We start from the raw sequence: 127,868 nt of genomic DNA on the forward strand, positions 1-127,868 counted from the left end.
TCTTAAGCGTCTCCTCTCCGGAGAGAACAAGTTCAGTGCTCGTAACCTTTCCTCATAACTAAGGTCCTCCAGTCCCTTTATTGATTTTGTTGCCCTTCTCTGGGCTCTCTCCAGTTCCAGCATATCCATCCTGAGGACTGGTGCCCAGAGTCCTGTAGAGTGGGATAATTACCATTTTTTCTCTGGAGTTAATCCCCTTTTTAATGAATGCCAATATTCTGCTTGCTTTGCTTGCAGCAGCTTGGTATTGCATGTCATTGTTGAGCCTGTCATTTACTGGGACCCCCAGGTCCTTTTCCATCCTAAATTCATCCAGAGGTTCTCCCTCTAATGAGTAGATTGCATTCATATTGTTGTCACCCAATACATTATCTTTAATTTTTCTACATTAAACCTCATTTGCCAATTTGCCATGTTGTTGCCCACCCCATTAATTTGTTCAGATCTTCTTGCAAGTTTTCCACATCCTCCGGAGACGTTATTGCCCTGCTTAGCTTAGTATCGTCCGCAAATACAGAGATTGAGCTGTTTATCCCATCCTCCAGATCATTTATGAACAAATGAAATAGGATTGGTCCCAGGACAGAACCCTGGGGGACCCCACTTTCCACCCGGACCATTCCAAGTACTCCCCATTTATCACTACCCTCAGAACTTGCCCCTGTAACCAGTTTTAAATCCAATGTACTCACCCTATGGTCCACGCCAACGGACCTTACTTTGTACAGTAAATGTTTGTGGGGAACTGTATCAAATGCTTTTGCAAAATCCAGATACACCACGTCTACGGGCCTTCCTTTATCTAGATGGCAGCTCACCTCCTCATAGAAGGTTAACCTCCCTGGCGGTACGATTATTTCGGATTTTAGGTGCTAAAAGCGGTACCATTATTTTGCATGAAAATTTGGCGTTTTATATTGTAGTCCTGCAATTCTTAGGAATAACTCTCTTAAATCTGTCCAAACCAGAGTCTAGCAGACATCCCGGGTATGATAAAGTTTGAAAAATTAAATCATAAATTATAATATAATAAATAATTATAAATAATTGTACCAAATAATAATATAACAATAATAAAAATTATTCAATAATGTAATCAAATCAAAAACACTGAAATTTGCTCAGTTGCAGAATTGTCACTGTCATTACTTTTCAGTATTTGATGACGGATCTCCCCACAAATCGCTATCGCTCAATTCTGCGAGTGATTCTAATTTATTATCGCTGTTTTCTAGCTGGTCTAAAATCATTTTTGATGTACAGTGACAGTTTTGGTTGCTATGGACAATCTCCAGTTTCCAGGCATAAGGAACAGTTTTTATTATATAAAACTGCATGCAGGACACTGGGCAGACCACTAGGGACAACGGGGATGTGAAATATTTACATACAGCAATGTAATCTGTAAGATTACATTATACTGTATGTTTACTGTTTGTTTCACTTTTTGAATTTGGCGTCGATCTCCGTGCCCGTGCGTCGCAACGCTCGCAGGGCACGGAGATCAGCGATGTAATGCATCGAGCGAGACACGGCTCGCTCGTACAGCGGGGAGACAACGCTGGATCCGAGGGAGAAGGTAAGTAAACCTCCTCCTGGATCCAGCGATGCAGTCCCGAGTCTGGCTCGGGGATACCGCTTTTAGTATGAAAAATCCACCCCGAGTCAGACTCGGGAATACCGTCAGGGGGGTTAATAGATTGGTTTAGCAAGAACTATTCTTCATGAATCCATGCTGATTACTGCTAATGATACCACTGTCATTATTAAAATTTTGTATATAATCCCTTATTATCCCCTCAAAGAGCTTGCATACAATTGATGTGAGGCTAACTAGTCTGCAATTCTCAGGAATGTTTCTTGGCCCTTTTTAAATATTGGTGTTATGTTGGCTTTTCTCCAATCAGCTAGTACCATTCCAGTCAGTAGACTGTTCGTAAAAATTAGTAACAATGGTCTGGCAATTACTTGACTGAGTCCCTTAAGGACCCTCGGGGTCAAGCCGCCTGGTCCACGGTGACTTATCAATGTTAAGTTTTTCAAGTCTATTTCTAATTCTGTCATCTGTTAGCCATGAGGGTGCTTCCTGTGACATGTCATGAGGATAAACATTGCAGTTTTGGTTAATGAAGCCCCCCCCCCCAGATTCCATCCTTAATAACCAGATTCCCTTCATAAATTTTATGGGATCAATATGACCTCCCTTTCTTACTATTTATGTACTTAAAGAATTTCTTGGGATTGTTTTTACTCTCCTCTGCTATGTACCTTTCATGTTCTATCCTTCTTCCAGGCCTTTGACTTAAGGCCAGGCATTTAACAACTTCAAACAAATATTAGAACAGCTGCATATTTTGGGTAGAAATATGGCTTCCCTCTACTTCCAAAATGTAATCCTTTTTTAATTCAATGTTTTTATTGATTTTAGTGTTACATAGAAATATAATATAGTAAACAGAATCAACAGGGTAAACAAAGATAGGCTCATAGGGTACATTGGTTTGATTTGCAGAAGTCTAGGATATAAACAAATGACTTTGTAACAGAAGGGGAAACATACCATGTCCATGGGCAGTATAGTAGAGCCTAACAAAGGAGGAGGGGGTGATCATTTAATATGGGATATATACCAAGTTGACCAGGGATTCCATGACTGAATTAGTTTAAGGTAAGCACGAATATCTGCTGCTAAGGTGGTTTCAAAGATATAGTGATCTTTTACCTGTTAATTACATTTAAGACCAGAGGTTTATAAGGATTTTTCCAGTTTTTTGTGATGTTGTGTCTGGCTGCTAGTAAGATGTGAGTTACTGTTTTGTGAAAGTTGTATGGGGTGTTGTCAATGATTAGGTTCAGAAGAGCTAGGTCAGGTGAAGAAAAACATTTTATTCTTGTGATCTGGAATAGTAAAGAGTAAATTTCCAACCAGCAGGCTGTTAGTATTGGGCATTCCCACATAATACGGAGACGTGAACCAGTGGCTCCACAGTTTTTCCAGCATTTAGGGGATGCATTGTGGTCAAAGTTGGCAATTTTGAGGGGAATAGGTTAAATATTTGCATTGGGTTACGTTTTGAGTTAACTCCCAGAGGGCACTGCAATTAGTGACTTTGTATATAGAGTGTAGGGCTAGTTCCCTATTAGTGGGTATTGTAGCTTTGTGTTAAATCGTGTTCCCATAGGTAAAATGGGTTGGATAGTTGAAAGAGTGTTTTTTCCTGTAGCAAGCTGTATAATAGTGAAGGTGGGGATTGTGGTGAATACAGTGGGCTATTTGGATGTACTTGTAGTGAGATGAGTTGGGCAGATTTAGGTCTGTTTGTAGCTGTGTGAACAGTTTAATATGATTCTGTATCATAATGTCGTTGAGTAAGCCTGGAGTGTCTTTAGGCCAAGAGATGAGAGTTAAGTTGGGATCATAAGTGGGATGATAGATAAGGGGAGTTGCATAGGGGTTCTAGGGGTATTGTGCCAAGGCATGGAGGCAAATTTTCTCCAGGTCTTAACGGAAGCTATGACTGTAGGAGGGAGGTGTTTGGAGAGCGGAGATTTCGGATGGAGGTTGTATAGTTTTAAATTCCTGTTAGGGGTGAATTGGCATTCTAGTTTGCACCAAAGGATTTGAGCTGTTGGAAGAAACCATTCTATGAGTTGGGCGAGGATGGTAGAGTAATAGTAATCTGAGATGTCTACTAGACCTGACCCACCCACTGATCTCCGTTTAATTAGCCAAGCCCGGGCGACTCTGGGTCTTTTGCCTTACCAGATAAATTTGCCTAATAGGGATTGTAGAGAATTTAGGTAGGAGTGGGGGATACAGAGGGGAAGACAGTGGAACATGTATAGGAGTTGAGGGAGAGTAGTCATTTTATACACCACTAACTTGCCTGCCCAAGAGAATTTGCGCTTAGCAGTTTGTGCAAGGGAGTCAGTGTACTTCTGTTTAAAAGGTATGAAGTTAGCTTTAAATAGATTGTCTGGGTTTTTAGTCAGGCTGATGCCCAAGTATGTTAGGCCTGACTCAGACCGCTGGAAAGGAAATTGAAGGGCTAGAAGGTTTTGTGTGATACTGTTTATACTTAGGTTAAGTATATGGGATTTTGAGTTTACTTTATAATATGTCACTTCACCAAATTTATATAAGAGAGCTTGGACTGAAGCTAGGGAGAAATTGGGGATTTGACAACATAAGAATAACGTAGAAGAGGCTAATTTTGTGTATCTTGTCGCCCATGTGAAATCCTGTGATCTGGATGGAAGTTCTGATGTGTTCTGCCTGGGGTTTCATGACTAAGTCAAAGATAAGTGAGGAAAGAGGGCAGCCTTGTCATGTACCGTTTGTTATCCTGAATGGAGAAGATAGCATTTACGCTAAGTAGACGTTTGTCGAGGGGACTGAGTAGAGGGCCATGACGGCTGATATTATTTTATATGTGAAACCAAATTTGAACTACAGGCTATAAAAATGTGGGGAAAAGTTTGTGTTGGAATGAGGGTGTTGTGGAATTTTTGAAATATGTCTCTTGGGCGCAGATTGTGTTGCATCCTAGTTTCAGGGCAGTTTGCCAGAGAGAGGATCCCTTGGCCAGATGGTTGAAGCCTTTGGCAGTTATGGATACTATGCTTAATACCCATTGTTTGGTTTGTGTGAAAGATGTACTCACAGTTAGTAGGCGATCATGGAGATCAGAAGGATGGAATGTTGAAGGTTTGCAAGCTGGATCATTCGTCGACTGGGAGATGAGGCTGCATAGAGGCTTTGTAGTGAAGTGCAGAGTAGGAAGAGAGGGGGCAGGTGAACAAAATGCAAAACAAATAAACAGAATAAAAACTGAGCAGCTGAGATTATGTGAATAGAGCTGCATGTCACAATGTGGGGGTAGAGTTAAAGCAGGTTTAGCACTGCAGCGGCAGAGTTTTAAGAGGGGGGGTGTTGCTACTCTTATAAGCGGTGAGAGGCCCTTTGAATTTGGGTTGTAAATTGTGGTTTGCTTTGTGACAGAGGGGCGGGACTGGGTCCTGGATACTCTGGGAGCATGAGGGAGGCTGGAGGTCAGGGATTATTCCCCATTTTTTGAGTAGGGTAAGGTCGGATTCAAGTGAGGTGATAGTGACTAATCTTCCTTTTTTCTCAACTGACAATTTGGTTGGGTGGCCCCCTTTCTATCCAATGTTATGATTAGGGACTTGGTTATGGTGTTGAGTTGGCGCCTAAGGTCCATAGTGAACTTGGATAGGTCTGCAAAAATATGTATTGATTCATATTTTCGCCTGCAGCCTTTGCCTTTCCTCAATGCTATCTTCATTAGCATCAACTAGATCATTAACTGTAGTAGTGATATCAGTAACAACATTTTCCACTGAGTTTACTCGCTCTCCTAGTGAAGAGATCTTTGTGGAGAATTTAGATTAGTAAAGTCAGCATCTAGAGATTGTTGCAGGGACACTAGCATGTCCTTAAGCAGTGTGTCCATGACAGGTTGATTTCTGGTGCGGTACAAGGCTTTGGAGGAGCACAAATCCTTGAGTGTGGTGGAAGGGGTTTCCCCCTGACTCAGCAGGCTACTGGTAGAGGAACATTCAAGAATCATTCTTGTTTTTGCAGGGCTGGCACAAGGAGGGCTTGCTGGAGGGGATGTCTGGTGGGGCAATGAAACCCCTGGAGTCATCTCAGTGGGTGTTCGTTCATCTGGGAGGGCAATGTAATGACAGGAACTTCTGTCTGTGGTGACAGGGGCCGTGGAAAGGGCTGGAGGAAGAACCCTGTAAGTTTTTGTGGACGCCATTCTTCCTTGTGCTTCCTTGTCATTCTCAGGAGGTAGGGGGGTGTGTGTCCCCACCATCTGTAGCTGTTTGGCCATTTAATTTGGGTCTTTGGCACTTTGTTCCCCCTTGCTGCTCCAGAGCTCCTGTATCAGGTGGCCATTCACAGTGCGCACAAACCACGCCCTCAAATGTAATCCTTTTTTTAAGGATGATATTTTGTGCATGAAATCTTTACAATTTTGACCTGTCTCCAAAAAATATATTACTGTGTAATTGTATTGCTATAGCTTAATTAGAAGTACCCTCTCATATAAAAAAATAAGATATAGTACAGCACATCAGTACCATTATAATATAGTGTCTTAAAAAATCCCATTGTTTATTTTTGGCTGAAATATGATTTACCCTGCTTCTGAAACTTCCTTGGATCCAGTGCCTGAAACAATGCAGTTTTATGTGATATTCCTGACTGAAATAGGCCTAATCTTTGCCTTAAAAGTATTCTCCCATTAATAAGAATGAGATACTCTGCAGAAAATGTGTTCATAATTTAATATATACTACACAAAGATTCTATTTATATATTTATTTATTAAATCAGCCTACTCTCTCCCTCAGAAGCAGTGGCCTATCCAAAAAGGCATCCACAAGATGTACTTGAATTGCCTTACATTTTTCTGTTGTTAAAATTCAAAATACAATAATTTTCTTTTCCTAGATGGGAGTAAAAGCTTATTCTCTATATTGTTTTTCTCTTTTGTCTGGAAAGAAAATAACCCATTTTTATTACTGGAATATGTTATTTGCTTTTGGCATGGCAGACATACAGCGGCCTGTCCAAACAAGACTAAAAGCTGTGGTAAGAATGGTTAGATGTGGTGGAAAACATCTGTGATATGGAGGAAACACTGGCTATGGCAAAACAAATATCTGATATATTTCACAAAATGTGGATGGCATGGTTTTTCTGTTTAGATATTCTGATTAGGGATGGGCCGAACACACTCCTGAGTCAGGGCTGGGCTCAGCCCTTCCTTCTCAAAGCTGACCACTCAGCTAATTGCCAGTTCCTATCTCTCTACAGTGACTCACCTGTTGATGATATCCTGCTCGTCAGTCCTGCCTACTTAAGCCGTCGCCTTGGTCACATCTCTAGAGATGTGCTCCCGTGCTCCTGTTAAAGACTTGCTTGGCTCGCATCCCTTCTGGCTACAGATCCTGCTTGCTGTTCTACTATGCTCATCTCTGCCTCCCTGATGTTTTGGCTTGTCTGAATATTCATTCCGGTTCCTGAACTCTGGCTATGTTTTGACTACATTTACTTTGTTTACCTTTTTTTATTATTATTAAACAAGTGTGATTTAACTGTACTTCTGTCTCAGTCTGATTCTTCATTTCTGTCACCCTGTTCATTTCGCCCAAGAACTTTCGAACATTGCAAAAGTTCAGAGCCAAACAACAAACCCCATTAAAGTCTATGGGACCCTACGGGAAAAATCCAAAGTGCAGATTTGAAAGCTTATATGCAAGTTATTGGGCATACAAATGGTATGGGGTCTGGGTACTGCCCTGGGGAAAAGTCAAGTCAAACATTTTCCCATCTTCAAACTTATAAAAAATACAATATTTTGTTTTCTTTCAAGGTGCAATCTGCTTGCTCTCTCCCTCGGAAAATGTGACCTATCCAAGAAAGGTTTACAAAGGTGTGCTGCTAATCTGTGCAATTTTTTAGCATTGTATCCAAGGAAATATAATAGAAATCTACCTGTTCTCTTCCTCTGAAATAGCAAACAAAAAGGCTTCCAAAATCTACTGCAGATATGTACTATTTGTGGGTCTTCAGTCTTGAAAATAATACACTATTTCTTTTATCAAGATGATATTTGTATGCGCTCTCCCTCTGATATAGTATCTTAGCTAAAAAGGAGTATGTACTGCCCAACAAATCATTTCCTATTTTCTTGCCTCAGGCTCTGTAAAGTTTCACACTAGTTCATTTACATATATTGTAACACCTGTCATGTCTCTCTATCTTCCACTTCAGCCTTTTAAAAACACTTACACGGAGTGCAGTGTGTCCATGGCTCTTGACTGACATAATAAACAGATTTTTTTCAGAACAAAAATATGCCTCATCTTTTCCACTAACATAGTGGCCAAGTTTAAATAATTTGCAACACAGCTTTCTAATATTTATGGCTGAGATATCTCGCTCTTGTTAAAAAAATAATTTTCTCTCCCTTTTACATTGCTACACTGCGTCCCAATCAAAAGGCATACATATTCTCCAACCACTACTCTATTTGTTTTGCTACTGATTCTGAAACATGGCACTGTAATTTTTTTTAGCTTGTCTTAGCTACCACGCTGAAGTGTTTTGGTTCATTCTGGGTTGACATTTTGTTAAACTTTGTACACAATACAAAGCGGTGCCAAAGAGAAGATCACAAGCGACTTGTTGGTATAAAAGTTAATAGTAATGTAAAAGCAGGTTGGTGTTGGCTTCGAAACAGGTCAGTGGCAGGTCATAAGAAGGTCAAATGCAGGTCACAAAGAAAGTAAATCCAGGTTAGGAGTTCAAATCCAGGTCATATGTATCTGTGGAGGAACTCAGAGGCATCTCAGTCTGAACTTAATTGCAAACCTACATGTACCTACTGTAAATGCAAGTATCATTCATCAATCTGCTGTACACTATGATTTGTCTCATGCCTGTGTCCTTTGCAGCATACTCATGTGGTTCCATTACTGTATTCCGCACTATGCAACAAAACGCACTTTGAGAAGCCAGAAGAGTTTTACCCCCAGCATTTTCTGGACTTGAAGGGAAACTTATATAATATGAACATCTTAAAGTGTCAGATTTAAAAAAAATGAACATGTCCTTTGCACACATTAACCATTAGTTACGTAATTTCTATGCATGTATATCTTGATACCTATGCACAAAGCACATCCATTTTTGTATTTAACACAATGCTGAAAAATGTGCAACCGCAAAAAAATTTATATCACCTAAAAAAAATCCCTAAATTCAAAACATTTTTTTTTATTCCAACCAGCAGCACTAGGCTTGTTGGTTTGAATCCCAGCCAGTACACTATATATCTCCCTGGAGTTTGGATGTTCTCTCTGTGCTTGTGTGGGTTTCTTCTGGGTACTTCGGTTTCATCCCACACTCCAAAGACAGTTAATTGGCTCCTGTCTAAATTGACCTTAGCATGTATATGTAAGAATGTGAGTTATGGACCTTACATTGTAAGCTCTTCAAGGGCAGGGACTGACGTGAACATACAATATATATGTAAAGCGATGTGTTAATTGACGGCGCTATAGAAGTACCCATAATGTATAAACGAGTAACTAAATAAAGTATGTAAAAAAAAAAAACTTCTGCCTTTTCAACTACTTAAGTTGCCAAAAAAAACAAATGTCCCAAAAAAAGGAAAACCAAAAGCTTATCTTTAGAAGTATAGTCCCAGATCTTGAGTCAAAGCTCTTTTAATTGAATTAATAAGAACAGTAACTTTAGCAATGGCTGTGACAGACTTGGCTGCTACAACAGCTAGATAGGCCATCCCCTTGGCCACCGCCAGCAAGAATTCCTGTATCCCTTCCAGTGAAGTACCCAAGGAAATAAGCTAACCGCTGCACCCAATCCAAGTTCTTTGCCACACAGGTGGAAGCAAGGGCTTAACCCAAATAAAGGTTGGATGCATCCCAAATAAATTTTAACAAAGATTCATCCATGCTCTTTCATGCTTGAAAAAGGGGCTGTGTCAGCACTATTGCTTCAGATTTGAAAGAAAAGTGGTACCACCAGGATTGGGACATAAAAAGTTTACTTTTAGGATCACATGGCAGTGGGCAGTAATGCGTTTTGGAGCTTATAGTCCTTTGCAAAACCAATGCCCAACCAGTTTGTGAGCCTCATTTACATACAGAGATCGCAGTGGGACAATCATGACCATCAGAACCCAATATATTGTACAAAAACATACTGTATATAACCAATAATATTTCATACCATAGAGATGGACCAAACAGTTCGAGCCAGAACTCTTGAACTTTGCAAATGTTTGGACACAAATGACGAACCCCATTGAAGTCTATAGGACCCAAACGTAAAAAAAAATCAAAATTCCTAATTTTGAAGGCTTATATGCACGTTATTGCCCATAAAAATGGTATGGGGCCCAGCTGTTGCCCTGGGGAACATGTACCAATGCAAAAAAAAAAATTAAATGAGATTTTAATGATGTCTAAAGTTAAACAATAAAAATGAAAAATGGAAATGGAACTATCCTGGGGGTCCCGTCAGCCAGCCTGTAAAGTGGCACATCTGTACGGTGTATAGAACCTGCTGCAGCAAAACTGAAATTTATAAAGAAAAAATATTTAAATACATTTAAATTGATTTTCCCTGCAAACTTTCTTTATCTGGACAAGCTAGAATTTAGACACTGGGCATGTGGGTGGTAGGGAGTGTTTATTTTTTTTTAAGTTGCAGAAGCTGTGTCAAACACATTTGCCAGCTATACTCTACAGCTGGTTGTGTGCTGTTGGCACAGGGGTTATGCAGGGTTAAGGAGTGTGTTGCACTCAGAATGCAGGGTTAAGGAGTGTGTTGCACTCAGAATGCATGGTTCAGAGGGCGACCCTCATTCATGTCCTCCGTCGCCGCCATGATACCCGGAGTGCCTTCTGGGTATTGCTGCTCTGGCGCTGTGACTAGCCGGAGCAGCGATGATGTCACTCTGGCTCATGCACGCGGGAGATGTCAGTGACAGCATGATCGCCTTCACTAACGACATCCTCGGTGCGCCTGCGCCATTGTCTATGGTGCCCCTGCACTGCTGTCTAAGGTGCGCATGCGCCGTAAACATTGATGGACGTTTTTAGGAAAATATCTCCTTAACCGTGTAGGTTAAGGAGATATTTTTTGCACCTACAGGTAAGCCTTAATCGAAAAAAACAGCAGTGAAATGACATAGCATAATAATGTAACCTGTTCACGATGGAACTCGCACTTTTCCAGTTTACAATAGAGATTGTTCTCTCTTAGTTTCTGAAGCACATGACAGACATCTGTGTGGTGGTTCTCCAGGGACTTGGAAAATATGAGGATATCATCGAGATAAACCACCACACATAACTGCAACAAATCTCGGAGGACATTGTTAATAAATTCCTGGAAAACTGCCGGGGCATTACAAAGGCCAAAAGGCATCACCAGATACTCATAATGGCCTGTTCTGTATTAAACGCAGTTTTGCACTCGTCGCCCTCCTTAAACCGCAAAAGATTGTATGCCTCCCTCAAATCAAGCTTTGTAAATACCATTGCTCGCTTGAGGCAGTCAAATAACTCTGTAATCAATGGACTTGGGTAGGCATTCTTAATCGTGACACTATTGAGATCCCTATAATTTAATACAAGGTCTCAGTTCACTGCTCCTCTTCTTTACAAAGAAGAAACCAGCAGGAGATGAGGATTTGCGGATGAAACCTCGAAAAAGTGCGTCTGTAACATACTCCTCCATGGCTTTATCCTCCAAGACCGACAAAGGGTAAACCCAGCCACGAGGGGGTATGGCACCAGGTTGAAGGTCAATTGCACAATCATAAGACCTGTGTGACCTTTGTCAAAGACATTGCTAAAATCGCTGTACTCCTCTGGCAGGGAGGAGAGTGAAGAGGTGCACAGGACCTTGGATACCTTCAGGAAGCATGTCTAACTGCATTGTGGTGACCAGGAGAGAACCTCAGCACAGAGCCAATCAAAAGAGGGGTTGTGCCTCTGTAACCAAGGATAACCAATAACCAGCGGAAACCTGGGTGAGGAAATAACTTGGAATTTGATTATCTCATGGTGAAGAGCCCCTACGGCCATGGACAATGGAACCATCTCATGAGTCACATGGGCAGGCTGTAGAGGTCTCCCATCAAGAGCCTCAATGGCAAGTGGAGTGTCACACAGCTGCAACGGAATCGAGTGCTGCGATACAAAGGCAGCATTGATGAACAGCATTGAAGAAAGGGTCACCGAAACCAGGGGCTTATCCTTCTGGATAACTGAGGATGAAACAACCCCACTTAAGGTCTGTCCATGACAGGGCCTCAAGGTTCGGGCGTTGCCTGGACGGGTAGGACAAGACTTCAAAAAGTGACCTGCCTGGCCACAATAAAGGCACAATCTCTCCCTCCTTCTAAAGGCTCTCTTATCCGCAGAGAGACGCGTGAAGCCCAAGTGCATGGGTTCATCTTCACTGACTGACTCAGTACCAGGAGACATGAGAGGTGAGGGAGACATGGGTTGGACTGAAAATCTCAGAGGCAAACGTACAGGAGGCTTCAAAGAAAGTCTTTCTCTGAGTCTGGAGTCAATGAGGATGGCAAACGAGATCAAGCTCTCCAGCTCAGTGGGTATATCTCGGGCTGCTATCTCAATGGAGGAATTCAATGGTGTAGTCAGCAACAGTTCTCGTACTCTGTTTGATGGACATGAGGCACTTGGCAGCAGAAGTGGAGCATGCGGGAATGTCAAATACCCTTTTAAAGGAGGCCACAAAGTCAGGGTAACTCAAGACAACAGGTTTTTGCATCTCCCATAGAGGGTTTCCCCAGGCCAATTCTCTCTCAGAAAGCAAACATATCACAAAACCTACTTTGCTTCTGTCCGTGGGAAACGCCTGAGGCAGCATCTTAAAGTAAATCTCAACCTTGAGAAAGTCTCTGCATTGAACTGGATCACCCCCAAATAGCTGGGGAAGCAGAGCGGAACTTATAGAGGTAATACTCGAGACGGGTGCCTGTACAGAGTTTGGCGCAGCAGCAGGGACGGCCTGCAACACAGGTTGTACCGGAGCGACCACAGTGGGGGATTCCAGGTGAACCATGTGACTCAGGAGCGTTTGTAATGCTATGGCAAACTGATCTATGCAGTGATCTTATCTTGCTCATCCAAACTGGAAAACATATTACCAACAAGTGGATTGACTGTATCTTCTGAATTCATGGCCTTCGCCTACTGTCAGAAACCATGAACCAGTCCGAGACAGAAGTACAATTAAATCACACTTGTTTATTAATAAAAAATAAAAAGGTAAATAGAGTAAGCGTAGTCCAACATAGCCAGAGTTCAGTAACTGGATCGAGTAGTCAGCCAGGCCAGAGTTCACTAACCAATTCGGGTAATCAGCCAGGCCAGAAGTCAGGGATCCAAGTAGAGGAACAGCAAGCAGGATAAGGAGCTAGAAGGGATGTCAGCAAGCCAGCCTTTAAATAGGAATGCAGGAGATGGTTTCTGGTGATGTGACCAAGGCAAAGGCAGAGCTGAAGTGAGCTGGACAGCTTTAAGTAGGCAGGTCAGACGAGCGTGATCAGGAATAGCTGGGTAACTGTGGAGAGCTGGCAATTAGCCGATAGCTGAGCAGCCAGCCCAGAGAAGGAAGGGCTAATCCAGCCCTGACAGTTGACTCTCTGAGCATATGCCCATTTTAGTCCTCTCACTCCGGCAAGCCTCCTCACTAACCGGTGGTGGTTGTGTTGTCTGTGTCCTCACCTCAACATTGATGTCACGGGGAATCCCACTTCTATTTATACAATTTGTTTTCACCATTTATTTGAAGACTGCTATGTTTATGTTTTAAAACAACTTTTGTATCTCATTTTCATTATTATATCGGACCGCGTTGTCGGATAATCCTACCGTGTGTGGGCTCCATCGGACTGTTTCCATCTGAATATCCGACCGACAAAGTTTGAGAGCTGGGCTATAAAATTTTCCGACAACATGATCCGATCGGACTTTGTCCGATCATTTGTAGAGAATTCCGATCGGACAAAGTGCCACGCATGCTCAGATCAAATTACGACACCAAAGCTATTGGCTACCAGCCGCAACGTAGTCCCGTCGCAAGGCACGAACGTCATCACGTACCGAAAGATCGGATTTTACGACAACTTTGTCCGACAGTGTGTATGCAACACCACTTTCAGACAAAATCCGTCGGACAAAATCCGTCAGACAAAATCCGATGAATTTTGTTGTCGGAATGTCCGACTGTGTGTACAAGGGCTAAGTGTTGTGCTGGCTGCTACTAGATATATATTAGCGCGATATACACCAATTTTTTCTATTATGTTACCGAAATAAAGCCACATGTCAGTTTAAAGGTCAATGACCTGTATCTATATAGTCTGGCTTTCCCTTTCTTATTTGTCAATTTATGCAATACAGATGCATACCTTCCAATTTTCTGAAATGGAAAGGAGGGACACCTATTAGCAAAAGTACAGTGCCTTGAAAAAATATTCATAACCCATGAAATTTTCCACATTTTGTCATGTTACAACCATTGTTGGTTGTAACATGACAAAATGTGGAAAATTCCAAGGGGGACTTTGATCTAAACTAGGGACAGCCCCTCAAAATCAGGGACAGTTGAGATGTTGGCCATGAGTGTCACATTAATATTTGTAAGGCAGGATGGGATGGCCCAGGTCTACACCTAAGCTAGGGTGTTATTCAACTTTAGTCAAAGCTGCAGAGGCGCCTCTTACCTGCATATGCAGAGTTTAGTTAAAGGTGAACTAACCCTTACTATGTTAATCTTTTCTATCTGTTTTCTAGTTTTCTAGTTGGTATGAGCGCTCAGTGGAATTGTTATGTAGATGATAGAAAGATAATGAGTCTGTGTTTAGTCTGTATTGCTGTTGAGCCAAGAATTAGATGCTCATCACAATACAGTTCCCCTTACAGTGAATACTATATATGACAAAGGGTACATGTTTTCATATAGGTTTCAACAATTGTCAGGTCAAACAAGTTTTCTCCTGTCACTGCAATATGTTCCGCATACAATATGTGTGGGGGTGGCCTCCCTGGAATGAATGCTGCACTAGCATTGCAAATCTCTTAAGCGTCTTCATAGTTTAATGTAAGGTGCAGAAGTTTGTATGAACCCAGCACTGGACTGTTTCCTTACTGTAAAAGGTAAGACACCAAACAAAAAACAAAAAAAACATGATATACAGAATGCATGATGGAAAAACCATCTTGTAAATGTTATTAACTGTGCACAATTTTGGGTAGAATTACTGCATTTTAAGATTGTATATAAATTAACATACTATATTTGAATATAGAAGGCGTAGCTTACCATGTACACCTGCTAGTTTAACCTGTCTGTGTCAGCCATTTGTCATGCTTTCTATTTTTTTACTGTATAAGCTAAGGGGAGAGCACTAGGTGAGTCAAATGAGGATTGTAGGCTTAAAGTGGAACTATGGGCAAAATTAAAAATTACATTTATGATGTAGTCTATCCTTAGCAATAACACAGCAGTTTTTATTTTTCTGAATATGAGTTTGGAAAAAAAGGTTGAAACCATATGAATAAAAGCCGATCATTGTAAGCACCCAAGGTGGTGTTATATGGCTTGTCCCAAATGAGACAACATTTCCTGGACCACTTGTTTTGTGTGTACATATGTATATATATATATATATATATATATATATATATATATATATATATATATATATATACACACACACAAACAACAGACACCCTATATATTATATAGAGTGTCTTGTGTGTAGCTGTGTAGAGTGTAGTTTCTGTCCTGATTATGATTTAAAAACAGTAAACACAGTTGATTGATAATAAATGGCTTCAGCCAAACACTAACCATGTGTGAAAGAAATGTTTTTGTGTTATCATTCATATTCTCAGAAAAATTCTGCCAGGGTATGTAAACTTGCGAGCACAACGATTATATATATATATATATATATATATATATATATATATATATATATCTTTTTTTTTATAGAGAGAGAGAGAGATTACTATAAATATAGATAAATTAAAACAAAATACCTTTGCGCTACCTGTGTGTGTAATTGTGGCTACAATCTCTAAATAAATCTAATATATTGATGTGTAAATGTTTGCTGCAACACCTAATGTGCTCCCACATAAAATTAATCAAGTGTTGTGAATAGTGTTACGCAGACTCACAATAATAAAGAACTATTCACTAGTGCTTTTCAAACATGACCAATAGTGTAGCAACTTATTTGTGACAAAAATATACACCCTGTTCCAAATTATTATGCCAATGATATTTTTCTCATTTACCTAAATAATTGATGTAAACAACAGTCAGCTTAATTCTCATGTTATCAACTATTAAGAGTACAATTCAAATTTTATTGAACAATCCTCCTAATGATAACAGTTTTTTTTTTCCTAAATAAAAAAAAACTGTACTGTTCCAAATTATTACGCATAGTAAGTTTCTAAACACTTTATAGGTTGTAAAGAACTGAAAAATTGTTGTGTTTGCAGCATATTTACTGGAATCAATGGCTATTTCAATCAAACTTTGAACAACATTTTAAATTTTAAACATTTTAACAGGTCACGTTACATTTTAACATAGGACCCCTTATTCGATAGCAGCTTCACAAGTCTTGCATCCATTGAACTTGTGAGTTTTTGGATAGTTTCTCCTTAAATTTGTTTGCAAGGTATCAGAATAGCCTCCCAGAGCTGCTGTTTGGATGTAAACTGCCTCCCACCCTCATAGATCTTTTTCTTGAGGATGTTCTTAATAGGATTGAGGTCAGGGGAGGATGGAGGCCACACTATGACTTTCCTTTTATCCCCATAGCATCCATTGATGCAGAGGTATTCTTTGCAGCATGAGATGGTGCATTGTCATGCATGAAGAAGATTATATTATGGAAAGCATAGTTCTTCCTTCTGTACCAGTGAAGGAAATGATCAGTCAGAAACTCCACATATTTTGCAGAGGTCATCTTTAAACCTTCAGAGACCCTAAAGGGGCCGACCAGCTCTCGTCCCATGATTCTGGCCCAAAACATGACTCCACCACCGCCTTCCTGACGTCGCAGCCTTGTTGGAACAGGGTGGCTGTCCACCAACCATTCACTACTCCATCCATCTGGACCATCCAGGGTTGCACGACACTTATCAGTGAACAGGACTGTTTCAAAAATGAGTCATGTATTTTTTTGCCCAATACAGCCGTTTCTGCTTGTGAGCATTGGTTAGTGGTGGCCAAATGGAAGGTTATGCACAATTGGAGGACTCTGGAGGACTCTACACCTATATGTCCGTGGGACTCCGGAGGCACCAGCAGCTTCAAATATCTGTTGGCTGTTATGTAATGGTGTTTTAGCAGCTGCTTTCTTAATCCAATGCATGGTTCTGGCAGAAATCTTCCTCAATGTACCTTTATCTGCACGAAACTCGTCAAACTCTAAATCAGTCACAAATCTCTTAATAGTGCAACGATCACACTTACGTTTTCGTGAAATATCTAATGTTTTCATACCTCTTCCAAGGCATTGAATTATTTCATTTTTTTCGGCAGCAGAGACATCCTTTCTCTTCCTCTTATTTCTTGAAAATGGTGCTCTGCTTAATAATGTGGAACAACCTCCTTTAGTAGTTTTTCCTTAAATTGGGCTCACCTGGCAATCTAATTATCACAGGTGTCCGAGATTGTTTTCAGTGATCAAAAGAGCCCTGAGACACAATGCCATCCATGGGTTAAACTGAAAAACAAAATGTTTAATCTGTGTGGCACTGAAATAGAATTTGAATAATAATTTGGAACAGGGTGTATACACTATATTACTAAAAGTTTTGGGACGCCTGCCTTTACACGTGCATGAACTTTAATGGCAAACAGAAATGCTTTGAGAAGATTCAAGTCATTATACATATTACATTTCAGCATTTACTTAATCAAAGGAATACACACTATATTGCCAAAAGTATTGGCACGCCTGCCTTGAAGCATACATGAACTTTAATGGCATCCCAGTCTTAGTTCATAGGGTTCAGTATTGAGTTGGCCCACCCTTTGCAGCTATAACAGCTTCAACTCTGCTGGGAAGGCTGTCCACAAGGTCTAGGAGTGTGTCTATTGGAATGTTTAATTATTCCAGAAGCGCATTTGTGATGTCAGGCACTGATGTTGAACAAGAAGGCCTGGCTCACAGTCTCTGCTCTAATTCATCCCAAAGGTGTTCTCTCGGGTCAAGGTCAGGACTCTGTGCAGGCCAGTCATGTTCCTCCACCCCAAACTCCCTCATCCAGGTCTTTATGGACCTTGCTTTGTGAATCTGTCTAAATCATTTGGTGGAGAGGGGATTATGGTGTGGGGTTGTTTTTCAGAGGTTGGGCTTGGTCTCTTAGTTCCAGTGAAGGGAACTCTTGAGACATCAGCTTACCAGGATATTTTGGACAATTTCATGAATTTCATGCTCCTAACTTTGTGGGAACAGTTTGGGAATGGCACTTCCTGTTCCAATATGACTGTGCACCAGCGCACAAAGCAAGGACCATAAAGACATTGGTGAGCAAGTTTGAGGTGAAGGAACTTGAGTGGCCTGCACAGAGTTATGACCTAAACCCAATAGAACACCTTTTGAATGAATTAGAGTGGAGACTGTAAATCTGACCTTCACGCCCAACATCATTGCCCGACCTCAAAAATGCGCTTCTGGAAGAATGGTCAAACATTCCCATAGACATACTCCTATGTGTGTAAAGAGTCCACTTTCTTAAAAGGAACTAATCCGTATACAGTATTAAACCATATGATGTACTTCCACCTCCTTATTAGACATGTGCACACAGAAATATTTTGTTTCAGAATTTAGTTTTCGTCTGAAAATTAGTTTTTATTTATTTATTTTTCCTTAAAAATTGCATTTGTCCAAAAATCCAAATGAATTAAGGTCGAATCTGTCATTGAAGGCTTATGGTGTCTGTCGAATGTTCAAAGAAGATTCGACGGAGCAGCTAAACTGTTCGACTCCATATAGCTGCTCCGTCGAATCTTCTTAGAACTTTCAACAGACACTGCTTCGCTTCTTTGGCGAATCTTTGTCGTTCATGTTGAATGTATATAGTTCAAACAGAAAATGGACTGGTGATAGTGATCACTGATCAGACAGGTAACAAGATAGGGTATATAGAATCTCAATCTATAATATAGAATCTATAATAATTCCTCCCCCCCCCCCACAACACGGGCAGCTTCTGAGGCTATCACAACACTAGCAACACTAGTATCACTATCAAGTTCACAACACTAACACAATAGATTATTATGAAAAAGTTAAGTTTAACTGTAGCTCTACACTAGTGGAGTGGGCCACACCGTGCATTCTGTGTGGGCTCAATACATGCAATTCAACCTCTTCAACCTCTTCATCCTCCATACCTTTGTACAGGATGGGGTACCTTGTGGTGCAATCCACTCCCATTGCTATGGGAGACTGGTGGAAGGAGTGCTAACAGCATCTCCATTGCAGATAGAGGTCATTCCACCTATAAAAGGTATACGCTATTAACAGACTGCTTGTTACACTTTGGTTACTCTTGGCAACTACTTATGTCTTCACATTACTCCATTCTATTCTGATGCCTTCATACCGTAATGTGATACGACACACTGGTTAACTGTGTGTGTGTGTATCGGTTAGTTAGAAAACAATGTCTTTATTTAGTTCAAACCAGGCAAGGACAACATTTTCAACACTTTACTTAATAAAAGTGCAAAAGTAGACAGTTTAAAAGTGCAAGGTATTATTGATATCCTAACTATAACTACAGCCTGGTGTGCTCCCCCAGCATACCTGCAAGAGTGCATTTTAGAATTCATAGTCCTTCACAGGCTCTCTCTCATGCAAGTGTAAGTCTTTGGAGGTATACTTGTCAGGAACCATGAATCAGACTGAGACACCATGGTGCCAGTTTCAGCCAGATCCTGTCCCCAATTTGGTAGGAAGGCGCAGGTAGGCATCCACTGTCCCTATGGAGTCTGCACCTATCATTGGTACATTGCAAGGACTCTTGGACCTGTACCCATGTGGAACGAAGACCACGGAGATGCTCCTCCAATGCAGGAATACTCTGAGGAACAAATGAGTGAGGCAATATGGATTGTTGGAAACCACAATTCGCCATAAATGAAGACAATTGGGAAGTGGTATTGACAGCACTATTGTGAGCAAACACCACCCAAGGTAAGATGTCTGGCCGGTCAACCCCCATAAGGATAACTGTGTTGCCCTGAGAGTTTGGTAACTCCACAATAAAATCCATAGACACGTGGATTCAAGGCCTCTCTCCATTGAGTATGGGTTGTAGCAGGCTTACTGGAAGGCGTTGTGTGGTCTTACTCTGAGCACACATGGAACAAGCAGCTACAAAGGCAGCTACATCAACATGAGGACAAGGTGCTTTGGGGTGGGTGGCGCTGGACACACCCTGCATTAAAGCACCCACCCCCCCATGTTGAGGGCATGCGACCTGGTATGGTCCAGGAGGAGGGGAGCACTCTCGCTTATTCCCCCCTTTCCTGGCCTGACAGGCTGAATGTTCAGATAAGGGCCTGGTATGGATTTTGGGGGAACCCCACACCAGTTTTTTTCCCATTTTGGCGAGGGTTCCCCTTCAAGATCCTCAGCGCAAAAGCAGCACCACAAGTCAGATTATCATGATCCGACTTGTGGTGCGCCTTCTATTCAAATCAATGGGTTCTCATAGGGAACCATTGTTTGTGACATAAAAAAAAGGCATATGTGTGAGGTCTTGACAAAAGTAGCACAAATGGAGTGAACAGCATCACATCTTTCATTCTGCTTCCCTGTGGCCACTGATGCCAGTTCCACTTACCTGCAGAATGCTACCCAGACTGGCTGCCACCAGTCATGCCTGAATGGTTTTTCAAGTCCTCCCAACTGACTCTCTGCACCAGTCCTGCCTGACTAACACACGCACATGCAGATTTCCCAGGGCAAGGTTGGATGAAGACTTGGCACATCGAGGTCTTCAAGAGAGCACTGTTACAGTTGACAGTCTCTCCACTTGTCTGGTCCCTGCACCGTGCTTATCTACTCATAGTCTCTACTTGCTCCTTCCCACTGTCTCTCCGGTATGAATCCCTCCAACTGCCTACTGTGGTGGGATCCTTCCAGGCCAGCTTTCCTGAGCTGCCAGAACGAGGTAAGACACCACCCCAGCAGGGGCCCCTCAAGGACCACCAACAGCCTCCTTCAGCACTAATTCTCCATCTTCCATCTAACCCCCTGGCTGGCATGGCCCATATCTATTTATGGGTTATCCCAGTTTCCTGCCAGGCCCACTCCCAGGGATTGGCTGACAGGCCAGAAATATTCAAGGTAGCTCCTCCTCACCTCCACCCACTAGTTCTAGAAGGTTCTCCAACTTTCCAGATACCAGGGGGATGCATCAGAGAGCTGCCAGTATGAGTCATCCAGCCCTGGCCTCAAATTTTATCCCTGACCCAGATTCAGTGACTCAGGTTTATGCAAGAGCCAGACCTGCACTACACCTCTTGTAGCACACACTAGAGGACGCTACATTAGTCTTTTATTCATGTTATATTCTTGTCTTTTTCAGCATGTGTTTCTCATTTCTATTTTTCTCAATGGGTTTTGTTGCAGACATGTATCTAATGGATCCAGCTACAATTATCCTGTCCATTGCTACCTGTTTTTTTCTGGCAATTATTTTATATGGACAGAAGAAGAAGGTCCATCCAAATTATCCTCCAGGACCTCCAACTTTGCCAATTATTGGAAATATGCACATGATAAATTTGAAGAAACCATACCTGACATTTTACGAGGTAAGATCCTGACCATACAGATGCATAACCAAACAATTCTCCACTTGAAACTAAAACATAGAGCGACATAGCAATTTCCTCCCCTTCTACTATCTTCATGTAAGGCATAACTTTGGCCCAGAACTTTAATACACAGTTTACATACAACGTTTAAAACATATGAACAGTCTCCCTGATTCTGTTAAGCTACTTTTGTGATTTACACACAATGCTACACTCAATACACACCTCCCCAAACCTATTCTGATATATATGTATATATATATGTATATATGTATATATATATATATATGTATATGTATATGTATGCCCCTCTCCCGCCGCCGATAAAAGTTATCTTGTGTCGAATCCGCCATTGTCGGGGTCGTTACCTGGATGGTCGCGGTGCTGCCCGTGTTGGTGTGCGCCGATGTCCTGCGGTGCGTGCTGGGGTGCGTGTTCCTGTGCGTGCGGTGTTGTGCGCTCCTGTGGGCGATGGTGCGCGTCGGTGTGTGCCCTCGCGTGCCCCTGCTGGCACCGGTGCGCATCAGCGCGCGGCGGTGCGCGCTGTTGTGGGCACTTCGGGTGCCGCTGGTGTGTCTGCTGGCGTCCGGGTGCGCGCGTGCGCGCGTGCCTATGCGCGCGCCCGCGGGTGCATCGGCGCGCGCACGTGCACGGTGCTTGGCGCCAATCGGCCTATTTAGGCCTGCTGCTGAGATCATTCAGGTGCTGCCTGATCAACAGCTTCTCGGTTCCTGTCCCGTTGTCCGTATCCTGTGTTCCTGTTTGCAGATCTCCTGACGATCCGGCTCTCCTTAGACACCTCTGACCTCTGCCTGCACCTGACCTCGGCCTGTTTGACCTCTCTTTTGCCTGCTCCTTCTGTGCCTCTGCTGCCCGCCTGTTGCCATACTCTGCCTGCACCCGGACCTGCCTGCTCTGCTCCTGCTCTGTACCCAGTTTGCCTGTGTCCTACCTACGCACCTGCTGCTGGAAGTTTCCTGCAAGTTCCTGCTCCTAGAGCCATACCACAGGCTCTCTTACCACTCCGCACTCTCAGCCACCTGTCTGCTCTATCAGGGGTTGTAAGTCGGACACGTACGGGAGACCACCCTCTGCCCAAGCTGACTCACCGGTTCGGTAAGTGCCAGTCTGACAGTATCAGGCAGCCATGACTCCGGGCAGGGGGCCTCCCCCATGGATGAGTTATGCAGACATTTGGCCGGTCTGACCCAAGCCGTGAAGAGTCTCCAGGATGGCTACTCAAGGTTGGAGGAGCAAGTCCAAGCCTTGTCCTCCTCATCTAACCCTCAAGGAACCTCTCCCACCGGTCTTTCATCTGCACCCTCCGTAGTGATGCTTCCTCCAGAGCCAAGGGTACCTACGCCCGAGAGGTTTTCTGGCGATCGCACCAAGTATCGTGCGTTTCGCAACTCTTGCGAACTGTACTTCGCACTGCAGCCCCGGACATTCTCTCTAGAGGCAACCAAGGTGGGCTTTGTAATATCCCTGTTGTCCAGCAAGCCTCAGACCTGGGCCCACCGTTTGCTGGAGCAGAAATCTGGAACCCAGGATAGCCTTGATAACTTCTTCTTGGCCATGTCTCAGTTATATGAGGACTCCCAGTTGACTGTGACTGCAGAAGCCGCACTGCACTCTCTCCAACAGGGTCGCAGAGCGGCCGAGGACTATGCAGTGGAATTCCGCCTTTGGAGCTCCGACACGGATTGGAATGACGCCGCCTTGCGCCACCAATTTCGGATGGGACTTTCTGACCCCCTTAAGGATGAGTTGGCACGGGTAGGAATACCACAAACTCTGGATGAGTTAGTCAACCTCTCCATTCAGATTGATCGCCGTTTAAGGGAACGCCGGTCGGAGAGGTCCTCCAGCCACTTCCGTCCCACCTGGGTGCTCCCCAAGGCTCCCAGTTCTGCTGGTCAGTTCTCTTCTACCTCTTCTGCTCCCGCTCTGGAAGCTCCTGAACCAATGCAGCTCGGGTTACTTCGGCCCTCGTTGACCCCTGAAGAAAAGCAGCGCAGACGTGCCCATAACTTATGTCTCTACTGTGGGGAACCTGGGCACTATGTCAGGGCTTGCCCCAACAAGACACGTAAGTGTGTTTCCTCTTCCTTCATGTGTGCCTCTGTTCTACGAAAACCCAGTTCTCACCTTGCCCTTCTCCTCACTTTGCAGCTTCCAGGAGAGAGTTTCCCAGTGTCAGCCATCATTGATTCCGGAGCATGCAACTGCTTTATCAATCTGACTTTCGCTGCCAACCATCACATCTCGCTCATACCTAAGGCTCAGGGGCTTGCTGTACATCTAGCCGATGGCTCCGCTCTTAGTTCTGGTCCTGTCACGCAAGAGACTGTCCCTTTGCTGGCTACTATGGGCACCTGTCACCAGGAGCACCTACGTCTGGATGCCATCTCTTCCCCCTTGTTTCCCATTATCCTGGGGATACCCTGGTTGCAGGCCCACAATCCAAGCATTAACTGGGCCACAGGAGAAGTCAAGTTTCTTTCCGAGTACTGTCAACAACACTGCTTGGCCCAACCAACATACAATTCCTCTCAACTTCTCTGTTTGGATGTCGATCCGAAATTGTATCAGTCCGTTCCTGAACCCTATAAGGACTTTCTGGATGTATTCAGTAAGAAAGGGGCAGACACTCTTCCCCCCCACAGGCGTTATGACTGTCCTATTGAACTGTTACCAGGTTACCAGGAAGAATTTTTCCATTAACGGAGCAGGAGTTAGGCACGCTGAAGGAGTATATTGATGAAAACCTGAAAAAAGGGTTTATCCGTCCTTCTACTTCCCCTGCCGGTGCTGGCATTTTTTTCGTCGAAAAAAAGGACCATTCCCTACGCCCCTGCATTGACTATCGGGAATTGAACAAGATAACTGTCAAAAACCGTTACCCTTTACCCCTAGTACCCGAGTTATTCCAAAGGCTGGGGTCTGCAGTCATCTTTTCGAAATTGGATCTTCGCGGAGCTTACAATTTAATCCGTATCCGAGAAGGAGACGAATGGAAGACAGCGTTCCGTACTCGTTTTGGGCACTTCGAGTACCTTGTCATGCCCTTCGGGTTGTGTAATGCACCCGCGACCTTTCAACATTTTGTCAACGACATCTTTCGTGACTACCTGGATCTATATGTAATTGCATACCTGGACGATATCCTAATCTTTTCCTCATCATTGGAAGACCATCGTAGACATGTCCGTAGCGTTTTAGCTCGTCTCAGGGTACACGGGCTCTACGCAAAACTCGAAAAGTGTGAGTTTGAACGCCAGTCCATTCAATTCCTGGGCCTGGTTATATCTGTGGAGGGCATCAAGATGGATCCCCAAAAAGTATCTGCCATCCTGGACTGACCTGTGCCTGTGGACAAGAAGGGTGTACAGCGCTTCATCGGCTTTTCCAACTTCTACCGGAAATTTATTAGGGGTTTCTCTGCAATTATTGCTCCCATCACCGAACTGACCAGGCAGGGTACCCGATTCTCTTGGACCCCTGATGCTCAGCTGGCCTTTGAAAGACTCAAGATGCTATTTACTTCTGCCTCTATTCTGAAACATCCGGACCCAGCCTTACCCTTCGTTCTTGAAGTGGATGCTTCGGAAATCGCTGTGGGGGCAGTGTTATCCCAACGGCAGGGTGCCAATGCCCTTCTTTTTCCGGTGGCGTTCTTTTCTCGCAAACTGTCTTCATCCAAAAGGAACTATGATGTTGGGGACCGAGAACTTCTGGCCATTAAAGCGGCTCTGGAGGAATGGCGTTATCTATTGGAAGGTGCTGTACATCCCATCCTGGTCTACACCGACCATAAAAACCTGGAATATTTGAGAACTGCCAAAAGACTTAGACCACGACAAGCCAGATGGGCTCTTTTTTTTTCCCGGTTTCAATTCCACATCACCTATAGACCTGGTTCTAAGACCGTCAAGCCGGATGCCCTGTCACGTATGTTTTCTAACCCTGAAAAGACTCGGTCTCCTGAGACAATTCTCCCTTCTGGGAACTTCCTGCTCCTCCAAGGGGACCTTATCTCCCGGATCAGACAGGCTTCTGTTGGAATGCCCCCGAGCCCTGAGGTCAGCTGTAGTGAGGGGTTGTTCTGGCATGAAGGCAAGATTGTGGTCCCTGAAGCCTTGAAGGTGAACGTGTTGGAACTCTGCCACGACCATAAGATGGCCGGACACTTTGGTACCCTGAAGACTGCCGAACTGGTTCAGCGCACCTTCTGGTGGCCTCAACTTCTCAAGGATTGCAAGGACTACGTGGACTCGTGTAGCACTTGTGCCCGAAGTAAAAATAGCCGGACACGGGCTTGGGGTCTACTGAAACCTTTGCCTGTCCCTGAGAGACCGTGGAAAATGATTTTGATGGACTTTATCGTGGAACTTCCCCTATCCGAGGGGTTCTCTACTATCTTTGTTGTTGTAGATAAGCTGTCCAAAATGGCCCACTTCCTCCCGATGAGGGGCACCCCCTCGGCAATGGAGACGGCCAAGATCTTTATCAAAGAAATTGTAAGGCTGCATGGGATCCCGGCAAGTATTGTTTCCGATCGAGGTGCCCAATTCACTTCAAGGTTTTACAAAGCGCTCTGCGGGTCTCTTGAAATTGAATTGGCCTTTTCCTCCGCTTATCACCCCCAGACAAATGGACAAATGGAAAGAACCAATCAGTCCCTGGAGCAGTACATCCGCTGTTTTTCTTCTTTCTCGCAAGATGACTGGGTCTCGCTACTACCTATGGCGGAGTTTGCATATAACAACTCCTTGCATTCCGCCATCAACCAAACACCGCTCTTTGCCAACTACGGCTTCCACCCAGCTTTTTTACCCAGCTCAGTCCCAGAATGCCTTGTTCCGGCAGTTTCCGAGACATTGGACTTCTTCTCTAAAAACAACAAACTCCTAAAGGAGACTATGGCCCGGTCCCAGGAATGCTATAAACGGGCGTTTGACAAGAAGAGACGTGGAGAACTCGTTCTGGTGCCCGACAGCCAAGTATGGTTATCTACAGCCAACCTTAAGATGGCCTGTCCCTCCAGGAAGTTAGGCCCTAAATTCATGGGCCCTTTCTCAGTAAAGAGGAGGATAAATGAAGTTGCCTATGAACTTAACCTGCCTGACTCTTTTAGAGTCCCGGTCTTTCACGTGACCTTACTGAAACCTGTTACCCCAAATCCCTTTGCTGACCGCACTACTGTCCCACCCGAACCTGTTATAGTGGATAATGAAGAGGAGTTTGAGGTCGAAGCAATCCTTGATTGTAGGAAGAGGGGTAATGTAACCCAGTACCTTATCAAGTGGAAGGGTTATGGCCCTGAAGACAACTCCTGGGAGCCCGAGGGCAATCTGCATGCTCAAGAACTTTTGCGGGCCTTCAAGAACCGCCAGGTTTCCAGATCGGCTCACCTGGGCAGCCAGAGTCTGCCCTTAAGGAGGGGGCACTGTCAGGGTCGTTACCTGGATGGTCGCGGTGCTGCCCGTGTTGGTGTGCGCTGATGTCCTGCGGTGCGTGCTGGGGTGCGTGTTCCTGTGCGTGCGGTGTTGCGCGCTCCTGTGGGTGCTGGTGCGCTTCGGTGTGTGCCCTCGCGTGCCCCTGCTGGCGCCGGTGTGCGTCAGCGTGCGCCGGTGCGCGCTGTTGTGGGCACTTCGGGTGCCGCTGGTGTGTCTGCTGGCGTCCGGGTGTGCGCGCGCGTGCGGGTGTGCGCGCGCCTATGCGCGTGCCCGCGGGTGCGCCCACGCGCGTCGGCGCGCACACGTGCGCGGTGCTTGGTGCCAATCGGCCTATTTAGGCCTGCTGCTGAGATCATTCAGGTGCTGCCTGATCAACAGCTTCTCGGTTCCTGTCCCGTTGTCCGTATCCTGTGTTCCTGTTTGCAGATCTCCTGACGACCCGGCTCTCCTTAGACACCTCTGACCTCTGCCTGCACCTGACCTCGGCCTGTTTGACCTCTCTTTTGTCTGCTCCTTCTGTGCCTCTGCTGCCCACCTGTTGCCATACCCTGCCTGCACCCGGACCTGCCTGCTCTGCTCCTGCTCCATACCCAGTTTGCCTGTGTCCTACCTACGCACCTGCTGCTGGAAGTTTCCTGCAAGTTCCTGCTCCTAGAGCCATACCACAGGCTCTCTTACCACTCCGCACTCTCAGCCACCTGTCTGCTCTATCAGGGGTTGTAAGTCGGACACGTACGGGAGACCACCCTCTGCCCAAGCGGACTCACCGGTTCGGTAAGTGCCAGTCTGACAGCCATGGAGACCACTTTTATCTTAAACCGGACCGCTCCCTGAAGAAGAGGATACTGGGGTTATGGTAGCTAGCTGCTGCCATAACAACGATACCCTCCTTCAAAATACCGAAGTATAATGACAGTGGGCGGTCCGGAAGTGGACAATGCAAAAAAACACAATATAACTTAAGGCCCCTTTCACACTCGGGCGGTGGGTACGTCAGCGGTAAAAACGCTGCTAGGTTTAGCAGCCCTTTTCCGCCAGTTTTGTGGCATTATTTGATGCTTTTACCCCATTCACAAATGCATGTGGGACCTACGTGTGCATTTACACATGAGCGTGGGGGTTGGGGGTGGGGACACTTTAATTTTTTTTAAATTTTATTACCTATTGTATTTAAAATTCTTTTTTACACTGCCTCTAAATTTTTTTTTGACAGGTCCTCTTTACTAAGATATCTGAGGTCTATTAGAACCCTGATCTCTTCTCCGCCCTTAAAAGCATCTTATCACACTGAGATCAGTTTGATCAGATGCTTTCACATGCTGGTAAAGGCCCGTTTACATTAAATGGGAAGGCAGCCCTTTTTACTGCATGTAAAAGCGTTCCAGCAGCTATTTATGTTCTTTGATTGCTTTTACTTTATTCAGCATTTCTGGCTGAAAAGATTAAAACTGGCATACCTCCCAACTGTCCCTGATTTGGAGGGAGTGTCCCTGATTTGGAGCAATGTCCCTCTGTCCCTCTTTCTTCCTCATGTGTCCCTCATTTTGGTCGGCTCTATATAGTTGTATATAAAATGCACCTTTTATCTATCAAAAAGTGTTTCCCAGTGCTAAACCTTTTGTAGCAATTTCTACATTTCATAAGCCAATATAAAGGAATAGTAGTGGTACAAAAAAGCACTTGTGGGTTTAACTATTTTTTGGGGTAATATTCACCTTTAACCCTTTCCCTGCCAGGCCCTGTGCTCCATTTTGTACACTCAGATGGCCAGACCATTTTTGCAATTTTTCCTTTGCTTTTTTATTTTTCACTTATAGCATTCAGAATTTGTGAAAGTACACATAGACCATATATTTTCTGAAAGCACATAATCATTGGAATAAAAAGCAAGTGCTACTGATTTTTTAGATCCAGCGGTATTTGCACAAATGTTTATCAAAGCAGATAAAAACACAGCAAATTTTACAAAATTCCTACTAAATATAAAAGTTTAACCTCTATTGAGTTAATCAATAACAAATATTTGTAACTTTTAAATTGTTCCTTTTTGCGAAATGGTGAAAATTGAACAGATGCAAAAGTGTAAATATTTGATATATAGAAAAATATAGAAATATCTATTATATAGATCTAATATAATATCTAATATATAGAAATATAAATATCTGAAGGTTATCATTTTTCCCTTACAGCTTTCAGAATTTGTGAAAGACCCTCAAAACCATATATTTTCTGAAAGCATAGGACCTTTTTTTAGACCCTGCAGTATTTGTGCAAATGTGTATCGAACCAATATATTAGCAAAAAATACTCTAAAAGCAATATTAGCAGATAAAAACAAAACAAATTTTACAACATTTCTGCTAAATCCCTTCTAAATATAAAAGCTTGATCTGTATGGAATTAATAAATAACAAAAATGTAAAATTTTTACATTGCATCTTTTTGCAGAATGATGAAAATTGAACGCATGCAAAAATGTAAATATACAAATTTCTCAAAAAATCTGAAGGTTTTCATTTTTCCGTTATAGCTTTCAGAATTGGTGAAGGACCCCCAAAACCATATATTTTCTGAAGGCATATGACGTCTAAAATAAAAATAAGGTGCTACTGTTTTTTTTAGACCCCATGGTATTTCTGCAAAATGTTTATCAAATCAATATATTTGCAAAAAAAATACACTAAAACTATTATTAGTAGATAAAAACACAGCTAATTTTACTAAATTCCTGCTAAATCCCTACTAAATATAAAAGCTTAACCTGTATGGAGTTAATAAATAGCAAATTTTAAATTTTGCCTTTCTGCAAAATGGTGAAAATCGAACCTACCCAAAAATTTCTCAAAAAATCTGGAGGTTTTAATTTTCCCCTTACAGCTTTCGGAATTTTAAAAGACCCCTCAAACTAGACATTTTCTAAAAGCACATGTAGAATAAAAAAAAGTGCTACTGATTTTTTTGGGCCCCGCAATAATTGCGCAAATGTTCATCATATGGCTATTTTCACTAAAAATACACTAAAATCATGAATATTGCACATAAATACAACAATATTTACAAAATTCTTGCTAAATTAGTACTAGAGCATTGTTCAAATGTGGCATACTAAAGTGTACGGCCATGGTGGGCCATGTTTACCTGCACAGCACAACACCATACAGGTCATTTGAGAAATTTTGCCTGCACATGAATGTCTATACAATACATGCTAAATGCTCATTAACGTTATAGCTGCGTTAAATTTTAAAGCAGCCTAAAAGCAAATGAACGTGTGTGAAAGTGTGAAAGAACCCACATTAAAACAAATATAGCCAATGTTTTCAAATAACTTCCAAAAAATGCAAATCGATTCAGAACAAGAAATATACAAACAAATCCAAATATAAGAAACATGTCTAATATTTCACCTTCAGGAATATGTTACATGTTCCACCCGTTTCTAGAGTGGAACATGTAAGGGCTCTTTCACACGGGCTTTCCGATCAGGTCCACATGTCAGTTTTTCTGGCAGACCCGATCGGACCCTCCAGTCTCAGAAACATGTCTGGCAGATCGGATCGGATGAAAACGGACAGGTGGTCTGTTTTCATCGGATTTCACCATAGAGGAGAGTGGGACCGTGTCCGTAACCGTTATGCACAGCGGAGTAGACCTGTCACCTGCCTGCTCATTGGGGATCAGCGAAAAGCTTTCACTGTAAAACAACTTGTCCGTACGATGTACAGTGCCTTGAAAATGTATTCATACTCCTTGAAATTTTCCACATTATGAATATTTTCAAGCCCCCCCCTTCCGCCGCGATCTGGTGCCTTTCAATGCTTACCGGAGCTGAAGCATTTGCTCTTCCTGCTGGCTCAGTATGGAGATGAGACATGATGGCCCCCACCCGTCTCCATACAATTGCTAGGCAGAAGCGTTGTCAAAATGTTACTTCCGCCCATAGCTCTTAAAGGGCCAATTTGTTTAAATAATTTTTTTAAATTACAATATTTTTGTTTTTAATTGCATTTTAGTCTAAATATGAGATCTGAGGACTTTTTGACCCCAGATCTCATATTTAAGAGGACCTGCCATGGTTTTTTTCTATTACAAGGGATGTTTACATTCCTTGTAATAGGAATAAAAGTGACATATTTTTTTTTTAAACAGTGTAAAAATAAAAGGTAAAATAAATAATAATAACAAAAAAATTTTAAACGCTCCCCGTGCCACCGAGCTCGCGCGCAGAAGCGGACCCATACGTGAGTAGTGCCCGCATATGAAAATGGTGTTCAAACCACACATGTGAGGTATCGCAGCGATCGGTAGAGCAAGAGCAATAATTCTAGCCCTAGACCTCCTCTGTAACTCAAAATATGCAACCTGCAGAATTTTCTAAACGTCGCCTATGGAAATTTTTAAGGGTAAACATTTGCTGCCATTCCACAAGCGGGCGCAATTTTGAAGCGTGACATGTTGGGTATCGATTTACTCGCGTAACATTATCTTTCATGATATAAAAAAAATTTGCTAATTTTACTGCTGCCTTATTTTTTTATTCAAAAAAAGTGATTTTTTTCCAAAAAAAAGTATGCTGTGCAAATACTGTGTGAAAAAAAGTATTGCAACGACCGCCATTTTATTCTCTAGTGTGTTAGAAAAAAAACATTATATAATGTTTGGGGGTTCTAAGTAATTTTCTAGCAAAAAAATGTTTTAAACACCAAAATCTCAAAATGAGACTGGTCCTTAAGTGGTTAAACCTAAACAATAACATGTCAAAATCACAAATTTTTCACCTTTGTAAAATGTCAAATCCTAAGAATACATTTTTATTGTAAGGTATATTATATATACATTACAGACTTGTTAAACGGCACACCCAAAACAGATTTTTAATTTATGCTTCACTGGCTTCTTACATATCTTAGGGCATGTTTGTTCTTCTGCACTTGGAACTGCCTACATATTTGTTTAGCACATTATGGTGCATTTAAATGCATTATTAACACACTCTGAAATTTTATACTTGTTATGTGACTGTTTTTCTTATGCATTTTGTTTTACTTTGTGAGAAAGAGGTTATGCTTTTTTTGTGTTTTTAATGTGGTTAAATTGTTCAAAAGTTCATGATGCGTACGTTTCTGTTTACTACCATTCTTTTATAATGGAGTTTAAAATTAAAAGCACAGTCAAAATGCAATATGAACTGTTATAAAAAAAAAGGAACGCGCTGGGGGAGATTTTATCAAAACTGGAGCAGACAGAATCTGGAGCAGCTGTGCATGGCAAACAATCAGTTTCTTTGTTGGGGTTCTTTCTTTAAGCAGTTTACCCACTTCCCGACCAGGCCAATTTTTGTGATACAGCACTGCATCGCAGTAACTGACAATTGCGCTGTCTTGCGACGCTGTAAAATAAATAAATGAACAAATAAAATTGATGTCCTTTTTTTCCCACAAATAGAACTTTCTTTTGATCACCTCTGCAGTTTTTATTTTTGCACTATATACAAAAAAAGACATATAAAAAAAAATATATATATTTTTTACTTTCTGCTATAATACATATCCAAAAAAATTATTATAAAAAACTAATTTCTTCATCAATTTAGGCCAATATGTATTCTGCTCTTTTTTGGTAAACAAAATCCCAAAAAGTGTATATTGATTGGTTTGCATAAAAGTTATAGCGTCTACAAAATAGGGTATAGATTTAGGGACTTTTATTTATTTTTATTTTTTTACTAGTAATGGCGGCAATCTGCGATTTTTGGCGGAACTGCAAAAATGCAGTGGACAAATCTGACCCTAAGTGACACTTTCTGGTGACCAGTGACACCAATACAGAGATCAGTGCTATAAAAATGCATTGATCATTCTATAAATGTCACTGGCAGGGAAGGGGTTATCACTAGGGTGGCGATCAAAGGGTTTAATTGTGTTCCCTAGGAGGAGTTTCTAGCTGTTGGTTGTTACACTGGAGAAAAAGCGCAATCGTGATTCATTCTTAGCTGAAATACAACCTCTCACTTTTCCTCACTGACAGATCAGCGGTGTGCTTTGTTTACACCACTGATTCGTCTCTCCTGTGAACGATCGGCGGGTCACGGCGGCCATTCTGGATCTGCTTATAGTCTCCCACTGTGTCCAATCACAGTGACGCACCCCCTAAACCGCTTGCATGAAATCACGTACAGGTACGTGATTTAGCGCAGTCGGGCCGCCCTGCTGCAGTAAATGTACATAGGGTGGTCCGGAAGCAGTTAAAGGAGAAGTACAACCAAAGCTTGTTTGGCTGTACTTCTCCTATGAATCACAGGAGTGCAGTTCGTTTTGCACTTGACCCATTTTCAGCAGAGAAGGCGGACTGAAGTCGGCTCTCTGCTGACATCACAGTCAGCCCAGGCTCTGCATCATCACGACCACAGAGTTGGGATCTTCCCAGATCTGCCCAGATCCCGGGACTGACACACACTGAGGGGGTGATCCCACGCACAGGCTGATCCCACCTCCTCCAAAGCCCAGTGCTTCAGTGAGCAAGTTGGGGGCAGAGCAGAGAGCTGTGACTGACAGTCAGCAGCTCTCTGCTCCGGGAGCTGTGAGCACTGAGCGATCGGTGGCGTTTGATCACTCAATTCTCAGTGTAGAAAAGATGGAGCATTGGACCGATGTTGCATCCACCTAGGTAAGTATGAATCTGAAAAAAAAACATACTTCTCTTTTAGGTGATTCTTTCTTTAAGTGATTCTTTATACAAGTGATATGCCCTGCAAGCTCTGCACTTCATCAAAGCGAACATACATAACAAGCTGCATTGAAAAGCAACAAACGGGCTGCAGTTGATCATGTCTCTCTATTCAGTTCTCCTCCTACTCTATAACATGCACTCTCTATCACTCCTTCTCGCTGTTGTCTCTCTCCTTAAACTCTCTTTCCTTCACAACTTTTCTCTACCCCACAGCTTACAGTATGTACTGTATATCACCCTCCCTTCTGTCCTCTCCCTATTACTGCGCTCATCAACACCTGCTAATTTTACAACCAGATGCTCATAAAACCTCCAGCATGCAGGGGCATGTCTCGTGATATAAATCACACTCCCACATTACCTCCCTCACCTTTCTGCTTCTTCTAACCTCTGATGACACATCCCCAAACTCTTGACCCATATAATTTAACTGTGGCCAATGCTCCCACCTCCCTACACCCTCTGGCAGCAGCTGCAAGCCACAGAACTTAAAGCGGTTCTTCACCCTAAAGGGGAAGTTCCGCTAGTATTATCCCTCCCCCCCTCCGGTGCCACAATCGGCACCTTTCGGGGGGGAGGGGGGTGCAGTTACCTGGATAATCCAGGTAACTGCACCCACTTCCGGCCAGACCGCCGCAGACCCCTGCATCGCTCCGCCCCGCCCGTTGTGTTCTGGGAAACACACTGTTCCCAGAGACACAGCGGGGAACCAGCGCAGCGCAGCGCGACTCCTGCATGCGCAGTAGGGAACCAGGCAGTGAAGCCCTCATGCTTCACTTCCCGATTCCCTGACAGAGGATGGCGGCGGTGCTGCAGCGAGACGAGCGATCGCTCGTCATCTGCCGCCGACATCGCTGGAACCTGGGACAGGTAAGTGTGATATTATTAAAAGTCAGCAGCTGCAATATTAGTAGCTGCTGGCTTTTAATATTTTTTTTTAGGTGCAGCTCCTCTTTAATTTCCGATTCTCTTCTTCCCAAAACCAGCCTCCCCTTCTCCTGCGCCTTCTGGAATGACCACTCTGTCTGTAACAAACTCACCTCCCTCCATCACTCAAAGTTCTGTTCTTTGACCTTTCCTATTTTTCGTGCTGATTGCCTCCCATGGCATTTAATACCATTTCTACACCGATGACACCCAAATCTATCTCTATACCCCTCAGCTCACTCCATCAGTCTACTCACACATCACTAATTTACTGACCAACATATCAGCCTGAATGTTTTACCACTTACTCAAACTCAATCTATCAAAAACTAAGCTCATAATAGTTCCTCCCCACGTACCTCTTTCCCTGATTTCTCTGTCAAAATCAATGGTTCAACTATCAACCAGTCCCCCCATGCAAGGGTCCTAGGTGTAATCCTGGACTCTGAACCTACATAGGCTATCCCCCTTTCAGTCCATCATGAATGCTGCTGCCAGACTTATCCCCATTACAAACCGTTCAGTGTCTGCTACTCCTCTCTGCTAATCCCTCCACTAGCTTCTGCTCATCCAACAAATTCAATTCACTACTTATAAAGCCATCCACAACTCTCCCTCCAGCTATATCACAAACCTAGTCTCAAAATATCAACAAAATTGTTCTCTTCTCTCATCCCAAGAGTTCCTGCTCTCTAGCTCCATTGTCACCCCATCTCATGCTCGCCTCCAGGACTCCCCTAGAGCCTTTCCCATTCTCTGGAACTCCCTAACCTAATATGTCCGACCATCTCCTACTCTGTTCACTTTCAGACAATCCCTGAATACCCATCTCTTCAGAGAAGCCTATCCGACCCCCACCTAACAACTGTACATTTATTTTCTCCATCAGCCCACTCCCCACAGTTATTACCTTTTGTATCTCTTGACCCTCCCTCTTAGGCTGTAAGCTCTAATGAGCAGGGCTCTCTGATTCCTGCTGTATTCAATTGTATTGTAATTTTACTGTCTGTCTTTATGCTGTAAAGTTCTGTGTAAACTGTCAGCATTGTTATTATTATTGTACAGGATTTATATATTTTCACAGAAGCCAATTGGTTGCTATGCACAGCTGCTCCAGATTGTGTCTGCTCTAGTTTGGATAAATTCTTCTAAGCCCTTGTACACATGGTCGGAGATTCCGACAACCAAATCCGTCAGATTTTGTCCGAAGGATTTTGTCCAAAGGATTTTATCCGAAACTGTTGCATACACACGGTCGGACAAAGTTGTCGGAAAATCCAACGTGATGACGTTATTTTGTTACGACAGGACTATGTTCACGCTAGTAGCCAATAGCTTTGGTGTAGGAATTTGATCTGAGCATGCGTGGCACTTTGTCCGATCGGAATTCTCTACACATGATCGGAGTATGTCCGATCGGAGCATTTTGTCTGAATATTTTACCAACAAGTTGGAACACTTGGTCCATCGGATACTCCGACGGAAACAGTCCGATGTAGACCATACACAGTCGGAATATCTGACAAATCGTTCCGATCGGACACATTCCGTCGGAATCTCCGACGTGTGTACAAGGGCTTAGTGATTTTCATAGAAGTAGTGCAGTACTACTCAACTGCATTCCTCAAGTACTGCCAATGGTTTATATTTTCAGGGACTACCTTAGATGAAACATAATGAAAATAATTATGTTTCACACATGCGAACCGTATGTCCGTATTTCATCCATCCATTTGCGGATGAAATACGGACATACATGCATTCCTATGGGAAAGGGGGTGTCTGCTGATGAACATCCGCAGATACATAAGGATAAGGGCATGTACTCCACCCAGTGTGGATTTCTGCTGAGCCTCAGTGGGTCTTCAGACACCAGTAAGCAGATGCTGTTGTCAGGAGCGGTGTAAGACACCAGAAACAAAACCGGAAATCCTGGAGCCCCCCTGAAGTGCATGGACTACATAAGACCGGAAGTAACGGTAGCTCAAAAAAAAAGCACTCCAGGGTGGCTTCAGGATTTCCAGTTTAGCTTCTGGTGTCCTGTACAGGTCCTGTTAGCAGCATCTGCTTCCTGGCTTCTGAAGACCCACTGAGGCTCAACAGCAAACCACACTGTGTGGAGTACATGCTCTTATCTTTATGTATCTTGTGAGTTGCGATTTTTATTAGTGTTTTTTTCTATACACTGCACTAAGCTGGCTTCTTCTGCTGTTTGCTTTATATATTATTGAGTTATTGAGATTACCTCTGTGTCATTCAGGAGCTGCCACAGATATCATTAGACATGTGCACACTGAAATATTTTGTTTCGGAATTTCGTTTTCGTCCGAAAAATACATTTATTTAGTTACTCCCGAAATTTGTTTTTATTTATTTTTTTTCGTTAAAAAATGCATTCGTCCGAAAATCAAAAATAATTAAGGTTGAATCTGTCATTGAAGGCTTATGGTTTCTGTCAAATGTTTAAAGAAGATTCGACGGAGCAGCTAAACTGTACGACGCCGCAATCGTATATTTCCAGGCAAATGTTTTTCACCTACAAGCTATAGTAGAATTCTAATGTTGTATGACACTAGTAATAATTATATTTATTAAATATTATTACTACTCAACCAACATTAGAATTCTTCTATAGCCTATGGGCAGAGCATTTGACCATAAATGTCTGCTCGCGGTGACTGCTTCGTCGAATCTTCATGTCGAATCTTTTCTCTTTATGTCGAATAATCTTGGACTAATGGACTAATAGGACTAATGGACTAATAGGTTAGGCGCATTCGACCTTTTTTGCTATTGTTTCTATAATGTCGAATCTTTTCTCTCTATGTCGAATCTTTTCTCTCTATGTCAAATATTTTCTCTCTATGTCAAATATTTTCTCTCTATGTCAAATCTTTTCTCTCTATGTAGAATAATATTCAACTAATAGAGCTAAGGTTAGGCACATTCGACCACAGGTTCGATGGACACAGATCGCTATTGTCAGCATCATGTCGAATCTCCTATCTATATCGAACTGTTGCAACGAAAACTAAAATAAAGCATTTGTTTATGTTGGTAATGCATTTGGACAAAAACAAATGCACATGTCTAGATATCATTAGGTTTATGGACTTTAATGTAATCCTACACCCCCACAGCACATTCATGTATATGATTATGCTGTAGCTTACAGTAGCTATATCCCTACCTGCACCATTCTTGATCATTTCCTGTGCTACAGGGAATTAAGAAAGCAATGGGTTATTCAACTTCTCATTTTAAACTTTTGGCAGATAGTTCCTTTAGGTGGCAATGTAGGATATGAAATGTAAGTTGCATTTTTGAAATGAGTACTAATTTCTATATTGCATTGCAGCTTGCTAATAAATACGGCCCAGTGTATAGTTTACAAATAGGGCTACAGAAGATGGTTGTGCTCTCTGGCTACGAGGTGGTGAAAGATGCTCTAGTCAATCATGCCGAGGTCTTTGCCGATAGACCACATATCCCAATTTTCACAGAGTTAACTAAGGAAAAAGGTAACCATAACAAATCCTAACAATTTTCAATTTTAACAACAGTCATTTACAGTGCTTTATTACTCCTTGCAAGGCTGAAATCACCATAAGACTGAAAAATGTAGTAATCACTAGTAAGTATTCCCAAATAAATATCTTCTACTGTAAGTACTTTTAGGGTGACTCTTATGCCCAATGTTTCATTCCCTATTGCAGACAATCTGTTTGCTGAAATCTCCATATAAACTTCACTACCACTCCTCCATCTGTGTCTCGGGACAGCAGCTCACGTATAAAGGAAGCTGGGAAACTGCTTGCAGGCTTCATTCATAAATTCATCTGAACAATAATGTTACAATTTCATTTTATTCGTGTGCAGATGAAAGGATAATTATTTAATCTTCACTTAACTTCTGTTAATGCAACCTTCCAAGTGAAAGGAGTTTTTTTTTAAACAGAAAACAGGACTTTGTTTACCTGCTCTGTGCAATCCCCTTTTTCTGGGGTCCCCAGCTGGTGCTCCAGGCCCTTCCTCTTCATTGGGTGCCCCCACGGAAAGCTGCTTCCTTTGACACAGACAATGAGACATGGCCCACCCCATGCTCCCATTTCACAGCTTTTGAGTGACACTTGTGCACATCACTGGATCTGATCGGGCTCACGGGCTCAAGGGGGGGAGCTTTAGCACAGACAGTTTTTCACCTTAAAACATGAGGAAAGGTTGCGAGTACTGAACTTATTCTCTCTGGAGAAGAGACGCTTGAGAGGGGATATGATTTCAATAGACAAATAGCATACTGGTGACCCCACAATAGGGATAAAACTTTTTCATGGAAGGGCGTTTAACAAGACACATGGCCACTCATTAAAATTAGAAGAAAAGAGGTTTAACCTTAAACTACGTAGAGGGTTCTTTACTGTAAGAGCGGCAAGGATGTGGAATTCCCTTCCACAGGCGATGGTCTCAGAGGGGGTCATCAATAGTTTCAAGAAACTATTAGATAAGCACCTGAATGACCACAACATACAGGGATATACAATGTGTATGATCTTGGACCAGATTTTGGACTATTCTTTAAACTCAGCCTGCCTTTTACCAGGACTATCATAAAACCACTGTGCTTGTCTCCCAATTGCAAGTACCTGTTTGCTTTGTTTAGTTTGCACCTGCCTTGGCCTGGTGGCCAGCTACTATAGCATTGTGTAAAAGACCTGGGGGCAATCAGGCCTACTTGCCTTATGGGAAAAGGGGCTGCTATAGATGAAGCACACAGGAGCCAGCTATAGTATCTGACCACCGGCATTGGGGTAGACCTGACAGTGGTGCAGTAAAGTCTTTGTACTGGTAGGCCTATGGAAAATGCAATTTGACAAAAGCCTGTCACTTTTTTAAACATTCAATTTAAAGACATTTTCACAAACTATTTCTACTTACCCCTCTTGCTGATCTGCTAATTTCCTGAATTCCACTAAGGCTTCCACTGGAAGAGTCTTTAGCTTCCGACACACTTCAGAATGAGTTGGATACCTTATATGTTGTGGCATTGAATTGTCACTTCAGGGCAAATTAGTGATGCAGGGTTGAAGGTAGGAACCACAGCGGTCAGCAGGGAGTTCCTTAACCAGTAAAGCTTGGGAAGGCAACAAAGATCAGCCAAGGGTGAAGTATTAAAGTGGTTGTAAACCCTTACAAACCACTTTGACCTACAGGTAAGCCTAGATTAAGGCTTACCTGTAGGTCCAAGCAATATCTCCTAAACCTATATGGTTTAGGAGATATTTGCCCGAAAATGGGCACCGCTGTCTACGGCGCATGCGCCGTAGACAGCGGCGTGCAGGCGCACTGAGCGCGGCATTTCCAAGAATGGAGCTGCCGCGCGTGTCGACTCCCACGCGCATGCGCGGGCTGCGAGACGCCACCAGCAAGATGGATGCGGCGGACTACATGGGACAGCGGCGACTTCGCTGGCTCCTGTGTCAGGTAAGTGACACATAATGGGCTACTATGCGATGCATAGTAGTCCATTATGCTTTTCCTTTGCAGGGAATGAAAGAGGAAGTAAACCCATCAGGGTTTACTTCCTCTTTAACACTTCCCTTTGCAGGTTTACCTTGGAAATGAATATAAAAAACAAGTGACAGAGTTGCTTAATAATACAATTAGGGATGAGCTGTCCACTTTGTGGACCGTTCACACCAAATTCGTGTGGCACGAACGGCCCACAATGCACTATGCCACTAGCAGTGCATTACTGGCTCATTATTGGGCCATCACAGTACCGGTAGTGAGGAGAGCCATGCCTGTGGCCAATTATAGCTCAGGGGTTTTAGTAAACAGCCCACACTATATAAGGCTGCCAGCGCAGCGGCCTTGTGTAGTGTGCTCCGGTGTGCAGGGAAAGAGCTAGATAGACAGGGACAGTGCGTTCTTTTATCAGGCATCTTAAAGTTAAAGTGGTGTTGTGTGCCTCCAGCACAGTATACACCTGTATCTACTGTTTATTGCTGGTGTTCTATAATAAAGGCATCGGCAGGAGTTAGTGGGTGTTGTGTGCCTCCAGCACAATATACACCTGTATCTACCCTTTATTGCTCTTGTTCTATAATAAAGGCATCGGCAGGAGTTAGTGGGTGTTGTGTGCCTCCAGCACAATATACACCTGTATCTACCCTTTATTGCTGGTGTTCTCTAATACAGGCATCTTCAGCAGTTAGTGGGTGTTGTGTGCCTCCAGCACAGCACAGTATACACCTGTATCTATCCTTTATTGCTGGTGTTCTCTAATATAGGCATCTGCATGAGCTAAAGTGGGTGTTGTGTGCCTCGACCTCCAGCACAGTATACACCTTAAGATACACCTTATTGCTGGTGTTGTCTGTTGCATATCTTGCATATTAGCTTTTAAAATTAGCACTTTTCATTTCGAACATTCGAGTCCCATAGACTTTAATAGGGTTCTAAAGTTCGTACGAATTTTAGGTCTGTTCGAAGATTCTGATGCCAACCAAACCGGGGGGGGTTTTCGGCTCATCCCTAAATACAATACCATCTACCGTTTTCCAATAAACCAGTTCTGGGTAGACTAAATGTTTGAAAGCTTATTTACAATGGCTATGAGAGCTGCCCTTAGCTGCTAGGGGGTCTTGTGATTACCTTTATTGAAAGTAAATTTTACATACATCAGCCTGGACCGGCCCATAGACGAGCACAGTGGACTGGACAACTTACATTTTCTTTTTTATGTGTGAAAATAATATAACCACTTTCCAAGGTGATTCTGGCCACACCAAATATGGAAAGACTGAGGTGTTTGCATCCACTGAACTTTCCAGCAGGTTAAATCAAAAGAAAAAAATATATACAAGTATATCCAGTTGATAGACCGCATGTTTCCTTTTTCTTTAGGTCTTTTGTTTTCTAATGATGATATCTGGAGAGCCATGAGACGATTCACTTTTTCTGCTCTGCGAGATTTCAGGACGGGAAGCAAAATGATGGAAGATAAGATCACGGAAGAATGCAAATGTCTGGTAAACAAGTTCAAAGCCTACGGAGGTCAGCAATGGGTTTTGTTTTTGTTGCTACGGTAGTATTAGATTCCTGTGTTGCGTTGTTCATTGTTGACCTTTTTCCCCAGTAAACTTGTATTTCTCATGTCAAGCTGATCACTCAAACCCAATCAAATTTGGCTTTAGATTTGACCTTTCAGATTTGAAAAATGTATCAGCAGGTAAGTAAAGTGAAGGTCCACATGAATGGATATCATTAGAATGGATTTTTTTTGGGGTAGGACTTCACACTTTGGTGCTGCTGTTAAAAGTTAAAAGAGTAAATAAGTTTATGAGAGCAAAGCTGCAAATCAAGTACACTCAATCAAGAACTTTAGCATGCATATTTGCACTATGTACAAAGAAGTTTCACAAAACGTTTATTAACCACTTCAGATTTACCACTGTTCATGACCAGGCCATTTTTTGCGATACAGCACTGCGTTACTTTACCTGACAATTGTGCGGTCATGCAACACTGTACCCAAATAAAATGTACAGTGGTACCTTGGATTACGGGCATAATTTGTTCCCAAAGAATTCTTGTAATCCAAAGCACTCATATATATCAAAGCGAGTTTCACCATAGGAGTCAATGGAAACTCAGAAATTGGTTCCATAATGACTGCTTTTGTATGCAGTACCGCATGTGGCCAGAGGTGGGGGGGCACTGAAGACACTCGTAAACACTCAGAGATCGATTGGAGCCGGTCGGATGCAGTTAGAGACACTTGGAGAGGCTTCGAGACACTGGGGAACGGTTCGTTTCTGAGTTTTTCCCAAGTGTATCCAAGCAGCTTCGAGTGTCGCCAGCGCCCCCCCGCATCTCTGGCCAAATGCAGTAGTGGACACCCAAATGGCTTGAACCCTGCTCATCTTGTGAGACAACGCTCGCAAACCAAGTCGGGATTTCAAAAAACAATAGCTTGTAATCCGATACACTTGTAAACCGTACTACTCGCAATCTGAAGGTATTACTGTATGTCCCTTTTTCACAAAAATAGAGCTTTCTTTTGGTGGTATTTGATCACTTCTGCGTTTTTTATTTTTTTGCTCTATAAATGAAAAAAGACGATTTTGAATAAAAACAATATTTTTTACTTTCTGCTAATAAACGTACCCAATAAAAATAAAAATAAAATCGAATGTATTCATCAATTTAGGCAAATATGTATTCTGCTACATATTTTTGGTAAAAAAAAATCCCAATAAGCGTATTGATTGGTTTGCGCAAAAGTTAAAGCGTCTACAAACTATGGGATATTTTTAATTTATTTTCTAGTAATGGCAGTGATCAGTGACTTATAGCGGGACTAGTGGACAAATCAGACACCTGACACTTTTTGGGACCAGTGACACTAATACAGTGATAAGTGCCAAGAAAAATGCACTGTCACTGTACGAAGGACTGGGAAGGGGTTAACATCAGGAATGATCAAAGGGTTAAAGAGGAAGTAAACCCTGATGGGTTTACGTCCTCTTTGTTTCCCTGCAAAGGCAAAGCATAATGGACTACTATGCATCGCATAGTAGCCCATTATGTGTCACTTGCCTGACACAGGAGCCAGCGATGTCCCTGATTCCCTCGCCGGCTGGAAGCGTCCATCTTCCTTCCGGGGTCACAGACTCTGGCTCTGTGACTGTCCGGAGTCACGTGACACCACTCCCATGTGTGTGCATAGGAGCCTCCAGTCACGGCATTTCCTTTAATGAAAACGGCACGCCATGACCCTTTTAAAGTGTATACATCGGCAGAAGGAATCCCCATATGGCATATTGTAAATATCTCCTAAACCTACTTTCTCCATGCAGCAAGCACAAATACAGCTTGGTCCCCCTCGCCATCTAGGATTACATTTATTGCCCTCATAGTTTCTGCTGCAGCCACACCACTCTGGAGCTAACCCTCTAACCCCTTGTACACACGGTCAGAGATTCTGACGGAATGTGTCCTATCGGACCGTTTTGTTGGATATTCCGACTGTGTGTGGTCTGCATCGGACTGTTTCCGTCGGATACATTTTCCAACTTTCCGGTAAAATTTTCAGACAAAATGCTCCTATCAGACATACTCCGATCATGTGTAGCCTACTCCGACGGACAAAGTGCCATGCATGCTCAGATCAAATTCCTAGACCAAAGCTATTGGCTACTAGCCTGAACGTAGTCCTGTCTAACGAAATAACGTCATCACGTTATGTACAATCAGATTTTCCGACAACTTAGTCCGACCGTGTGTATGCAACATCACTTCTGGACCTCTTCCGGAATTAATCCGTCGGAATTACTCCGACGGATTTGGTAGTCAGAATCTCCGACCGTGTGTACAAGGGCCAATAGTCTTCATTAGACTGTAAAAATCCATAAAATGTTTTCTTAGAAAAAAAAAAATCTAATAGATAAAATGGATGAAAAATCTGACACAATGGCTGAGGTTTTTAGATCTGCAAAAAAAAAAGGCTAAATGTATAGAAATGTGTTATAAAGCACTAACAATCATGTCATGGGTGTAGCTGTGGGTTTAGGAGTGTGAAAGATCGTGTCATAATGTATACTACCATTCATTCAATTTGCGCTGAAAGATCTTATACCTCTAAAAAGATCAGTTGATACTGAAAAAGTCAGCAATTAGCTGAAAAAATACACTGTATGTCCAATCAAAGCTTTTTCTAAAATACTGCCTTGCAATTAGCAACAACTTAGGTCAGCCTGATCTTGGTTTGATCAGATCCTTTTAAGGGCAGTGGAGAGATCTGGGGTCTAATAGACTACATATTAGGGTTGCCACAGGATCTAGTCCAGGTTTTAGATCCCAGGTTTGGTTTTTAGTCCACCTGAAACCCGGACACATCAATGGCAGTCCTGCAGAACCAGTCCTCCTTTCCCCCTCTCCCCTCCAGGCTGCTTCCAGTGCTTTCAAATATATTGGTGGGGGGGGGATACTTTAACTTGGGTACAGACTGGCCTTGGGCGAATATACTGGGGGACAGACGGACATGGGGGGATGTACTGGAGGACAGACTGACCAAGGAGGGATTATACTCATACCTCCCAACATTGAGATGGGAATGAGGGACACCTACTAACAAACATATGTAGGCATAGAACATGCCCCTGCCACACCCCCTTAAAGTGGTTGTAAACCCTTACAAACCACTTTGACCTACAGGTAAGCCTAGATTAAGGCTTACATGTAGGTCCAAGAAATATCTCCTAAACCTACACGGTTTAGGAGATATTTGCCAAAAGACAGGCACCACTGTCTACGGCGCATGCGCTGTAGACATCGGCGCACGCGGTGATATGCCGCGAGTGGCGGCTCCCGTGCGCATGCGCGAGGGTGACGTCATCACGGCTCAGTCGAATGACAGCGGCGGAGCAGCGAGACCCACCAAGAAGATGAAGGCTCCGTACACAAGGGGACAGCGGTGACTTCGCTGGCTCCTGTGTCAGGTAAGTGACACATAATGGACTACTATGCGATGCATAGTAGTCCATTATGCTTACCTTTGCAGGGAATCAAAGAGGAAGTAACACCCATCAGGGTTTACTTCCTCTTTAAAGGAGAATTAACCAAAAAAAAAAGGTTAATTAAATCCACAATTGCTTTTCTTTATCACTACTATTCCTTTATATTGGCTTTTAAAATGTACAAATGCAGCAATTTAGAAATTGGATGAAAGGTTTAGCACTGGGAAACACTTTTTGAAAGATAAAAAGTGCCTTTTATATACAACTATGTAGATCAGACCAAAGTGAGGAGGACAGAGGGAAATTTCTCCAAATCAGGGACAGTCCCTCGGAATCAGGGACAGTTAGGAGCTATGTTATACTGGGGGACAGACTGACCTGGGGGATTATACTGGGGGACAGACTGACCCATAGGGATTATACTGGGGGTCAAATGGACCTGGGGACAGACTGACCAAGGAGGGATTATACTGGTGGACAGACTGACCTAGGGGGGGGACACAATTTGGCCACACCCACTGTTTGTCACGGGACGCTTTATGTGCTGTAATACTACTCTTCTTGGGGCACCCAAAGGTGTCCCAGGTCTTTTACAATCCTATAATGTAAACTGCACAAAAAAATAAAAAATTGTTGTGCACTGCTAAAGTGTTCAGGTTTGGCTTGATGAAAAGGTGGCAACTCTACAACAGATGTCTCAGTAAAGAGGAACTGTCATGATCTATACTATCACCAGGGATGTTGTCAATCCCTTGTGATAGCAATAAGTCATTTAAAAAAAATGATGATTTTTTACATGTGGGACAGAAGTGTCAGAACTGGCCTGGTAGAACAGTAGTTAAACATATTATTGGCTAATCCTTGTTGTTATTTCAGGAAAACCTTTTGAAAACTCCACGGTGTTGACTGTTGCTGTGGCCAATATCATTGTCTCTATCGTACTGGGCAATCGCTTTGACTATGATGATCCAACACTGTGCAGACTTGTGACAATTATTAGAGAAAATGTCAGAATCATAGGCTCCCCAATGGTACAGGTATGTTTCCTTTTATGGTAACAGCAAATTATGGGTGGATGCTGCTGATTATTTTTTTTTTATTCTCTCGAGAGACTCTCCTTGATTTCCTGGTGCCTCCATGGCAGCATACATATGGGTGGTTGCTCCGCCGACAATCAACACACAGGACCACAATAACTGTATAAATTAAAAACAGCATCTGCCCCACTCAATTCTTTTTTCTGTCCTCAAGCCTGCAGGATCCTACGTCAGCAACAGCCTTGCTGTCCATGCTCTCCTGTACTGAAGTCCCTTTTCTTAGGCTGCCAGATGCACCGAAATGTGGGGGAGCCCTCTTCTCTGTGGATCTTTTCTGGACATACCTGAATACATGATGAGCAGCTCTGATGATAAAGTCTGCTGGAGTTTTCTCCAGGCCTCCGGTCCAGCATCTTCTTCTCCTCAGTCTCCCATAAATCATGCAGGCAGGGGGGTTGGGGCTGCAAGCCAGCCTGCCTTCTGATACATATGATGGAGCAACAGGCGCTTAGTGTCAGTGGCACTTTAAGTGCATTTTTTCCCTGATTGCAAAGGGCATGTTTTCCTCATTGTCACAATGACATCATCAGGCATGTGGTAGGACAATGTGGCCAATGGCAGCCATCTTGATACAGGGTAGGGTTATTATATAAACTGCCCTCAGGTGAATAATTATGCTTTCCCTAGGATTCAAGGAGGCCTGCTCTACTCCTCTATATTATGGCTCCAGACCAAGGTACTGGATCCAGTACCTTTTTGTTCTCTGTTCTTCCTGCTGGTCCCAGTCCTACCTGGTTTGTATGTTTTCCAGTTTTACACCCTTTTTTTTTTCTTTTTCTTCATCTTTCCTCCAGCTCCCCCCCTAACCAATCACCGAGCAGAAAAGATACTCAACATGCTAATAAGTAAGGGCTTCATCATTACAAGTAAGGAAAGAAAAAAAAGGGCATCAGGCATGGTTCATAAAACCTTTGTTTTACTATTTGTTTTTTGCCATTCCGCAGCACTATTTATCTTGCAAGAGATGGGACAGTCATGGCAGACACACACAGGAGCAATCCAGTTCTTCCCCTCACTCTTTCCACAGATCACAGAGACCATCTCATCATACCTCTAAGCAGCATGGCCCTTCTCGTGGTCACTTTAGCCCTGGTGAAGGAGTCTGCTGGATCTGTGGCAAACAAGCTCTTCCTGGGAAATTCGTTTGTGAATCATGCATCACTCGGGCTATTAGGGTTTGGGAAAAAGAAAAGCAAGAATCTATGGACAACATGAAGACATGAATCAAGGACTTTATTAGAGAGCTAACTCTTTTGCATGAAATTCTAGGCTCCTCCTCTAATGATAGGCCCATTAAAATACTTACACATCAGAAAGACTCGGACACCAGATCTGAGGCTGATACCTCAGAGGATAGCCCAGCCTCTTTTGACTTTGTGGATATTGAACCCTTTGTAGCAGCCATGAAGGAGGCAATTCAGTGGGAGGAAGTTTCAGAACCTCCATCAAAATCCAGAAAATATTTTTCCCATTTAAAGAAGAAATCTTCAGCTTTCCCGCTTATGGACGAGATAAAGGAGGTTGTCCTAGAAGAGTGGAGGAAAGTGGATAAAAGGCTGTTTATACATAATAGGTTCTGCAAGCCATATCCATTAGCAGAACCAGACGCCCAGTTTTTATATGCACCCCCCACGGTGGAAGCTTCTGTCATGAGATTGGCACAAAATACAACCCTCCCACTAGAAGACGCTGGCTCCTTCAGGGATATGATTGAGGTGCTTGACCTGAACAATGCTATAATCTATTACAGTGAGAAGAGCTCTCTGACCTTTTCCACTCAAGATGGTCAAAAGTCCTTTTGACTCCTGGGCCAACCAAACTGGCCCAGTAGGTGCCCATCTCAGAGCATTTTTGCAGGTTTGAGTGGAAAACTATACAGATCAGTAGGTGATTTCCACAATTCAGCAGGGTCACTTCTGGAAATCTTTGATGCAGAAGATAATCGCAGCCTTTGGTGGTGGACAAGAACACTGCAAAAACCACCGTCCCATAGGCCACACATTCTGGTCTAGTCTTACATCTGATGCAAGTCGGTTGGGTTGGAATGCCCACTGAGAAGGTTCAGGGAAGGTTGAACACTTTGCATGTAGTTTCCAACATTATGGAACTGAAGGCAGTTTGGATGGCTATTTCCCACCTATCCCCTCACATTACATGGAAATCTATCCTATTACAGATGGACAACAGGGCAGCAGTTGCCTACATTCAGAACCAGGGAGGGATCCACAGCAAGTATTTATTAAAGGGGTTGTAAAGGTTCATTTTTTATTTTCTACATAGGTTGCTCTAAGCTAGTGCATTGTTGGTTCACTTACCTTTTCCTTCAATTTCCCTTCTAAATGTTTTTTTTCTTTGTCTGAATATCTCACTTCCTGTTTCTCCTCAGTAAACTTCTCACCATCATCCCAGCTGGTGGTTAGTCAGCTTACTGAACAGCTTACTGAGGAGGAACAGGAAGTGAGAAATTCAGACAAAGAAAACAAAGAAAAAAAAACATTTATAAGGGAAATCGAAGGAAAAGGTAAGTGAACCAACAATGCACTAGCTTAGAGGAATCTATTTAGAAAATAAAAAACAAACCTTTACAACCCCTTTAAAGAAAGTATCCCTGATCTTGTCCTGTGCAGAGAGGAACGTATACAACCTCAGAGTCTTTTACACACCAGCATTCCAGAATATTCTGTCCAGAAGCTTTGCCGAAAACAAATGATCTCTAAGCCAGGATGTATTCCAGTGAATTTGTCAAGTATGGGGTAATCCCCGGATAGATCTCTTTGCATCTCTACTGAACGCCAATACCCCACTATACTTCACAAGGTACTAGGCCCAGGAGCCCATGGTGATAGATGCTCTGGTTCAACCCTGGGAGTTCCAGAGAGGATATGCCTTTCCCTCAATTCTGTTGATCTTCAGGTTTCTACCCTGGTTAGGTCTATTGGCCCAAGAGAACATGATTTTCATTCCAATAGCTCTCCCAGGACATCAGAATCTGCTAGAGGAGACCCAAGGAGTCTATGTTCATCCACATCCAGAAGCCCTGAATTTAAGGGTATGGAAGTTGAGCGGCAAAGGTTGGAAGTACTGGTCTGCTTCCACAATGTAATTCAAACCCTGTTGCATGCCAGAAAAACATCTACCAATAGAACATACCTCAAGGCCTGGGAAAAAATTTCTACACTTTGCAGAAAGGAATCATTTTGACCCCCTAAAACCAGAGGGGCATAAAATGATTCTGTTTCTCCAAACAGGACTGGATCTGGGGTTAGGCCTTAATGGATACCAGATGGGCACTGAATCCTCTTATAGAGTTTCCTAAAAGTGGTTCTTCAGTTAAAACTGCAGAGAAAAACACTTGATCCAAATTGGGATCTACCTTTGGTCCTAAACCTGCTTGCAGCTCCTCCTTTCGCTCAAACTAAATCTTGTTCACTGGAGCATATCACACATTTAAAACAGCCTTCCTGGTAGCAATCACCTCAGTTTGCAGAGTATCATAGATTCCATCCCTGGGAGTTCAGAACCCTACATCACATTCTTCCCAGACAGAGTAGTGTATCAGCCATTGATACCCATAATTTTTTTGTCATCACAGCAATGAAATTGTTTGATTTGGACTTTGTCATATATATATGTTCTGTTACAAAGCGATTCCGCTGCACTTATATGTTGCACTTCATCATTTCTTTGTGAGTTGGGTGGACACACTCTGAAAGTGTTAGCAGCAATCATAGCCTTGCTATATTAGGCACATGATACCACAAGAAAGATATTTTCTATTGTTAAGAAGTTGTTTGCGCTGATTATATATTTTTTTTATATCCACAAATTTATTCTGACAGTTTCATCCATTTACCATTTCAACCAAGAATGAGTTCTACCAGCTTTTTCGGAGGAGCAGAATTCACCGAAGCTACTTGAACTAGGTGTAGCAAGAACCTTAAAGCATTACATTGCTCTCACTCAGCCTATTCAGAAGGATCAATGTTTATTTATCATTCCTAATGGAGCAAGGAAAGAACAAGCAAATGAAAGGACAGCATCAAAGAGAACAATAGCCAGTTGGATAGTTGGGATAATACACAGGGCATATCGGGCTAGTAGCCTTCCAGTACTTGAGGCGGTTAATGCTCACTCAACTCGAGGGATCACTTTTTGTTGGGCAGCTTGGGCTAAGGTTTCTCCTGAAACTATCTGTCGGGTAGCAAGCCTCGTTTACCACTTTCATCAAGCTGGTCCTCATTTACCTCACTTACCACTGTCACACTACAGTCTAGGTCCGGCTTTCTAAGGACCCTTTCACACGGGCTGTCTGATCAGGTCCGCCTGTCAGTTTTTCAGCCAGACCTGATCGGACACTCCATTCACCTATATTCACCTCTATGGGGAGGCGGATGTCAGTGGTGACATTTCTGCTTTACACCCGCTGCTATTCAATCCTCTCTGCCAAAACCAAATGGATGAAGGTCTTATTTTCTGTCTGGATTATTATTATCTGTCTGGTGGATGGAAACCGATGGGATCCGATGAAAACGGGCAAGCTGACCATTTTTATCCAATTTCCCCGTAATGCAGAGTGGGACTCTGTCCATCTCCACTCTGCTCAGTAAGCCGAGACGGAGGTGTTATCCATCTGCTCAGCGGGGATCAGTGGAGCGATCCCCCGCTGAGCAAGCAAATCCCACAGAATGGTGGAGGCCCCTGTGTGAAAAGGGCCTAATTTCCTTGGATTCCAGGAAAAAGTCCTTGCAATTTTCAATTTTGTAAAACACTGAATGAAAAAAAAATTGCAGCAACACCCCCCCGTAAGTGAGGTATTTACTATATGTATGCTGCCATGGAGGCACCAGGTAACTGAAAAATTGAATACTAACCTTTTAGTGTCTATCCATGGCAGCAAACACCTCTCTCTACTTTCTTCTTTGTTAATCTTTTTTTGCAGTTCTTTGAGACTAGTTACTGGAATGGAGTGGGGAGTTTGCTGTATTTTATTTATAGAATTAACGCGGTCCTTTGGGGTTGATTGTGGACGGAGCATCCAACCATATGTATGCTGCCATGGATAGGCACCAGGAAAGGAAAATTATCTAAAGCAACCCATTCAGTTTAAAATAGAAATTCAAAATAATAAAAGTAATTATGTATACCCCCTTTTTTTCAGTACCCCCTTTTTCATTCAGTATTAGTGGAATAAAATATTTTTCTTGATTTCTTATGGTATTACCAAAACACCACAAGCTTTATGTATGGGAAATTGAATCCATCACATGGTATAAAAATGTTCTTTAGCGGCACAAGGCAGCTCCTTCTTCAAAGAACAGTAATAGCTACTTAACAAATACTGGTACTTAAATTGCACAAAACCCCAAATAAGATGAACTACCCTCCATTCTGAATAATGTCCCAAAGTGAGACCAAATAGCCAAGCAAGAAACATTATGATTGTCTGAAGCCATATACAACAAGCATCTGCATCCTTGATTGTTTGAGTGATTAATCACCCCTTATTGGGTATGAATCATTGGAATTGCCCACCACTACATCCACCATTTGGTTGCATCAGTTTGCATATGGGTACTAAGCACATTTTGATCCTATGGATCACAGGAGTGGTGTTTGTTCTGATGTCACTTAGCCGGTCCACACTTTGAAAAAAATTCAAACCATATAGAAGCTGGCTCAGCCTCCCAGAGAGACGCTGAGAGCCTGAGCCAGCAGCTCCCGCCCCCTCAACAGTGCATCACTGATCAACTTGTGTCAATGAAAGCAAAATGAATCCCATATCACTGGTGTCAGTAAGAGCAAAATTAACCTTCAATTGTGTGCCATTGAGATAAATGAAGCCCAATTTCTGGTGTCATTGGAAGCAAAACAAGTCCCGTTGTTGGTGTCAATAGGATAAAATAAGCCCCAAGCCATTGGTGTTGGTGGGATCAAAATTAATTTCAAATTATTGGTGTAGATGGGAGTAAAAGTAACCTAAAATTGTTGGTGTCAGTGGAAGCGCAAAATAACCCGAATTTGTTTTTTTGGCAGTAGTATAAAATCACCTCCATTGATGGTGTTGGTGGAAGCAAAACAAGTCCCATTGTTGGTGCCAATGGGATAAAACAAGCCCCAAATGATTTGTGTTCTGTAGTTACTTACCTGAACATACCCCACTGCACTGTTCTGGAACATTTGTCAACTATGCAAGTTAGCATGTGCTTTTATTGAGCTTCCACTGCTGCTTGAAGACATATGGGATCTGATGTGTAAAACATTTTATTTCAGTTGTACAATACATTTCCATCTCTGTTCCGATTGTTTCTTGGAAGCAATAAAGAAATCTATACAAACCTTGATGAGATGCAAGCGTTTATTACAAAATCTGTCACCAAACAGAAGAACAAACTGGATGTTAATGATCAGAGGAGTTTAATTGATGCTTTCCTTGTCAAGCAAAAAGAGGTATAACCTATTTTCTTTAACCTACCTGAGTTTTTGATATTTTTATTAAATGTTTTTTAAGTCTCTCCTCAAAACTGATAAATGATCAATTAACTGTTGCTTCTGAAACAGTTCTCAATTGCACTACAATGATATACCGTTTCAAAGTCTACTTCTGCATACTGGGTGCCCTAAATTCTGGACTGCTATATCTAGAAAATGTTGTCCTTGCCTCTTATCACCTCCAGTATGTTCCTAGTGGCAGGTTACTATAATATGTGGCCAGGGCCGGCCCTACCATGGGACCCAATGGGACTATGGTTCCAGGCGGCATATAACAGGGGTGGCAGCCAGGCAGGCAAGAAATTTTAAGGACTCAGGAGTAGACTACTCGGACTCTAGTAGCCGCCAGGAATCCTGGAGTGGAGCGGAGCGGATGCTGGTCGGCTGTGCACTGTGTGCCATCTCCTGCACTGGTTGCTATAATTGCCTGCCACCTAGCACCTAGCTACCAGTGACGTCAGAGGCCGTGGCCGGCCCAGCATTCACAGTGCTCAGCCTCTGCACTAATCAATTGCTCTGCCCACCTCTTCGATCTTCCATCTCCAGAGGGAAGGAAAGGTCTGAGGAGAGCTGCCTGTGCGGCTGTGCCCGTGACAGTGTGAGCTGAGCCTGGGCAACCTCTCTGTCTATCTGAAAAACAAGGTGAGTTAGGTTGGTTGGTAGTACAGAAAGAGTGATTTCTCTCTAAGATTTGTTTTATAAGGGACTCAAGCTGGATTGAATGTGACTGATCTTTCTATTGTACCCATGTTTTCCCTGGAAACACTTTGATGAGGCCTTTTTTTCTGTACTGCTTGTAAATGATCATGAAGGTTTACAAAAAAAAGAGGCTTTTTACATACGAACGATAAAATTATTTGTATGATTTTGATGGCTTCTAATCAAGATGCAATAGTGGTATAATAGTGGTGAATTTTATTGGGAACAGGCATAAAAGAGGTTAATTACTGCTGTGCTGCAACTCCCTGTCTGTGCAAGATAGATCAGAGTGTCAGTAAGGCTACTTTCACACTGGGGCATTGGTGGGCGTGATCTTTTTTTTTAAACATTTGGGGGGGCAGCATTTAATTCTTGGTCCCAGCACCATGACTTGGGCCAACATTGTATGTGGCCATACAGTAATGTGGGAGTAGGTTGGAACATTGACAAACTTTTCTGGAAAATGTCCAAATTTGCCATTTGTAGCTAAATATTATATACATTCCAAGACAAATATATGCTGTAAACTGTGTGAATTTTCAGGAAAAGCCAAATCCCAAGTTACATTTCACTGATGTAAATTTGGTATTTCTTGTGTCGGACATATTTGCGGCTGGAATGGAATCAACCTCAACAGTCCTCCGATGGGGCCTTCTGCTAATGGCAAAATACCCTGAAATCCAGAGTAAGTAAATTATTTTGATTGCTATTGACCTTTATTTAGGTGGGGCATTATCCATTAACATCAGTAATCCTAGCTATTCAAATACTCCAGAGCATCTCCCATCCTCTTTACCTCAATCTTTCAGGCTATCTCAAAACTCATCTTTTCAGGGAATCTTATCACGCCTCCAACTAACTGAACTTGTATCTCTTTCATCAGTTCATCCTCACAGTCTTCACTGTCTCCTTTTATATTGTAAAGCACTGCACAAACTGTTGGCGCTATATAAATCCTGTAAAATAATAATAATGACCTAAACCATATGACTGAATTAATAACTGCATATATTAATTCATGCAGCAGTAAATCCAGGCCAAGCAGTGGATGACAATGACTGTAAGGTACACACTACCACAAAAGGCTAGGTCTACACTCAACGGATAAAGACTCAAAAGATAAAATATTATGTTGTCACCAGTGGCCACAATAATCTTTTAATGGGGCTTTTCACAACCTCCAAAAATGATTTAACCACTTCAGCTCCGGACCAATAAACACCTTAAGGACCAGAGGTCTTTTTGCAATTTCGCACTGCGCTGCTTTAACTGGTAATTGCGCGGTCATGCAATATTGCACCCAAACGAAATTTGCGTCCTTTTCTTCCCACAAATAGAGCTTTCTTTTGATGGTATTTGATTGCCTCTGCGATTTTATTTTTTTTGCGATATAAATGGAAAAAGAGCGAAAATTTTGAAAAAAAAAAGATATTTTCTTCTTTTTGTTATAAGAAAAATCGAATAAACTAAATTTTAGTCATACATTGAGGGCAAAATTTATTCAGCCACATGTCTTTAGTAAAAAAAATGTCAATAAGCGTATATTTTTTGGTTTGCGCAAAAGTTATAGCGTCTACAAACTAGAGTACATTTTCTGGAATTTACACAGCTTTTAATTTATGACTGCCGATCTCATTTCTTGAGGTGCTAAAATGGCAGGGCAGTACAAATCCCCCCCAAATGACCCCATTTTGGAAAGTAGACACCCCAAGGAAATTGCTGATGGGTATGTTGAGCCCATTGAATATTTATTTTTTTTGTCCTAAGGGATTGAATAATGACAAAAAAAAAAAAAAAAAAATTTTTTTTACAAAAAGTTGTCACTAAATGATATATTGCTCACACATGCCATGGTTATATGTGGAATTGCACCCCAAAATATATTCCGCTACTTCTCCCGAGTATGGGGATACCACATGTGTGGGACTTTTTGGGAGTCTAGTCGCGCACGGCACCCCGAAAACCAATCACCACCTTCAGGATTTCTAAGGGTGCAAATTTTTGATTTAACTCCTCACTACCTATCACAGTTTCGAAGGCCATAAAATGCCAAAATAGCACAAAACCCCCCAAAATGACCCCATTTTGGAAAGTAGACACCCCAAGCTATTTACTGAGAGGCATGTTGAGTCCATGGAATATTTTATATTTTGCCACAAGTTGCGGGAATATTACAAACTTTTTTTTTTTTGCACCAAGTTGTCACTAAATGATATATTGCTCACACATGCTATGGGCATATGTGAAATGACACCCCAAAATACATTCTGCTGCTTCTCCTGAGTACGGGGATACCACATGTGTGGGACTTTTTGGGAGTCTAGTCGCGCACGGCACCCCGAAAACCAATCACCACCTTCAGGATTTCTAAGGCCGCGTACACACGCGCGGACTGTTTGCCCAACCTTGTTCGTCAAACAGTTTCGGCAAACAGTCCGCTCAAAATTTGCATGAGCGGACTTGCCCACACACGAGCGGACTGTTTCAACGAACTGTTTGCCAAACAGTCCGCTCAACTTTTGAAATGAACTGACTCGCTCACGTAAGGCGGAGGCAAATCCGCCCATTTCGAGCGCGTGTACAGGTAGGCGGGGCCCGCGAAGGAGACGTCGCGGGCTCCGCCGCCTGGAATGGGCTTAAAGGGGAACCCCAACGCCGAAAAAAATCGGCGTGGGGGTTCCCCCAAAGTCCACACCAGACCCTTGTCCGAGCACGCTACCCGGCCGGCCAGGAAAGGGGGGCGAGCGAGCGCGCCCCCCCTCCTGAGCCGTACCAGGCCGCGTGCCCTCAACATGGGGGGGTGCCTTGGGGAAGGGGGGGCCGCGCGGCCCCCCCACCCCAAAGCACCTTGTCCCCATGTTGATGAGGACAAGGGCCTCTTCCCGACAACCCTGGCCGTTGGTTGTCGGGGTCTGCGGGCGGGGGGCTTATCGGAATCCGGGAGCCCCCTTTAAGAAGGGGGCCCCCGGATACCGGCCCCCCACCCTATGTGAATGAGTATGGGGTACAATGTACCCCTACCCATTCACCTGTGAAATAAAGTACAAAAAAAAACACAACACAGGGGAAAAAATATTTTATTGCACAGCTCCGGGGGTCTTCCGTCTTCGGGGGTCTTCTCGCCGGACTCCTCCGCTATGTGTGTGTAGCTCTTTTACTAGCGGAGGAGTCCGGCTTTCTTCCTCCCCGCCGCCGGCCTCTTCTCCCGACTTCGGGGGTCTTGTCCCCCTCTTCGGTTCTTCTGCCGGGCCACCGCGCCTTCTTGTAGCTCTTTTGCAGGCGGTGGCCCGGTCTTCTGTCGCCGCTGCCTTCCGTTCTTCTGTCGCCGCCTTCGGTTCTTCTGCCGGGCCACCGCGCCTTCTTGTAGCTCTTTTACAGGCGGTGGCCCGGTCTTCTGTCGCCGCTGTCGCTGTCGCCGCCTTCCGTTCTTGTTCTTCTTCTTGTTCTTCTTCTTCTTCCCCAGGAGATGTTGACACGTCGCTCCCTCCGGCCGGAATGCCAGAGCCGCGCTGTGCGGTCACTTATATAGTGACAATGGGGCGGGGTCACATGGTATATGTCACATGGGTTGGTCACATGGGTTGATGTCACATGGGGACTATGACATCGTAAGGGGCGGGGTCACCATGTGACCAACCCATGTGACATATACCATGTGACACCGCCCCATTGTCACTATATAAGTGGCAGCGGAGCGTGTCCCTGGCATTCCGGCCGGAGGGAGCGACGTGTCAACATCGCCTGGAGAAGAAGAAGAAGAACAAGAAGAAGAACAAGAACGGAAGGCGGCGACAGCGACAGCGGCGACAGAAGACCGGGCCACCGCCTGTAAAAGAGCTACAAGAAGGCGCGGTGGCCCGGCAGAAGAACCGAAGGCGGCGACAGAAGAACGGAAGGCAGCGGCGACAGAAGACCGGGCCACCGCCTGTAAAAGAGCTACAAGAAGGCGCGGTGGCCCGGCAGAAGAACCGAAGGCGGCGACAGAAGAACGGAAGGCAGCGGCGACAGAAGACCGGGCCACCGCCTGTAAAAGAGCTACAAGAAGGCGCGGTGGCCCGGCAGAAGAACCGAAGAGGGGGACAAGACCCCCGAAGTCGGGAGAAGAGGCCGGCGGCGGGGAGGAAGAAAGCCGGACTCCTCCGCTAGTAAAAGAGCTACACACACATAGCGGAGGAGTCCGGCGAGAAGACCCCCGAAGACGGAAGACCCCCGGAGCTGTGCAATAAAATATTTTTTCCCCTGTGTTGTGTTTTTTTTTGTACTTTATTTCACAGGTGAATGGGTAGGGGTACATTGTACCCCATACTCATTCACATAGGGTGGGGGGCCGGTATCCGGGGGCCCCCTTCTTAAAGGGGGCTCCCGGATTCCGATAAGCCCCCCGCCCGCAGACCCCGACAACCAACGGCCAGGGTTGTCGGGAAGAGGCCCTTGTCCTCATCAACATGGGGACAAGGTGCTTTGGGGTGGGGGGGCCGCACGGCCCCCCCTTCCCCAAGGCACCCCCCCATGTTGAGGGCACGCGGCCTGGTACGGCTCAGGAGGGGGGGCGCGCTCGCTCGCCCCCCTTTCCTGGCCGGCCGGGTAGCGTGCTCGAACAAGGGTCTGGTGTGGACTTTGGGGGAACCCCCACGCCGATTTTTTTCGGCGTTGGGGTTCCCCTTTAAGCCCATTCCAGGCGGCGGAGCCCGCGACGTCTCCTTCGCGGGCCCCGCCTACCTGTACACGCGCTCGAAATGGGCGGACTTTCCGAGCGGGAACAGTCCGCTCATTTCGAAAGTACAGCGGACAGGCCCACACACGGGCGGACTGTTCGCTCAAACACAGTTTCAGCGGACAGTTTTTCGGAATTTCCGAAAGACTTTGTCCGTCCAACTGTCCGCTGAAACTGTCCGCTGAAAGCCCACACACGAGCGGACTGTCCGCCCAAACACTGTTCAGCGGACAAGGTTGGGCGAACAGTCCGCCCGTGTGTACGCGGCCTAAGGGTGCAAATTTTTGATTTCACTCCTCACTACCTATCACAGTTTCGAAGGCCATAAAATGCCAAAATAGCACAAAACCCCCCCAAATGACCCCATTTTGGAAAGTAGACACCCCAAGCTATTTACTGAGAGGCATGTTGAGTCCATGGAATATTTTATATTTTGCCAAAAGTTGCGGGAATATTACAAACTTTTTTTTTTTTTGCACAAAGTTGTCACTAAATGATATATTGCTCACACATGCTATGGGCAGAAGTCAAATTACACCCCAAAATAAATTCTGCTGCTTCTCCCGAGTACGGGGATACCACATGTGGGGGACTTTTTGGGAGCCTAGCCACGTACGGGACCCCGAAAACCAAGCACTGCCTTCCGGATTTGAATATAAAATGCGACCAAAAAACCTGTTAGCGATGGCAGGGATCAGGCCTGACTCTGCGATCGCTGCAGTTATGTGTTTAGTGTTTTGTAAGTGACAGTGATCGATCGATACTGCACTTGGGTGGGCTGGGCAGAGGGGCAAAACGCAGCTGCTAGCAGGTATTTGGGCTGATCCCGCTAACAATGCGTTTTTTTGGAACCCTAAACTGCTGGGGACGCTAGTATAGATCTGATCAGATCAGATATTGATCTGTTCAGATTCTATACCACTACGGGAGGTGTATGCTTTGCGTGTGGGTGTTAGCGGTACTGGCACTAACCTAGCGCTGCCTGGGGCGACGCAGACCCTGACCCTAAAACCTAATTGATATCACCCGCCGGGTGATCAGGGGGTTAAACCTTTATTGGGTAATAAATGGTGGGTGCCCTGATGCTATAAAAAACCAACTAACCAGAGTCACCCGTAACACTTATACGGTGATCAGTGGTGAAAGGGTTAACTAGGGGCAATCAGGGGGTTCAAATTTTTATTAGGTAGTATATGGGGGTCCCTGGCGCTATATAAAAACCTGACGGGGAACCTAAATAACTAACTGGCTAACCAGCGTCATCAGTGACACTTATACTGTGATCGCTGGTGAAAGGGGGTGAAAGGGTTAACTAGCAGCAATCAGGGGGTTAAAACCATTATTGGGTAGTATATCGGGGTACCTAGCGCTATAAAAACCTGGCGGTGAACCTAAAAAAATAACTAGCTACCTAGCGACACTAGCGACACTGATGCAGCGTTCAGAAAAATTATCGCTTAGTGACACTGGCAAAAGGGGGTGAAAGGGTTAACTAGCGGAAATCAGGGGGTTAAAACCATTATTGGGTAGTATATCGGGGTACCTAGCGCTATAAAAACCTGGCGGTGAACCTAAAAAAATAACTAGCTACCTAGCGACTGTAGCGACACTAATGCAGCGATCAGAAAAACGATCGCTTAGTGACACTGGCAAAAGGGGGTGAAAGGGTTAACTAGCGGCAATCAGGGGGTTAAAACCATTATTGGGTAGTATATCGGGGTACCTAGCGCTATAAAAACCTGGCGGTGAACCTAAAAAAATAACTAGCTACCTAGCGACTGTAGCGACACTAATGCAGCGATCAGAAAAACGATCGCTTAGTGACACTGGCAAAAGGGGGTGAAAGGGTTAACTAGCGGCAATCAGGGGGTTAAAACCATTATTGGGTAGTATATCGGGGTACCTAGCGATATAAAAACCTGGCGGTGAACCTAAAAAAATAACTAGCTACCTAGCGACACATGCAGCGATCAGAAAAATGATCGCTTAGTGACACTGGCAAAAGGGGGTGAAAGGGTTAACTCTAGGGGCAATCAGGGGGTTAAATCTTTATTGGGGGGTGATAGGGGGCTACCCTGGACCTAACACTAACTGTCCTGACAGTTTTTACTGTCACAACTGACACTGAATGCATTGATCAGTAAAGAAATGATCAATGCAATCAGTGACACTGTGACTGGGGGGGGAGGGGGGGCGATCGGGGGGGGGGGATCGGGGGGGTTTGTGTGCCTGTGTGTACCTACATGTCAGTGTAGTGTTGGTGCACACTTACTATTAGTCTTCTCCTCGTAGTCCGGTCAAAAAGACCGCCCCGAGGAGAATGACATCACTTCCTCCTTCCTGTGTAAACAATACACAGTGGGAGGAAGCTTCTCATTGGCCAGGAGCGATCCAGAGGGGGTGGCCGAAAACCAACGGCCATCCCCTCATCACGGAGCGCTCCTGGAGCGAACCGGACCACCGTAACCAGCGGGAGGGGGTCCGATCGGACCCCCCACCCGCTGGAAGGCAGGCACGTACATCTACGTGATTGTGCCTGCCTGTGCCATTGTGTTGACGTACATTGGCAATACGGCGGTCCTGAAGTGGTTAAGTATACAGTGCCTTGCCAAAATATTCACCCCCCCCCCGGCTTTTTACCTATTTTGTTACATTACAGCCTTTGATTCAATGTTTTTTTTTTATCTGAATTATATGTGATGGATCAGAACACAATAGTCTAAGTTGGTGAAGTAAAATTTGAAAAATATATACATAAAACTATTTTTTAGAAATAAAAATTGATAATTGGCATGTGCGTATGTATTCACCCCCTTTGTTACGGAGCTCATAAAAAGCTCTGGTGCAACCAATTACCTTCAGAAGTCACATAATTAGTTAAATGATGTCCATCTGTGTGCAATCTAATGGCGCATACACACGTAGCCGACTATCCGGCGGACTTAGTCTGGTGGACTTCCCGCCGGACTTTCCGAACGAGCTACTTGCCCACACGCGGCACTTTTTCAGTGGACTAATACGGCGTACTAAGTCCGCCGGACAATCCACCGTACTTTTGAAATGAATGGACTCGCCCACACACGCAGAGGAAAGTCCGCTCATTTTGAGCAAGTCTCCAGGTAGCCGGGGCCAGTGAAGGAGGCGTCGCTGGCCCCGTCACCTGGTATGGACTTAAAGGGGAATCCCTACGCCGAAAAATCGGGGTAAAATTGGGGTGGGGTCCCCCCCTAGGTCCACATCAGACCCTTATCCGAGCACAATACCCAGCCGGCCAGGAAAGGGGGTGGGGACGAGCGAGCCCCCCCTGAGCTGTACCAGGTCGTGTGCCCTCAACATGGGGTGTGCCTTGGGGAAGGGGGGCCGTGCGCCCCCCCACCCCAAAGCACCTTGTCCCCATGTTGACGAGGACAAGGGCCTCTTCCCAACAACCCTGGCCTTTTGTTGTCAGGGTCTGTGGGCGGGGGGCTTATCGGAATCTGGGAGCCCCCTTTAATAAGGGGGCCCCCGGATACCGGCCCCCAACCCTATGTGAATGAGTATGGGGTACAATGTACCCCTACCCATTCACCTGTGAAAAAAATAAAAATAAAACACAACACACAAGGGTTAAAATAGTTTATTGCACAGCTCCGGGGGTCTTCTGTCCGTCTTTCGGGGTCTTCTCGCCGGACTCCTCCGCTATCTTCTGCTAGCTCTTTTACTAGCGGAGGAGCCCGGCTTTCTTCTTCGCCGCCGCCCTCTTCTTCAGACTTCGGGGGTCTTGTCCCCCTCTTCGGGGGTCTTGTCCCCCTCTTCTGTTCTTCTTGCCGGGCCACCGCGCCTTCTTCTAGCTCTTTTACAAGCGGGAAGAGGCCCTTGTCCTCGTCAACGTGGGAACAAGGTGCTTTGGGGTGGGGGGGCGCGCAGCCCCCCCTTCCCCAAGGCACCCCCCATGTTGAGGGTACGCGGCCTGGTACGGCTCAGGAGGGGGGGCGCTCACTCGTCCATACCCCCTTTCCTGGCCGGCCGGGTAGCGTGCTCGGATAAGGGTCTGATGTGGACCTAGGGGGGGACTCCCACGCCGATTTTTCGGCGTAGGGATTCCCCTTTAAGTCCATATCAGGTGACGGGGCCAGCGACGCCTCCTTCACTGACCCCGGCTACCTGGAGACGCGCTCAAAATGAGCGGACTTTTCTCCAGGCGGGAAAAGTCCATTCATTTCAAAAGTACGGCGGACTGGCACACACACAGCTGGATTGTCCACCGAAATGTGAGTCCGGCAGACAGATTGGAGAGCAAAAATACTTTCTTAGTCTGCCGGACTTTTGGGTAAAAAAAGTCAGTCAGAGCTCACACACGGAGGACTTTTCCACCGGATTATTTGATGGTGTGTACGAGGCATAAGTGTCACATGATCTGTCATTACATATACACACCTTTTTGAAAGGCCCCAGAGGCTGCAACGCCTAAGCAAGCAAGACCACTAACCAAACACTGTCATGAAGACCAAGAAACTCTCCAAAGGACAATGTTGTTGAGAAGTACAAAAGAAATATCCAAATCTTTGATGATCCCTAGGAGCACCATCAAATCTATCATAAACAAATGGAAAGAACATGGCACAACAGCAAACCTGCCAAGAGATGGCCGCACACCAAAACTCACGGACTGGGCAAGGAGGGCATTAATCAGAGAGGCAGCACAGAGACCTAAGGTAACCCTGGAGAAGCTGCAGACTTCCACAGCAGAGACTGGAGTATCTGTACAACTCCATAGAGTTGGGCTTTATGGCCAGAAGAAAGCCCTTACTTTCAGCAAAAAACAAAGTGGTATGTTTTGAGTTTGTGAAGAGACTAAAATTGAATTTTTTGGCCATCGAAGAAAACGCTATGTCTAGCGCAAACCCAACACATCACATCACCCAAAGTACACCATCCCCACAGAGAAATGCTGGTGGCAGCAACATGCTGTGGGGATGTTTTTCAGCATTCTGGACTGGGAAACTGGTCAGGGTTGAGTGAAAGATGGATGGTGCTAAATACAGGGATATTCTTGAGCAAAACCTGTACCACTCTGTGTATGATTTGAGGCTAGGATGGAGGTTCACCTTCCAGCAGGACAATGACCCCCAACACACTGCTAAAGCAACACTGGAGTGGTTTAAGGGGGAAAATTTAAATGTGTTGGAATGGCCTTGTCAAAGCCCAGACCTCAATCCAATAGAAAATCTGTGGTCAGACTTAAAGATTGCTGTTCACAAGCGCAAACCATCCAACTTGAAGGAGCTGGAGCAATTTTGCAAGGAGGAATGGGCAAAAATCCCAGTGGTAAGATGTGGCAAGCTCATAGAGAATTATCCAAAGTGACTTGAAGCTGTGATAACCGCAAAATTGGCTCTACAAAGTGTTGACTTTAGGGGGGGCAAATAGTTATACACATTGACTTTTTCTGCCATTTTGTCCTTTTTGTTGCTTGCTTCACAATAATAATAAAAAAAAATCTTCAAAGTTGTGAGCATGTTCTGTAAAAGAAACGATGCAAATCCTCAAACAATCCATGTTAATTCCAGGTTTTGAGGCAACAAAACACGAAAAATGCCAATGGGGGTAAATACTTTTGCAAGGCACTGTAAATGGAAAAAAAAAACACAATAGTATATTTCAGGCTTACCCTTCTTCTAATGCCGCGTACACACGATTGGAATTCTTGTCGGAAAAAGCTCTGATGGTTTTCCCGAAGGAATTCCGATGGAACTCCACTCAAGCTGTCTTGCCTACACACGGTCACACCAAATTCCGATCGTTTATAACTCGGTGACGTACAACACGTATGATGGGACTAGAAAAAGGAAATTCAATAGCCAGTAGCCAATAGCTTCTGTCTCCTAGTTGAATCTGAGCATGCGTGATTTTTGGCGTGTCGGAATTGCATACACACGATCGGAATTTCCGATAGAAAGTTTTTCCGTCTGGAAAAAATTTAGAACATACTATCAATTTTTGCCTGGCGGAAATTCGGACAGCTAAATTCCGATGGAGCATACACACGGTCGCATTTTCCGATGAAAATCTCTCATCGGTCTTTTTCTGTCCGGAATTCCAATCGTGTGTATGCGGCATAAGAGTACTAGTTGCCTGGCCAATGGCCCCTGCTGATGTATCTGAGCCAATGAGAAGTGGGAGAGCCAAGAGATCCTCGGATCAATGCCGGATCGAGATTGGGTTCAGGTATGTATTTTGGGGGGCTATGGAAAAAGCTGCATGCAGACGTGTTACCTTACTACATACAGTATATTGCAGTAAAGCAAAACATCTTCTTAATTTATAACCGTTTTAAGTGCTATGATAATTCAGTAGTGCTATTCAACAAACACATTTTTTTTATATATTCACCAAGGACGTCACGTGTTCGGGTGACAAAACACATAGGGGCAGGACTTATTGAATTACATCATCCTGCACTACAAGACCAGGAAGTGCATATCTAATTCAGCCCACTGGGGCTGAATAAGGTCAATGTGTCATGAATTGTTGCTTGCACATGTGAGTGCATGCAATGCACTGGGATATGTGAGTGGCATTTTAATGTGTGTTGTGAATAAAGATTCTTAAAAGGTGAAACACTATTGAGTGTTTGTTTCTTTCCCTTGGTGAAGCAATGTGGAATAAAGGAGAGCATATAGTTGGCTGCACATACAGGATTCCAATCAAAAGGCACTTGTGTTCTGATCCAGCTGGCATACAGAATTCCACTTAAAGGGAACTCGAGCTGTGATCCACCCGACATATGGAATTCCATTTAAAAAGGGGACTTGAGCTGTTTTTGACCCTACATGTTATTGTGATATAGGTTTTATTTACAGTTATAGTCATATACAGTAGCTCCCAAAAGTGAGTGCACCCCTCACATTTTTGTAAATATTTGATTATATCTTTCATGCGACAACACTGAAGAAATAGTGAGTGTACAGCTTGTATAACAGGGTCAATCTGCTGTCCACTCAAAATAACTCAACACACAGCCATTAATGTCTAAACCGCTGGCAACAAAAGTGAGTACACCCCTAAGGGAAAAATTTCAAATTGGGCCCAAAGTGTCAATATTTTGTGTGGCCACCATTATTTTCAAGGACTGCCTTATCCCTCTTGGGCATGGAGTTCACCAGAGCTTCACAGATTGCCATTGAAGTCCTCTTCCACTCCTCCATGATGACATCACGGAGCTGGTGGATATTATAGACCTCACGCTCCTCAACCTTCTGTTTAAGGATGCCCCACAGATGCTCAATAGGTTTTAAGTCTGGAGACATGCTTGGCCAGTCCATCACCTTTACCCTCAGCTTCTTTAGCAAGGCAGTGGTCATCTTATAGGTGTGTTTGGGGTCGTTGTCATGTTGGAATACTGCCCGGCTGCCCAGTCTCTGAAGAGAGGGGTTCATGCTCTGCTTCAGTATGTCACAGTACATGTTGGCATTCATGGTTCCCTCAATGAACTGTAGCTCCCGACCATGACACTCCCACCACCATGCTTGACTGTAGGCAAGGCACACGTGTCCTTGTACCCCTCACCTGGTTGCCGCCACACATGCTGGACACCAATCTGAACCAAATATCTTGGTCTCATCAGACCACAGGACATGGTTCCAGTAATCCATGTCCTTAGTCTGCTTGTATTCAGCAAATTGTTTGCAGGCTTTCTTGTACATCCTCTTTAGAAGAGGCTTTCTTCTGGGATGACAGCCATGCAGACCAATTTGATGCAGTTTGCAGCGTATGGTCTGAGCACTGACAGGCTGACCCCCACCCTTTCAATCTCTGCAGCAAATACAACCTCTGGATATGATGCTGAGCACATGCACTCAACTTCTTTGGTCGACCATGGCGAGGCCTGTTCTGAGTGGAACCTGTCATGTTAAACCGCTCTATGGTATTGGCTAGAGTGCTGCAGCTCAGTTTCAGGGTCTTGACAATCTTCTTACAGCCTAGGCCATCTTTATGTAAAGTAACAATTATTTTTTTCAGATCCTCAGAGAGTTCTTTGCCATGAGGTGCAATGTTGAACTTCCTTTGACCAGAATGAGAGAGTGAGAGCGATAACACCAAATATAACACACCTGCTCTCCATTCACACCTGAGACCTTGTAACACTAACTAGTCACATGACACCAAGGTGGGAAAATGGCTAATTGGGCCCAATTAGGTCATTTAAGGGGTGTACTCACTTTTGTTGCCAGCAGTTTAGACATTAATGGCTGTGTGTTGAGTTATTTTGAGGGGACAGCAAATTTACACTGTTATACAAGCTGTACACTCACTGCATTACATTGTATCAAAGTGTAATTTCTTCAGTGTTCTCACATGTAAAGATAAAATATTTACAAAAATGTGAGGGGTGTACTCACTTTTGTGAGATACTGTATATCAAAAAATGTGTTGGATATATAGCACTATACTATTTTGACACGATAATGTAGCATTGCATTCAGTAATACATTAATAACATTTTTGTAACACAAGCATTGCAAATACATGAATGTGACCTGGTATATGGCCCTTGCAGTGCAAGGAGCGTGCCGATAGGTGGAAAGAGAATGCTGACAAGAGGTTGAGCCCACCAATGTGCTTGCTTCTACTTTCACTGTCCTTTCACAGGATGGGAAGTAGACCTGTAGGTGTCACTACTGCAGCAGAGAAAAATTAGGTCTCATCCCTGTGTGGCAAAGCTGTGTAAATCTCTGGACAGAAATTCAAATCTTTTAGCAGGTAAAACAGCTCCCATATATGTATTTCATCTGTGTATTTAACTGCATAATGTAAGCATTAAAAACATTTAACCACTTCAGCCCCGGAAGATTTTACCCCCTTCCTGACCAGAGCACTTTTTACAATTTGGCATTGCGTTGCTTTAACAGTTAATTGCGCGGCCATACAATGCTGTACCCAAATGAAATGTGGGTCCTTTTTTTCCCACAAATAGAGCTTTCTTTTGGTGAAAAAAAATGATATTTTCTACTTTTTGTTATAAAAAAAATAAAAATACAATAAACTATATTATGGTGTATACAAACTGGGGTACATTTTCTGGAATTTACACAGCTTTTAATTTATGACTGCCTATCTCATTTCTTGAGGTGCTAAAATGGCAGGGCAGTACAACCCCCCCCCCAAATTACCCCATTTTGGAAAGTAGACACCCCAAGGAAACATGTTTAGCACATAAATTTTTTTTATTTTTGTCAAAAGTGATTGAAAAATGACAAAAAAAAAAAAGAAATGTAAGAAATTTTCACAAAGTTGTCTCTGAAATGATATATTGTTCAAGCATGCTATGGGCATATGTGAAATTACACCCCAAAATACATTCTGCTGCTTCTCCTGAGTACGGAGATACCACATGTGTGGGACTTTTTTGCAGTCTAGCCACATACAGGACCCCAAACCTCAATCACCACCTTCAGGCTTTCTAAAGCCCCATACACACTATCAGATTTTCTGCAGATTTTTTTCCTTTTTCCTTCAGATTTACCAAAACCATGTAGTAGAAGGGCCTGCCTGGTTGCATACACATTGAAACTCCTAAGGTTTTACTTCATATTATATGGTGTTGGTAAATCTGAAGGAAAAATCAGCAGAAATTCTGATAGTGTGTATGGGGCTTAAGGGAATAAATGGGGATTTCACTCCTCACTACCTATCACAGTTTCGGGGGCCATGGAATGCCCAGATAGCACAAAACCCCTCCAAATGACCCAATTTTGGAAAATAAACACCCCAAGCTATTTGCTGAGAGGCATGTTGAGTATGTTGCAGATCTCGATTTGTCACAAAGTTTTGAAAATTGAAAAAAGAAAAATAATGTCCTTTCTTCATTTTCAAAAACAAATGAGAGCTGCAAAATACTCACCATGCCTCTTAGCAAATACCTTTGGGTATCTACTTTCCAAAATGGGGTAATTGGGGGGGGGGGGGGTTGTGCTATCTGGACACTTCAGGACCTCCAAAACTGTAGGTAGTAGTAAGGAGTAAAATCACCATTTTACACCCTTATAAATCCTGAATGGGGTTTTCAAGGTCCTGTAAGCTGCCTGCTAGGCTCCCAAAAAGTCACATGTGGTATCCCTGTACACAGAAGCAGCAGCATGTATTTTGGGGTGTCTACATATACCCATGTCATGTGTGAGCAATATATCATTTAGTGACAACTATGTGGGGAAAAAAATGTTATTTTCCCAAAACTTGTGACAAAATATAAAATATTCAATGGACTCAACATGTCTCTCAGTAAATAGCTTGGGGTGTCTACTTTCCAAAATGGGGGGTTATGAACTGTCCTGGTATTTTATACACAACTTTAGAAACGTATTACACACATCACCCACTCCTCTAACCACTTGAAGACACCTTTTGTTTACATGAAAAAATTTTTTTTTTTTGCTAGAAAATAATTTTGAACTACCCAAACAATATATTTTTTTAAAGCAAAGCCCCTACAGATTAAAATGGTGGGTGTTGCAATTATTTTTCACACAGTATTTGCACAGCGATTTTTCAAACGCAATTTTTCTGGCATAAAACACACTATATTGCACAAGTGTTTGGTAAAATATAAAAGATGATCTTATGCCAAGTACATAAATACCAAACACGACATGCTTTAAAAATGCGCACAACCGTGCAGTGGCAACAAACCACATACATTTTTAGAAGACTTTAAAAGCCTTTACAAGTTACTACTTCAGATTTACAGAGGAGTAGACATGCTAAAATTACTGCCCTCGATTAGACGTTCACTGTGATACCTCACATGCATGGTGCAATTGCTGTTTACATATGACACGAGACCGGTGCTTGCGTTCACCTTTGCACGCGAGCATGGGGGGACAGAGATGCTTTTTTATTAATATTTATTTTGCTTTTTTATTTTATTCTTCCACTGTTCCTTGAATTTTTTATTTTTTCATAATTTTTTTGTTATCACAGGGAATGTAAATATCCCCTATGATAGCAATAGGTAGTGACAGGTACTCTTTAAAAAAATGGAGTCTATGGTCAGCTGGCGGAACCACCGGCTGCATTCTTGAGTTCCCCGGTGGGACAGAAGAGCCAGAGAAAACTATGGAAGATAGCAGGAGGGGAAGTTCCATCCCACGGCATGTAAAAGCAGGCTAGCGGCTAATTAGCTGCTAGGATTGCTTTTACATGAAAGCTGACTGCTTGCTGAAAAGAATGATACCAAGATGATACCTAAACCTGCAGGCATCATTCTGGTATAACCACACAAAGTCCAGCAACATACCAGCACGTCGCTGGTCCTTGTTGGACATATATTGTAATATTTTTTCATGCAGCCTGTGGGTTAAAGAAAAAAAGATTAATTGAATCTGCCCTGCATCCACCCACTTCTAATGATGGGCATACATGCACCGTTTTTTTTTGTTTTTTTTTACTGTGGTGGTAAAATCACTTCCTACAGAGCTGGTGTCGCTGATTTACTTATCATGAGAGCAAACGCTGTTGCTGTCAAGATAAATAAATCAGTGCTGCAGCTGAATGGTGTACCTGAAAAGCAAACAATGGTTAACAATAAAACACAGTAAACAGTAAAGTATAAAAAAATTACATACCTGAAATGCAAACATAGTAACAATAAAACATTGCAGTTAAAAAAATGCAGTAAAAAGGGCAGAGCAATAGAGAGAGAACAATAAAACGACAACTATTTTTGGCTTTTTTATATATATTTTTACACTTTTATTTGTAACTGTAACTTTAACTGTAACAGTTCCAGGTTCGGGTCTCTCAAAATGTGATGGCATCTTTGGAGACCCTGTGAAAGTGTACCCTAAACTGTGCCGTGCTGTACCCTACGCTAATACTCCACTAATGTGTGGTAGGGTTCGAAACCTTCACCGATGCAAAGTCCAGCATCTGGCCTTATGGGCAATTAAGTATGGTGCCATCAACTGGTCGTTGAGGTCCACCCCTCCCATTTTAAGATTGTATTATGGGACACAACACCAGTCACCATTGGAATTTGGACTGTCATATCTGCGTGAAGGGAGAACAGAACAAAAACATTCCAATTATCCCTTGTCAGGTCACCTGAGACCAGGTGACAGATGCACTCCGTAGGAGTCGGAAGTGCACCGCTAGGTAGTGGACCTTAGGACTGACTGCTGCGGATTGTACCCAGGGAGATTCAGGACACAGGTTTACAGGATCACTAACACAGATCCCAATGGGAGCTGGAGCATAGATTCCCCAGGGCACGGAGTCTAAGAGCCAGCGGCTGTTCGCCAGAGCCTCCAGTAGTGAGGATGGACTTCGCTGCAGTCTGGCTCCAGGTCGCGGCCCCTACGGTCTCACAGTTCACGCTCACAGTAGACTACAGGAGAAGGAAGCAGCAGGCTGGAACGACAAGGATAGTAAGGGGATACTACAGAGGTCAGGGCAACTAGCAGACAGGAACAACAGAGTACACACCAAAGGTTCAGGGTCACAGGCAGACAGGGATGGTCGGAGACATGCAAAAGGTCAAGGTCGCAAGCAGACAGGAATTGTAGAGAACACGCCAAGGTCGATAACAGAGTAAAATATAGCGCACACGGCAAACAGGAAGCCAAACACACAATGGTTGATCAGCACCGCTGGCTTGCAGTGCACAGGTTAATATAGGGTTCCCTGATAGGGCCTGGGGTGGAGCCATGCTTAGAGGAGAGGTTATAAAAACCACCAGGTGGAAGTGGCTGGCCTCTTAGTCAGAACACATGAGGGGAGGTAAGCAAACAGAGGAAGATCACTGCATAACCATGACATCCCTCCACTTCACTGTGAGCAAATTATTACTTCTTAAGGAGGCTCTCTCCCCCAGTCGGGACTCTACAATCCGCTGGGGTTTGCCCCAGTGATTAGATCGCACGGTGCCACATACGCCAATTCCATGGTCAAACAAGTGACTGAAAACACACACTTGTGTAATAATTGTCCACGTACAAGTGGAACCCCTTTACGAATAAAGGTGACACTAAGTCCCAAACAATCTTGCCACTGCTCCCTATGTAGTCTCAGAAGTTCTCCGGGTTCATGTGACTATCTTTTCCCTCGTAAACCATAAAACTATATGTATAGCCTGTTACCTTGTCACAGAGCTTATACATCTTGACCCCATATCTGGCACGCTTGCTGGAAAGTTACTGTTTGAAGATACTGTTTGAAAGACAAGCGGACAGTAAATGTAATCAGGGACTCATCTACACAGACAACTTGATCGCCAGTAAATAAAGGCTGCAAACTGTAGGTTGAAGGGTCACCCCGAGGACAACAGAGTTCATTGTCATTAAAATGCATGAACCACAAGATCTGCTCATTTCTAGCCCTAGTCATGGATGCAGAGAACATGGACAAATGATGATGTCACGATCAGGGATCAGGCCCGAAGACCAATTGCTATAGCAGTTGCAGGACTACCACTAACCAGCAGGATAGGTACACAGGCAGTCATCCTGGCAGAAGACACAGGCTCACCTGAGGTGCGGAGTCTAAGTGCTAACCGGTTTTCACCGGAGCTCCTGATGGTGGAGATGGATTTAGTACCAGGTCGTGGTCCTCAGGATCGCCCCACCAGGAGGTGAGCAAGCCAGGGTTCAGTAGCGGATGAGCAGGTAAGGATCAAACAGAAGCGTGGTCAGAAAGCAAGCCAAAAGGTCGGTAACGAGTTGTTGCAGGTTGGGATCAGACAGAAGCGTAGTCATGGAAAAAGCCAAGGGTCGATAACGAGCAGTAGCAAATATAAACGGCAGCAGACCTTCTGTCTTTCAGAAATGAATGCAGTGGGTCGCATTTGGAAATAGATGCGACACTGGTTAATAAAACCTCTGTAATGGTGGTGGTCGCAATTAAACTTGGGTGGGTGAGGCATATGTGCGTTGGTATCATGTCTGGAACGTAGAAACAGCAGCAGGGAAGACAGGAGCAAGATACAGGCTGGAGATAACACAATATTCTGGCAAGGAGGAAGTGCACAGACATGGCTTATATCAGGAAGTTCATGGGAGGAGCAAAGAGTTCAAGGTTCAGCTAAAATCAAGGTACAAGGCAGGGTTGTCTAAAGGATCTGACAAGGCACTGTCCAGTATCTCAGATAGCTCAGTGAGAAGGTTCATTGCTAGACACAACTGAGTTCCCAGGTTCAAGGCCAGGTCCTGACAGGTGAATTGAGTCAGTGGACCAATATGCCTGCAACTCCCTTTTTTTAGTTAGGCCCAGAAGATTCAGAAACAGTAATAGGTTTCCAATATTTGGCAAGGGTCACCTGGGGATTAGCTGCAATGAATTGATTAGTGGCATACAAATTGCTTTGGTCCACAATAGAGCTATAGAGATCTTCCGTGAAAAACAGTGAATAAAAATGAAGTGACATAAAATCAACTGTTTCCACCTGAATTCCGGGTTAGTCAGTGAATGGGGGGAAGTACGGGTGCTGCAGAAGTGGTGGGCTCCCAATTAGTATGGGCATATTCTGCAAGAAGGGCACTATGGGCTCGACGAGCCTGTAAGCCTCTTCTTGGTGGCTGCGGGACACTACTTGTGCTAGCCAGTGGCGTAACTAGAACCTTCAGGGCCCCGATGCAAGAAACCATGAAGGGCCCCCCCCGAACCCCAGCCAGGGCCCTTCCCTCCGAGTCCGGCGGTGGAACTCCAGGGTGTGGTCACAGGTATGACCTTTGTGAGCCCTGTAGTTCCACCACTGGTATCAGTAGTTTTTTTTATTATGTTTTTTTTATTTTTAAGTGCCCCATTGGGGGACTGTCCCTAGGCAGGATGGGGTCCCCGTCCCCAGAAGAGATGAGGTCCTTTTCTCCAGGGCAGATGAAGTTACTGCCCCCAGGTGAGAAGGGGTCCCTGTCCCCAGGGGAGGTGGGGGTCCCTGTCCCCACGTGAGAAGGGGTCCCTGTCCCCAGGGGGAGATGGAGGGGGTATGTAATGGTGTGTGGGGGATGGGGTCCTCTCACTCACCATGACCAAGCTGTAGGCCGCGCACTCATCCATGTTGGCCTGGGCGCCATCCAGTGTGCTGGACGGGCGATCAGCATATCTCCCAGAAAGACCTTTCATCATCTGTGTATATGGGAGGAGGGGAGTTGGCAGACAAGCCTGCAGTGTCCTCCGGGGAGCCGGCTCTCATAGGGCTGCACTGCATCTGTGTGCTTAAAGTTTGTTTACCCGGGAGAAGTATGCAGGGCAGTGTGGGCCGGACTCGGGGGGGGGGGGGGCGGGCCTCTGGCTGGGGAGAACAGACATTCGACTGAGCGGCAATGCATGGTGCAGGAGAGGGGTACTCTGAGGAGCCGGCCAAGGACACAGGTCATGCGGGGAATGCACAACTAAAGAGCAGCCAGTGCGATAGTCGAGCATGGAGCTCTGCTAGTCACCCTCCACCTCCAGCCACCCGTGTGCATGGTGCACTGGTACCCTTAGCTGCCTATGCTGCTGCCGGCCATATGTAGAGGGGGCTGCATGGGCCCCCTGCATCACAGGGCCCGGTTGCGGTGGCAACTGCTGCACCCCCTATAGTTACGCCCCTGGTGCTAGCCACTGCAACAGCTTGAACTTCACTTATGGGACACACCATGTCACCACATGATACTGCAGTGCTGGATGTATGACCAGGGTGTACTAAGCTGTTGGTGCTTGCCAGTTCACCAGAAGGATGAGCGGCACTAGTACTGGCTCTCTGCTCTATACAAGAGCCATGGGGTTCTTGCATCTCAACGACAAAAGAAGAATAGGGTCAGGTATGCCTGACCTTAGCAAAGACCACTACTCTGCTGTCAAAGCTATCTTTCAGGGTGCCGCTGCTATCTGTTGGTTCGTATTCTGAGCCTGAATCTGACAGATGGGTGACTTCCTATTTACTCTCATCTGTTATGCTCAGAAACGTGCAGGCCTCTTCACTACTGTACCTCTGTTTGGACATTTTGCCCTCTAAGTTTACAGGTACAACTAGTGCAACTCAAAGGCAAAAAGAGCAACTGGTTGTCAGTGACTGCTTCAATCGTTACCAAAAAAACTGTTAGCGTTCGCAGGGATCAAGCCTGACTCTGCGAACACTGCAGTTATGTGTGTTGTGTTTTGTAAGTGATGGTATTCAATTGATACTGCACTTGGGTGGGCTGGGCTGGGCTTAGCAGAGGGGCTAAACGCAGGTGCTAGCAAGTAGCTGGGCTGATCCCGCTAACACTGCATTTTTGTGAACCATAAACTACTGGGGACGCTAGTATAGATCTAATCAGATCAAAGATATTGAGCCATTCAGACACTATACTACTAAGGGAAGTGTATGGTGCATGCGTGGGTGTTAGAGCTACTGGCACTAATCTGACGCTGCCTGGGGCTGACCCTAACTGACGCTAAAACCTAACTGATGTCACCCGCCAGCTGATCAAGGGGTTAAACCTTTATTAGGTAATATACTGTGGGCATCCTTCCTGATGCTATAAAAAACAAACTAACTAACCAGCGTCACCCGTGACACTAATACGGTGATCTCTGGAACCAAAAAGAATTCCAGGATGGGAGGTGACATCACTTCCTCTGCCTGTGTTTACATTACAGAGCCAGAGGAGCCATTTCAATGGAGAGAACCGATCAGCAGGCCCAGGCCAGAAATCATTTGCCTGGACCTGAAGACTGATCGGTTCTGCAACAAATCTGATCGGTACAGGCACCGCGGGGGTGCGAGCAATGTATGGTATGTGGTTTTGCACACCCGTGCCATTCTGCTGACGTATATCGGTGTGAGCCGATCAGGAACCGGTTAAAGTAGACCTTCTCCCTTATGCAAATGTCATTTTTCCCTGACTCCTCCCCTTCCTCTCTCACAATTGGATATAAATGTATGCATTTTTTTAATTTAAATACTCTTTATTAAAGATTTTGTTTCCAGATTACAAACAGGGTAGGTACACATTTAGGGTAAGTGCAACAGATTATCAAGGAAATTGTAACATGCTACAGCTTATATACAGAAGCCTATCTTAGCATGATATTTCTGTTAGTCCAGCTCTCCCATGACTTGTCAAATTTTAAATTTCTCACAGTGGAGAGAGTTGATGGCCAACATATGCTCAAAGGTATAGTTTTGCTGGACTAATGCTTTAACGTCCAATATGTTGATGGCATCTGTTGGCTACCAGTTACGAGACACCAGTTTTCTAGCTGCCAATAACAGATGGGTAACCACTGCTCTAAAAGAGCTTGGGTATGCATCTATACCAACGTGGAGGACTGCTAGGCCTAGACTTGGTGGTGAGATAATCTCTGTGAGTGAAGTGGAAAAACCTGCTCCCAAAAGCTTTTTAGGTTGGGACAATCCCAAAAGGTGTGTAGTAAGTGACCTATTTGGCCGCAGTTGTCTCAGCAAAGGGGGTACTTTAGTGAGGGAGACTTTTGCTAGTCTATAGGGGGCATAATGCTATCTATTAGTTATTTCAAGCATCTCCCAATGGTTGACGTAATACGTCCCTTTTTTTATGATTCCCTAAATGCATATCATCATTGATTCGATGTGAAGGAAGTATGTAAGTAAATGTATGCATTTTTATGACATTTATTTGTGCTGCAAAACTGCACTTCTTCATTTCCCGTCTATGTCATAATGATGTTTGTGTGGCCCGCCCCCCTGCACATGCACAGATGTGAAACAGGGCTTTGGATCCCAAGTGAGCCCTGTGGCACCTGCAAATTTCCTTGAATATCTGTACAGGCACGGGTATCCCTGTGCATGTGCACACCTGGCAGTTATGGAAATCCTAAACCTTTGCCATCTTTGAGCATGTACAGGCAATCTCCTTCACATGAACAAATGTGCCTAACATGTGCCATAATGGTGGTGCTGGAGGATTTGCAGAGCCAATATACAGGCGACTGAAGTTTCTCTTTAATATAGAATCAACTGCATGGGCAGTAGGCCCATTTAGCATGAGTATCTGAAAACTTGAAGACTTCTACAATGGGCAACATTACATTTTAACAAACACGAAGGGAGGCTGAAGGTATCTCAAGGTAAGCAAGCTCTTTTTAAATAACATTCTATGTTTTTCTTTTGATGACAGAAAACGTTCAGAATGAAATAGAAAAAGTAATTGGTTCAGGAGAACCTTGCCTAATGCATAGAAAGGAGATGCCATATACTGATGCCGTCATCCATGAAATCCTAAGATTTGGTAATATTGCACCAACAGGTGTTCCACATTCTACTACTCAAGATGTGACTATAAAAGAATTTTTCATACCCAAAGTGAGTTTTAAATATAATCCTATATTCATTACAAGAACTGTGCTAAATATAACATAACTTGTCAGAAAATAATCAGTGGGGGTTTGGGTTCCTGGAGGACTGGGCCGACTTCTTAGTCAATAACCAATACTATAGAAGGATGGACTGCACCTAAATGAGGAGGGTTCAGATCAGCTGGGAATGAAGATGGCCAAAAAGTTAGAGGGGTTTTGAAACTAGGCGGGGGGGAAGGGCCTGAGGTAGAGATAGTCAGTGTGAAACATATTCCAGAGGGTAGTATTGGGGACATTAGTGATAGGTTGTCCAAAGCACATAAACCAAATGTAAGTATAGTAGCAAGTCCTAGTTGCAATCTCAGAACACCCAATAAGAGGATAACATGCGACCGGTCGAAACTACGTGGCATGTTCACCAATGCCAGGAGCCTGGCGGACAAGATGGGTGAACTAGACATACTGTTGTACGAAGAGGATTTGGATTTTGTGGGAATTTCAGAGACCTGGTTCAACAGCTCTCATGACTGGCTGAGAACCATTCAAGGGTATACCCTTTATCACAAGGATAGAGAGGGTAAAAAAGGGGGAGGAGTATACCTATCTACGAAGAATAATGTACAAGTGAATGTGAGAGATGACATCACTAAGGGAGCAAGGGAGGAGGTGGAATCCTTATGGGTAGACCTCCAAAGGGATGAAGCTAAGGGGAAAATAAGACTGGGAGTATGCTATAGGTACCCTAACCTGAGGGAGGAAGGGGAGACAGATCTCCTATCACAAATTGGATTGGCAGCAAGGATGGGAAGTGTTGAATTTCAAAAGAGCCAACTTCCCTAAACTACGAACCTTACTAGAAGGCATAAATTGGGATAAAATCTTAAGAACAAAGAACACAGAGGAGAGATGGGTTTGCTTTAAGAGCATATTAAATAAGGTCATTAGCCAATGCATCCCTTTGGGTAATACATTTAAATAAGTGAACAAAAGTCCTGGATGGCTTAACTTCAATGTAAAAATGCCTATAAAATCAAAGGAGAAGGCCTTCAAAAAAATACAAGGTTGAGGGATCATCCTCAGCATTCAGATTTTATAAAGAATGCAACAAGAATTGTGAGGGTGCAATAAGGATGGCTAAGATAGAACATGAACGACACATAGTGGAGGAGAGCAAAAAAAAATCCCAAGAAATTCTTTGAGTATGTAAACAGTAAAAAAGGGAGGACAGACCATATTGGCCCCATAAAGAACGAGGAAGGACATCTGGTTACAAAGGTTGGGGAGATGGCAAAGGTATTGAATTTATTCTTCCCCTCAGTCTTCACAAAGGAAATCGGGGGGACTTCAGTAACCAAAACTGCAGTGTTTATCCTCATGACACATAAGAGAAAGCACCTCCATGGTTAAGAGAGGACAAAATTAAAATCAGACTTGGGAAACCTAACATTAATAAATAACTGGGACCAGGTGGCTTGCACCCGAGAGTACTTAGGTAACTCAGTCAAGTAATTGCCAGACCATTGTTCCTAATTTTTACTAAGATTCTACTGACTGGAATGGTAACAGCTGATTGGAGAAAAGCCAATGGAGCACCAATATTTAAAATGGCCCAAAATGCATCCCTGGGAATTACAGACCAGTTAGCCTAACACCAATAGTATGTAAACTCTTGGAGGGGATGACAAGGGACTATATACTGTACAAGATTTTAGTAATGAGAATGGTATCATTAGCAGTAATCAGCATGGATTCATGAAGAATCATTCTTGCCAAACCAATCTATTAACCTTCTATGAGAGGTGAGTTGCCATCTAGATAAAGGAAGGCCCATAGACATGGTATATCTGGATTTTGCAAAAGCATTTGATACAGTTCCCCATAAATGTTTACTGTACAAAATAAGGTCCATTGGCATGGACCATAGGGTGAGTACATGGATTAAAAACTGGCTTCAAGGGCGAGTTCAGAGGGTGGTGATAAATGGGGGAGTACTCGGAATGGTCAGGGTGTATTGAGGGGTCCCCCAGGGTTCTGTGCTGGGACCAATCCTGTTTAATTTGTTCATAAATGGCCTGGAGGATGGGGTAAACAGTTCAATCTCTGTAGTTGTGGACAATACTAAGCTAAGCAGGGCAATAACTTCTCTGCAGGATGTGGAAACCTTGCAAAAAGATCTGAACAAATTAATGGGGTGAGCAACTACATGACAAATGAGGTTCAGTGTAGAAAAATATAAAATAATGCATTTGGGTGGCAAAATAATGAATGCAAGCTTTACATTGGGGGGAGAACCTCTGGGGGAATCTAGGATGGAAAAGGATCTGGTGGTCCTAGTAGATGATAGGCTCAGCAAGGGCATGCAATGCCAAGCTGCTGCTAACAAAGCAAACAGAATATTGGCATTCATTAATAAGGGGATTAAGTCCAGAGTTAAAATGATAATTCCCCCACTCTACAAGACTCTGGTCTCGCCGCACCTAGAGTATGCTGTCCAGTTCTGGACACCAGTCCTCAGGAAGGATGTACTGGAAATGGAACGAGTACAAAGAAGGGCAACAAAGCTAATGGAGGATATTAGTCACGAGTAAAGGTTGCAAGCACTGAACTTATTCTTTCTGGAGAAGAGATGCTTGAGAGGGGATATGATTTCAATTTACAAATACAGTACTGGTGACCCCACAATAGGGATAAAACTTTTTCAGGGAAGGGAGTTTAACAAGACCCTTGGCCATTAGAAGAAAAGAGGTTTAACCTTAAACTACGTAGAGGGTTCTTTACTGTAATAGCTGCAAGGATGTGGAATTCCCTTCCACAGACGGTGGTCTCAGCGGGAAGCATCGATAGTTTCAAGAAACGATTAGATAAGCACCTGAACGACCACAACATACAGGAATATACAAGGTAATACTGAAATATAATCGCACACATAGGTTGGACTTGATGGACTTGTGTCTTTTTTCAACCTTCCAGAGGAAAGGAGCAACATGCACGTTGGTGTCAATGGGATCCTTCACATGTGGTCAACCAGTTCCATTCCCACAATGGAGACACCTCACAGAACCACTTCTTCCCACTGTGGGCAGTCTTGAGGTTTGCTTGATACTGTCTGGGAACAAAGTGCTCACCACACGGACCCACAAGCAAGGGGCCACATATAGTTAAAAAGTATAGATTTCACATAAAAAAAGTATAAGCCTTCATCCAAATCCCAGTAAAACAATTGTCAGGTCAAATAAATAAAACAGTGAATTTACAAAGTACTAGTTTCCCCTAAAGACGTGCATTTGCATGAAACACATTGGGACAGAAGCTACACGCTGATGTCTCAATCCCTTTTCCATGCTTGGAACTGGCGGCTCTCTGTGTAAGTGCACTGTTTTATTCATTGTGATAATCGTTTTACTGGCATTCAGATGAAGCCTGCAAAGAGCCCTGACATTAACCCCACTGAAAACCTTTGGGATGAATTGATATGGCGATTGTGAGCCAGGTCCTTTTGTCCAACATCAGTACCTGGCCTTGCAGATGTTCTTTTGGCTAAATGGGCACAGATTCCCACAGGCACACTCCAAAATCTTGTGCAAGGCCTTCCCAGAAGAGTGAAAGCTATTATAACCACAAAGGGGGGTAGGAGGAAACTCCGTAATAATGCCTGTGGGTTTGGATTAGGATGTCCAACAAGCTCATATGGGTAGGATGGTCAGGTGTCCACAAATCAGGTAGCATTGCTGCTACTGCTATAAATGACTTTTATTACTCGACTCAAGTTGGTGGAATTACAATGTGATTTGTAAATGTATCTGAAATGCAACCCCTATTTAGCTGAACGCATGCTACATTTGACTTTGGCGCTCATGCGCCCGTAGTTTTGTCCTGCCTGAGCGTCTCTCTTTATTATCTTTTGCAGGGGACTACCGTTATTACATTACTATATTCTGTACTAAAAGACAAAAAGTATTTTAAGAAACCAGATGAATTCTACCCTCAGCATTTTCTGGACTCCGATGGAAACTTTGTTAAAAATGAAGCTCTTTTATCGTTTTCTGCTGGTGAGTAATTTAACCACTTCAGCTCCCAAAGGTTTACCCTCCCTTCATGACTAGACTATTTTTGGTGATACGGCACTGCGTTATTTTAACTGACAATTGCGCAGTCGTGCGACGCTGTACACAAACAAAATTGATGTCCTTTTTTCCCACAAATAGTATTTGATCTCCTCTGTGGTTTTTATTTTTTGTGTTATAAACAAAAAAGACTGACAATTCTGAAAAAAAAAGCTATATTTTTTTCTTTCTGCTATAAAACACACCCAAATAAAATCGAATTTCTTCACCAATTTAGACCAATATGTATTCTGCTAAAATCCCAATAAGCGTTTATTGATTGGTTTGCACAAAAGATAGTTAGTTTTTATGGATTTTTTTTTTTTTTTTTTACTAGCAATGGAGGCGATCACGACAGAGTTGTGTTCCTGCTTAGCAGAAACACGGGTTTCCTGTCTTCCCTTGTCACAGAACGGTGATCTGCCTTATTTACATAGGCAGATCGCTGTTCTGTCTCTGGCGGGAATGATCGGCGGGTTCTGGTGGAAATCGGGAACATTAGGAGGCGTGTCCAAGATGGCCACCAGAGTAGAGGTGCCTTAACCCTTTTACGTTCTGCTCCACCATTTGGTAGCGCACATTTTGAGTCACGCTAACGCATTGAAAAATGTGGACTTTAAAGGGTTAAGAGAGCTCAGAGCCCTTTTTCTGACTATGCCTCATTTCCCTGCAGATTGCCATCCACTTCCTGACCTAAACAGGGGTGACTTAAGACAGGATTGGAATGACCAAGGGGAAGGGTGCTTCAGCTTCCCGCAAGGCCCATACCACCCCTAAAATAGCTCCCAAGGCGCAGCCTTCTCCCGCTAAGGTAGTCAACATGGTGTCTCAGACAGAGGACACAGATCCATAGCTGCAGGAGCAGACTAACTTCAATGCCCTGATACAGGCCATTACCACTTGCCAGACTACCCTCACGGGTAAAATTTAAACTATGCAGTTTGATATCAGCCTGATACGGAGAGATATAGATTGCTTAGGAACCAGACTGACAGAGACTGAGTGCCACGTGGGGGACATGGCGGACACACTGCAGGAACATGGTGCCTCACTCCGCATGCTGCAGACCAAGATGAAGACCCTGGAGGCACGTGCGGATGATGCCAAAAATCACAATCACAGGAATAACATCCGCATCATAGGGCTGCCAGAGGGAGTGGAAAGTGCTGATCCTACAGTATTCATGGAACACCTGCTGAGGGCCCTCCTCCCATGTGCCCAATTTTCTGCTTTCTTTGTCGTGGAGAGGGCACACACAATGCCTGCTACACGGGGGACCCCGGGAGCTTCTCCACGCACCTTTACTCTTAGGCTCCTGAATTTCAGGGATCGTGAACTGGTCTTGAGATGAAGCGAGGAAGAACGATTGTGCTGCGCCATGATGGAGCAAAACTCATGATCTTTCCCGACAACTCGGTCGACACGCAAAAGCTGCGGAGATCCTTCGACCATGTGAAGTTCAACCTCCGCAACATGAAGATCAAACACAGCATGTTGTTCCCTGCCTGACTGAGGGTCCAGGATGTGGAGACGGTATGTTTCTTTACTTCCCCTGAAGACGTGTCCCGCTGGCTGGAGACACTACTGAGAGGATGACCCTGACTGTAAAATGCCCTCTCTTGCTATAATACTACCTGTCGCATTTCTATTTTGCATGGTTTGCAAAGTCTCCTATCAACTCCCTTATCAAAGGAAGGGGGAGGGGGGATTTTGGGACTTTAAATGAGGCATGTATAACACATTCCTCCATCCCTAATTCAAGTGAAAATTGGAAAGATTGGAACTTTAAAATGAGGCCATGGACATTGTGGAGGTAATTTAGATAAAAATATATATTTACTAATCATAATGAAATACATAACAACAGTCAAATCCAAAACAGAAACCACATGTAAGAAAGACATTGTAATAAATATAATTTCAGAAGTATTTACAAACACATATGTATGTGCATATGTAATACTGACATCAAAGGTACATCACATATATAACGACCTGACGCCACATAGTGGTCTCAATTGGAGGATTGTACATTCAAGAATTTCATATATATACATATAACAATATAACAGCACTTGCGAAGGGAATACAAATTGAAATAAAAAGAACACCGTAGAACCATGATTGAGAGATGAAAAGGTATCTAGAGTTGATAGTGTATTGTAAACATAAGTCTGCATCTCAAATTTCCCGTCGTGTTTCATGTAAATAACACTCATCAGGGGCAGATGCTCTAAAAAAGATATGATAAAATATGATTAATCTAGTTATTCCTAATCATAACAGAGGAGGGAAGATGAGCCCATCCTGAGTACTTACATAGAATTAGTGCAATAAGGTGCAGTGGGTGTAAAACCATGGCCAACAGGAATGTCCATCCCGGGAGCTGAGGTATATAGTGGGGCTGCGTGCTAGTGGGGCGCATACAAAAAGCCCTCTCTGGAACATATGAATTTGGGTTGCTTCATGGTGAGACAAGACGCTACGCCAGTAATAACTGCCTAAAAGTAAAAATAAAAAAGGTTTATAATCAAGGTATCAAAATATGCCAAAAAAATTTGAAAAAAAAGAGAAAAGGAATCATTAAAATAATATCTATCTATTGGTAATATTTGGAGATCGAAAATCTGTGTGAATATAAAAGCAATTATAAATAAAAATATAGTCTTATCCAACACATAGTAAAGTATGGTGTGAAAAATTAGTAAGTAGTAAAACCACATCAAAAAATAAATAATTCCGGTTTCTCCAAGGTCAAATGAAAAAGCAAGTAACTGGCTAGCAAAATGGTGGGTAATGAACCATTAGGATGACTTACATATAGCCCAAAAAGGGAAGATGCCGCACTATAATAAAATGTAGCGTCTCTCATCCATGAAACCCAAACTCTAACAGGGAAGGTAGTCCTCCACCACCTCTGCTTCTTACTGATCCCATCCCTACCCATCCACCATCACTTTTACAACAGAGGTGATGGGGGGATAGGGTAGGGATGAGATCAGTGGTGGTGGGGGATGGGATCAGTAAGAGGCGGAGGTGGTGGTAAAGGATGGCACCACCACCGCTGCCATCCCCCACAAGTACCACACTGCCTGCCACCCCCCCCAAGTACACCACCGCTGCCACCCCCCAAAGTACCACCGCTGCCACCCCCCAAGTATACCACCACCACTGCCACCCCCCAAGTACCCTGCTGCCAACCCCCAAGTACACAAACACCACTGCCACCCCCCCAAGTACCACCGCTGCCACCCCCTCAAGTACCACCGCTGCCACCCCCTCAAGTACCACTGCTGCCACCCCTCAAGTACCACTGCTGCCCCCCCCCTCAACATTTGGGTTCAAATAAATACCAAATGTTCTATAATACTGTATATAGTGTTTTTATTCTTCAATCAGTTAATATAAACATCTTTGATATTAAAGCTGTTATAGAATGTAATTGCATTATATAATATTTAAAAAAAAGTCAGTTACTTTGCTGAGTAGACATGTGCAGAGTAAAATATTTCGTTTCGGAATTTCGTTTTCGTCTGAAAACTTAATTTATTTAGTTACTCCCGAAATTCGTTTTTATTTATTTTGTTTTTCGTTCAAAAATTGCATTCGTCCGAAAATCCACATGAATCACGGTCGAATCTGTCTTTGAAGGCTTATGGTGTCTGTCGAATGTATAAAGAAGATTCGACGGAGCTAGTATATAGCATACTTTAGAACCCTATTAAAGTCTATGGGACTCCAACGTTCAAAATCTAAAGTGCTCATTTTAAAGGCTAATTTGCAAGTTACTGTCCTAAAAAGTGTTTGGGGACCTGGGTCCTGCCCCAGGGGACATGGATCAATGCAAAAAAAAGTTTTAAAAACGGCAGTTTTTTTCGGGAGCAGTGATTTTAATAATGATTAAAGTGAAACAATAAAAGTGTAATATTCCTTTAAATTTCGTAGGGGGGGGTTGTCTATAGTATGCCTGTGAAGGGGCGCATGTTTCCCGTGCTTAGAACTGTCCCTGCACAAAGTGTCATTTATGCAGGAAAAAAAGTCCTTTAAAATCACTCGCAGCTATAATGAATTGTCGGCTCCGTAATACAGAGAACACTCATTGAAAGTCATTGATAAAAAAATAAAAAAATAAAAAAAAAAAAAAGCGTGGGGGTCCCCCAAATTCAATTACCAGGCCCTTCAGGTCTGGTATGGATATTAAGGGGAACCCTGCCTCAAATTTAAGAAAAAATTTGACGTGGGGTTCCCCCTAAATATCCATAACCAGACCCTTCAGGTCTGGTATGGATATTAAGGGGAACCCCGCGTCAAATTAAAAAAAAAATTGACGTGGGGTTCCCCCTAAAAATCCATACCAGACCCTTTATCCGAGAACGCAACCTGGCAGGCCGCAGAAAAAGAGGGGGGGACGAGAGAGCGCCCCCCCTCCCTCCTGAACCATACCAGGCCACATGCCCTCAACATTGGGAGGATGCTTTGGGGGTCTGTGACCCCTCAAAGCACCTTGTCCCCATGTTGATGAAGACAAGGGCCTCATCCCCACAACCCTGGCCGGTGGTTGTGGAGGTCTGCGGGCGGGGGGCTTATCAGAATCTGGAAGCCCCCTTTAGATCCCGCCCCCCCCTGTTTGAAATGGTAAGGGGGTACAAAAGTACCCCTACCATTTCACAAAGAAAGTGTAAAAAATGGTTAAATAAAACAAACACACTTTTGAAAAATTCCTTTATTAAAAATAAAAAAATAAAAAAAAAGATTCCAGCGGCGGTAATCCACTCTTGCTATCCAGCGACGGACGGTCATCTCTCCAGCGATGTCTCATCTCATCCAGCGCAGCGAATCCTCCGTCCTTCTTCTGTCTCCGTGGAGGAGACACTGCAAGGATTCCGGCGGCTGACGTTTCTTATATACGGAGGGCGGGGCCACCCGTCACCTGACCCCGCCCCCCTCTGACGCAAGGGGAAACCCGGGGTTCCCCGTGACGTATAGGTGACCCCGCCCCCCTCTGATGTAACGGAAACCTGCCTGTGTTACATCAGAGGGGTGCGGGTCACCCCTACGTCACAGGGAACCCCGGGTTTCCCCTTGCGTCAGAGGGGGGCGGGGTCAGGTGACGGGTGGCCCCGCCCTCCGTATATAAGCAACGTCAGCCGCCGGAATCCTTGCAGTGTCTCCTCCACGGAGACAGAAGAAGGACGGAGGATTCGCTGCGCTGGATGAGATGAGACATCGCTGGAGAGATGACCGTCCGTCGCTGGATAGCAAGAGTGGATTACCGCCGCTGGAATCTTTTTTTTATTTTTTTATTTTTAATAAAGGAATTTTTCAAAAGTGTGTTTGTTTTATTTAACCATTTTTTACACTTTCTTTGTGAAATGGTAGGGGTACTTTTGTACCCCCTTACCATTTCAAACAGGGGGGGGGCCGGGATCTGGGGGTCCCCTTGTTAAAGGGGGCTTCCAGATTCTGATAAGCCCCCCGCCCGCAGACCTCCACAACCACCGGCCAGGGTTGTGGGGATGAGGCCCTTGTCTTCATCAACATGGGGACAAGGTGCTTTGAGGGGTCACAGACCCCCAAAGCATCCTCCCAATGTTGAGGGCATGTGGCCTGGTACGGTTCAGGAGGGAGGGGGGGCCGCTCTCTCGTCCCCCCCTCTTTTCCTGCGGCCTGCCAGGTTGCGTGCTCGGATAAAGGGTCTGGTATGGATATTTAGGGGGAACCCCACGTCAAATTTTTTTTAAATTTGAGGCAGGGTTCACCTTAATATCCATACCAGACCTGAAGGGCCTGGTAATTGAATTTGGGGGACCCCCACGCTTTTTTTTAAAATTTTTTTTTTTTTTTTTATCAATGACTTTCAATGAGTGTTCTCTGTATTACGGAGCCGACAATTCATTATAGCTGCGAGTGATTTTAAAGGACTTTTTTTCCTGCATAAATGACCCTTTGTGCAGGGACAGTTCTAAGCACGGGAAACATGCGCCCCTTCACAGGCATACTATAGACAACCCCCCCCTACGAAATTTAAAGGAATATTACACTTTTATTGTTTCACTTTAATCATTATTAAAATCACTGCTCCCGAAAAAACGGCCGTTTTTAAAACTTTTTTTTGCATTGATCCATGTCCCCTGGGGCAGGACCCGGGTCCCCAAACACTTTTTAGGACAGTATCTTGCAGAATCTTTTCTCTCTGTCAAATCTTTTTTCTCTGTCGAATATTTTCTCTATATAATCTTGGACTAATAGAGGTAAGGTTAGGCACATTCGAACACAGGTTCTATAGACACAGATTGTTGTCAGAGTCATGTCGAATCTCCTATTCTATATCGAACTGTTGTAACAATGAAAACGAAAATAAAGCATTTATTCATGTCGGATCTTTCGTTTTTCGGATTTTGTGCTTTCGTTATCGTTTGTCAAAACGAAAACGAAAATAGCTGAAATTCGGACGAAAATGCATTTGGACGAAAACGAATGCACATGTCTATTGCTGAGTAACTAATTACTTTTCCAATGTAGTAATTGAGTTACTAACACAATTACTTTTTGGCAGAAGTAATTTGTAACTTAACTAATTACTTTTTTAAAGTAAGATGACCAACACTGATTCTATGTGCTGTAATGTTTGTAATGCACTGTTTTACTTGTACGCCTTGAAATATGATCTAACATCCATTATTATATATAACGCTTTATGTCTGTATGTAACTGTATATGACAATATATTTCCCATTGGAGATAAATAAAAATGTTTCTGCTTAAAAAAAGGTGAAATCTTAATGTTTTTTAAACCGGGCCCACAGACAATCATTTAAAATCACCTAATATAATATGTTCAAAAACATGTTTCCAAACATTTATAAAGAATGACAATACCTGTTAGCTTTGTGAACAGAGCTTAAAGTCTAAATAACACTTAATGTAGGCATCAGAACTGGCAGTTTTCGAGACACTGAGACTCGGTTCACTCTGAGGCCATGTGGGAAACGCACAGAAATCGATGCGTTTCCCTCTTTGCACCGCATAGCAATCACACTGTGTTCAAGCGATCTCCTGCAGGTGTCAATTAAAATTTAGCGACACTTCAAAAGCAGGTTGCAGAACGCAGTGCATTTGCTTGAATTATATTGCATGGGTAGGAACACCCATGCAATCTGATTTCAGTGCAGCAAAATAAAAGTGCCAGCACCTTTTTTCCTGCGAATGCAGTGCAATTTAAGCAATACAAAAGGATGGGCTCAAATTGTACCGCATAGAATTGCATGTGATTTGCACAGGAACGCAGTGTGATTCCTGTGCGAATTACACGCAATATGATGTATCGTATCAGTGTGAACCCAGCCTGGGTTGGAATTATGTCATTCCTACACATGGGGAAAGGGAGCAATTGTCTTCGAAAATTAAATTTCTTTACTTTACTTTTGTTTTAAGGTAAGAGAAGTTGTGTCGGGGAGAACTTGGCTAAAATGAAGCTGTTCCTCTTCTTTACCACACTGCTGCAAAACTTCATGTTCCAGGCTCCTCCAGGAGTTCATTTAGACCTCACAGGCGATGCTGGCTTCACAATTGCTCCATTGAAGCATGAGATATGTGCAATTCCTCGCAACTGAAGCAAACTTCATATCTACATCACATAACTTAGAACCCCTGCAAGCTATATGAGATGGTTAAACTAGAGTCTTACATGTTACATATGTCTTCAGGAGCAAGGTAGACGTCTTCTACAAATGGTTTGAGACTGTGTCAAAATCAGCCCCTTCTGGTCTGAGGTTATTGGATTTATTGCTGTTCACATTGATCTGCCAAAAAGTTGATATTTGTTTGGACATTTTGAATAGACATGTGCAGAGTAAAATATTTCGTTTCGGAATTTCTTTTTGTCCGAAAACTTAATTTATTTAGTTACTCTCGAAATTCGTTTTCATTTATTTCGTTTTTCATTAAAAAATTGCGTTCGTCCGAAAATCCACATGAATTACGGTCGAATCTGTCTTTGAAGGCTTATGGTGTCTGTCGAATGTATAAAGAAGATTCGACGGAGCTAGTATATAGCATACTTTAGAACCCTATTAAAGTCTATGGGACTCCAACGTTCAAAATCTAAAGTGCAAATTTTAAAGGCTAATTTGCAAGTTACTGTCCTAAAAAGTGTTTGGGGACCCGGGTCCTGCCCCAGGGGACATGTATCAATGCAAAAAAAAGTTTTAAAAACTGCCGTTTTTTCGGGAGCAGTTATTTTAATAATGATTGAAGTGAAACAATAAAAGTGTAATATTCCTTTAAATTTCGTAGGGGGGGGGTTGTCTATAGTATGCCTGTGAAGGGGCGCATGTTTCCCGTGCTTAGAACTGTCCCTGCACAAAGTGTCATTTATGCAGGAAAAAAAGTCCTTTAAAATCACTCGCAGCTATTATGAGTTGTCGGCTCCCGTAATACAGAGAACACTCATTGAAAGTCATTGATAAAAAAATAAATAAATAAATAAATAAAAAAGCGTGGGGGTCCCCCAAATTCAATTACCAGGCCCTTCAGGTCTGGTATGGATATTAAGGGGAACCCTGCCTCAAATTTAAGAAAAAATTTGACGTGGGGTTCCCCCTAAATATCCATAACCAAACCCTTCAGGTCTGGTATGGATATTAAGGGGAACACCGCGTCAAATTTAAAAAAAATTGACGTGGGGTTCCCCCTAAAAATCCATACCAGACCCTTTATCCGAGCACGCAACCTGGCAGGCCGCAGGAAAAGAGGGGGGGACGAGAGAGCGGCCCCCCCTCCCTCCTGAACCGTACCAGGCCACATGCCCTCAACATTGGGAGGATGCTTTGGGGGTCTGTGACCCCTCAAAGCACCTTGTCCCCATGTTGATGAGGACAAGGGCCTCATCCCCACAACCCTGGCCGGTGGTTGTGGAGGTCTGCGGGCGGGGGGCTTATTAGAATCTGGAAGCCCCCTTTAACAAGGGGACCCCCAGATCCTGGCCCCCCCCCTGTTTGAAATGGTAAGGGGGTACAAAAGTACCCCTACCATTTCACAAAGAAAGTGTAAAAAATGGTTAAATAAAACAAACACACTTTTGAAAAATTCCTTTATTAAAAATAAAAAAATAAAAAAAAGATTCCAGCGGCGGTAATCCACTCTTGCTATCCAGCGACGGACGATCATCTCTCCAGCGATGTCTCATCTCATCCAGCGCAGCGATCCATCCTTCTTCTGTCTCCATGGAGGAGACACTGCAGGCATTCCGGCGGCTGACGTTTCTTATATACGGAGGGCGGGGCCACCCGTCGCCTGACCCCGCCCCCCTCTGACGCAAGGGGAAACCCGGGGTTCCCTGTGACGTATGGGTGACCCCGCACCCCTCTGATGTAACACAGGCAGGTTTCCGTTACATCAGAGGGGTGCGGGGTCACCCATACATCACGGGGAACCTGCAGTGTCTCCTCCATGGAGACAGAAGAAGGATGGATCGCTGCGCTGGATGAGATGAGACATCGCTGGAGAGATGATCGTCCGTCGCTGGATAGCAAGAGTGGATTACCGCCGCTGGAATCTTTTTTTTATTTTTTTATTTTTAATAAAGGAATTTTTCAAAAGTGTGTTTGTTTTATTTAACCATTTTTTACACTTTCTTTGTGAAATGGTAGGGGTACTTTTGTACCCCCTTACCATTTCAAACAGGGGGGGCGGGATCTGGGGGTCCCCTTGTTAAAGGGGGCTTCCAGATTCTGATAAGCCCCCCGCCCGCAGACCTCCACAACCACCGGCCAGGGTTGTGGGGATGAGGCCCTTGTCCTCATCAACATGGGGACAAGGTGCTTTGAGGGGTCACAGACCCCCAAAGCATCCTCCCAATGTTGAGGGCATGTGTCCTGGTACGGTTCAGGAGGGAGGGGGGGCCGCTCTCTCGTCCCTCCCTCTTTTCCTGCGGCCTGCCAGGTTGCGTGCTCGGATAAAGGGTCTGGTATGGATTTTTAGGGGGAACCCCACGTCAATTTTTTTTTAAATTTGACGCGGGGTTCCCCTTAATATCCATACCAGACCTGAAGGGTCTGGTTATGGATATTTAGGGGGAACCCCACGTCAAATTTTTTCTTAAATTTGAGGCAGGGTTCCCCTTAATATCCATACCAGACCTGAAGGGCCTGGTAATTGAATTTGGGGGACCCCCACGCTTTTTTTTTTATTTTTTTTTTTTTTTTTTTATCAATGACTTTCAATGAGTGTTCTCTGTATTATGGAGCCGACATTTCATAATAGCTGCGAGTGATTTTAAAGGACTTTTTTTCCTGCATAAATGACACTTTGTGCAGGGACAGTTCTAAGCACGGGAAACATGCGCCCCTTCACAGGCATACTATAGACAACCCCCCCCTACGAAATTTAAAGGAATATTACACTTTTATTGTTTCACTTCAATCATTATTAAAATAACTGCTCCCGAAAAAACGGCAGTTTTTAAAACTTTTTTTGCATTGATACATGTCCCCTGGGGCAGGACCCGGGTCCCCAAACACTTTTTAGGACAGTAACATGCAGAATCTTTTCTCTCTGTCAAATCTTTTTTCTCTGTCAGATATTTTCTCTATATAATCTTGGACTAATAGAGGTAAGGTTAGGCACATTCGACCACAGGTTCTATAGACAGATTGTTATTGTCAGAGTCACGTCGAATCTCCTATTCTATATCGAACTGTTGTAACAATGAAAACGAAAATAAAGCATTTATTTATGTCGGATCTTTCGTTTTTCGGATTTTGTGCTTTCGTTATCGTTTGTCAAAACGAAAACGAAAATAGCTGAAATTCGGACGAAAATGCATTCGGACGAAAACGAATGCACATGTCTAATTTTGAAGACACTCATGTGTCTAATTCAAATGTTTCTTTATCTCTTTGCGGTTTCTCCACAAGCAATTCTCATATCAGGAGATTCTGACTGGCTCTCTATGGAGTCAGCTCACACATCTCCGGAGCAGCTGGCAGCGAATTGCACAGGAGTCCTGTGTGTCTTCTGGTCCCTTTTCAGGCCCGAAGTCAACCAAAAAGTCAGACTAAAATTGGACCTGAAATGGTGAACAGGGACGCACCCAGGGGCGGACTGACCATTGGGCCACTCGGGCACTGCCCGAGGGCCCGTGCCACTAGGGGGCCCCATCAGGGTTGCCAGCCTCAGTAAAACCAGGGAAAGTATGTAAAAATCTGTGTTTCTTTTTAATCTGTGTCAGAAATGTCCCTTACCGACATCCTTTTGGTCTAAAAATCCAGAGATTATAGCTGCCCCACCTCTCCAGTACCTTCTCAGCCAATAGAAACATGTCTGTGTATACTGTGTGATTTTATACTGGGTGTGTGTGTTTGTGTATACTGTGAGGCCCCATAATATCTGATTGCCTGGGGGCCCATAATCTCCTATTGCCCAGGGGCCCCATGAGTTGTCAGTCCACCCCTGGACGCACCAGACCCTTGCTGTGAGCCGCATCTGTGCGGCAGTGTGAACTCAGCCTTAATCTAGCTCTCCAATTATATAAACTACTGTGCCTTGAAAAAGTATTCATACAGTGTTTTGAAAAAGTATTCACACCCTTGAAATTTTGCACAGTTTTGTCATGTTACAACCAAAAATGTAATTGTATTTTATTGGGGTTTTATGTGCTAGACCAGTGTTTCTTAACTCCAGTCCTCAAGGCGCCCCAACACATCATGTTTTCAGGATTTCCCTCAGATGAAACAGCTGTGGTAATTACTAAAGCAGTGAAACTTCTAAATCAAATTACCTGTGCAAAATAAAGGAAAGCCTGAAAACATGACCTGTTGGGGCGCCTTGAGGACTGGAGTTGAGAAACACTGTGCTAGACCAACAAAAAGTGGCACATAATTGTGAAGTGGAAGGTAAATGATAAATGGTTTTTAAAATGTTTTACAAATATGTGAGATGTGAATTTGTATTCAGCCCCCTTGAGTCAATACTTACTTTGTAGAACCACTTTTCTCTGCAATTACAGCAAAGTCTCCATATATATATATACATACAGTATCTCACAAAAGTGAGTACACCCCTCACATTATTTGTAAATATTTTATTCTTTTCATGTGACAACACTGAAGAAATTACACTTTGCTACAATGTAAAGTGGTGAGTTTACAGCTTGTATAACATTGTAAATTTGCTGTCCCCTCAAAATAACTCAGCACACAGCCATTAATGTCTAAATCGCTGGCAACAAAAGTGAGTACATAAGTGAAAATATTAAAATTGGGCCCAATTAGCTAATTTCCTTCCCCAATGTCACGTGACTCGTTAGTGTTACAAGGTATCAGGAGTGAATGGGGAGCAGGTGTGTTAAATTTGGTGTTATCGCTCTCACTCTCTCATACTGGTCACTGGAAGTTCAATATGACACCTCATGCCAAGAACTGGCTGGATCTGAAAAAAAAGAATTGTTGTTCTACATAAAGATGGCCTAGGCTATAGGAAGATTGCCAAGACCCTGAAACAGAGCTTCAGTTCGGTGGCCAAGACCATACAGCGGTTTAACAGGACAAGTCCCACTCAGAACAGGCCTTGTCATGGTCGATCAAAGAAGTTGAGTGCATGTGCTTAACGTCATATCCAGAGGTTCTCTTTAGGAAATAGACATATGAGTGCTGCCAGCATTGCTGAAGAGGTTGAAGGGGTGGGGGTCAGCCTGTCAGTGCTCAGACCATACGCTGCACACTGCATCAAATTGGTCTGTGTGGCTGTTATCCCAGAAGGAAGCCTCTTCTAAAGATGATGCACAAGAAAGCCCGCAGTTTGCTGAAGACAAGCAGACTAAGGACATGGATTACTGGAACCATGTCATGTGGTCTGATGAGACCAAAATAAACTTATTCTGTTCAGATGGTGTCTAGCATGTGTGGCAGCAACCAGGTGAGGAGTACAAAGACAAGTGTGTCTTGCCTACAGTAAAGCATGGCAGTGAGAATGTCATGGTCTGGAGCTGCATGAGTGCCTGCACTGGGGAGCTACAGTTCATTGAGGAAACCATGAATACCAACATGTACTGTGACATACTGAACTAGAGTATGGGGGGCGTGGCCTAACTCCGGACGAAGATGGATGCCTAATCCCTTAGCTCCGGCACTCGGGAGAACAATCCACCTCAATCAGGGCGAATTCTGCAGCATCCACGCCAGGGAACACAAGATCTGAGTCCCCCAGCACCCCAGGCTTAGATGGAGCAGCAGCAGCAACCGCCGGTAAGCATCCCGGCGATGTTCCGGACAGCGCACGGAGAAGGCCCCAAAGCCGCGGCCTCGCCTAAGCCGCCCATGCCGCCCAGCGGCTCCGCGGCCTCCGCAGACACCGCTAATAGCGCGAACGGCGCACAAAATCAAGGGACACATTATCAACACTCTTTTAGCCTAGCAGACCTCCAGACCAACCTGCAGGCCATGTCAATGGACATAAAAGCCTCCTTTTCTGCTGCCATTAATGACATCAGATCTGACATACAGAGCATTGCAGCAAGGACAGGAGCAATAGAACAAACAGCAGCACACCAGGCAGAAGCAATAAAGCAGGTGCAAAGAAATGCAGACATCCATCTCAATCACATTATTGATATGCACCGCCGCATAGAAGATTTGGACAATAGGGGGAGGCGACACAACATTAGAATCAGAGGGGTCCCTGAAATGGCTGATCAAAACCCAGTTGAACAAACGGCAGCTGCTCTATTCAATGACATTCTGGACAGACCCCCTGATTCCCCTATTGAATTCGAGAGGATTCACAGAGCTCTCAGACCCAGGGGTAGAGATGATGATCCCCCTAGAGACATAATATGTTGCCTTGTTAATTTTCCCCTTAAGGAAGCAATCCTCAAGAAAGCAAGAGAAAAAGGCAGAATCATCTTTAATGGAAATGAAATAAAACTGTACCAAGACCTATCAAATATCACGCTACAGCAGCGCAAAGCTTTACGCCCGATCACAGAACAACTGCGCACCAGAGGCATTCCATACAGATGGAAATTTCCGTTCTGCCTTTCAGCCACATGGAGGGGTCACACAGCACTACTACGCACACCAGAAGACCTCCAGGCTTTCTCTGAAACTCTAGATCTTCCCAGAATTGAAGTTCCGGATTGGTACAGCACCTTCACTCCGAACGAATCCTGGATTGCAATCTCTAACAACCTCACTCCAAGATCCCAGAGGAATAGAGACCGCCGTCGCAGATCACCGTCTCCGCACTTCAGCAGAAGAAACGCCCACCAAAGAAGTCCCGGAATCTCCCCACCCAGACGCAGGGATCGCATGGATCACCGAGAGCAAATGGACACCTGAACGCTTACCTTCCAGGATAAGTCATGCTCCTAGAAACCCTTAATAACTTTGACTTTGTTTACCTCACGCTACTAAGTCTCACCTCTTTTCTCTCTAATTGCTATATTTCTACTTTGTCTCTTCTCACTCAGCTCCACGCTAGCTTATGTCTCTCATTTCTCTCCCTCTCTCTTTGAAGGACTCCTTAAGCAATACCTGATAAGAAACTTTGGGAAGGGATCAAAGGATCTTATGAGGGAGGCGGGGGGGAAATGTGAGGGCATTTCTTCTATACTTAACTATTATGCTCCCCGTGGATTAAATGTGGTTTTAGATCACCCCACTATCTCAGATTAGAAACATCCCCTCCCCCCCATCTGATGCGGATCTTTCAATCCTTCATGGTAACAATCACCCCGGTAGTTGAGGTAATTTTCTAAACAACCCAGACCAGCCAAGCCTCAGATTAGATAACCAATGCTTAATGGTATGCTATGATACCAAAAAGAAGTAATGAGGGCAAGGAGAATAAGGAAAACAGGGAATGCAGAGGTTTTCTAAGGCAATTAGAATACTTTAATGCTATGCTAGCAAATCTTGCTAATCCACAGGGACCTTATTTAAGGGTTAAAGGAGGGGAACAAAAAAAAAAAAAAATGAGAGAAGAATAAAAAAAAAAAAGGGGGGAGTGTGCAGTTCCATACACCCTAAGGTTAACGTACATATCGCTCAGTTTACAACTTGATAGATATATATTTGCATATTACGAAATGTTTTTTTTTTTCTTACATGCTCTCTATTTCAAAGATAAGATTGTTTTGATAAGAAAACTGGGTATAAGTTGTTTACGATGTTTACAATGTTGATACGGGTCAAAAATGTTTGCAGTTCGAAATTATAATAGAGTTGTCTTTAATAGTGGCAACCCCGAGGGAGTGACCCGCCTCCTCGGTAGCTTGGAGGTGTTTCCACTAGACGTTAGAAAGCAATCCAATTTTTTTATTTTTTTTTCCCTCCTGTACTTCAACAGGAGAGACACTAATTGCAGAGCGGAGTCAACACATTCAGTATCTCCATTCTGGACTGTTATTACTAACATATGGTAAAAATTCTGTGACTACACAACATACATCATCTCCAACGATTTAAAATAAACACAAAGATATGGTCAAACACTTGATTCTAATGTTATAACGTTGATTACAAATATGGGTCAATGGGTGGCTCAAAGCGGGCTCACTGTTTTCAGCACGCTACACACCTATTGCAACCATCCCTTAGACCGGACCTAGAGGCATACTCCAATGACCAGTTAATCGCTTTATTAACCCCCTTTGGGCACTAGACATATAAGAATGCATCGTTAAAAGTTATACGTTTTGGTACTTCTAAAAAACAATCTTCCAAATATGTTTCCACATGTGTACACATGAGTTTGAAACATAACATATCATTTCTAAAGCCATCCATCTGATACAGGGTTGAACACCATCCCTCTCCCTGGCCTACGTTATTGATAAACGCCCTGAACTACCCAATTTTATGCTAAATAATTTCTCCCGAGTGCAGGAAGTTGATATCTGTCAGAAAAAGTATCTTTAAGGAAGATAGAAAGGAAAAAATAAAATAAGAGTTAAAAGAAAATACTTCCTTTTGGTTAATATTCCAATAATTAACAAGCAAACACAAGCATCCATTGAACCCCGAGTGGACCCCGAACTCACACAAAGGGCAAATATCTTTGCCCTTTGAACATACCGGATTCTTCGTAGGGTAGACTAGCAGGTCTATATCTACCCCCGGTCTAACACCAATCACATACCCCTACCCCTTTCCAACCTATCCCACCCTATCCCCCCCCCCCTTTTTTTTTTTTTTTTTTTTTTTTTTTTCTTTTTTAACTATCTAGAACTGAACATCAACACTCCAAGATGCCTGATTACAAACAAATACTTATTCCACTAACGATTAAATTTCTCTCAATTAATGCCAAAGGTCTTAACATACCTGAAAAAAGGTCTAGACTTCTTGATGAGCTTCATAAGCACAGAGCAAATATTATTTGTATCCAAGAAACACATTTCAAATCTGAAAAAGTCCCAAAATTACAAGACAAAAGGTTCCCATTTGCATACCATGCCACAAACCCAGAAGGTAAAACAAAAGGGGTCTCGATTCTGATTTCCAAACAGACACCTTTCCAACTCCAAGAAACTATGACAGATCCTGGAGGCAGATTTATCTTCTTGAAAGGCAAACTAGGACATCATCCCATGACCATTGCTAACATATATGCCCCTAATACTAAACAGGTAGCCTTCTTTCGCCGAACCACAGACCTTTTAACAACCTTCGCGTCGGGAATTATCATTCTAGGGGGAGACTTCAACATCCCCCTTAACCCCGCAATAGACACTTCAAATGGAACACCGAGTCTCCCATATAGAGCATTGAAACAAATTAAAATTCAGTTACAAAACCTTATGCTACATGACTCCTGGAGAACCCTTAACCCCCTATCCAGGGACTATACATTTTTCTCCAATGTTCACCAAAAATATTCAAGAATTGATTACTTTTTTATAACACAACCAGACATTCCCCTTCTGAGCAACAGCACTATTGAACCAATGACGATATCTGACCATCATACAATCACCATGACACTGACCTTCCCAGAGAAAATTACCAGCACCAAAACATGGACTGAACACATCCTTACTGAAAGACCCCAAAGATATTTCCGAGTTCAATGACACATTAAAAGACTACTTTACTAGAAATGACAACGGGGAAACCTCTTCAATCACACAGTGGGAGGCACACAAATGTGTTATTAGAGGCGAATTTATAAAAAAACTAGCCAAAATAAAGAAGGAAAAACAAGCCAAAATAAACTCATTGATATCCCACATTCACAATCTGGAAAAAACGCATAAACAAACTATTGCAGTCTCAACATTTGAGGAACTTACAAGCGCACGAAAACAGCTTGCAGAGGAACTAAATATAAAAACCAAAAGGCAATATATACTAAGACACAAAATTTACTACGAACAAGGCAACAAGGGTGGGAGACTGCTCGCTAAAGCAGTACAAAGCAAAAAGTCCTCAGCAACGATCCATCAGATAATGGATAAACAAGGTAAACTACGAACCTCAAATGAGGAGATTGCAAAACAATTTGAACTCTACTACCAATCTCTTTACAATATCCCCTCCAATCCCAAAAGCCCACAAAACTCTGACCTGAGAGCCAACCTCATTCAGGACTTTTTAAGTAAATATAGTCCGCCCCGAATCTCAGATAAAACAGCCCAAAAACTAGAAGAACCGATTTCTGGCACAGAATTAGATAAAGCTATAAAAGAGATGAAAATAGGAAAAGCCCCAGGCCCTGACGGATTACCCCTACAATACTACAAAACCTTTATTGAAACATTAAAACCTCACTTCCTGAATTCTTTCCATTCTTTACATGCGGAAAATCAACCCCCTAAACAACTATTAGAAGCACATATAACTGTAATTCCCAAAGAAGGTAAGGACTTAACCCAAGTCACAAATTATAGACCAATTTCCTTAATCAATGTGGATGTAAAATTATACGCAAAAATCCTAGCAAACAGAATCCTACCTTTACTAACATCCTTAATAACATTAGATCAAGTGGGCTTCATACCTGGCAGAGAGGGTAGAGATAATACGACCAAAGCGCTAAACATTATCCATTGGCTAACCTCAAAACAAAAACAAGGATTTTTTCTCTCCCTCGATGCAGAGAAGGCGTTCGATAGGGTGGCATGGGATTTCATAGACGCAGTATTAATTCATATAGGAATCCTACCCCAAATGAGATCTTACGTCAAAGCGCTCTATTCCAATCCTACAGCACGTGTCCGCGTAAATAACCACCTATCGAACGCCTTCAACTTACGAAACGGCACCCGTCAAGGATGCCCGCTTTCCCCACTCCTATTTGTTCTTACTCTAGAACCGCTGTTAAATAGGATCAGAGCTAATAATGATATCAAAGGAATAGAAATTCAGAACAACACCTACAAAATTGCAGCTTTTGCTGATGATATGCTCCTTTTCCTTTCAGAACCACACACGTCCTTACCTAACCTCCTCAAAGACCTGGAACATTTCCATCTTCTCTCTAATCTTAAAATAAATCATTCCAAGTCAAACGCACTTAACGTTACATTACAGTCGAGCTCAGTGGAACTATGCAAGAAAAATCACCCATTTACCTGGGCAGACAAAAGCATCACTTATTTGGGCATTGAAATTCCCTCGGACTTAGAAAAATTATTCCAGCTTAATTTTTTACCCATTTTAAAAGAATCTCGGGAAGACTTGAAAAGATGGAATGCCCTGAACATCTCGTGGTTCGGCAGAGCCTCACTGATAAAAATGACAATTCTACCTAGATACCTTTACGTAATGCAGACAGTTCCCATCAGAGTGCCTTCATCTTTTTTTACAGCCTTCCATAAAGCATGCTCCTTGTTTATTTGGAGAGGCAAAACCCCCAGAATAAAATTTGCCAGATTAAACCTCCCTAAACACAAGGGTGGCATAGCTCTCCCAGATCTTAGGAAATATTACCAAGCTACTCTCTTAACACGTATAGTGGATTGGAACATTCATCAATCTGTAAAGGATTGGGTGATGCTAGAACAATCCCAATTTCCCCTACCAATTAAATCACTCCCGTGGATTAACCCTAAATTTCACTCTAGCGATATTAAGACACATCCCCTAGTTGGACCCACTTTAGAAACCTTTAACAGTACATTCAAATCCAAAAACTCTACTCCCTGGTATGGCCCCCTCACCCCCCTAGCAAACAACCCTGATTTCCCACCAGGTTTAGAAAGAAATTTTCTCAAACATAACTGGGCACATAAGGAAATTCTCACCAAGCATTTCTTTAAATATGGGAAAATACTCTCGAGAGAAGACCTACAGGACATTATAGCACCCTTCCAAATACCCCCTTGGACTTATACCCAAATTAGACATTTCCTAAACAACAAACAGATATCACATCATTGGACAAAACCCCTAACGACAGTGGAAGACCTTTGTTCGAAAAAAACACCACATAGACACCTCATCCCAATCATATATAACTCTCTATTCGATGGTGCACCAGACTTAGCCAGTACAACATGCAAAAACTGGGAAAGAGACCTCGACATCTCGATCTCCGAAGAACAGTGGGAGAAAGTACATATTTATGCACACAAAGGGTCTCTAAATGTAGCTACTCAGGAATGCAGCTATAAGATCCTATCCAGATGGTATAGGACACCCTCCATTTTACACAAATTTTCCCCCACAATCTCAGAAAAATGTTGGAGATGCAACCGAGAGGAAGGTTCGATGATCCACATATGGTGGTCCTGCCCCTTAATCCAGACATTCTGGGAAGCGGTTCACGATACCATTAACAAGATAACCTCAGAACCCCTGACCTTTACTGCCGCACAATACCTCATTCATATAAATGATATCCCTAGGAAAAAATATCTAAAATCATTACCAATGTTTATGGTCAACGCTGCACGTCACTGTATCCCCTTCCACTGGCGCTCCGAATCCGTTCCAACGAAAAAGGAATGGTTTCGGAGAATAAATAAGATAGAACAAATTGAAGAGCTTATTAGTATTTCTCAGGAAAAAATCACAAGATTCTATGCAACATGGCATGAATGGATAGAATACAAGAATTCTCAAGAATATAAATCAACTATTACTCAGTAATGAAGCAAGTATTTAGGAGATTTACTCATTTAGTAATGAAATTGAATCTGTAAATTTCAATGTTCTTTTATCTTTTATTCATCCCTTTTTTTTTTTTTTCTTTCTCTCCCTCCACCCTCCCCTACCCCTTCCTCTCCCTATCTATTTGTATTCAATTTAACAAACAGATGTCCTCCATTAATACGGTGTATTAATATGATTATTTGATCTCTTACTTAATGTATTACCTATTTGAATATTGTTCTTATTTAACAATGTAATTGTACTCGACTTTTGTTACATATACAATATGCGCTTCTATGTATTTTGTTACTTTAAGTTGTATTATATCCACTTTTTCACCCAATAAAAACTTGTGAAACAAAAAAAAAAAGAGTATGATCCCCTCACTTTGGATACTGGGCCGCAGGGCAGTATTTCAAAATAACGACCCCAAACACAGCTCCAAGATGACCACTGCCTTGCTAAAGAAGCTGAGGGCAAAGGTGATGGATTGGCCAAGCATGTCTCCAGACCTAAACCCTATTGAACATCTGTGGGGCCTCCTCAATTGGAAGATGTAGGAGCGCAAGGTCTCTAACATCCACCAGCTCCGTGATGTTATCATGGAGGAGTGGAAGAGAACTCCAGTGGCAACCTGTGAAGATCTGGTGAACTCCATGCCCAAGACGGTTAAAGCAGTGCTGGAAAATAATGGTGGCCACACAAAATATTGACACTTTGGGCCCAATTTGGACATTTTTACTTAGAGGTGTACTCACTTTTGTTGCCAGCGGTTTAGACATTAATGGCTGTGTTGAGTTATTTTGAGGGGACAGCACTGTTATACAAGCTGTACACTCACTACTTTATATTGTAGCAAAGTGTCATTTCTTCGGTGTTGTCGCATGAAAAGATATAATAAAATATTTACAAAAATGTGAGGGGTGTACTCACTTTTGTGAGATACTGTATATATATATATATATATATATATATATATAGTAAAGGTAAATAGTAGTGCTAGCAGATAAAAATATAATTTATCTAAAAAAATCCACAGTCATAGGGTGTAAAGAAATGAATAGTCCATGAGTAAGTTAATAACCAAACCACTTTGTTGCTGAGCTGTCACCACACCATGTGAGTAAACGTACCACCACTTCCCCAGTCAGATGTACTCTCACCAACTAGTATTGCCTCACACTCTCATGTTTTAGCAAAAACAGCAGTCACCCATCAGGGTAAAAATTACATCCCATCAGATAGAGGTCCAAGGAAAATCGTAAAGTATGGAGAAAATAAACTCCAGATAGTGTGATACCGTATATAAAAGTTGATTTAAACATAGCATTACATCTACCACCTAATGTTTGATTATGAAGTTACTCATAGATTAATCATTTCTTCACACCCTATCACTGTGTTTTTTTTTATATAAATTATATTTTTATCTGCTAGCGCTAGTATTTACCTTTCATTCATATATATATATATATATATATATATATATATATATATATATATATATGATTTTGACCAGTGCACAAAGCAAGGTCCATAAAGACACAAATTACTGAGTTTGGGGTGGAGGAACTTGACTGTCCTGCACAGAGTCCTGACCTCAACCCGATAGAGCACCTTTGGGATGAATTAGAGCAGAGACTGCGAGTCAGGCCTTTTCATCCAACATCAGTGCCTGACGTCATAAATGTGCTTCTGGAAGAATGGTCAAACATTCCCATAAATACACTCCTAAACCTTGTGGACAGCCTTCCCAGAAGAGTTGAAGCTGTTATAGCTGCAAAGGGCAAGCCAACTCAATATTGAATCCTACGGACTAATGCCACGTACACACAATCTGAATTTTGGCCAGCAAAAGACAGATGAGAGCTTTTCATCAGAAAATGTGACCTTATGTATGTTCCATTGGAATTTAGCTGGCCGAATTCCCGCCAGCAAAAATTTGAGAGCATGTTCTCAATTTTTCTGACAGAAAAAGTTTTGATTGGAAATCCTGATCGTCTGTAGCAATTTCAACGTTCAAAATTCCTACGCATGCTCGGAAACAATTAGGCGCATGCTCGGAAGCATTGAACTTCATTTTCTCGGCTTGTCGTAGTGTTGTACGTCACCACATTCTTGTCGTTGAAAATTCAGCAAACTTTTATGTGACCGTGTGTATGTAAGCCAAGTTTGAGCGGAATTCCATCATAGCTTTTTCCGACGAGAATTCCGATCGTGTGTACGAGGCATTAGTCGTAACAGTATCACAGATACTCAAAAGAAGGATGAGAGGGTCAACTCTTATGTTTAGTCCTTTTACGGAGTTAATGTTGTGAACCACATCTTTGCAGAACTGCTGGATAAGGGGGCAGGACCACACTACATGCAAGAATGTACCCAGTTCAGTGGTGCATTTTGGGCAGCTATCGAATTGGGCTGGGTATAGTCTTGAGAGCCTTTGGGGGGTGTAGTATGCCCTGTGGAGGAACTTTAGCTGGAAGTATCTATCCCTAGCTGAGATCATCAGAGGGATATGTTGTTGACTCCCCTCCTCCCAGTCATCATCCGCAAGGATGGGTAGCTCCTCTTTCAATTTATGGAAGAGTTTAGTCCCTCTGCCATTGTCCTCACAGGATATTCAAAGATACAGTCAGGAGAAAATGTGATTGGCAATATTGAATCCTATGGACTAATGTCGCGTACATACGATTGACATTTCGGCCAGCAAAAGACCGATGAGAGCTTTTCATTGGAAAATACGACCATGTGTATGCTCCATCGGAAAATTTAGCTGGCCGAATTCCCGACAGCAAAAATTTGACAGCATGTTCTCAATTTTTCTGACGGAAAAACTTTCTTTCGGAAATTCCGATATTCTGTATGCAATTTCAATGTGCAAAAACTCACGCGTGCTCAGATTTAACTACGAGATGGAAGCTTTTGGCTACTAGGTATTGAACTTCCTTTTTCTAGTCCCGTCGTACGCGTTGTACGTCACCGCGTTATTGCCGGTTGGAATTTGGTGTGACTGTGTGTATGCAAGACAGCTTGTGCGAAATCCCGTCTGGAAAACCATCAGAGCTTTTTCCGACCAAAATTCTGATCGTGTGTACACGGCATTAGACTGGGATGTCATTAAAGTTCATGTGTGTGTAAAGGCAGGTGTCCCAATACTTTTGGTAATATAGTGTATGTAGTTATTTTACATATTTAATTGGACTGGGAACAAGTAAGGTTTATATAAACCATCATAATGAGGGATAATACACTGACACAAATGTTTTCTTTAGGTCTATTGATACTGTTACAATACTGTAAGGGTGTTCTGGCGTATAGAGTCCGGGCATCACATAGTGTCCACTCCGTACTGCGCATGCGCAGTACGGAGCAGACGAAGCTTCGGAAAATCTCCGAAGCTGAACGGCGCCTGCGCCGTGAGTGGAGGTGGTAGCCCCACCATCCAAGCGGACATAGGGTTGTGAATTTTAGAGGGCCCCTCGCGGGCGAGCTTCGCTCGCCACGCTTCGGGCTCGGCCTCGCTGCGCTCGGCTCTTTTTTATTCTAACTCTATGTCCACTTGGATAGTGGGGATAGAACCTGGACTCACGGCGCAGGCGCCGTTCATCCTCTGCAATTTTCGGAATCTGTGTTCCTGTGTACTGCGCATGCGCAGTATGCAGGGGACACTATCTGATGGAGGACGCTATTTGACAAGACAAGGGCAAACAAAAGACTATAAAATGTGGAAAAAAAAAATCTTTGCCCAATTGGAATGTTTTTGTTTGCTTTTCTTTTTTTCTTGGTATGATATGTCTTTTAGCTTTGATGCCCTGCATTTCTTTCAGATTGCAATGTCTGTATGTCTTTTGTTTCTGTTCTTACATATCAAAATCAATAAAATTTACTTTTTAAAAAAAGAGTCAATAAATATGTAATTAACTGTTTTTCTTCTTTCAGAAAACATGGGGAAAGGTTAGACCTCTGCTTTTGTCTACTTTTGGAAAATCTGTCCCTATTTTCTGTGTAGCCGATTGGTTTCAGAAAAAAAACAGGATGTGAGGGAATATCTCCCCAGTAGGAACCTCTTGTTTAGTTTGTACTGCTGTGTTCCCTCTCGTCCTGGTGTCTGGGAACAAGAGATATGGAAGTGGTGGCACAGATTGCAGCAAGAGTGAGCAAGAAAGTTAGAATACAAAGGCTGTAAACCTAGGGAAGGTTTAAATTGCGGCCTTTCCTTTTCACTCACAAAGGCAAAAAGTAAAAAGAAATCTCCCCACTGAAGTCCTAAACTTTATAATTCATAAAACCACACTGCACTGACCTCATGAAGCACTTTTTAAATGGTGGATGCTTGGAAGACACCACACAAATCCAAACATAGTAAAAAAAAAAACTAGCACTTCAGCAATGTTACAAAATTTCAGAATTTCCTACAAAAGTCCCACACCAACAAAAAAGCACCCAACATTTGGAGAGCATGCAGACTGACTCTCCCAAGGTAGCAGAATCACAATGGAAAGAGGATCTGCTTACTCCCAAATGTTGCTTATAGAGATGAGCCGAACACCCCCCGGTTCAGTTCGCACCAGAACTTTCGAACGGACCGAAAATTCATACGAACTTTAGAACCCCATTAAAGTCTATGGGACTCGAACGTTCGAAATCAAAAGTGCTAATTTTAATGTCTAATATGCAAGATACTGTCCTAAAAAGGGTTTGGGGACCCGGCTCCTTCCCCAGGGGTCATGGATCAAGGGCAAAAAATTTTTTTAAAACGGCAGTTTTTTCGGGAGCACTGATTTTAATGACGATTAAAGTGAAAAAAAAAGTTAAATATTCCTTTAAATATCGTGCCTGGGGGGTGTCTATAGTATGCCTGTGAAGTGGCATGTGTTTTCTGTGTTTAGAACAGTCCCTGCACAAAATGACATTTAACTGAAAAAAAGTAATTTAAAACTGCTTGCGGTTTTAATGTAATGTCTGGTTCCGGCAATGCGGATGAAAATCATTGAGTAAAAAGGGCATGGTAGCCCCCCGCCCATTACCAGCCCCCTTGGGTCTTGTATGGATATACCCCAAAAAAATAAAAAATAAAGGTGTGGGGCCCCCAGGCCCTATATACTCAGAACAGTAGTACACAGGCTGTGCAAACAAGACAGGGACTGTGTAGGTTTGTTGTGTTAAGTAGAATCTGTTTGTAATTTTGAACTGGTACATTTTTAAAGTGTAGCTCCAGTCAAAAAATCTATTTGTAAGCTTTTTGGAAAACATAGGGAAGGATTATCACCCCTGTATAATTTTTTTGCCGTCCATCTTTTTTCATCTCCCTTTCTGTTGCCTCCTTCCATTTGCAAGTAGGAGACATTTGTAAGTTGGATGTTTGAAAGTAGGGGCCTGCCCTATATGCTCTGCAGAAATGTGGGCCTAAGGTGTTGGTGTTGCCACAACACTGTAAGCCCTCACAGTTACTCTCGGTGGGCGCAGGAACAGGCCCTGCTGTGAAATATTACATCAAGAATTGTAATTACATGCCCCTGTTAAACAGGAGCTGAAAATTGGGCCTTAGGCACTGGTGCTGGTGCCACAACACTACAACCTCTCCCAGATACTCTAGTTGGAGTGCAGGAATGAGCCCTGCTGCAAAGCATTGCATCAAAAATTGTAATTACATGCTCCTGTTAAACAGGGGCTGAAAAATTGGGCCTTAGCCACTGGTGGCATCACCCAGAACCGAAAATGTTCTTCCAAGCTATCAGCAGGATCATTGAGGAGGAAGAGGATAGTCAGTCAACATAACAGGACAGTCACTCAGCATCAGCACAGGCAGTCTTGAAGGGATGTGACATTTCAAAAAAAATTATTCAGTTACATCAGCTTCAGGTGCCTGGTAGCTGGTGGTGATCCAAGACTGATTCATCTTTATGAAGGTAAGTCAATCAACCGAGTCGGTGGACAGGCTCACTCTGTGATCGGTTACAAAGCCTCCAGCAGCACTGAAGGTGCTTTCCGAAAGAACGCTGGATCAAGACAGGCCAGTAGCTCAATTGCATACTGTGCAAGCTCTGGCCAGTGATCCATCCTCAAGACCCAGTATGCCAGAGGATTTTCTGTGGGAAAGGTGTCCAAGTCTGACCTTTACATTAAGCAAAAACTTTCGTCCTATTTCATTAACAAATATTGATATTAGATTATATTCAAAAATTATTTCTAATAGATTAACGCCAAGAATGCCGGATCGCTAGATCGAACAGCGTTCATAAAGGGGCGAGAAACCAGGTGATAACATAATAAAGACATGCACGCTGATGGAGCATGCTCAGAGGGCCGCCATCCCAGCCTGTTTACTAACTATAGATGCCGAGAAAGCTTTCGATAGGGTGGGATAGCGGTTCTTAGAGGAGGCATTATTACAGATAGGACTGGGCCCTAGAATGCTAGGCAGGATTATGGCATTATATGCCAATTCAAGAGCCAAAGTAAGAATAAAAGGGATGTTCTCAGAGTATATAAAAGTATCAAACGGGACACGTCAAGGGTGCCCCCTATCCCTTTTATTATATATAATAGTAATGGAACATCTAATTAATGCAATAAGGAAAAATAAAGATATACAAGGGAGTAAAATTAAGGACAAGGAATACAAGCTGGCAGTATACACAGATGATTTATTACTATATATAACAAACCCTATTATAACAATCCCTAATATAATAAAAGAACTTGATAGATTCAGGGAATTAAGCAATTTCAAGGTAAATTACAATAAATCAGAAATGATGAATATTACTTTAGAAGAAGAAATGCAACTACTTTTACAAAAAGATTTCCCGTTTAAATGGCAGAAAGAGGCGATTAAATACTTGGGCATTATGCTTCCGAAGGATTTGAAGCAGATACAGGAATTAAATCATAATGTGGTTATACGCAAAGTAATAAAACAATTGCAAAAATACGAAAAAATAACATACTCATGTTTAGGGAGAATAAATATAGTAAAATGAAATTATTGCCAAAGATTTTATATGTATTCCAAACGTTGCCCATCGCTCCACTTAAGAGGAAAATGATAGATCTAAGGAAGGCCATAAGTAGTTTTATATGGGCAAAAAAAAAACTCCCGAATAAAAAGAGAAACACTAATTAGAACAAAAGAAAATGGAGGTTTGGCATTACCTGATTTTTTAAAATATATGCAAGCGGCATCATTGGTTAGAATTATAAACTGGCAACATGATAGTAAAAATAAACAATGGGTAATGTTGGAAGAGGATATCGCGGGGACACAGCTAAAATGCTTGCCGTGGATAAAACCTGAATTAAGGGGAAAAAAAAAAAGGAACTGCCAATCTTTGCGAGAGCTACTTTAAAAATATGGGATGCGGTGCTGAAAAAAGGTAAGCTATCCTCCAGGACTGGACCCTTGTCTCCATTGATGTCCAACCCGGAATTTAAGCCAGCATTGGAAAGCGTTAGCTTTTTGAAATGGAACAAGATGGAGAATATAAGATTGGTCCAGATACTGGTGGATGGAAATATGCCTAGTTTAACTGATTTCGGATTAGAAGTAAAAAAACACTGGTTACAATATCATGAACTAGAAACATTTATTGAAACAAATAAAAGTTTAATAAATAGACCATTAACTAAATTCGAGCAGATAATATTAAAGGAGCAGAATCATAAGAATAAACTATCTAAAGTATATGTATCGCTGTTACCCACAGGAGATATTATAGATTTAATAGTAATAAGAAAGTGGGAAGAAGAACTAGGAGAGATAATTACAGAAGAAGAATGGAATTTTTTTTTAGGAATAATACATAAAACCTCAACGGCGTTAAAACATCAAGAGCGAAACTATAAAGTGACAATGAGGTGGTACTGGAGTCCAGTGGCATTAAAAATAATTAATAGAGGAAATACAGAGAAATGCTGGAGGTGTGGGATAGAAAAAGGGACAATGGAACATATCTGGTTCAGTTGTAAGAAAGTAAAAAACTTCTGGTTAAGTGTTTTCGAGATATACCAAAAAGTGACTGGAAAAAAACTGGCTCCAGATGTGAAGGTAGCATTATTCTCTCTTACGTCAGATACAGTGGATAGTATGAAAAATGGGATAATACAACATATGACAACAGCATCTAGAACAATAATAGCACGTAAATGGAAAGAAACAGCGAGTCCAACAGTGTGGGAATGGATATGTGAAATGAACGAAATATGCTTCATGGAAAAACAAATAAGAGAAGAAGGATATATAAATAATCAGTTACCAATTGTATGGAAACAATGGGAAGAGTTTAGGTTCTCAAATGGACTGAAAGAATATTTATAATTTAAAAGTGGGGGAGAGGGAAGAAGAGAGAGAGGGTTAAAGAAGTGTAACATGGATATTAGGGGGGAGGGGAGATAGGTTAGGAGGGGGGAAATGTAAGAAAGGGAATAAGGAGTGTTTTTTTTTTTCTTCTCTGTGTGTTTGGTGGTATGTTGGATGTTAATAAATGTGGAATATGTTGAGTGGGTTTTATGTATGATGTTGTAAATGAACCAGTATGTATTATGGTTATTTTTTTTTAATAATAAAAACAAGATTTGAAACAAGTCTGACCTTGCCCCTAGGTATTCCTGCACCATGTAAATCAGGCACTGGCGATGGTTGCTGGAACCGATCATACCTTGGGGCTGCAGACTAAAAAATTGTCTGAACGAATCGGTCAGAAGTCCACCTTCTACCCCGCTCCTTCTGTGACTGACCAAAGCCTCAGCAACACGTTGTCCAGGACCAGGAGTTTGTAACCTCCCAGTCTCTGGGAACACGTTGCACAGACCTTTCTGCAATGTCTCATTCTCTGCTCCCTCTGCAAAGGCAAGATAAGGTTCGCAACCTTACCCTTGTACCGTGGATCAAGGAGAGTGGCCAGCCAGTAATGGTCCCTCTCCTTGATCCAAAGAATACAAGGATCCTTCCGCAGGCTTTGCGAGATCAGGGAGGCCATGCAGCATAAGTTAGCTGAGGCATTCGGTCTGGAGTCCTCTGGGTCACTAAGGACAACATGATCCGCAGCCACCTCCTCCCAGCCATGTACAAGTCCACGGGTTTCTTGGGACTGTAAATCATCGCTAAAAGACTGCTGCTGCTGCTGAGTGCCAGGCTCCACCTCCATGCTGACACAATCCTCCTTCTCGTCCTCTTCCTGTGTGATGGGTGGGACAGCAGGAACACTGTCTGGGTAAAGGGGGCCTTGAGAGGCAAGGAAGTCCTCCTCTTCCTGCCTCTGTTCTGCCTCAAGTGCCCTGTCCATTATTCCATGCAGCTTATGTTCCAACAGGTGGACAAGAGTTACAGTGTCACTGATGCATGCACTGTCACTGCTCACCATCCTCATGGCCTCCTGAAATGGTGACAGGGCAGTGCATGCACCCCTGATCATGCCCCACTGGCGTTGTGAAAAAAAACCGAGCTCCCCTGACCCTGTCCTGGTGTCATAGTCGCACAGGTACTCATTGATGGCCCTCTGCTGCGTGTGCAGCCACTGCAGCATGGTCAACGTTGAGTTCCACTTGGTGGGCATCTCACATATAAGGTGGTTCTTGGACAGGTTCAACTCCTTTTGGAGCTCAGCCAGCCGAGCATTATATGATCAGCGGAAATGCACACAGACTTTCCTGGCCTGCCTCAGGACATCCTGTAAGCTTGGATACCTGACCAAGAACCACTCCACCACCAGGTTAAGGACATGAGCCACACAGGGCACATGGGTCAATTGTCCTGAGAGGGCGGAGAGGAGGTTGGTGCCAGTGTCATAAACCAGCATTCCTGGCTTAAGCTGGCGTGGTGTCAACCACCTCTCGACCTGCCCCTGCAGAGCTGACAAAATATCTGCCCCAGTGTGGCTCCTGTCCCCCAAACAAACCAGCACAAGCACGGCATGGCATCTTTTTGCCTGCGTACTTGCGTAGCCCCGTGAACACCTATGGAGGACAGTTGGTTCCGTGAACAAAGCACTGGAAGAGGCCATGGAGGAAGAAGAAGAGGAGGGGGTGGAGGAGAGAGGTGTGTCACAACCAGTAGTAGCATTTTGGAGGCGTAGTGGCGGAACAACCTCCAACACTACTGCACTTTGTCCTGCATCCTTCCCAGCTGCCAGAAGAGTGACCCAATGGGTTGTGAAAGATAGGTAACATCCCTGTCTATGCCTGCTGGACATTGAGTCAGCGGTAATATGCACCTTACCACTGACCTCCGTGTCCAGCGAGGCATGGACATTGCCTTCCACATGCCAGTAGAGAGCCGGAATCACCTTCCGTGAGAAAAAGTGGCGTTTGGGAACCTGCCACTGAGGAACCTTACATTGCACAAACTCACGGATGGGGGCTGAGTCTAGCAACTGAAAAAGCAGCAGTTGAAGTGGTAGCAATTTAGCCAAGCTAGCATTCAGCCGCTGGGCATGTGGATGGCTGGGAGTGAACTTCTTTCGATGGTCTAGCAGCTGGGGCAGGGAAATTTGCCTGCTACAATCGGACATTGGTGTACTGCTAGCAGAGTGCCCGCAAGTACTTGGCTGTGAAACACCTAATTCTACACCTTCATTCCTCTCAGTGCAGGTTTCAGAGAGGACTGAAAGTCTAGTGGGGTTGGAGATCCCAGCTGATGAGGAGCAAGGAGAGGTCCGCTTTGTTCTTTGGTGTGGGTCTTTAAGGTACGCTTGCCAACGAGCTGCATGGCAGGTCACCATATGTCTGGTCAAGCATGTGGTGCCCAAACGGCTGATGTTTTGGCCACGAGGGATATGCTTGAGACATATGTTGCAAATAGCAGCGGTGCGATCTGATGCACTCGTCTCAAAAAAGGCCCACACCAAAGAACTTTTGGAATAACGTGCAGAGGCAGCGCCCTGCACAGGCGGAGCTCTGCAGTGTGATTCAGTTGGTGTGCTGCCCCTAAGCTGGCCCCCGGAGAGCACATCTCCCTGCCTCGTGGGAGATGTGCCTCCTCCTCCTCTCTCTCTCCTATCAGGCACCCACGTGGAGTCAATGACCTCATCATCCCCTCCCTCTTCATCACTGGAACAAACCTGGCAGTATGCTGCAGCTGATGGAACATGACTGCCAGATTGCTCTCCTTCTTGAGCATCCCCTCTCTCTGCGCTCACACTACTGCCTTCCTCTAGCTGGGTATCATCATCAGAGCCTTCAAAATGGTGGGCATCCTCCTGGAGCATGTACCCAACACTGTGCTCAAACAGTTCGGGGGACTCCTCATGGGGGACATGGTGGGTCTAGGGAAGGAGTGACTGATGACATTGAGACGAAGGAAGAGGAAGCGTTGGCAGCTGCTTTGCTAGTACCCTGAGCCTGGGTGAGAGAGGATGAGGAGGGCTTGGTCATCCACTCTACCAAGTCTTCAGCATGATCCGGCTCAACACGTCCAGCTGCTGAAAATAAGGACAAGCGTGTCCCATGGCCACGTGCTGATGATGATGTACCGCGTTCACGACCAGCTAGTCTCTAGCCACAGAGCCTGCCTGCCCTATTTTATTGGCTTGTGACTGTCTGCCTCTCCTTGTTGGCCTTCCAGACATATTAATGGCCTGCAGGGAGATGGGAAAAACAGCAATTTGGTAGATTTAGGTGCACACTGAGCAGATGACACAGTACACCGACTGTAATTACTGCAGCTGCCTGCCTGTGTTACAGAAACAGAACAACACCAGCAATAAAGGGTAGCTTCAGGTGTATACTGTGCAGGAGGCACACAACACCCACTGTAAATGCTGAAGATGCCTGTATTACAGAAACAGAACACCAGCAATAAGGGGTATCTTCAGGTGTATACTGTGCAGGAGGCACACAACACCCACTCTAACTTCTGAAGATGCCTGTATTACAGAAACAGAACACCAGTAATAAAGGGTAGCTTCAGGTGTATACTGTGCTGGAGGCACACAACATCCACTATAACTTCTGCAGATGCCTGTATTACAGAAACAGACTACCAGTAATAAAGGATAGCTTCAGGTGTATACTGTGCTGGAGGCACACAACACCCACTCTAACTTCTACACTTCAGATGCCTGTATTACAGAAACCGAACATCAGAAATAAAGGGTATGTTCAGGTGTATACTGTGCAGGAGGCACACAACACCCACTCTAACTTCTACACTTCAGATGCCTGTATTACAGAAACAGAACATCAGCAATAAGGTGTATATTCAGGTGTATACTGTGCAGGAGGCACACAACACCCACTCTAACTTACGCTTTGGGGAACACTGCCGGTTCATTGAAGCTGGCAAGGATGAACATAGCAAGGATGAACATTCACTTTTCTGAATACTATAACAAATATACAATTGGTCTAAAAATGTGGTTCATCGAATCCATACCTGCTAGTTTCTCTGAGGCAGAGAGATTCTAGCGTCTCTGCCATACTGGATTTATGCCCTGAATGTGCTCACACCAGGGGGAATGAACGAAGAGTTAGAAATCAGCACTATATTATAGGATTGATATTATATATTACTGTATTATGCATAACCTGGACTCATTAGTAATACATTACTGTATTATGTAACCTAGATTCACTAATAATGTTTCCCCTAACATCAGCTTTCCACAGGAGAAACCATCTCAACTACTATACATCATCTGCAAACCGACATACAATACAGTCAAAGTATAATACACATAGTTATGACAACTCTATACTATACAGACATTTACACAAAGAGTGGCTATATACAACCTATTGTTACATTTATAATATGGGACTTTTCAGATTGGTCCAAAAAGAACAATCTTTTGCTCAGTTTATTATTATTTCATTGTTATACATTTTTTATTAATGTAATATTTTTTTTATTATAAATTTGTTATTAATTTTTTTTTTAATTGTTCATCCAGTTTTTAGTTCACTTTTGGCTCCAAAGCATTCCTAATGCACCATAAAATAAGTCCTAGGATTTTATCCTTACTATTAACTACTTTTACTATTATCATCAATCGTGGTCTTTCTTTATTTACAGCCTGGCCCTTTATGAAGTACCAACATCCCATTATGATGCCTAATACATGTTTACTCCCATCTACTGTATGTTTATCCCCTCTTATGACCTCTTACATGTGTTCATATTCTACCCTTAGTCGTTCCTTACATTGTTTGTTATCATTGTTATGCATTTCTGTCACAATAGTATCATTCTGTGTATGTGCCCTTAGAGAGATGTACACCAACAATATTGCGCAAAAGGAAAATTATAAATTGAAATAGATAAATACAAAGAACTGTATATGATGAGCAGCCAACACGCTAAAACTAGGGATTTTTTTTAGCTGGAAAATCGATAAAAAATGTAGTGCAAGCGCTCAGCCTATACACACTTCTTATAGTGCTACAAAATAATATGTGCTCAAATATATGTATAGTATTACCCAAAAGGAAAAAAATATAGATACAATGTAATAAAAATACAGAATATGAAATTGTATAAATATATACAGTGACCTATATATATACCAAGAGAAGAGGGTAATGGGATGTTGTATCTCTAAAAGAGAAAACAGTGACTATGAATATTTGTAAACAATAAACACAGTGATAAAATCCATAAATAACTGTGAAAACAGTGACTGTGAATGTCTATAAACAATAATCTCAATAATGAAGTCCATAAATGAATATATAGTCCAAAACAATCGTGCAGAGTGCCAGTAGTGACCAGGATCCTGTGATATGGTGACCGAAAAGAACAATGTTCCACCAAGTGACAATCCCACCACCTTGTAGGGTGTAGGCTTACCAGATCTATGTGACCCTAGTAGGCATACGCCTCAGGGGTCAATCAAAGCTTGCGATCCCAACCAAAGAATGGTCTCAAGGATTAGGTGTGTCAGTCATGGCATATACGATCCCAACAGATGGCTAGATGTGGTCAATATTCCTCATGTGCATATATAGATCCAACAATGATTCAGGCATGAAAGATGAGAAGACAGAACCGACATGGCATAATAACGTCTTTAAAAAAACTTTAATAAAAAATATTTTGGTAAAACTCACATTTCGAAAAAGTACAATCAAGCGTGTCAGGATAAAAATGGCAGTAGCGGAGTCCTCCCGACGCGTTTCAACCCACCGGTCATCATCAGATGATGACCGGTGGGTTGAAACGCGTCGGGAGGACTCCGCTACTGCCATTTTTATCCTGACACGCTTGATTGTACTTTTTCGAAATGTGAGTTTTACCAAAATATTTTTTATTAAAGTTTTTTTAAAGACGTTATTATGCCATGTCGGTTCTGTCTTCTCATCTTTCATGCCTGAATCATTGTTGGATCTATATATGCACATGAGGAATATTGACCACATCTAGCCATCTGTTGGGATCGTATATGCCATGACTGACACACCTAATCCTTGAGACCATTCTTTGGTTGGGATCGCAAGCTTTGATTGACCCCTGAGGCGTATGCCTACTAGGGTCACATAGATCTGGTAAGCCTACACCCTACAAGGTGGTGGGATTGTCACTTGGTGGAACATTGTTCTTTTCGGTCACCATATCACAGGATCCTGGTCACTACTGGCACTCTGCACGATTGTTTTGGACTATATATTCATTTATGGACTTCATTATTGAGATTATTGTTTATAGACATTCACAGTCACTGTTTTCACAGTTATTTATGGATTTTATCACTGTGTTTATTGTTTACAAATATTCATAGTCACTGTTTTCTCTTTTAGAGATACAACATCCCATTACCCTCTTCTCTTGGTATATATATAGGTCACTGTATATATTTATACAATTTCATATTCTGTATTTTTATTACATTGTATCTATATTTTTTTCCTTTTGGGTAATACTATACATATATTTGAGCACATATTATTTTGTAGCACTATAAGAAGTGTGTATGTGCCCTTGGCAGATCACGGTTCCATGATGTCATTAACAATCCTCGGCTTTCCACTAAGCCTGTTACTCAATCTATCCAATGTACCGAGCCCCAGATCCTCCTCTTTCTCCTCCCCCCTCACCCTTCATAAGCCAACCGAGTAAGAATGGGCATAGGTCTGATGAAGGAGCCACAAATGCTCCAAAACACATTACTGCCCTCTGTCACCACCCAACGTCCCTACTGCCAATGTGTGCTCCAGTGTGGTTCCGGAAGCCAGGCCTCATCTTTGCTTCCTCACCCCTCCTCACCCCTCCGTGTCATTCTGGGTTCATGACAGCTGCCGGATGGCTCTCTCCCCCCAACAGAGACATAGGATCATATGGTTTAAGAAGGTAGCTACATTGATATGCCTGGATTTATAGTGACTCTTGTAAGTGTTTTTAACCCCTTCTTCCACATGAATAAATTGTAAAATACTGCACTTAGAGACACCTTTTTTTCACCTGATCTTCTAGAGCTACTTCTCCTCTTGGAAGCTCTGCCCCTAAGTGTCATCTCTAAACTGCCATCCGAGTCTGGATTTCCTTCCTCACAGGAGCACCCTCATCCTTCCTCATTAAGTTTTACTAACTGCAGATCATTTTCTTTGCACCACCCCATAAATTATTGATTTCTGCCCGATATGGAGTCTCATAATTATTTAACGGAGAATGGTAAGTAGGAGCACTCCAGATACTATATATATTTGGAGAAGGAGCCTTGGAGCATGCTCTGAAACTAGTCACTGCCCCTTGCTGATGTTTCTTTCGCCCCCTGTGTTCCATGGTGGTTTCAGGAAGGGAGACAGCCATCTTGCTCCTAGAGACCATTGGTTTTTGTAGCTGCTGGCCAGCACTCCACACACGGTATACCATCTCAGGAGGACTTCATACAGTGATGAGCCTGTTTACTCTGTAATCCTGTAAGTGTTTTTAACTATTGCCTTTTAATAAAATTCCTGACATACTGCACTTTGAAGCACCTTTCTCTACATATCATTATTTTTAATCCTGTCTACAATAGTAGTGTAATCTGCAAATTTATTGACATAATTTCCCTTTTAATGAGCAGCACAATCATATATATACAAGCTAAAAATAGTGGGCTTAACACACTTAAAAATAACACAGATCACTTGATAAGATGTCCAAATTCACCAAGACTTGATACAGCCGGATAACGTATAAAAGGTTTGTGGGAATATAGTATATTTGTAGGTCAACCTAAGTAATCACTTGGCCATGAACAATTTTTTTTTGGATTCCTTAGTCCTGGACCAACTAGTGTGGCCAAAGACCCCAGTGGTTGCCCGATACTACTTTTCCCACATTCGATAATGCTAACATTTTGCCCATGTCCCGTTCTATGCTCTTATCCACCTTTTTTTTTTCTCCCTCCTCTATCTCTCTCTCTCTCTCTCTTTTCTCTTCTTCTCTCTATTCTCCGCCCAGGGTTCCTTCCCCATTAGTGCATAATCCCAATTGGAGTTACAGTTGCTATTGCCATAACTTCTGTCAGCCTTCTGACTAGCAAGACTAATTGTTATGGCCAACTTACCTTATATAAAAGTTCTCTTTTGTTTTTGTTTTTAGTATTACATACTTGCTAATTTTGGTTGCTCCTGTGGGTCTCTTTGATAACGTTGTCCATCTGTGTAGCTGTCATTGGAGTTTATCTGAATTTTGAAGCAGTGTATGTTATGACTGTAATTCCTCCTTGCCTAAGATTTAACTTTCTGTATATATTCATTTTTTGCAATAAAACTTTTATGAAACAAAAAAAAAATAACACAGAATTAGACTGCTCACCAATTTTGACAAACTATGGCCTATTTATTAAAAAATCCAAAATGCATTTGCAGATTGGGGACCCCACGCCCAAGAAACCAAGCTTAGATACAATTTTTATTTGTGAAATAGCATTAAAATAAGACCTGAAGTACACAAACATCAATGTGACATCTTTCCCCTCAAGGTAAATAAAGGTAACATAATGTGCTATACTGTAGGAATTGGATCCCCAGTTGACCTGTTTGACAGGAATGCAAACTGCAAGGAATCTAACCCTACTGTTATGCTTCCTTTAACATTCTGCAAAACCAGTTTTGCAAAAGCATTTATTATAAATAGTGTACTGTAAGTGCCACAAGACAATAATCATTCAGACTGAATAGAGAAGATTTCTTAGGCGCAAGGAGAATTTTGACACTTTTAACTACTTGCCTGCTGGAGCAATTTTGAAATATTTTGCACACATCATAAAATCAGGATTTTGTGATAGAAATTTAAAGTGGTTGTATAGTCGATTTAGGTAAACCTGTACGGTTTAGGAGATATTCCCCTTGCAATGCGCCGCTGACTGCAGCGGCGCATGTGCACAGGGGATTCTCAGCTGGAAGTCTGGCTTACTCCGGACCCTGCCAGGAAGAAATCTCCCGTGCGCATGCGCAGGAGTGACGATATCGCGGCTCCAGCCACTCACAGCGCCGGAGCCGCGATACCCGGAAGAAACGCAGAGGGAACATGTCAGTTCCCTCGGCGTAGATCGGGCCAGATGTCAGGGCCTCGTTCTAAGGTAAGTATTTCATAATGAGCTAGTATGCTCATTATGCCCTTTCCTTTGCAGGTGAGTTAAAAAAAAAAATTCTGCGGGTATACAACCGCTTTAAACCCCTCAAAGGTATATAGCTTTATTCTGAAAAAGAGACCCTGGAGAATAAAAAGGTGGTAGTTGCAATGATATGTGTGCAGCTATTTATCAGACACATATTTTCAGGAAAAAGTTGGAATTTTAGTGCAATCAAACACAAAATAATAACAAATTTTTTGGTAAAATATAAAAGATTGGGTTTCGTCGAGTAAGTAATACAAATACAAACAAGTTAAGCTTAAAATTTCTTCCATGAAATCATAAAAAAACTATTATACCCAAAATTCTACATAGGTGACACTTTAAGGGTACATTCACAATGGAGGCTGGTTGAAAATCGCATGAGTTCAGCTTTAAAACCCGCATTTCGGGGGCATGGCTTGGACGGGACCCGAGATGGCTGCTTAGCTTGAGAGCTCCACACACAGAGGACTAAACAAGCATATAGATGAAGGATTTCTGAACATTTTTCATGATGGGCAGATCCAACAGAAGCACCTCGACACCCCACACCATTAAGGACACCGGGACGCAGCTCGCCAATGACATACCGGAGATGTTCCGGTCTCAAGCCCCCGGCCTGCACACACACGCAGGCCTCACAGGCTGTACAGGCCTCATCCCCGGACTCGCCTAGAAGCATGGCAGACTTGATGACGAGCGAACCATCGATGGCGATTCCGAGCCTCGAGGACATACAAAGAGATCTCCAGAATGTCGCCCTGCACATCAAACACACCCTAACCTCGGCAATCTCTGATCTAAAGGCAGACATTCAGCTGATGAACAACGCCTCACAGACATGGAGGAAACATCCCAGATGCAAGTTGCAGCCATCAGGCAACTGCAAAAATCTTATGACTTGCAGTTACCACATTTGTTTGAACTACATAGACTAGTGGAGGACCTCGATAACAGGGGCCGCAGACATAACATTAGGGTGAGGGGGGTCCCCGAATCCATTGACCTGGGTACAATGCCACAGACAGTTTGTTCCATATTTAATAACCTGCTTGCCCATCCGGTTGATACTCCAATTGATATGGAACGCATCCACCGAGCCCTGAGACCCCCACCGAGACTCTGAACCCCCCAGAGATATAGTCTGTTGCATTGTCAACTTCCCCCTCAAAGAGGAAATTCTAAAAAAGGCGAGAGAACGTGGATGAGTTACATTTAATGGAGTGGACATTAAACTGTTTCAAGATCTATCACAGATCACTTTACAAAACAGGCGCACCCTGCGCCCCCTTCTGGATGTCCTACGCACACATAATATCCAATACAGGTGGAAATTTCCATTCTGTCTCTCAGCTTCCTCCAGGGGCCGCACTGCACTACCCCGGAAGACCTCCTCCCCTTTTGTGAACAGCTTGACATCCCACCAGTGGATATACCGGATTGGCATTCCTTCTATTTCCACACTGAGCCATGGAAGCCAGTCTCTCACACCTCTTCTCCCAAATCGCAATGGCAAAGATCCAGACATCGTAGACTGGATCCCTCCTCACCTGCTGACCGCCAATCAAGAAGGGACTGCACCCCATCACACTGCATTACCAGCAATGCCCATAATTTATATGTATTATTATTATTAGATGCATGTGGAGGGCGTGGTTTTGGATGTATGTATGTTTGCCGTCAGTAACGCTACAGTCACCATTTTTGGTGAATCTATACACACATTAGCATTCAGGAAGTGTATATATACATATATACATATATACACACACACACACATATATATATATATATATATATATATATATATATTTTGATTCCTGGATGACATCAATCTTCACATCCTCAATGATCTCTAATTTCTATTCTCCCTCTATATCACCCTCTCTAGAATATCCCATTCCTGGACCAATATAAAATCTCTCTCCTACAATTCGATCTTCTATGACTGATCATCTCCTACAAACACAATCAGCTTTTCCACCAGGCTGATATCAACTGCCCATGTGACTTCCCCAGGAAGTTATAGACTAAACCTCGCCTCCCCTGGGGTGTGTCCAATCAGCCCAGGAATTAACTCTTTCCTTGCCAGAACAGGAGGCCAGCAGTAGTGGAAGTCCCATGTTTGGGGAATACAATGTACATGCATGCATGTGTAAGTGCCTATAAAGGAGTACAGCTGCATGTAGCCACTCACCTCTATGGGTGGGTGTCTTTACCCCCTGTGTCACGCAACACATCCAGATTTTGATGCCCGAGTATATTCCTGACTCTTACCCTCTGTATCCATACCCCTTCATGAGAGCACAGTGACTGGAGCACCAGAACATACTTAAGTTTCGGCTATATATTTGATATCCTCTACGTTTTATATATGTACAACTGTTAGTTTTTAGATGTAAATTCTGTCTGGACTGTATCAACCTCGACAGGATATCAAATGAGACTTAATGTGTATTTATAAGGAGAAAAATTTATTGTTTTCCTTTTAAATTTTAATTGTTTATAATATATATATATATTTTTTAAAATAAACAGAGATACTTTTTTGAACATGTCGGTAGTTTCCACAACTGTCCTTTATGCCTAAAAAGTCCAATTGAACCCACACTTTTCTTTGAGGTCTTTTATGTGAAGGTTCTCTTATTATTTTTTATTTTTATTCCCAATTCCCTAATTTCCCAAAAATTCTTATTCCTTCAAAGTGATAACCAGGACGTGGCATTTAAATATCTTGACCTTTTAGTGTATCCACAGATACCACCCTGTGATAGATACACACCTTTATGTATTTACATAGTAGGTCTCTAACTCCTGCTTGACCTTTTTCTGACACTTAGGTTGGGATAGAAGGGAGGTGTTCATGCGCCAGCTGGTGCACTGTTTATTGGACCGGTTGATTGAAATGGTGACCGTGACCGGTGCGTGGTCTGACCATGTTATTAGGCCTATATTTGCTCGGGATATGGTTTGCAGGGTACTTTTGTGTAGAAGGTAAAGTCCCTTTCTGTCCCATGCAAACATTGCCAGGGATCATAAAGATCTTCCAGTTGTGTGGTGTGGAAAGGGACGTGAATCTTTGTCTATGTTGATTAGAAGAGTCAAGCGCGTTATCAATCATGTTATTAAAATCTCTGCATAAAAGGTAATGAGTAATGGGTAATGAGAAAGCTTATTCATTATCGTTTTGTAGAATTGTTTTTGGTGAGAGCTGGGCGCATATATATTAGCAATAACATATGGTATGTTGTCAAAGAGGGCGTCTAGAATTAGGTATCTGCCACAGGGATCAGCTTCTAAGTGATGAAGCTGTAAAGATAGGGATTTGTGTATGGCAACCATGACACCTCTCCTCTTTTTGGTATTGTGTGCAAAATGGGTATGGGGTAGAGGTGGTGCTAACAGGGGGGAGCTTTGTGTTGTATAAAATGTGTTTCATGGATGAATATAGTATGTCTGTTTTTTGAGTGATGGCTTCTTGCCATGATCGTGACTTTTTTCATGGGCTATTAAGGCCATTTGCATTGATAGTGGTAATACGGATGGACATGTTGATTAGTAAAACTATCAGTAGAAGGATGCAGACTAAAGAGGTATAAATACTACTGAGTTGTGGGTGCATGAGAGAGCAAGGAACGGTACCTGGACTGAGGTTAGAACTATTGTAAGCAGTAGGTTATGACTAAACAAACTGTTGTAATTAACACAAGAATTAATAGAAACAGTTGCAGTGAGTGTAGGCTGTATGCTTAGCACATTTCATGCCAGGAGGTGGGTTTTGTGATTGCTATATGGCATCTCTCTCAGAACTTATGGGTTACATTGTTACTTGGGCAATTTGTAGGTGAAAGAGGGGTTAGGACCCAGTTGTGGAGCATCTTGTAGCCATCCCTAGGGGAGGTGATGGTGATTTGTTGGCTCTGATATGTGACTAGCAATTTGGTGGGAAAACCCCAGCGTTAGACAATATTGTGGTCCCTCAAAATCTCAGTGATGGCAGTGTATTCTTTTCTCATTTTTAATGTTGCTGTGGATAGGTCTTGGTATAGGGTTATCCCTGCATATGGAGGGGAGAGTGCATGATTGTATCTGGCTGCTCTGAGCAGGCGATCTTTGATACAATAGAAATGGATCCTCGTTAGCACATCTCTAGTGACTGTGTCAGGCAGATGTGTTGGCTTGGGAATCCTGTGTGCTCTATCCATTAATAGATCTCTAGGTGTGAGATCTGGGATAAGCTTTAGGAAAAGATTGAGAGAGAGAGAGAGAGAGAGAGAGAGAGAGAGAGAGAGTGATAGAGAGAGAGAAAGAGAGAGAGAGAGAGAGAGAGAGAGAGAGAGAAAGAATGAGAGAGATTGATTAATTGAGAGATTGATTAATTAAGAGTTTGATTGAGAGTCTCAGTCAATCAATCTCTCTCCCTCTCTCAATCAATCTCTCAATTAATTAATCTCTCAATGAATCTCTATCAATTAACCTCTCTCTCTCTCAATTAACCTCTCTCTCAATCAATCTCTCTCAATCAATCAATCAATCTCTCGCAATCAATCAATCTCTCGATATCAATCTCTCGCTATCAATCAATATCTCGCTGTCAATCTCTCTCTCTCCTAAAAAAAAATTTGCTAAAGTAATAAAAAAATAAAATAATAAAAAAAAATTAAAGTGCCCCCCATACCCACAAGCTTTCACCCAGAAGTGAACGCATACGTAAGTCTTGCAGCGTAGACGACATCCAAACCACACATTGTGGGGTATCACCATAAACGTTAGATCGAGAACAATAATTCTAGCACTAGACATCCTCTGTAACTCTAAACAGGTAACCTGTAAAAAAAAAAAATGTAACCCGTCACAGCGTCGCCTAGAGAGATTTTGAAGTACCGTAGTTTGGCGCCATACCATGAGTGTCTTAATATTAAAGCATGACATGTGAGTTATCTATTTACTCGGCCACGGTGTAACATCATACAAACAAAATGGGCTAACGTTTTCATGAAAATGTTGTTTTTCCACCAAAAAAAATCATGCCGCCAGGTTTATTGGATGACTTATAAAAACACACTGTTTGTTTTATTGCCTTTTAAGTGCATTAGCTGCAAGTGTTTTTACACAAAGGCGGATGACAGTGTGCGCTCTCGTTTTCTTTTCTTTTTAGATACATGTGTCCCCCACACCCAGTTGAATACTAAGAGAGCGAGAGCTGCAGCAGCATTTTTCGTGATCGGAGAATATACAGTACACACACAGGACTCTTTAGCCCAGCTGGGGTCTTCTGTATCAGCGCAATCACTGGTGCCCGGTGGTTGTTTTTGTTGGATTAGCTAATCGAACTTCAGCTAATTATAAAGGACACTCGGTCAAAGGAGAGAACTGAGAAGCATAACTCTCGTCTGTTCGAGATTTCAAGATAACACGCAATCACTCCTTGATGAAATTTAAGTAGCATTGGGTATTGCGCAAGCTAAATGTACTGATATAAATTGCATCAGAACAGCGGATGCGATAGTCGAGAAGTTAAACAGAAACTAAAAAGAGTAGAATAATGAGTGAGGCAGAGGCCACAGAGGCAGAACAATGTGCAAGTCAGTCAGGATGAGAGAGCGCTCCCCCTCCTGAACTGTACTAGGCCACTTGCCCTCAACATTGGGAGGTTGCTTTGGGGGTCATGTTGATGAGGACAAGGGCCTCATCCCCACAACCCTGGCCGGTGATTGTGTGGGGTCTGCGGGCGGGGGGCTTATCAGAATCTGGAAGCCCCCTTTAACAAGGGAACCCCCAGATCCCAGCACCCCCATTTGAAATGGTAAGGGGGTACAAAAGTACCCCTACCATTTCACAAAGAAAGTGTAAAAGAATGTTAAAAAAGACACACACACCGTTAAAAAAGTACTTTATTAAAAATATATATATTTTTTTTAAAGATTCCAGCGGTGGTAATCCACTCTTGCTATCCAGCGACAGATGATCATCTCTCTGGGGTCCAGCGATGGCTGATCTGATCCAGCGATGGGTGATCTCTCCCTCCAGCGCAGCGCAGTCCATGCATTCTCCATCTCCACTGGCGGAGACACTGCGGGGATCCTGGCAGCCTGAAATTTCTTATATGAGGAGGGCAGGGCCACCTGTCACCTGACCTCGCCCCCCTCTGACGCAAGTGGGAAAGCCTGGCTTCCTCAATGACGTGTGGGTGACTCCGCTCCCTCTGATGTACTGGACCCTTACATGTCCCAGGACACACTTAATCCAATACACACCCACCTAGTGGTTAACCCCTTCACTGCCAGTGTCATTTACACAGGAATCAGTGCATTTGTATAGCACTGATTGCTGTATAAATCACAATGGTCCCAAACATGTGCCAAAAATGTCCGATGTGTCCGCCATAACGTCGCAGTCACGATAAAAATCGCTGATCGCCGCCATTACTAGTACTAGTAAAAAAAAAATTTTTTATAAATGCCATAGAACTATCATCTATTTTGTAAACGCTATAACTTTTGCGCAAACCAATCAATAAACGCTTATTGCAATTTTTTTTTACCAAAAATATGTAGAAGAATAGGTATCGGCCTAAACTGAGGAAAAAAAAATTTTTTTATTTATTTTTGGGGATATTTATTATAGCAAAATGTAAAAAATAATGTTTTTTATTTCAAAATTGTTGCTCTTTTTTTGTTTATAGCGCAAAAAATAAAAACCGTGATAAAATACCACCAAAAGAAAGCTCTATTTATGGGGAAAAAAGGACATCAATTTTGTTTGGGAGCCACGTCACACGACCACGCAATTGTCAGTTAAAGCGATGCAGTGCCGAATCGAAAAAAGTGCTCTGGCCTTTGGCCAGCAAAATAGTCCGGGGTTTAAGTGGTTAAGACACTTGCATGGTGAAAAATCCTTTATTGCAGGGATATGCAATTAGCGGACCTTCAACTGTTGCAAAACTACAAGTCCCATCATGCCTCTGCCTTTGGGTGTCATGCTTGTGGCTGTCAGAGTCTTGCTATGCTTCATGGGACTTCTGCTTCTGCAACAGCTGGAGGTCCACAAACTGCATATCCCTGCTTTATTGCTAAAAAGTATAAATTATGTCCCCCCCCCCATCATCAACCAAACAGTCCATCCAGTGCTGGGACAAGGTCTTCTAGAGCCCAGGGCGAACATATCAAGTTGCGCCCCCCCCCCCCCAAGATGTATGATTATGTGTCAGCAAAAATCCCCCCACCAAAAAAAAAAAACGTTGACCACTAATCTTCATGATCCCCCATAAGCATAAATCCCCCCTTCCTTCCAGTACAAAGCCACCCCTGTCTGAAAATACCCCTCCCTGGCACAAATTCTTGCCCTCCCCAGCTCAAATCCTCTCTCTCCCCTTTACCCCTCAAATTTCCCCTCCAAGCACAAATCCTCTCCCCTCACTCCAAATCCCCCCCTCCCCAGCATAAATCCCCTCCAAACATCCCTACTAGCGTAACCCCCCCCCCCCCCCAAAAAAAATGTCTGATCTAAGCACAAATACCCTTCCCCCTTCCCATAGTACCTTTTCTAGCACAAATCCTCCCTCCTAGCACAAATCTCCTTTACCCATCCCCCTTCCCAACATAAATCCCCTCAAATCACCACTCCTAGCCCACCTCCCCAAATCCCCCCTCCTAGAACAATTTTTCCCCCAAATCCCCCCTCTCAACACAAATATCCTCCCCCCAATCTCCTTGTGGTGCCCCTCCACCTCACATGGTGCCACAGTGCCCAGGGCAGCCATCCCTCCTGCCCACCCCTTGTCCCGGCCCTGTGTCCATCTATGTACATCCATTGTTAGCATGATGAGCCACTTCCAACTGTGGTTCCCTGCCACCACAGCAACCTGCTGCCTAATGGTGTTGCCCTGCCAAACTGCCACTGTTAAAGCCGTTTTAAACAGTTTTTTTTTAAATTCCTGACAGGATGGGGTTTTAGGATAGGAAGCATCCTATCAGTCTCTTCTGCCATAAATGCACCCCCTGTCTGTCAGCTGTCAGCTGCTGTGATACACAACTTAGTGTGCATTTCGGGCACCCAATCTGTGTCATCGTACTTTGGATGATTTTTCCAATGGAATTCCGCTCAAGCTTGCTTTGCATACACACAGTCACACAAAAGTTCTCTGAACTTTCGACCGCCAAGAACGCGGTGGCATACAACACTATGACGAGCTAAGAAAATGAAGTTCAATGCTTCAGAGCATGCGTTGAATTGTTTCTGAACATGCATAGGAATTTTTCACATCAGAATTGGTACAGATGATCGGAATTTCCGATCTGAACTTTTTCCAACCAAAACATTGAGAACCTGCTCTCAATCTTTTTCTGGTGGGAATTCTGCCAGCAAAAGTCTGATGGAGCATACACACGGTCAGAATTTCTGACCAAAATCTCACATCGGACTTTTTCTGGCGGAATTTCCAATCGTGTGTATGGGGCTTTAGGTGTGTTTTTGGTGGAGCATATTTTTATTCTTATACAATGATGTTTTATTGAAATTGTAAATAAAATTTAGTTTTAGACATTTTCTGCTGATTCTTTTGATTACCAACATATTGACATCTCAAAAATCCAAAATTTCAAAAGTCCAAATTTACATACATACACACAGCCTTAACCACTACAGATCCGCGCTATTGCCAAATGACGGCAACAGCGCGGACCTACATTTCCGGGACTACGTCTATTGACGTCGTCCCGGATACGAGCGGCCTGCACGCCCCCTGAGGGGCGCGCGCGGCGCGCTCTGTGATCGGCGAGTCCGTGAGACTCGCCTGATCACCGATCCCGACCCCTTATCACGTGATCAGCTGTCAGCCAATGACAGCTGATCATGTGATAGAACGGAGCCGGTAATCGGCTATTATTCCTCCTCGCGCTGACAGCGCGAGGAGAGAAAAAAAAAGCCGATCACCGGCGGCCGTGATCGGGACATCAGTCCCGATCACGGCCAGCAATACAGCTGACCACCTGCCCCCTGCCAGTGCCCACCTGCCCACCGCCGTGCCATCCTGAATAAAAGTAAGTGCCCCCCATCAGTGCCCCCCATCAGTGCCCATAGTGCCCACAGTGCCACCTACAGTGCCACCCACAATGCCACCCACAGTGCCATCCAGCAGTGCCACCAACAGTGCCACCCACAGTGCCCACAATCTGCCTCAAAGGTGCTGCGACCCAGTGCCGCCCATCAGTGCCCAGCAGTGCCGCCCATCAGTGCCCAGCAGTGCCGCCCATCAGTGCCCAGCAGTGCCACCTATCAGAGCCACCTATCAGTGCCACCTATCAGTGCCCATCAGTCCCATCTATCAGTGGTACCTATCAGTGCCCATCCGTGCCACCCATCCGTGCCACTTATCCGTGCCACCCATCCATGCCATCTTATCTGTGCCCATCTTTGCCCATCAGTGCCGCCTTATCTGTGCCCATCGGTGCCGCCTTATCTGTGCCTATTAGTGCCGCCTTAACTATGCCTATCAGTGCCCACCAGTGCAGCCCATCAGTGCCCACCAATGCAGCCCATCAGTGCCCACCAATGCAGCCCATCAGTGCCCACCAATGCAGCCATCAGTGCCGCCTAATCAGCGCACTTCAATGAAGGAGAAAAATGACCCGTTTGCAAATTTTTATAACAAACTATTAAAACATGATTTTTTTTTTTTTTTTTTTTGCATCTTTTTTTGTTTGTTTAGCAAAAAATAAAACTCCGAGCTGTAACTAAATACCACCAAAAGAAAGC

The 127,868-nt window shown here is 43.4% G+C and overlaps 1 protein-coding gene across 1 annotated transcript; it reads left to right on the forward strand.

Moving 5' to 3' along the window:
• Positions 1–14,665: 14,665 nt before the first annotated feature.
• Positions 14,666–88,319, forward strand: LOC143989076 (cytochrome P450 2K6-like). Its single transcript, XM_077489087.1, has 10 exons — positions 14,666–14,763; positions 21,285–21,469; positions 37,949–38,111; positions 41,497–41,646; positions 45,987–46,147; positions 52,478–52,654; positions 53,939–54,080; positions 76,202–76,386; positions 80,287–80,428; positions 87,917–88,319. The coding sequence occupies exons 1-10, from the start codon at positions 14,727–14,729 to the stop codon at positions 88,093–88,095; spliced, it is 1,521 nt and encodes a 506-aa protein (XP_077345213.1). The 5' UTR covers positions 14,666–14,726; the 3' UTR covers positions 88,096–88,319.
• Positions 88,320–127,868: the final 39,549 nt, after the last annotated feature.

This window comes from Lithobates pipiens, unplaced genomic scaffold, assembly GCF_037356315.1.
Source record: "Lithobates pipiens isolate NorthernLeopardFrog02 unplaced genomic scaffold, aLitPip1_a1.2 Scaffold_18, whole genome shotgun sequence".
Classification (NCBI taxonomy): domain Eukaryota; kingdom Metazoa; phylum Chordata; class Amphibia; order Anura; family Ranidae; genus Lithobates; species Lithobates pipiens.

Bases quoted from the DNA above. Each gene is read 5' to 3' on its own strand.
- LOC143989076 (XM_077489087.1), top strand. From the start codon at position 14,727: ATGAACCCAGCACTGGACTGTTTCCTTACTGTAAAAG. The intron at 14,764-21,284 runs GTAAGACACCAA...GTTTTGTTGCAG, and splicing joins CTGTTTCCTTACTGTAAAAG to ACATGTATCTAATGGATCCA. The intron at 46,148-52,477 runs GTATGTTTCCTT...ATTTTATTTCAG, and splicing joins TAGGCTCCCCAATGGTACAG to TTGTACAATACATTTCCATC.